The sequence below is a fragment of the Amblyomma americanum genome, chromosome 4, assembly GCF_052857255.1.
Source record: "Amblyomma americanum isolate KBUSLIRL-KWMA chromosome 4, ASM5285725v1, whole genome shotgun sequence".
In the NCBI taxonomy this organism is placed as follows: Eukaryota; Metazoa; Arthropoda; class Arachnida; order Ixodida; family Ixodidae; genus Amblyomma; species Amblyomma americanum.
This window is the reverse complement of record NC_135500.1, coordinates 187,952,336-188,096,514: the sequence shown is the minus strand read 5'-3', so window position 1 is coordinate 188,096,514 and position 144,179 is coordinate 187,952,336. Positions and strand designations below refer to the sequence as shown.

The following is a 144,179-nucleotide window of genomic DNA, read 5'->3' as shown; positions in this document are numbered from 1 at the left end:
TACTCCTTGGAAAGTCCTTCGTTTGAATAAGGGCAGTGGTTTCTACAGGAAGTAATTCACAGGCTTGTATTAGAGTGCTGTAGGTGCCTTTTCCACGCACATCAGTTTGCCCGACGCTGTATAGTTTCTTTCGCGTTGTGAAAAGGGATGCTGAAATTCGAATGATGAAGAGCCGCCTGGGTGATGCAGCACCGGCTTAAAACAGTTGAGCTCGCAGACAAAATGAACACGAGTATAATTTATGGAATTTGTAGGAATCATTGGCTTCAAACGAGACGCTAAGTAACGTTGAGCAACGTAGTGTTTTTCGTGATAACATTTCTTGTTTGTTTAAAAAAAAAGTCAAGAACCTCGTCTACATGCGAAGCAAGAAAAACTACTCTTTCAAGGCATTTTTTAACGACCAGCTCACACGCTCGGAGGTATAATTTTCTATTTATTCTGCCCTTTGATGTGCACATTTGATTAGTCATTTCAACCTCTTATTACGGCGCGATTTGCAATAATTAATTTGCTGTACGTCTCTCACAGCAATCATTTATATTGAAACTAACTGTATTGTTATCGATAAAAGCACAGAACAGAGGCACTCTCAGTGCACAGCAACATTGCAAACATGTTTTTCCCTATGCAAACTCACTAACAGGGAACAAAGGAAACCTCTGCCATACTCGAACATCTACCAGCTAGTCGTTAAAGGGGCTTTAAAAGGGGCTGTCAATGAAGTTTCAGTATGCTTGGAAGGTTAAAGGACACCGATTCACGAAAATCCTCCACCAAACATTTTTCTTAATGCGTTTGTTAGAAGCTTAGGCACCTATAGTCATAATTTGAATTTCAGCACCTTTCTTGCCTTTGAAAATTGAACATTTTCTCTCCACTCGGCGCCCCTCAGTCAGCCGCATCCCCTCGGCCCCATTGCCGGGTGTGATGCGTGCGAGAATTCTCCGAGGGGGCGGAGCTTCCTGACCCCCCGGGGCAACGCAACTGACCGGCCGCAGCCATGGCAGCGGCGTGACGTCAGGAGTCCAAGCAATAGGCGTCTCTTAACCGACATACGCATACACGTGACACGGAGGAGAGAGAGAGAGTTCGAGAAAAATCGCCGGTACGGGCTCGCCAGCATTCGCGCGCGATTGCGGGCTCTCTGCTGCGTGCGGATGTCATGTCCAACATTCTTGGACAAAAGTTTTGATTATTGAAAAACTTTAGGGTACTGGTATAGTAATATCGAAGTTAATGGTTCATTCTTCTGGTATGTAGCCCAATCTTTCTTTTGCAGTGTCTCCATCGCTCGCATCAAGCAGTTAAGACAGCCATAAAAAACCAATGGGGAACGCTTTTGACGACAGTAAAAACGTTAAAAGCAACGGGAGACTGGCAGATATATTTATTGCTATAGTGAAATCTTATAATATATGAAAAAATTGCGCAAACAAACCCTTTGCCGCTCAAAAATGCCTTTGTCCAGAATTGTTGGGTATATTATTTGACGCAGGTGTTCACGACAACACAACGTAGTGATTGAGCAACTTCATGTACGCTCCTCATAAACTGTTCAGGACTCCTTCGACATCACGCTCGTCATTTATTGTAATTATTAGTACAATATCTATTCAGCTAATTGATCTCAAACTCAACAAATTTACGAGTCAGACCTCTGAAAGCCCGAACATGCTCTAGAAGGTACAATGCGACACACAGTGGCACCAAGACAGAGCACAAATTCTAACTTTCCTACATGGGTTTGAAAAGAGAAATAAAAAGGCCGCTTTCTGACGGCTTCTCAAGCATGTTTGACACTCAAGTCTTTTCTCCTTGCCTCTGTGGTATCCAACCCCTTCTGCATTGTCGAATATGGACGGTATCTAATCATTCTGTGGAGCTGGCGCATACTTTAATAATATTGCAACACGGTGATTGACTAAGGCCCGCAAACCAGGCAGTCACGACGACTGGACAGAAGCGAGTGACAGCCAACATGCAAAGCGGAGTACGCCGTTCACTCCTTCTGTTCCCTGATGTCAAAGTAGCGAAAATACTGGCCTTGTCCTTTGCTGGTGTGGGAGGGGTGTTTCAAGACCCAACTGCTGTCTCACAGCTGGCGCTCCTTTCTTGCAACGGCCGGCTTAAATATACTGATTAATCTTTCGAGACGTACTCTGAGTACCTATGCATGACGACGGTCACAGTCGCATAAACTCAAAACACTTCAATTGTGTAACTCTTTGCACTCCATTGATCGCAATACGAAAGCGAATGAGTATCCTGGCATGTATAGCCTGTGTTTCTAGTCCTCTTGATTATTCATCTTTTTCGAAAACACTACATGTGGTATGTCCATTTACATAATTTTTCTTGTTTACAAAATTGAAATCATGAGCCTTCTGATCTGTTCTTTTTTTTTGTTTTCCGCTGGTAGCTTTATGACATGATGTGTCTTTCATTATTTATCGTGATCTTGTGAAGCTTAAGTTCCTTCACTTCAGACAGCAGTTAAGATATTTACCTGAAGAATTACGCAATGCCAGATTCGCCAATTATTGTGCCAAATTGTGTGGCCAGCACTATGACTTCATGGGCAAGTTTCATGTTTTCCGATCGTGAAATAGCTCTAGTAGCTTCTCACGGCCTGAGTGGCTTTGGAACTCTAAACCCCATAAACCAACCAGCTGTACTGGTTTCTCATCATCGATTTTTTTAGCAAATATAGTTTTTTTTTTTTTGGGGGGGGGGGGGGGGGGAAGGGGACAGTTCCGTGGAACCAATTTTTTTTTAAAGCATCAAAGGTACTATTGTTATTATGCGGAAATACCCATTTCAAGATTGATACAAGATGACAGAAAGCATGTCCATGTGAAAATTCGGCTTTTGTTGATGACAAGTTCATTTCGAATGAAATCACAACGCTCCATTAACTTCGCACCGAAAACCGTAGAAAACTACACATTCCATCTCAGACTGACGCACTCTTCACCACTTTGCAATGTCGCTCCCGACTGCTTTTCAACAGATCTTCAACGGAAAGCGGGAATTAAATTTTGAACAGCCTTGCAGACAACAGTTGTGCGTGACGCTCGAAAATGGGGTGTCAAAGTTTTCTGCAGCTTTTCTCCGTGCTCCTAAAGTATAGGGTCAATTTTGCTCTTTGCGGACAGAATGCCTTGAGAGGATATTTTCTGTTTCGTTTTTCTTGGCTCCACCCAGTTGCGCACGACACGCAACGCAGCATCAGACAGGGAGTCGGCCGCAGCCCAGTGCTGGTAACTGCAAACACACCCGACTTTGTTCCTGTCATACACGGGAAGCGGCGCTAAAAGAACAGTACGACGCTTCTTCGCACTCCAGTGTCGAGAACGACTGATTAACTGGGAAGCGATACTCAGGCTGCACCGTATTATAATCGAGTGACCGAAAGATTCCTAGATGAAAGAGACGGGGCCGTAAGCTGTCACCTAAGGGGCATGACGCCGTAAGCGTTAGTTTTTGTTTCGTACGTTACTTAGTTACTTCACTCCTGTTTTCTTGTTTTTTTGCTTTATCTGCGTTATTTTATCAATACTATTCCCAAATATTGAGCTTACGAATTCATCAATTCTGAATCTGTCGTGGAGGTTAAGCATCAAAAGTTGCTCTTCGACTGCGCATCAATGAGTGGCAAATTACCGTGGTTATGCCGACTTGATGCTTTCCGCAATTACACCGCATTTTGTATTACCTTTATTGATCGAAAATTAGGCTAATAATTGCTTTTAAGACCATCACAAAGCGAAAAAAATATAAAGTAATCAAGTGTTGCTTGCTAAAGGCCTACGGAGCATGATATATTGAGTGGAGAAAGAATAATTTTTTGGCGCTCCAGCCCTTTCATCGTGCACATATATTTAAATGCACAAAGTTTTCTTCGGGCGAGACATGTAAAAAAATTCATTGCTGTGGTAATAGTGAATTCTTCTAATATCCTTATTGTAAAGTAATCTGTGCTGATCAACGTTTGCTTCTAAAATTTTGTCGTGTTCTTTTTTGTCCTAATCCGAGGTATCCATCTGTGGCACTTTTCATTCGCTCGTTTATACATTAAAGACAAACACAAAAGTCATGTTTCTTTGGATTTGACTTTCGGAACAAAATGACAAGGGTGACAGAATAAATGGGAAAATACTCAGGCAGCTCCGGATTAGAATCGAGTGACCAAAAATGGTCTGTCCACGCGTTTTCTTTCCTCTCATTTGATAACATACGCGAACACTTGATAACACTGCATGAAGATATGATTTCGTCTTCATATCCCATAACCAATGAAATGCATCGAATATGAATGAAAGAACAGAGGTCATGCTTTGGGAACAAATCGCCGAAGCTCTGCTCTGGTGGGCGTCAAGTGTAGGCAGCTCCGCCCAAGTAGCCGAAATCTTTCTGGCGCTCCCAGAATGTTGTTGTTCATCCAGGCTTGATCATGGTTTTCATGGGAAGTGCTTACCTTACAACAATTTTTTTAAACTGTCCATAGACTTTGTCTAAAAAAAAACGAGAGACTTTCTATAGAAAAATTCTATAGGCAGTTTATAGAGAATCTGTATATTTATGATCACACACTATCAGTAGACTTTCATCTATAGGCAGTCTAGAGACTGAATAATCAAAATGAAATGTATGCCGACTTGTGAGACAGATACTGCACCATTTCCTTTCCTGAAAAACTAATTTTCATTTCAATTGTTACGGCACCTCCGCCAGAAAACACAGTTTCTTCTTCACATTTATTCCAGTGCTAGTGGACATCAAAAAACATGGAAAATCTGTTGCTTAGTAGCTTAATTAGTCGCCATCATTGGCTAGTTTCAGGGCAGGGAACCCGCGCTTACTTTTTGATGTTGTAGTTGTATTCTTGTAGGGAGGAACAGGCAGCGTTTTCGCCTTTTACGGACGTCTCCTTCCTTCTGTTATTGCTCTTTACCGTTGCGTTCGTTAAATATTTAATACATTTTAAGGATATAGTGAAGAAAGTATTCAGATTTTTTTAATTTTTTCCTCTTTGTCTCATCACAGAACTAACCCAACTCACAGCTCACAGCACTATCTGCTGCGATCCGCCAAGCCACATACAGTGACTGGGTTTTTCTACCAACACACTGCAGCGCGGCTGTCACTCTGCTGAGGGCAATGCTCGGGGAAATGGTCGCAGAGGCAAGAGCAGTAGGCTTTATGGCAGTCAGCGGCGATTGAGTCTGCCCTCTCCTCGGCAGCTCTGACAAAGATGTGGCCATACGCCCGCACAGATGCCTAAAGTAATGTGCACCTGAAGGGCATTTAATAAAGCACGCGTTTCAATAAATCACTCTATCTGATCTTCCACTCTTTCCAAGAAAACTTGGGATGTTTAGTACCTTACGTGAAGTGGCCCGTTCTATAGAAATTTGTTGATGCTTTTTGGCAAGTGCTCTATCCAAAGCAAAATTCATACAAGAAAGCAGAAACATGAAGCTTGGACGAATAATACACAACTGTATAAATTATCTCAGAAAACTGAATGAGGCGCCCGCAGCTTTGCAGCAAGGTATACAGAGCGATGTGTTAAACAGTCGTACTTTCTCCAGCTATGAACTGAGGAACGAAAAAGCACTGTGTAACAGGCACTCCTTTCACGAATTGACTTCAAGTAAAACAAAAAGAACAACAAGACTTTGCCAATTCGTAGAGTACTCCAGAAAAAAAGTTCCTACCTACAACAACTTATTCCCTTCCTTCGACCAACAGCCCGAAAGATTGTTTCGCAAGAAGTTGCTGGGTACAAATAAGGGTTCTTTGGACACTGGAACAATCTCGCAGTAGCAGATATGCGAAGATTACGAGGAGCACACGTGCAGTAACGTTTATCTGTTCTTTGCGCAGTAGTTTTTTCTGGTGCTTCCCACGTGATATGTCTAGTATGTAGTCTCATTTCTTGTTATTTTCAACACTGCCAGTATCGATTCAGCAATCAGGCAGAGTGCCAAAAGCACACTATAATCTTTCCTTTTTCTTCATGACAGGCTCTTCCAATTTCTGTAGCAGTGACTCTCGGAGTGGTAAAGGGCTTCTGCCAGCAGGCAAAAAGTAAGGCACATCCAGGCTAAGTCATTAGTGGGCGTCCACCAAATGATTTCTGAGCAGAGGCGTTGGGCCGAAAATCAGTTGTACGACATGATCATTCATGGCAGTAATGAAAAAGCAAGCTGATTAAGCCCGGTGTAATTTAATTAAAGTTGTCTTATCCACAAAGAGGAACGTGGATGCTCATTGACCTCCCCTTTCTTTAGAGTGCGTCGTTGCAAAGTAGTGTTATTTCTGCAATTATCTAGAAAAGCAAGTCTGTCTTGTAAATAACAACCAATAAATTTTCGCGCTCCAGTCTAACTTTCTCACTCAATAACCTTGCCTGCTTTTAATTTATTTCTTGATATACAAAAAGAAAACGAGGCCAGACGAGTGAATGACGGCGAGATTTGAATTCAATTGAATTGAAAGGCGAGAGTTGAATGTCGAAGTATCACTGCAATCTGCATAAATAAGGTAGCATTGTTGTGTCTAAATTTCTATGAGAAGTTGGTTCTATTTTAAATGGCAGTTGTATAAAAGAGAAGAAGAAAAAATAAGCAATGCACCCGTGTTGACAAAGCACATCAAGCCAGAAGCACTGAGCCGGGCATTCAACTTCTATTTTTCTTATTAGTAAATCGAGTGACGACATTTACAATGATTCCTTTCTTCATGTTTTTCGCTGGTCATTGGCTGTCCAGTTGCAGCCTCTATAGAACATTAATTACTCCGCAGGGGACAATATTATAAATTGTTCTAGGGTGCTGGTAATTAGCCCACACAAATTATCTAACTCCTCCGTTTCCTCCGACTTTAAGTCCTTCAGTAAGAGCGCTGACCTTCGAAAGCAGCCGCTTTAATCCCAGCCATTATTTTTAGCGTGCCAAAAAAAAAACGTTACTTAAACACGCAGACAAGCCTGATGACGTCAGTGGAGGTAGCGTAGAGGCATTGGAATTTAACACGAATGCCTCCACCACTTATGACTTGCTACGGACCCATCCCTTCGTATATGTGTCCTTTGCTTGCGCCGTGACAGTGCTTTTACGGTCTCTCGCGCTAAACATCTGACGCTGATATTTCCACATGTGAAAATTCCAAACCTTTTCGATACCCGCGCTGGCTTGAAAATGTGCCACAGCCAAGTGCAGTGAACAACATCGACGTCGGCCTCGCATTTACGACGTTGAATGTCTTTGCTTGCAGCGACGCGGGCCACTGTGTTCTGTGTCGAAGCAACTTTCTTCCTTCCGCATCGAGACGCAGACAGCTGGTGACATTTGGTCAGCGCACACCCGCAGCTTGAAGAACGGCGGTGTGAAATTCAGACCTCGCAGGTGCACAGAGGTGAGAAAAAAAAATCAGGATATAGCAACCTGGTTGACGTTCTTTCTGTGTGTTTTCGTGACAGCATATCAGAAGGGCCTCAGCCAGCTTTTATTTGTCTAAGTAGTGTGTTTAATAGCACCATGATTCTGTAGCAGCACGTACGCTAATGGCAAAAGTGAATTACTTTTCTAACTTTTTTTTTTAACTTGCTGTCATGCGACACCGATTCATAAACACGCGACGAACCGGTATTAACAACTTTCACGTGGAGTGTCGATGTTACTGGGCTGCCTCCGATACCATCCACGAGAACATACTGGCGAACAACATCCAGCTTTCTAAGGCTTCACCAGTCCTACTTTTGTACCGTTAGTTCAGTCGCGCAGTGCTTTGAGCGCATTATTAAGCTTTGGGTTGCGTTTTCCATGTAGCCACAACAGCTGGTTAAACTGCTATGTATGTGCACGCGTAAAGTATACAGTGTGGCTTAAATCATAAAGAATCGCATTTTCATTTTACTATGATGCTCGAAGTGTACTCCCCTGTAGATTCTGGCCTCAAGAAGAAGCGGATAATCAAGTTATCTAAAGCTTAGGCGTGGGCAGTTTTGTTCCTTCGAATGAAATTTTAATGCAGCCAGATAAAACAAGGGCGAAGAGAAAGCCCACAAACAGCACAATCACTGTGTCTATCTGCTGTGTAGTTATTGTTTCTGCATCGTCCGTGTTCTTACGCGCTGTTTTAAATTTAGGAGCATAATAAAGAATTGTTTTGGGGAGCCTGTGGCTAAGACTATGATCGTTTGATGTACGCATTTCTGCCCCAGTGACAACGCAATCCTAGCGTGGCTGCCGGATCGTAGCTCGGTAGCCATATTGGATTTGTAGTGGCACCTCCTGTAACCTCCGATAGTTGCCAATAGGCACATACAGTTGCTGGTTACACCCGAGAGACCTAAGGTACAGCCCTCACTTCCTTTACACGCACTGCAATCTGCAGCCACTCTTCCAGTTGTCAATAAAGAAACAATCATTTCAATCTGCCGGAAAATGTGCATAATTACTTAAAGGTGCTAAAAAATCACTGCAAAAGTTTTTGGACTCATAAGTGTGGCTGAGGCCTTCGTTACTTTCTTAACTACAACCTGGCTGCATATTTTTTTAGGATACCCTCAAAGATGAACCGGGCCGTAAATAGCGTGTTAAGTTCGCACTGTCAATGACCACAAAGTGAAACCTGGGTCCGTATTCCGAGTTTGTGTCATAATAAAAGCGTCATAATCTGCCGCAACGGGCACACCTGATCGGTCGAAACGCCGGAAGTGGACGTGGTGGTTCGGATGCAACGAAAAGCGTCGAAGAAACTGGACGGTGACGTCATACATATAGCGTACGCAGCAGATGCTCGACAGCCAACATGGCGGCGCGCTCTGAAGTGGAGCCTCTCGCTTCGAAGTGAACTCGTCGATGTTACTGCATTTTTCGGCTCGTGAACTGGCTATAAACTGGGTACGGGACTTTCGCTTCGTCTTGTCTTGCCTATAACAAATTGGATGGACGATAAATTCGGCCTGTTTTTTTATTTCGTTGGACGACTCGGTAACTACTAGGCCTAACGAGCACCGGTTAGTTGCAGAAATTGTTCTCTTCATTCAAACTGGATGGCGCCACTATCACCGAGTTTTCTCGTCCGCGTATATTGAATGACATAACATAAAGCAGAATACTTGCGTTATCTGTGCGAAAACGTGCATTTCCTATTCTAAAGCTCTCTATTAGTTGTTGAAGCGTCCTGCATAATGATCGTGTGTAATGTCTGCCAGCGTGAACCCACTCACGTGCACAGATGGTCAGTCGCCAGCGGCGCGCTGCTACACCGCAGCGTTTGACATGCCAGAGGGGATTTTTTGGTGTCCCTTAGTGTTCCCGACAGTCGCGGTGGTGTGACTCCGCATCACTGAGCTCGCGATTTAGCTTGCAAGTTAGTTTTGATGCGTCAGTGGGCATGCGTGCACTTCGTACTATGGCGAACCTATGAAAACTTTGTCTCCGAAATCTCCCAACGCATATATCGAGAGAAACACGTACAGTAAGGTTTCTTTAGCTCATCCCTTTTATTTATTTGCAGTGCCTGCATGAAATGAATGAAAAAAACGTCAATTATTGTCTGCACAACCATCCGACCACAGCACCAATTTATATTCAGCGATGTTGCAGACGGCAAGTCGTCACGGCGTCTTGGTTCAGCCCGGCACGAAGCGCGCATTGCGCAACGAGTGAGTGCATGCTACAAATTTTCCTCTCCGTTCCCTTTTATCCTCAAGGTAAATGTAAAACGCCGTGCTGCGCGAACAAGCAAGCTGCCTTTTATTTACCATCGGTGATCGACGGCTGTAACGGCCGCCTTCTGTCACTGAAAAGCCATACGTGGTTGCGTACAAAATTTTCTTCTTTAAGTCCACCTCCGGCCTTTACGGTGCAGAAAAGAGCGTCTGAACTATATTGTTTGTATTTTCTAAAGTCAGTTGGGTGAATAAAGCAGTGTGATATTACTCCTTTACAATGCAATCAGATGCGAAAACCAAACCTGTGGCTGAATGTTTCTTCTGTCGCATTGGTCGCGTTCTTTTTCCCGGCAAAGAGCAAAAACGCCGCTGGACATTTCGCTGCGGCAACCGCAACGCAGTGACATCCTGCCGCCGCTCACAGTCGCAACCGAACCGACATCCGCTTCCGGTTTTTTGACCAATCAGGTGTGGCTGCTGCGGCAGATTATGGCGCTTTTTATTAGGGCACAAACTCGGAATAAGGCCCCTACTCTTTGAAAACTTTTTTTTTTCTTGCAGCACCCTGCTAATACTTTATGTGTTAAGATAGCAGCTCCTATTTTTGCCTTTTGAGGTTCCGGAAACGACGTGGAAGGCAGCTATCCAGCCTAAAATAAGTTGCGGAGAAACAAGAACTCCGTATCAGACTCTGGAACTCCGGCGAAAAATCACCAGAAAAACAGGTCTTCTCAGGGTGACCCCGTCAGCGCACTTTACACCGACTTCAACGCTACAAATTTGTTGTATCGCTTTCGTCAGTGGCTTAACCACAAACATAAATTTGGACAGCGAGGTTTTCAGCATGCCCTCTGTCGAGGGCAAGCGGAAATTGAAGAGCCTTATATAGACTTTTCCATCGGCGAAAAGTGCCTGAGAAATAAACTTGAAACTATAAGTGCTGGGCTCTAGAGAAAGCACAACGCGGCTCTCACGTTAAACTTTGACCGCCTAGAACGCCGAATCATCGTTATCTTCAAAGAGGAGAAGCCGGCGTAGTAAACTGTTGGCACCGGAAAAGGAAATTGAAAACTCAATCCTGAAATTACTCTGACTAGATCTTCCTCTCACCCAGAAAAGGAGATGTTGCTGATTTTTGTCATCTCGACAAATACAAAAGCGCAGCAAAACACATCTAATTCCAGGACACTGTTAGGGACAAGATAAAATCAATGTTCTTATAGCATACTGCCGGCCGCTGAGGGATGTTCAAAGCATAATAATGGTGATTTTTATTTTAAAGAAATCAAGATTTTTTTGTCTTTTTTCATCAGATCTGTCCAAGCTATAATGGCCTAGAAAAGCGCATCGTGTGCTACGACTCATGCATCAGTTGTACTCCTTTTTTATAACAGCAGAAAAAGAATTTCGATTACAGTCTGTGATTAAAAAAAAGAAATGCTGTTCTTAAGGTGAAGTGAAGAAGGCAGGCGGAAGGCTCGGGGAGCTTGACAACGGTTCTCCAAGATGAGTTGTCTTCGTCTGGAAGACAACTTTTCTTGTCGAAACGTTGGAAAGCTCCCTCCATTGTTCGCTTCGTGTTTGCAATAAACCGATCTACCTCTCCCTTCTCTGCTATGTTTTTAAGACGTACTCACCAAGCACTAAAATGCATCCCTCTCAACAAACTTACGGAAAAAATGTCTGGAATGTTTGCAGCTCGATAATATTGCTTAACTGTGCTTAGCTAAATCGTCCTGTTATGCCTACTCAGCCTGTGCTAATTATATCAGGCAGTGTGTCCAGATGTGGTGTCGCAAATTCATCAGGAGCAAAATTCGCGAAAATTTTTGCGATCGCGCTCAATAGTGCTGCGTTGTCCTGTCCTATCCCATAATGCCTTATGCTTTCTAAGGCGGAAGACGGCAGGTACAAAGCTCCTAGATTTCAGTGTGGCAGTAGTATTTCTATTCAACAAAAATGTGCAAGTGAATGGCGCCAACAACCTGTCGGGAACAAGGCGAATCCGCGAAGTGCTTTCCAAGGTTAATGTTTAAATGCGACGCAGCCCAGCCCGTGTATATTACACAGAAAATCTGTCATCGAAGAGAAGCTTAGATATCGCAGAATGCCTCTGCGACCAAAGTTCGAACAACAGCGAAAATCTCGCAACGTTTCTATGCCGAGCTGGCTCAGCGAATCTCGTGTTTTTTTGTTTTTTTTTCAGGGCACCTCTATATGGCACCGGCGATTTACGAATACGAAGCCTTACGCATGGCAACGCCAGTGGAAGTTGAACGGTCGTCACGAATAGACTTCAGCCGTTTAGATTTGTGTTTTCAAATCAGAACATCAGTTAGCTTTGCTCTAACGGCGAGGAAAGACCATACAGATTTTATGGAAGATTTGGGAAGCTATTGCAGTGCGGGGAAGGCCCCATGCCGTCAGAGACCCGCACAGGGGGTCGAGTGGCCATTCGGGGTCTTGCTATTCGTGCAACCTGCGCGAGGCAAGACGACCTGAACGTGGCCACCTAAAGGAGCCGCAGAAATTCTTATCGTTCACTGCAAATGGTCACAAGTCTGAAGGACTTCAACGCAGTGGTTTTTCAAGCACTCTTCAATGTTGAAGTTTGTTACGGTCACGGCGGAGGAATAAAGTGGACGCACGTGACGTACAGTATTGTCTGTCTGCTATTTTGGTCATTGCATTTATCGTGAACTCCTTTCGCCACCGAATCAAGAAGAACGATCACCATGATCCATGCGAAGCGTCCCACCCACAAATGACGCTCTCAAACTTTGAAAATTTTCTGACATGCCATCAGTAGTGTTTGAACTGCAATAAACTATCAGGGAATTTCTTTTCACTGCTTGAATCAACTGCTTCAGCCCCATTATATCCGCGTATTTCACTAACAAGAAGCTGTGTATTGCTTTTCGACATCGTTAAACATATCCGAGGCATTTCATTTTGCCCTCGCATTAACTTTTCCATCATTGCCAAAAAAAAAAAGGACCTTTGACAAAGTCGCTAATGCACGGTGTTTCCTTGCCACCATTCGCCATGAAAGAGGGCTACTATCCTCGTTGACGTCACTGCGCCCGATCAGATCCGCTCTGTTCTGCTCGACGTGACGTTACACTAGTCCGGCTCCGATGACAGGTACTGGTTTTATCTTGAACAAGTAATTAGCGGACGCAACGCTCGGATGAAATCCGAGACACCCTAAGCGGGCCAGGTTTGTCTGAAATGGCACAGCGCCGTACACATCGCATGAGAGAAACCGGAGAAGACCGCCGCAGCGTGGGAAGAGAAATTTCACAGCACAATCTGTGTTCAAAGCACTCAGCTTAAGTGTGTGGCCTTTGTCCAATTAAGTGGATGCATTTGCGCAGGGGCTTTGCCATTCATCGACAGCAGCTACTGGCGAGTTGCCGCTTTGTAATCGGCGAACGGCTCGTATGGCACAAAAGACGGAGCATGCTTTAATTGGAAAAACTCTAATGGAAATGTTACCATGTACGTGGAGAAGCGTAGGCAGAGATGTAATGGTGGCAGTACTCATATAGCGAACCCCCTCTTCCTTTTTTTTATTTTTACTCAGTAGTGCACGCTTGTATGTGTAAAAAAAATCGAATGAAAAAAAAAATGTTTGAGCTCATAGCATCCGCATCCACGTGTAAAAAGGACATTGAAAAGTTCATAAAGCTCGTGTACGTCTTTTTTTTTCTATTCTTGTACTAATATGTCGCTCAAAATCTAGACGCGCGCATAGCTAGGCACGAAATATTGCGCGAAAGCACAGCTTTTGCTTGTGGACGTCACCACCACGTACCTGAAAGCGCGATTGATGTGTCCACTGACTCAGGGAACCAGTTATGCACATCTTCAACTATTTATTCATCAATGGTAATTTACCCACTGTACGCGTTTCTGCAGCAATGTTGTCAACGCCAACGCGTATTGCTCTAGTGTCGCGTTTTTGCCACAGTGTTGTCCACGCCAGCGAATGCAGCGTCATTGCCGTCACATAGCTCAAAGAACGAATATCACTTTGATAGTATTATTGGTTAGAAGTGGCGCCTAGAAGTCTCGCCTATAAGTGGCGAGAGGAAAGGGTAGAGTGGTTGGGAGGAGCGGGCAGTTTGCAGATGGCAGGTGAAGAGAGGGAGATACCCCTGAACACCGCCTGTCACCGGCCGCGGTGGGCAGCTGGAGACTCCACACAGGCTCCGACGCCGGAGAGTTTTTGCTTTCATAGCACTCATGTCAATGCGCGTTTATAGACGAGTGGACAAGTTACTTTTCTAATGAATAGGATGCGCTGTCTATTTTTTTTTTCAATAATTTTGCGTGCTTTACGTAAAACGGCTGCCCTTACATGTGAACGCGTTCCGTCAGCAAGAATTTTGTACTCGAGCGTAAAAACAGAATTTATACATTCGAACACACCAGTATCTGCAGACCTGACGCTGATAATGATCTGACTCGGTTAATTAGCACTGATCAGACTGCATTAAAGAATTGGCATTCGCGAATCATTCCCTTTTATTTGTTTTTAATATTCTGGCCATTGGGTTTTATTTGCATGAATACAAAATTCTGCCCTCCGTAAACTCTTTCCAGCTTGAGAATGTTCTGCACCGTAATTTTTTTGTTAAACGATATAGCTTTGTTTTTGCAGATGCATTCAGCCTGACGCCACTATTCGGAGGCCTGCTAGTCAACATTGTTCATACTTTCGAAAGTCTTCAGATGTACTTTGGAATTATTCTCCTTACTTAGATTAATGGTTTTCAAGTACCAAATTTTGCTGCCGAACCAGCCGGATATTTTTTACAACCATATGAATTAATAGTTGGATGCGAAGTCTCCGCAACAGGCACCCAAAAAATTTTCCATTCATTATTTTATCAGGTTTGTTCATCTTCGTCGTGGCGATGGGTCAATCTCACCTACACCTCAGATAGAAAGAGACGAAGTTGAACTGCAACATATTTTTTCCTTCGACAGTGGGCCTCTTAATTAAAAAATCCAGCATAGGAGCGATCTCCCGCGCACGGCGAAACATCAAAAGCTGGGAACCATGGCAATATACCATGGCAACAAAATCACTGAGACAGATTCATTAACAAAAATGCATAGCGGTGACAGTCCGAGAGATCAACCAAGAGCTAAAACACTCTGCACTTAACGATGATGGCCGGTGATAGTTTTTATTTTCTGCTCCTAGATGGCGCCATCATCTTGGCGAAGTGGACACGGGGAAAAAGTGGAAAACACAGGGAAAATTCAGGTTTTATGGTTTATTGTTTATGGGGGTTTAACATCCCAAAGCGACTCAGGCTATTAGAGACGCCGTAGTGAAGGGCTCCGGAAATTTCGACCACCTGGGTTTCTTTAACGTGCACTGACATCGCACTGTACACGGGCCTCTAGAATTTCGCCTCCATTGAAATTCGACCGCCGCGGCCGGGATCGAACCCACGTCTTTTACATCGCTTGCATAATTCCTCTTGTAGAGTATTCGGATTCCCAAAGCATGGTGGCGCCACATGCATATTTAGTGGGGTATTTTTTTCAAATTTTGCTTTGTGATAGGCTTCGACTATATTGGGAAAGTCAAATGGCAGCCTAAAACAAAAGAGCGACAAAAAACTGTTTTTCATTCTCCTCTCTCTTTCCCTCTCTCTCTCTCTATCTCTCTCTCTCTCTCTGTACGCACTTCAGTTTTCTCCTTTGGACAGTGAGCTCTCCTCAGATGCCTCCGACAGTGTCAATTACGTGAGCATGTTTCTCCTTGCAGGGCTCTCCGGTCGAGCTAGTAGAACGAGTAGGGCAACCATCAACTTACTTAGAGACCGAAAAAGTGCCTCGTGAATTTCTCACGGGCCCTCTCTGTCAGAGCCAGCGCACTGATTGGTACACAACTGGGAGGTTACGTAACTGTTACACCATCAGCGACATTCAGGTCGACCGTACAGGGCTGCACAAAGGAGAGACATCGCGAAAAAAATGTACAGGCTGTCATCGACAGCTAGCTTCCCGCCCCTCAGGAGGCGCCTCCATCTCCTGAGCTACAGAAACTGGCTGCAGGTTCATGGCAGGAATTGGATTAGGAGTTTCGTAACTCGAATAAGAACTCCGTGTCTCCGGCCTCTCATTAAGCAGAGTTAGTAGGACGGGGGGGGGGGGGGGGGGGGGCGCTTTGAAAGTGGCGGGCGTTTGTGCTTGCGACTATGCTTACGTGCGCTCTTGCGTGTGCGCGCACGTACGTACAAAAGTGAGCTTGTCACACTCATTCTTTCGTGCGCTAGTCAGGTGGACTCGGTCTATAGAACACCGCTTACTTCAGTCCCGTACCCGGTCATATTTGATGAGAAAGACCTCCTCGCATCTCGGCATACCCTCCGGGCTCGTATCAAGTTGTATTAGGGGAAACGCGACGTATGTTGCCGAGTGATGTCAAAGCTACCTTGGATAGGCTAGAAAGGTGGCGGGGGATGATAACCCAAGGCTCATAAAAGGCAACAATGGATCTCTAAATCATACTCGTTATTATTTATTTTTACATAGTACAAACCTCAAAAGAGCTATTGGAAGAGTGCATTTTCTGGTACGTAGAGTGAACGAATACTACGGCAAGTAGAAAAAAAAACTTATCTGCAGCCATTGTAATTAGCATGCCGCGTGAGTATCTCGATAGTGTTTTTGAGAACCCGCTCAGCACATCGTAGCAGCCGCGAATAGCGCAGGAAGGACTCAGCTACCGGCGTTTATGGTGACCTGGTCCCTGTTTCGTTGCTAAAATCTACGCCTACTGACTTGTGCGTGTATTTGAGCAGTAAAGAACGAACCACTAGAACATAGCTAACACCATGGGGTAGGCACAGCCGAAAAATTCATGAGCTCATATTCAGCAAGATATTTTTCGCTTTCTAGGCGGCAGTCGGCTAGTGACTTTTAAATTTTTCATCGCATTCCTCGTAGAAGCTAGGATTTATTGTCAAGACGAATCGAAAGCGTTTGTCAAAGGAACATAACAGGGTTCTTTAATTAGCCAACTTATTCTCTCGTGAACTCGGTAGCTGTGGTGCTCCGTTGTCCTGAAGGACATGTCGCAGGCTGATTTCATTTCCTTGCCGACCGCAATTCTGTGAAGGATTAATACCCGTAAGTTTGTTTGCGGGCTGTGATTTTGGCGCACGTAATGGAATCATGGTAGGTCAACATAAATCCTGAGTCTGCAACGCAGTGTAAATTAAAATATGAGTGTAGCTTTTGCGAGCGTTAGAGCGATGGAAAGACTGGAACAGAGCGTGCGTAGTCCATTTAGAAAGAGAAATATGGAAGAAAAAAAAAAGGAGTTGATGCATTGCATGTCATTTCGTTTCTTTCATATTCCATGTTCCTCCATTTTTTTTTAAATTGAAGTCTTGCCACGTGGCATAATGAAAGGCTGTTGAAAAGCTTCAGCAGGTCGCGAAGCCTATTCTCTCTGAGAATCCTTAACAGGCTCCGGCTCTTAGCATTGCCCGTTAGCCGCAGGGACCTCACTGTATAATGCTACATTGGGCGTAAGTTACGTTCTCTTCAGATCTTTTGTTGCCTGTGGCTGGTCAATAAGTTCAGTCATTGTGTTAAACTGTGCATAATCCTGGAGAATTGGGATGGATATAGGTTTTGGCAAGACCATCATGGTGCGCACTGCGTCCCTATTTATTGCTTCTAGCGCCGCCCACTGTCGCTTCGTCAGTCAATGGAGCTGAGTATGTTATAGTATTCTGGGTTGAAGTACTGAACGTGTCTGGCCATCTCTATCCGGGCTCCTCCACCCATACACGTGATGCGTTTGATCAGGTACAGCGTAGTCGCTGCTGATTTCTTTCTCTTATGGAGCCATTATATTCATTTGCCTGACTTATGTGTGTCTAGCCCACAGACTCTCATTTCTTCCATATGTTGTGATGTCTAGTTACAAGCCTTGTGAGTAAATCCTGTAGCTTACAGTTTCTTCCATGAATGTTAGCGACGTGCACTTCTGTGGCGACATTTCTAATCCCGCTTTACAGACATACTCCTCCAGTGTGTTTAAGGGCTCTTGTAAATGAAGCTTCAGCGTCCCAGTATGTTTATGAGTCGACCATATCTTGACATCATCAGCATAAATAATTAACTGTATATGAGGTTTTGCTCCTAATTTCCAAGCCAATGAGATGAAAGCAATAATAAATAGCAAAGGGGCTAAAACTTCGTCTTGTGACACTCCGCTGTTTGAAGTGACTGTGACGCTATTAGACGTCCTGTGACTTGCGAACCCTTAGTATCCTCTAGGGCCTAGTGCCGTGTCAATTATCTGCTGGACGGTTCTGCTGAGTACCTTGGTAGTTCCAATTAAACTGTTGGCCTGATATGAGCTCGGAAAAAATGCTTGAAGGGAGTAGGGTAAGCGCTAACTGGCATATCTGGGACGGCCCTTATTTTCTTTGACGGTGATTTTTAGACTGGAGGCCCTGGAACCATGAGCGGCCTTAGTATTCGCTCTTCTCATGTAACTCAAAAATGCATCCTGACTCGTGCATACTAATTAATGTATTGCTCACCTCATTTTTTTTTTTACAGAAAAACTCGCACAAGCTTGAAAGCTGTATCTTTTCCCACGGTAGTATTTTAGCTTCCTACTGTTTTAATTTATACTCCGACTCATCCCGCGAAAAACACTTCAGTCTGTCTTCTCTCAAGGGGCCGAGCTGAGCCTGCTTTGAAAAGCCTTGTTCTGGCGCAGTTTGGTCTTGCAATACTACAGCTATCTAGCCGATACAGTGAACAATTTTGCAAGGTACGTCATGGTCACCTACTTGTCTCTCTTTTTGCACTGGCTCCCTGGACTTGTTCTTACTAATGAAGCTTTTAGTGAGCACTTGGGCAGAATAATAAATTTGTTAATTAAAATAATAGTGCATAAAACTGGGACACAGACAGAGAAAAAGACAGTACGAGCGCTAAACATTAACTGAGGTTTTACTGCGAGATAAAAGGTACATAAATGCATTTGGGTGGTGCATGCGCACACTGGGCTGAAACAGTACAAGCACAATCTAATCAAAATGGGGCAAACTATTCCTTAGATACACTTTTTTTTTCTTTTTTGGACAAGGCAAGTGATGCCGTGCTTACGCAATTATTCTCTTCCCTGTTAATGTGATAAGCCTCACAAATCTCACGCCCCAACTTTATGCCTCCCGTACCAAGCACGCACGTGGCATCAAACGCCAGTGCGGGTGCGTGCAGGTGCGTAAGTTCTACCTTGAAAGATTAACAACTGGGCGCCATAATCCAGATGTAGTCAAAACAATGCTGTGCGCGTGTGTTTTTATTGCTCCATCATGAACTAATCAAGCGCACAACCTGGACACATTTCTTATTGTGTAAGTAGTTTGTGTATATTGCATCTTCTCCTATCCTCTCTTTCTGTCCCCTCACCTCTTTCATTTAATTTCTCCATTCTGCCTGCTATCCTTTATTTCCGATGCCCCAGCTCAGGTGCTTAAGTAACGATGGCAGATGCCGGGGCTAGCAAAAATCTTTTCCTTCACTTTTATTATTATTTTAATAAAAAACCACTTACTGCTACTACTTCAGTTGGACACCAACGCCACATACATGGAAGCGATATTGAGGTCTCCACTGACCCATGAAGCCGGTTGTGCGCATTTCCTTCCGTGAAAATGAACGGCCTTTGCAAAGTTGTCAACGCCAATGAACTCTATGAAAGCCGTCGGCTCACTTATTTTGTTTGGTTTTTGAGAGAAAGGAAATGGCTCAGTAATCGTACCACATACCTGTGAGACGGTTACTGTAAAGGAAGGGATAAAGGAAGGGATAAAGAAGGGAGGGAAAGAAGAAAGAGAAAACTGAAAATTGAAAATTGGATTTTGAGGAAAGGCGCGGCGCTGCGCAGCGGCAGAACACCTGTGGCTCGGTGCTACTAGTGGCGCATGCGCAATAGTGACTAAGAAGCGAGAGAGAGAGAGAAATATCCGCGGCGACGCGCGGGCTGTGACGTCATGTGCCTCCTCGGAGCACCGCCACGGCGAAATCGCAAGTTCGTGGCCAGTAAAGCTTTCGCTTTAAAAATGACACTATTGTATATCGCATCCAACAAGATCACATTGAAAGTGACGAACCTGCAATGCATGAGCACAGTAAGTCTCGATACTGTATGGTGAGTATTTTCTGCTCGTTTTCAGCCTCTAATTTTTAACCCATGAAAAAGAGTGATTTAAGCCATTCCATGGTTTGCAGCAAAATCTCGTTTCTATATTAGAACAATAAAAAAAACTCTTCAGTGCTGGTACACAATAAAATCAGCTATACCAGAACAGGAGCACGGACCGCGTGGTGTAAGAGTACGCAGACAACTTTTAACTGTGTAAAACCAACGCCTTTTAAACTCATGCCTTTAAACAACGCCTTTTAAACAACGCCTTTTAAACTCACTGGTCAAGCAGAACTAGGGAGACCAATTTAAAGGCGACCGCAGAAAAAGGTACCAGCAACTTGTTTCTATACTTCGCGCGTTTTCGCTCACCCACGCCCACTGCGTTTGATTTTCTACTCTCCCCGCCTGTTATGCAGGTGGAAACCTTCTATTGGTGTATTCGACTTTGAGGCACTGCCACTGCGCCACTGCTCGGGAAGGCACGTCAAACACAACAAGAATAACACCTCCCTATGTACCTAAGCCGAACGTGTGAAGCATGCTCATATAGTATACCATCAGCCGCATACATCTCATTATTTTATTTCACAAGTGTGTCTTTGTTTTCATCGTTGTCTATGCAAAGAACCATTCCAGCAACACTCAATGTAGCCACCTATAATTTCTAATCTTGTACTGGTGCTAGCGATTGACATTTTTTTCGTTAATGCAGTTTTAAATCCACTTTTAAAATTCATTACAGGGGCGAAGCGTATAAACTTTTGTTGGAATTGGCCTCTGCCGCCCTAAATTATTTATTTGATGGATCGAATTCGTATGCGCCGCCCAAATTCCTCACTTTTTACGCGAAAAATGTTCAAAAAAATAAAAAGATAACTTACCATTGTTACAAAGAAACCTCGAAGAAAAGTTTGCCGGGCATATTTTTAGCAAGGAGCAAGATTACTTACGTGGTCTATACGGTCTCGTAAAAAAACAGTCGAAGCTGTGAACTCACCCGTGCGGGATGGAATGCGGCCACGGATGTTGTGGAAACCCCAAAAGCGCTTCAGTTTTATTACCCCACTTGACTGCCCTGTAAAATATTCTCCTGTCTGGTTCCCTGATAAAGTGGCCAAAATTTTTAGGTTTTATCTCGTTTTTTTTTTCAATATTTTGTTGCAGCACTTCCGGTCTCCCCTGTTGCTGCTGACGACAGACATTCCAGGTTCTCGGCGTGTTTGAACCTTGCTTGGTAACAAGAAAATCGGGAAAAAAAGACATAGCCATAAAAGAGTTTCGAGTCAATGTCGTTTAGTAAAACTAAAACTTTGCGCGGAAGTGCTAGCAAGGTGGAAATACCATGACATAAATGTAGAGTCCATGAATTTTATTATAAATTGAAATGCGCCGCCCGCTAATACCGTATCGTACTACCGTATCGTAATACCGTGTCGTATGTGTTCCCCCCTTTTTTGTGCTCGTATTTTTTTACGCTGCAGTTATGTGGAAGCTAATACCGGACACTGAATGGGAGGAAATATTACGCCACACTTCTTAGGCTGGAATGCGTAGAGGGTTTCACGTGCTTTCTTTTTATATTCTTGAATGTGTGATATGCTCTTGACTCTTTTTGTCTGCTAATAAAAACCGTTGGTTGCGTTCAGCGAATAGTTTTTCCGCAATCAAATTCATTGTATAATACTGCAGATGTATTTTATACTGCAAGGTTGATCATTTTGGTGTGTGTTGCTTGGAATGGTCGAAACAGAAGAATCAGTGACAATAACAAAGTTCTATGACCATGATTCTTTAAATCTACACAGTTGCTTGTTCAATGAATCAGTTCATTGAATACAATCGCATATGAGTCCTTCTCTAAGTTTTTTGCACCATTCGTGTGCCTCAGATGGTCGAAATCTGATGGTTAAGGAATCATAATAGAAATAACAAAAAAGGCTTGCTTTCCAGAAAGGCCAAGCGATTGAAACTCTGGAGCCTCCTTTAACAAACCTTAGGCAAGGTGACTTTGCTTCAGTATATTACGAGTTCTTTCCTTGACAACCCTTAGTGTCTAATAATGAAATCCGAGCGACTTTTCGATGCAGTAGCTTTACAAGCCTCATTGGGAAGAAAATGTGTCGTTGGAAGCTGAATCCGTTGTGACTGGCAGGCGGGAAAACGATATCATCCGACCGGAGCAATCCCTTCGGCTAGAGGGCAATGACTTCAGCTTCAGAAATAAGGTCGACAGCTGCTAATGCAATTGGAAACACACAATGGATAAGGTGTTCGTGTGAATATTTGTCTAAGACATTTGCTCTCAGCCCTATTCGCGAGATTCTTTTGCGCTTCGCTTCTTCCTAAATCCCAACCACGCACACTGACGCGTGTCTGCACAAAACTGAACTCAGAAAACGTATGAGGCCAACCTTTGTTACGGAACAGAAGTTATATAATGTTGTAACATCAACCACGTCCCACAACTCATCTCACCTCCGGCAGCCAAGTAAGGAAAAATGCTGTTCCACAATACAATATCCTGGGCGAGTTGGTTTTTAACTTCCATATCTACAGCGCTAACGACGAGACAGAAGGAACACAACAAGTCACACAACAGAGCGGGGTTGTGTAACTTGTGTGTGTTCTTTCTGTCTCGTCTTTAGCACTGTAGATATGGAAGGAAAAATGTTTGGAGCGTGTCTCCGACAGCCGCCATTTTTCTTGTAACCTCACATGCGCTGCCATGTTACTGGCTATCCCATTCTTTTTGTTTGTTTAATTTTTGACATCACACTTCAGGGAGTGCTACATTGAAGCCAGACTCGGTACAGAAGATTAATAACGCCATTTTTATGCCATGCTGCGCCTGCCATCAAGTGATAGCGAAGCACATGTCCCAAAACGACACGGAAACTCCTTTGAGTGAATGTTGTTTACCGTAAAGCTGTTTTTGTTTCTTTTTTACGTGCTCGAGCGCAGACCCGAAACTTACAGAATTTTTTCTGACGGAAAAGAGATTGTAATGAGACACCCGCGCATCGCCTTGATGAATCTGGGCTCAGTCAATCACCCTCAGCAAAGCCTTGAGGTGAAGCCGTTCGCGCTCTTCCCATAAAAGGATCTTGCACTCTCGAATGGCTATGTCCCAATGGCGTAGCAGATCCTCATTAGTATTCAGTCAAAGACAGTCCTTACCTCCCGGACCTCATTTTCACGTTGCAAATCCTCTCGTTTATGGCCGGAATAAAGCGCTTGAAAACGCCGCCTTTTGCATGATTATAGGGCTGAATGACCGGCACAAGTGTGCGGGTCATTCTTGTGTACTTCCTTGTTATTTTCTGCCTGTTTATTTGATATTTCGGGGTGAATTAATGTAATGGCGTTCTTAGAACAAACACGAGCAGATAGAGTTCACTCTCTCGAGGCTATCAACATCTCGGACATGTATACCAGAGGCACGCTTCCCAAAAGCTCAATGACAAGTCAGTGCTTGCCTCGTCGCTTCCCATGTCTCTTGGGCCTTCCCTCTTTTGCAGTGTGAGATGATCAATAAGGGTCTTTTGGTCATCAAGAAAGAAACACCTTGACAGAGCACAAATTTCATAATGTGTGCAGTTGTTTCCTTGTTTGTCAGTTCCAGCTGCACAATTCTCAGGACAATAAGTGAATTCGATAGGCACTGACACGCAATACCCCCCTTCTAGTCTTCTGGGTACATCACACGCATGGGCTTATTAGCACAATCAAGTGTATCATTGCCTGGATTTTGTAAATAATTGGTTCATTAATGTCGCAAGATTATGATTTTAGAAATTTCCCGGTAACATTACCCCCATCATGTATTTAAGCGTTACAAATAACTACTGACTAGATTAAATCACTGCAGGCGAACATAAAATAACCTGAGCGCACATTGCACTGCGAAGAAATGTCAGTGTTGTTCATATGAACAGCGGCATTTTTTTTTTGCTTTCAAGACCATCAGCTTTCCTATTCCCGCAAAGAAGTGGCAAGATCGCACCAACTTCCGAAGTTCCTTACAACCATTTCTTCTTTGCATTATGATCAGAAGCCTATGAGATCTCTCTAAAGCCTACCAGACAGTTTTAAGAGCACCGCCCATATTCTCTGTGCCTCATTGACGTAACGCAAAGAAAATATTTTTGTTAATGCATAAATTATAGGTGCGATTTTCTGGCGTCACACTGTTCGCTTACGTGGGCGTGGCAAAAGTTGACCGGTTGCCGCCATCAAACACGAGCACATGGTTAGATAAGAACTGAACTCTCCTTTTTACATGCAGTAGCGGCGGACGAAATCAGTTCTCAGAGCAGTCCTAAAGGAGTTATCAAGCCAGCAGAAGCTGCTCGATGGCGTGAGGCCACAATTGTGGTTGAGCGTACTTTCATGGCCAGTTAAGCATTCAAAATATGCGCGTGTGTAATTGTGCATCAATCGCCATCTCTCTTTCACTTGGCATGATGGCTCAAGGCTTTTGTGTTCGGCTGTTGACCCCAAAGTCGAGGGTAGGATGCCGGCCTCGGCGGACATATATTTCGAATGCAGAGACTGCAAAAACAAAAGTGTTCCGTGCGATGTCAGTGTATGTTGAAGAACCCCAGGTGTACTAAATTATTTCGGAGCCCTCCACTACGACCTGCCTCATAACCTTGGTCGTCGCATCGGGAGGTTAGACCCCCAAATTTAGAATTGTATCGTCTCCCTTTCTCCTGAACACCTGTCGCGGAAGTTCAGTTAATAGCGCTTTATCTGAGAAGTGCTAAAAGAAAGGCGTAGACGCACTCATTTAGCTCCACCTACTCACATTTGTATAGAACAGGTAACATAAAGGTCCAAAGCAACAAAACGGGCAAGGAGACCCGCAAGCAAAGTTCGGAAAGGTTCCTCCTGTAGGCAGACTTCATTGTCATCCTGACGCTATTGTTTTATTCTCATACGCGCATATCGCGCGCCTGAAGCGTTATTATGGACGCAAACGGAGGCTTTGTGTTTGCATTGTCAGTGTTTATTTTTCTACTGGAGGCGTTTATTATGCCCACCTTTTTTTCTCGTGAAGCATTGGGCCGATGTTTCTTTGAAGGGTAGCAGTGCCGCGAAGCTTTGTGCTGTTTGTTTATTCCCCGTCAAAACGGCCGGCACGTGGAATTTTGAATTGAATTGGTTTTTGGGGAAATGAAATGGCGCAGCATCTGTCTCATATACTGGCGGACACCTGAACCGCGCCGTAAGGTACGGGATAAAGGAGGGAGTGAAAGAAGAAAGAGGTGCCGTAGTGGAGGGTTCCGGAATAATTTCGACCACCTGGGGATCTTTAACGTGCACTGACATCGCACAGCACACGGGCGCCTTAGCCTTTAAACGTGTTGTCCAGTTTTAGAGATGTCTGCATTCCTCAGAATCAATGACCCCCAGAAATTATTTCGAAACTTTGCACCGACTTCATTAACCTATTTGTGGCACGAAATAACGAACAAGTAAGATCATAGCGGCAGTTTGCCTCGAAGAGAGAAATGATTGTGTGCGCAATCCTTTCGGACGTATTCTCTCCCTCTCGCCTTTCCACACAAAAGCACACAATAAATCATGGTCTTATGTAAGTGTGTTGGCTGTGTTTATTTTGTTGGCTGTGTATATTCATCTTTAACACTCCTATATGTATTTATTTATTTACGGAAATACTGCGTGTAATGCTTAGGTCCAAGCAGGAAGGGCACTTAGCATAACAATGAAAACAAGCAAACAGAATTATAGAATATATAGAACAAGTCACAACATAAACATACAACATATAAAGTTTGCAGCGTAATAAAACCTTGAAACTTACAAGGAGCTTCGAGGTATAATACAAAAAATGTACAAAAATTGCATTGTAGTTGTCAACATAGACGGCACTTAAATCAAGCAGATAAATAAAAATTTGTGACTCATAAGGAGCTACGAGACGTAGCACAATTCAGGAACTCAAGCTCTAGCCCATGGATGTATAATAAGACGCGCGCAAACGGTTTCACTCAGCGACGGTGCAAGGAAGAAAGAAATTTTATACAAGTTTGTTCCTGCAAATAATGGCAATATTAAAGAACTATGGTAGCGTCGAGTGCTTCTAGCAGACTGTGAAATTAAATATTGAGACTGATCAAGTCCTAGCTTGTTGTGTAGTAACAAGAAAAGAATGTCGAAACGAAAGTTTTTTCGCCGATGTTCTATGCGCGGTATATCGTGAGTTTGCATTAACTCAAAAGGAGAATCCCATTTCAAAAATTTCCCGTACACAAACATGAGACGAAAGTCAGCCCCAACCTCGTCGTGCCCGCTTCCTTCAATAAACACGAGGGGATGAAGAAAGCGGACTCGACTAGGCTGATACAGACCTTCGTCTTGAGCCGCATAGTATACATGGCACCCTACCTGACATTCAATAGGTCCGAGACGAACCGAATAAACACGCTCATTAGGCAGGCACACAAGACTGCGCTGCGCCTACCCGCGTCCACGCCCATGGACAGACTCCTGGGCTTGGGCCTGCATAACACTCTAAAGAACAGTTAGCCGTGGCCCACAGGACTGCCCAGCTAGAGAGATAATCGGACGCCAAAACGGGGAGAACGATCCTCAAGAAACTGCGCATAGGCTACGCTTACGTGGAAATGGATACAACGCTGATACCCAGACAAATACACGCGCAACTCGTAATAAAACCGCCACCGAGAAACATGCACCCGGGGCGACACGAGGCAAGGAGACTTGCGAGGGCAAGAGCACTGCAGGCGCATTATGGGGACCGAGAGGAGGTAGTAGTGTACGTCTATGAGGCGCAGTGCAAATGAGGACGCGGCGTCGGCGAAACGACGAGCTCCTCCGCGGCTGCGGTCGTGGACCGAAATTTAACACTCGCATCCGCTGCCACGATCCTCGGAGTGAGTATCGCAGAGAAAGCGGAGGAGGCAGCCGTAGCTCTGACAGTCACTAGTACCCAGTGCGGGATCATAATAAGCGTCTCCAAGGACGTCGTGCGAAGATTTGCGTGGGGTAGAATAGACGAGCCGGCACACGGTACGCTGACTGCGGCAGTCGCCGGCGGGACATTCGATAGAGATGAGCAACCCAGAAAGATAAAGTTAAGCTGGACTCCTGGGAGCTACTTCCACCCGGGAAACGAGTCTGCTCACGAAATGTCCCGAGGTTTAGTCGTCAGCCGGGCCGTGGCCTCCTCGTCGGCCCGGAGGGAACCGAGCGAGCGCATGGTTACGTGCTAGGAAATTACTACAGCTACGATAGGCAAAGGAGACTCAAGTATCCGGCCCCGCACAAGAGATTAGATAAATATCAGCAGATCGTCTGAGGACAGCTCCAGACGAAGACGTATCCCACGCCGTATAGGATGCCTCTTATGTATCCTAGTCAAAGCATACCAGGCCCACGTACTATACAAACGCCCTGAGCTCAATCCGAAATCAGAATGGTAGCTAAACACCCGAGATTAGTGGGAGACTGTAGTAATCAGCTCGGACCCAGCGGTTCACCTACGCACGGTCGAGTGGGTAGCCGAAGTCGCCAGGAGACACGAAAACTTCTAGGCCGCCGAAGACTGTTCACAGCAAGGAGTTACGTCATTGATAGTGCGCTAAGAAGCAACAATAAGCTTCTAATGAGCTGATAAATAAAGTTTTCCTATTCCATTTCATTTTATTTGCACTTTTTCAAGCTTCTTTATATTCGATGTAGAGCACGAATCCCAGACTATGCACGTATATTTATGCTTTGGCCCGATTGAAGAAAGGTAGCTAAGCATTTTTACGTTATATGGAGAATTTCGGAGCTCATGCCTCAGGAAACTCAGTTTTCTTAATACTGTTGTACAGATATTGTCAATATGTGTGTGTTCCAAAATAGTTCACTTCTAATTGTCACACATAAATACTTGACTGCTGTCACTTCCTTTAACTCAGAATTCCAGAGGTTATAACTATAATATATGGGATTCTTTTTACCTGTTATGTATACAGAAACAATTTTCTCCGGATTAAGAGCCATGCCTCAACGGCTGCACCAGATTATAATGTTACCAAGGCTAGCACTGAGGTCCCTCTGATGTTCATTATGATTGCCGATTTCATGAAATTGTATTCAATCATCGGAGTACAGCCTTATCCGGAAACCAGGGTAAACCATCTACAACGTCATGAATATATAACAGAAACAGTAATGGCCTCAGGACGCTTCTCTGGGGCACACAAGACGTGACGGGAAGGGGGCCGGATCGTTGCCCGCCAAGAGAGACGTATTGCTCTCGGTTACTTAGATAGTCACCTACCCAAGAAATAAAGATCTGTGGGCCACCAATTCTTTGTAATTTGGAGATTAGTCTACTACTTATGAGGAACTACATCCTTCGTAAGGCGATCCACTTGCTTCGCAAAGCTTTGTCCCATACTGTGCTCAACACTTTTTTAAAACATTATTAAAAACGGATCCAAAGCCATCCTGCCATAAGCATCAGCTCGTCCTAAACTTGTAAAAAGCGCCATTGTTCATTCAGGTCGCCTTACGAAGGCTGGTTACCCATCCGAAGTTCTAATCTCAGTGGCAGCAAAGCGGCAGGAAAGCTTGAAAGCTCGGAACACTAACGACCCGAGTAGGCAAACAGCAAAAACAAATGTTGTGTTTCCTTGCCTCCATCAGGTTTCGCACAACATCAGAAAAATTGAAAGCAGGGCAGGTGTCGATGTTGTCTTTTCAGCGCCATGAAAACTTTCCAGCATGTGCAAAAAAAAAAGTCAACTGCAGGAATTACGAACCGCGCAGGTGTTCAGTTACACACGGGGATCGTTTTGTTCCCTGCCAAGAAGGTGTAATCTGTTCTCTGCCCGTGTCATGTGGGAAAAAGTACATTGGACAGACTGGCCGCTCTCTCAGTAAAAGGTTAAAAGAGCACAGCGAGAATATCGAACGTGTAGCTACTACAGGGCACGCAGCCAAACATTGCCGGGACTATAAAGCAGAACATGACAGCGAAGCTAAATGCGAACCGATGTACAATCGCCCAATTTTTTAACCTGAACGCGCGAGCGTCGACCGGCCAGTCGATAAGCGCCGTACAACGGAGCATAGCGGCGAAGTGTGCGAGAATACGCGCGTGCGCACAATGCCCAGTCCAGTGCAGCTGCCCTCTGCCAGGCTGTTCCGGGAACCGGACCCCACCCCCTTTCGAGCACCGTTATCGTCTTCGTCTTTTCTTTTCTGAACGCTGCCATCACGCTATAAATAAAGGGTCAAGTGGCACCGCTTGGGCTCGATGGAATGCGACATACACCGGCTGATTGCACTACGTGAGAATCAGCACTTCTTTTTATTTTTATTTTCCCTACGGCTCACGCGGCAATTTCCTGCGGCAAAAAGATATCTGCCGCTGGAAGTCCTGCTGATTAGAAACTTCGATGTTGCAAAGAATAGCGTGCCTTGCCTATGTCTGACCAGAAATAAATTTATTGCTTTTCTCGAGAGCGAAACCAGAAGAAAAACAACGCCTCAATAAGGATACCTTTGCTCGCACTGGTTACCAAGGGGTATTAGAGATTTTGGTAATTCCAGCTGCTTGAGAAATTGTGGGGTCCCGGGTGTCGCAACTCGCTTGTTGCCCTTCAGTATTTGGAGAAGGCTCCACCAGACTGAACAACAGTTGCGATGCGTCGCGGAAGAGAGTCGTACAGCGCTGGTACGAGGTCGTGGTCGATTTTCAACAGCTCCCATTCGGCTTCAACTTTGCGCCACAGTTCATCGCAGCTCACGTTGTGAAGACCCATTTTTGATAAGTTCTTTTTCATTAGGCCCCACACGTTTTCAATTACATTCATGTCCGCTCCTTGTGGCGGCCAGTCAATCGTCATGATTCCGAGTTCTTCCAGGCGGCCTTTGGCAGCGCGAGACGTGTGCACGGGGGACAAGTCCTGCTGTAGGATGAAGCAGCCGTCATTGAAAGGACCGTCGAGCACATGAGGCAGGAGCACCTGTTCGACGATATTAATGTAGGAGGCGGTACAAAATCGGCCCTGTATTCTGTATAGTGGTCCAAGGCCCTCTTTGGTTACAATCCCCCAAACGTTGATGCTTTTGCGTCCACTGGCTCTCACTTGGTGGACGTATCGGGGGTCATACCTACAAGAGAGGAGAACAATAAGTCAATTTAAAATTGCGGCAATTTACACCACAAACGTATCTTAAATTAACAATAACAAGAAAAGGCTCACAGGAATAAATTTGTGAAAATAGAAACAGGCACAAACTAACTAAATATTCGTAATAGGAAGAAACGAACCTCGTTAGGTCTGGTCTGTATACTTGGCGTTTTTGGTCCCACTGCGTGCAGAATGTGGACTCGTCGGTAAAGACGACATTGTGCCAGTCATCTGCTGTCCAGTGCAGATGGGCCTGTGCAAAATCCAGTCTTTTTGCTTTCGCTGTGTCGGAAAGAAGCGGCTTTTGGGCAGCACTTCGATTCTTCAGGCCTTCTTCCAAAAGCCGTTTTCTCACCAATTCTTCGCTGACATCGAGGCCAACCGCATCTCTAACCTGGCCAGCCGTCATGAAGGGATTAGTCTCGGCGGCGAGAACCAAGGCGGCATCCTCTTCTGCTGTCGTCTTCCGAACGCAGTTCCTTGCTGCATCACCTATGCGCCCTTCGTCTCTAAACGCGCAAATTATCCTGTTCACTGTCGCTACATTTAAATCCAAAGCCATCGCGATCTGTCTTTGGGATGTGCCGCTCAAAGACATGCGTACTGCAGCTACTCTCTTTTCCTCTGGCACCCGAGGAGGCATTGTTGATGCTGCGTGAAGCAAACACTCCAGAAAGCGGATGCAAGGCCTTATATACTGTGAAGCGCGATAACAATGACATCTGATCGGATTATTTCACTTATCAATTCACACTTCCCTCTCCTACAGAAAAGAAGGCGGTACCTCGTTGCCTTTTCTAATCCTTTGTCAGTGGCGTGCAGAAAACAGAAGGAAAGGCGATAACGGACAAAAAAGCAGGTGGGGTGGGGTCCGGTTGCCGGAACAGCCTGGCAGAGGGAAGCTGCATTGGACTGTGCATTGCGCGCACGCGCGTATTCTCGCACACTTCGCCGCTGTGCTCCGTTATACGGCGCTTATCGACTGGCCGGTCGATGCTCGCGCGTTCAGGTTAAAAAATTGGGCGATTGTACATCAAATGCAGTGTCATGTGAAAACACCGAGGCGCACTAACAAGGGAGATACTAGAGGCTTTCATGGTTGTAAGATTGCAGGACGACAGCATAATCGCACCATCACTGCAATTGTTCCGAAAAGAAAATTAGAAAGAGTCCAGAACTTAGCGGTCCGCTATGTTTCTGGGAATTATTGTAAATAGATTAGTGTGTCTGGCATAAAACAGGAATTAGAATGGGAATCTCTTGAACTAAGAAGAAAAAAGCTGTCTTAAATTTTTTTCATAATATTTATTACAATAGGATTGCCATTCCTAGGGAGAACTACAGTTTTCATCCACACTACAGATCCGAGCGGGTTGATCATAACCATAAAGTGCGCGAACTCAGGTCAAGAATCGATATGTTCAATATGTCGTTTCTTCCTCACACTGTTCGAGAATGAAATGGTTTGTCTTCATTTCTTCTTAATATTGCTGACAATGAAATGCTTGCATTGTCATTGTGACTGCCCTTGTAATAATTCTTTTTTTGCTTTGTACAACCTACCGGCCACTTTAATGCCACTTTGGCGCTGTGGGTAAATAAATAAATAAATAAATAAATAAATAAATAAATAAATAAATAAATAAATAAATAAATGCCGAGAGTGTGAAATTTGACACGTGCCAGCGAACTACTGGCGGTTGTATCTCTCGCGCATGTTTTTTTTTTTGGTTTCGTTACTGTGTGTTTTTTTTTCTTTCTCGTCGCCAGGTGGTAAAATATCCTACTGGCCCTCGAACAAAATTTAGTTGAGAGTAACCGCTGCTGTATCCTCCCGTCTTCTGTTGTGCCGGCGTTGCGCTGTTAATATGGAAGGATCAGATTTGGTTGTTGGCGTTTCTTCATTACTCGTTTTAGTTTTCGCTTGAGTTGAATAATTCGTCAATTCCTTCATGGAATCACTTTATCAATCCTTTTTTTTTCTTTAGTGACATAATTTTTTTTACGTATTCCAAAGAGCACATGCTTTCTTTCAGTCAAAATCTATAAGGCACGTTTCCAAGCGATGTGTTATGTGGGCATCATCGGCGCGTGTGTAGTCTTTGAATTTCCGTATTCGCTGCTGTTTCGGTGCATTGAGTGCATGAGATGGTATTGAAATACTCACCTGAACGTGATCACAAAACCTTGGCTCAACCGATGCAGTGCAAAAAAAAACGCGACGTATGAATGCTTAATCTATGATGCTAAAATGGAACTAGTAGCGAGCGATAAGCGAGTTGGCTGTCGAATGACCTGAGCCAACTCATGTACGAACGTAATATTGTAAGCAGCATTCACATGTTTGTTAGGCCCCATACATAGTTCACCGCTCACCCAGTAAATCTGTAGTAGATTCGGATCAGCAATCAAAAATATTTTACTTTTCTTGTATTTTAACATATGCGTCCGTAACATACACAGGTACTCACTGGTGACATGAGGGCCTATAGAGGGCTTACAGAATAAACCCATGTTCCCAGCATGACAGTCTCAGACGCAAGCACTGAATATCAGGATCTTCTTCAACTAAAGTGGCTTATATTTCCTTTTTTACTATAATGGCCGCGTCGCCGCCTCTTGAGGGCCTGTCCTTGCACTTTACAAGAGGGTGGAAAAATAAGATCATCGCCTATGTCTTAATGTAGCCAAGTCTCGGGGTTTTTTTTTCCTTTACTTGTTCCACAGACAGTGTCTAAAAGGAGGCCAAGGCTAAAGGCTAAGAGCCTGACGAGGCTTTGGCCCCTTCTACAAGTTTTTGCAGCAAAGAACAGAACTCAGAGATGATACTTCGGTCAGCAGTAGGGATATGTGAGGACCGCATTCAAGCAATAAAATTTCTCGTTCATCCGGTTTTTTTTTACAATACTTCAGGAGTTAGGATTAATCATTTTCAGCAGTTTTTCTTGCATATAACAACTGAATGAGCCCTCAAGAAAAGTAGAGGATGATCATTATGGCAGCATTTTTTCGCTCCCCCAGAAAAAAAAAATAGTTCCGACGCCACTGCCTAGTGCTCTTCTCGTGCAACTGTCTTTGAAGCTGATCTGTTTATGCCGCCGCGAGTTCGAATCGCAGTTGTGAATATTGGTGCTATTTTCTTTTTCTTTTTGTTTTTTTCCCATTCTTCTTCTGCACAAACATCAGCAAGATACGAATTTGCTGGGCTCTGAACGTCCGGATTAGTGCTTTCGCCCTAAAAACGCTTGCGGCTGTTATCAATTGCTGCTTTTTCTCTGCGGCTTCCTCCTTTTAACAGGAAGCATCCTTTCAGCATTTACATTTCTTTGTCGGTTCAGCCTCTTCCGGTTCCGCGGATTTCTGCCAAGCAGAATGAGGATGAGAGCACAGACGAGGACGCTAAAGCACAGACGAAGGCTTGTAAGTCCCAACGACAGAAGTAAAAGTCTGGCAAGCCGTGCGCAGCGTTTAATAGAGCTCGATGCGTAAGCCCCCCACATGGCCGTCTCGCTGACTCGTAGAGCTCCGCTAGCGTTCATTACCAGACAGTTATGAACTGCATGCTGTCTTTGTATGAAGACATCGGCGATGAATGTCGGCCTGTCGCTCGGCTAGCTCTTTTGTCGAGAGGCTTGAACTCGTACAAATGACAAGTAGACTGAACCACATTTAAGATGTTTCAAGATCAACATTTTATGTCACTGAGCCTTGATTTTCTTATTGCACATAGCGGTATGCAGAAGCAATGAGCCATGCTGTCTCGCATCAACTGGCGTGTTCGTTATTTAATAACCGCGAATACATTACAAAAGGTAATCAGAATATATTAATGCAAAACAAAAATCGTCATGCAGAGTAAACAAAAGTTCTAAGATTATAAACAGAAGGTTTAGTTCTTCTACATAATGTTAATAAAAGCAGAATGAAAAAAAAAGGAACAAAGCGATTGAGAAACTATTCGTGACCTAAAATCCCGCTGGTCTAGATATCAGCGCCCAAGTTAAACTCCTGAAAGCAGATGCAAGAACGCATTCTCATTGCGTTGACTGAAAGACGCGGCAGCCGTTACAGCTTCCGAAGGAAAAAAATCTTTTACCGGAGAATCCAAAGCCCCTTAAACTCTTCGCCTGCTGGATTTAAACAGCAAAAGTGTTTTCAAGTCAACAAGAAAAAGTTTGTTGCGGCGGAGCATTAGGAATCGAACATATTTTGCACCCAGAGTCAAAAACGCGAGCTGGTCGGTGAGCTTGCAAGAGGTTACCCAGGTTTGTTGTTGAGGTTTGGGGCTTGGGAGATATAGATAAGAGGGGCGGGGGGTAGGGGGGGGGGGGGGGGGTTGAATGGCAGCTCAATAGAAACAAAGGGAATGCTCCACAAAAGCATATGTCCAGACTGAAGTTATAGGTGTACAAGCAGTTACTTCGTAAATAACCTGACTCACACTACGCTGGTGCATTATCGTTCCACTAAGGTGGCATTTTTTTTTTGCCTCTCTTAGTCTCTTAGTCTACACCATATACTGCCACGCCGATATCGCTCCCTGGCGTACTGAAGCTCTCTGCGCGCTCCGAACATGGTAGAAAAAGAACAGAACACACTTTTCGTGACAGCTTTACAAAGCGGCTGGAGGAATAAAAGCTGGTTATTTCATTTATGTTGCGTTCACTTTTAGAAAAAGGTTGCCATCGTGTTCGGCAAGTCTATTGCGGTTCACTTTCTGATCGGGTGTGGCATCGTTCTTCAATTCCCTCACTGATCGAATATATCAACGCGAAACCTGAAGACGCAGGCAATGTTAGGAGTAGTTTTTCTGTAACTTCAGCTATTGTCACAAGATCATTAAAGATATTCACGCCAGATTTTTATTAACGACTTTCGAGTCGCAAAAAGCAAAGTTAGAGCACGAATATATTGTCGTCATTAGCAGAAAACAAGGTTCTACGATGATAAGTTTTGAGAAAAACAGACAAAAAACCGTATACTTTTTTTGTTGTTCACGGCTGGCGGCCCTTAAATGAAACCGTCATTTTCGACTCAATTTTTCAAACTACAGAGGAACCCACATTGTACGTACCCCGTTTGTACAACGACCCGTATTTTAAGACATATTAGCGCGGGATTGGTGGGTTATTTATAGAAATAACGCACTGAACTTCGGGAGGATTCGACGGTCGATGAGAACGGCCCGCAATAAAATAGGCTGCTAAGGCACTTCATTGGCCAGCGTCTTGTCACCTCAAATTATTCCGAATAATATTTAAGGTGGACACTTTCTACGGAAGCAGATACTTAAACATTCTGGAAACGAAATTGCTCTTTGCCGACCTTTTCTTCAAATAATTGGCAGTCAAGTTGAAGCGAATGGCCCTTACATAAGTTTGTATTGTAAATATCGTACCTTAAGCGAACGCCTTCACGTTAGCTTAGTCCATGGTCTCGGTTAACGGTCTACCAACTTCCTTGGACATAAGATCGATACGACTAATTTCCCTTCTTCATTTCAAGGTTTGTTATATTTAGCTTGTATCCTCGACCGTTGCACCGTAGTCAGATGAACGATTCGGGTTCTTAATATGTTTTTGGCGAGTGTGTTTTTTTCATATGTGTAAACACCTAAACCATAAGTAAGAAGACAGGATACCGTTTCCAATTTTGTCTTAATTCTACAAAGTGCCCGCTTGAGACATTTCGCAACCATACAAGCCTATCTTGCAGCCATAAAAGACTGCCTAAAAATTCTCGATTCCCGTTAGGAAACAATTAGACCTTACGCTTTGGAAGGTTTTATCAACTAACATCAGCGCCTATAACAGAAAATGTCACCTGTTTGTGACAGGAAACTGATCACGCTAGTATGCCAATTGGAGTACTTCTCAGCTTTGCCCCGCCGCGGTGGCTCAGTGGTTAGGGCGCTCGGCTACTGATCCGGAGTTCCCGCGTGCGAACCTGACCACGGCGGCTGCGTTTTTATGGAGGAAAAACGCTAAGGCGCCCGTGTGCTGTGCGATGTCAGTGCACGTTAAAAATCCCCAGGTGGTCGAAATTATCCCGGAGCTCTCCACTACGGCACCTTTCTTCCTTTCTTCTTTCAATCCCTTCCTTATCCCTTCCCTTACGGCGCGGTTCAGGTGTCCAACGATATTTGAGACAGATACTTCGCCATTTCCTTTCCCCCAAAACCAATTATTATTATTATTATTACTCACAAATAGCAAGAATACAATGAAAGCAATGAGATGGCCAGTTACAAAGCACGAAATATGAACGCCACTCTAGAAATTTCAGAGCACAGTTTCCTTTTTAGCCGCTTCTTCTTGCTTCAATCTATGCTAGAATATTATCGCACCAAGAATGCGGACAGCAGCCTAAAATAAAAAAAAATTTGGCTGGGGCTCAGTTAAGGTTAAGCCTGGATATCTCAAAGCGAAAAGGTTTGGTGATGCTTATGGTTTAGCTTATGGTTATCCTTTGCTGTAGCAGTGGGGCTAAAATCGTCGATAGCGTGGAAATCCAAACAAGTGGGCATCCTCACGGCTTCGTCCCTTCGTATGGGCGGAGTCACCTGAGGAAAGAGAAAGGGCGCACCGACATTGTTTGCACATTGAACTTTCTTACTCTTCTCGGTACACTTCCTTTTTTCTTTTCTCTCTTCGTCTCTTTCCTCTTTTCTTCCTCCTATCCCGGTTTTTCTCCTTCTTTTCTTGCTTAATTTTGTTTTGTTTCTTGCCAACGCTTTTCTTTCTTTGTTCCTTTGTCTTGTATTCTTTGTATGTTCGTCTAATATCATCCGCTCTTTTGTGGACTATCATACTGTGTTATTGCGCCAAAAAAGACGAATGAGAGAAATTCGCTTAATAATAATAATAACTGGTTTTTTGGGGGAAAGGAAATGGCGCAGTATCTGTCTCATATATCGTTGGACACCTGAACCGCGCCGTAAGGGAAGGGATAAAGGAGGGAGTGAAAGAAAAAAGGAAGAGATAGGTGACGTAGTGGAGGGCTCCGGAATAATTTCGACCACCTGGGGATCTTTAACGTGCACTGACATCGCACAGCACACGGGCGCCTTAGCGTTTTTCCTCCATAAAAACGCAGCCGCCGCGGTCGGGTTCGAACCCGGGAACTCCGGATCAGTAGTCGAGTGCCCTAACCACTGAGCCACCGCGTCGGGGCAACTTCGCTTCGCAAGTTCCAAAACTTATCCCCGCATACTCCCCATCATTATGAACGTTACCATCTTTTTGCTTCCGAGCTGGTACGTTCTTTTTTTTTATGTACGCCCAGCGTACTTCATTGAACTCACTGTTACTCCCATCTTCTTTTTTTCGTTACGTTTCCATCACCGACGCACTCACAGCAAAAATGCACCAACTAAATACGAGGTGGAGCCACTGTCAGCTAGCAAGCGCAGAACAGCGCTTCGAGATGAACTGCCGTGTATCGCTTCATTTTACTCTATGATTTTTCGTTCTGGGTGCATTTCAACAAGTCAAGAGTGCTTCAAGACGTTCCATGTGTTATGCAGATACGCACATAGGTACGCACGCACACACGCACTAAGACAAAAACGACATACATGTTTAAACTTTAAAAGAACGCCGAGACTATCTATACCTAATGGAGCTTATCCAGAGCTTAGATGCTGAAGTAAGAGCACGATTCATGAAGAACGCTAGAACAGTCGTTCAGAAGGTGGTTTTTTTTATGTTACGTTGGCTCAACGGGACACGGAAAGTATTGTCGTCATGGGAACCAGATCATTTCCTACAGCTGGAAAATTCTTTCTAGAACGGTTGCTCGTACGTTAAATACTACGAATTTTTGTGTTCCCTACCCTCCCATCCATCGCGCTTACAAGGTACTTCCATTAACTAGAAACCACACTGGTCTTGTTTAGCCTCCCATCTTACGACAATTTCTTCTCCGAGCAAAACGTCATCGAGCGGCTCCTGCACACACTTTCTCCGTGCTGCCGCTTGCTGCGTTGATGGCTTTGCACAAAATACATGGACGCAGTTTTGGACGAGGCGAACTATAGCGAATAGGAGTTTGGCTATCAATAATCTTTTTTTTTCATTGAGTTGCGAAGCTAAGTGGACAAACAAGTGTCAGAAAAAAAGGTTGTGGAAGAAATGAAGAAAGAAGGGTTGCGGGGAAAACGCACAATGGAAGCGCTCAAAATATAATAAAGGACATAAAGCATGAGCCCGACTCTCGAACTCTTTGAAGTCTTTCTTTTCTGTGGAGTGCACTTTTTGCAGCATTAACATTTCCTTTGACATGAGTATACGCTTTACAAAAATCAATAAGTTACAAGTAAACACCACCAAAAAGCTTCATTGTAATGTGTTCAGAAAGTTCGCATCGAGTAGTGTCCACATGAAGTGGCCATCATAACGGTCCTTGTTAAAATACTGTAAGATAGTTACGTCTATGGAGCTTGTTTTCGCCTTGTGTACATTTCCGCGTTCGCTTCATGTTCAAAAAGCTGAGCGATACCATACTACCGAAAAGCCAACGTGCAAGTTAGACCGATGAGGTCTTTGAAAACATCTTCCTACTTTTCGAGATAAATGCAGTCGCATCCAGAATACACCCGGCTGGTAAAAATATTTGCTTGTTTCAATTTGAATTCATCTGAATCCAACTAAATCGGCGTTTCGTGATCTCACTTTCTAAAGAGCGAGTTCCTGACTGCTCGGCGCTGAGGCTAATCTCACCTCGTACATTTTCTTTCTCAATTCTAAAACTGAAAATATGTCAACCTTCTCTCTTCCAGGCGCTATTCTGGAGTCGGTTTGTTGTGACATGCAGGGGCGATTTCTCTGGCAGCCGCGGATTTGGACCTTGGTCTGTGGTCCTTTCTTTCTGGCCACTGTTTGTATACTGCTACCATACTGCTAGACAGACGGGGCGATCATGGTATGCACAAATCCTCAGACGTATCATGATGACTATGCTTATTCCCGCTAACCATATCATGCGTTTCAACTTTGGCCACGGCCAGCCGTTAGAAATTTTTAAGCTGCCACAAAAGCGTACTTACAGGGCTCGATCGAACGTTCCGCCGACTGACGTGACCCAGTTAGCAACTAGATTTTAGGCTGACGTGACCCAGTTAGCAACCAGATTTTATTCAGTATGGTCTATGGGTGTTTAACGTTCCAAAGCGACTCAGGCTATGAGAGACGCCGTAGTGAAGGGCACCGGAAATTTCTACCACCTAGGGTTTTTTAACGTGCACTGACATCGCACAGCACACGCGACCCGGGAATTTCGCCTCCATCGAAATTCGACCGCCGCGGCCGGGATCGAACCCGCGTGTTTCGGGCCAGCAGCCGAGCACCATAACCACTCAGCCACCGCAGCGGAGTTAATTTTATTCAATAATTTTTATGCTTCTGGCCGCATTTCGGAACTAGCACTCTTCTAGACGATGCATGCCGTGTAGTGGCCACATCATTTTACAACGAGAGACTTATTTAGCTGTTCCGCCAAATGAACGACAGTAGTCCGTCATTCCTGGGGGCAACCGAGAGGAAGACCTTGATTCGAAACACCGCTGACGCAAACAGAGAGAGCAGCTTCGAGCATCTTTTGGACAGCAGCAGCTTTGGAGAGCAGCTTTTGGACAGCGAGAGCACCTGCTGTCGTCTTCCGAAATGCAAAAAAAAAATGGGCGTTGGTGGAGGAGAAGAGTAGAAGTAATTAGTGAAGCCGTACTAATTGTAAGACTTATGGTCATTCTGGCAAATTGTGTGCGCGTTAAAAATAGAACACGAATGCTGGCAAGCGCAGGAATTAACACTTGCAAATCGTGAGCTCTCCAGACTGCAGTCACCGGGTGCACTTAAGTAGTCAAAACTTAAACAAGCCTGCCCCTAAAACTGCAGTGGAAGCGGAAGCGGCAACAAGACTCAGCCCTGCGCGCAGCCCGGTTCGAACGTGAGAGACGTGATAAACCGGCGTCAGCTTCTCACTGAAATATCTGTCAAGCCAGCCTAACCTTCGCAATTTTTTCCCCTTAATGAGTAAATTCCGCTGTCCGAGACAGCATGGGGAAATTGAGAACGCACTCGTAATGTATGGGCAAAAATAAATCAGAAAATGCTGTCTTGGTACTTTATCACAAAATGAGCCGAGTTCGATTACCTTCGTGCTGCTAAGCATCAGTGCCAGCTAGCCTGGATTTGGGCAGAGGCGTTTCAAAAGTTATTCGCGCATGCAAGCACAACGCACGCTTAACCCCTCACCCCCTCCCCCCTTTCTCTTCACAAAGCAAGTTCACTGCAAATTTCTCATAGAACCGCTTCACGCATCTCACTATCCTTATTTAACACCGTATTTCGAAGGAAACGCACTAAATTTCATACCAACCACTTCCTGGGCTGAGGCAATAAAGGCAGCTCTGCAATAATGGCTCGTGGTAGTCGAAGTGTTGGTGGAAAACCGAGCCATTACCTTTAACGAGGCATGGCTCGGAAACGTGAGCTGCCTCCGCCAATGTCACAACCCTTTTCGTAGGGACGAAAACGGCTTTTAGAGCACAAAAATTTCTTCCGCGCCTCAGGCGTTCAGCAGCACGCCGTGCCTGCGCATTATTAATTCGGCCACGAGCATAAAGCAGGAAAAAAAGTGACTATGCAAGGTTGCGGATTAGTTAATGTATTCAGCGAGAGCCTTCATCGGCGGTGATGGCTGCTTATCAGCGACGCTTATTTCACTCTCGCTGCTGCACAGCTTTCCAGGCACGAAACTCACCAAACTCCTGATGAGCAGTGTGCAGTAAAATTCAGGCAGCTATCTGAGCTTAGTAGAGGCAGATGCTGGAGAATGTGGTGAGATTCCTCTCTTTGATTACATGCGACTTAATAATAATAATAATAATAATTGCTTTTTTGGGAAAGGAAATGGCGCAGTATCTGTCTCATATATCGTTGGACACCTGAACCGCGCCGCAAGGGAAGGGATAAAGGAGGGAGTGAAAGAAGAAAGGAAGAATAGGTACCGTAGTGGAGGGCTCCGGAATAATTTCGACCACCTGGGGATCTTTAACGTGCACTGACATCGCACAGCACACGGGCGCCTTAGCGTTTTTCCTCCATAAAAACGCAGCCGCCGCGGTCGGGTTCGAACCCGGGAACTCCGGATCAGTAGTCGAGCGCCCTAACCACTGAGCCACCGCGGCGGGGTACATGCGACTTACAGAAGCAACATCAACAGCGCAACATGATCAGTTTGCGTAGTTAGAAGTTACGCTTATCCAACATCACTAACCTAGCTTAGTTTGCCAACCTAAAATTGGAGATAAGTGGGCAAGCACCCAAGGAACAAATAATGACATTGCACTGCACTGCACCAGCGAAAACTTGACCGAGCCCACCAATGAGGATTAAGCGTCTGCATGCATGCATGACTGCATGCAGAACATGCAGAACCGGTTCCCGTCGACAATTGAGCCACGTCAGTTGTGCAGAATATCTCAGCGAAAGTTCCTGATTCACCGCCGCGGTGGCTCAGTGCTTGGAGCGCTCGGCTACTGATCCGTAGTTCCCGGGTTCGAACCCGACTGCGGCGGCTGCGTTTTTATGGAGGAAAAACGCTAAGGCGCCCGTGTGCTGTGCGATGTCAGTGCACGTTAAAGATCCCCAGGTGGTCGAAATTATTCCGGAGCCCTCCACTACGGCACCTCTTTCTTCTTTCACTCCCTCCTTTATCCCTTCCCTTACGACGCGGTTCAGGTGTCCAACGATATATGATACAGATACTGCGCCATTTCCTTTCCCCAAAAATCAATTATTATTATTAAGTTCCTGATTAAATAAGCAGTCATAGTGCGGGCAAGAGGGGTAGTTGAGGAAACCAAATAAATTGTGTGGTACGTGAAGTGTTGTGACCCCACATGCGTGCTCACAACAGTGTAATATGGTATGGTATGATACGATACGGTATGGTACGTTACGGTATGGTGCGGTACTGTAGGTGCGGCACCGTACAGTGCGGTACCGTACGGTATGGTATGGTATAGTATGGCATGGTATGGTATGGCATGGTATGGTATGATATGGCATGGTATGGTATGATATGGTATGGTATGATATATGGTGTTTATGTCCAGTGTTTAGGGGAATCCCCCAAGGTGGAGACTGGAGTAGATTTGTAATAAGGAAGTAATTACTCATTAACATCCACCCAAGCCCAGCCATACGGCTACAAAGGATAGTTATACAGCTTCCACAGAAGCTTCGTGGTTAAACAAAAATTTGTTTGAGTAATAATTGCGTAATTACTGAGTACCAATAAATATTTACTCAATTATTGCAAATCTACTCCACCTTGGGGTATTCCCGTAAACTTTGCACCAACATCGTTCCCACCTGCGAGTTTTTTTATCAATTTGCTCTCGCCCTACCATAAGCTGGCCGTTCCGGTTAGCTCTGTTAGTAGCTGCACTGCCCCCATGAAGCGGTGGTTTCGGGAGTCGAATGAGGTTTAACGTTCCAAAGCGACGCATCTGCTATGAAGGACGCCGTAGTGGACTCCGGAGATTTCAACCACCTTGTAATCGTTTATGTACATTGACATCGTACAACACACGGACACCTTTTGCGTTTAGCCTCCATCGAAATGCAACTGCCAAGGGCACGTAAAGTTTTCGTGACAAAAAAATGAAGCACTTAAGGTAGACGGCAAGTTTCGAAGCGCCTAATGCGAAAAAAAAGGAAGTTCATTCGAATTCAGTCGAAAGGTGAGCAGTTGATTATGGTGATGATAATTGCAGCCGGAAGCGATGTTAGCTGCAAACGCGGCGACAGACCACTAAAGCAGATAAGCAGATTCGTGTGCGGCTTGCATCAGACCAGTAGATCTGCACTGTCACCGACTTTCGAAGGTGCTGAAGCTTGTCAAGAAGCTTTGCTTTGGTATGGATGTATGAACGAAGTGCTCTGGGTCGCTCAAGCAGGAATTGAATCCATAGGCAAGCGCCGAGAGATCCGCTGAATTCGAACGGCCCAATACAAATCTTTATTCATTTATTACTTCCTTTATTATTTTCTCTATTCATTTCCTGATTTATTCCTTTATTCCTTTCTTTATCCCTTCCTTCCTCTATTCCTCCTTCCTTCTTTTCTTTTCATCACTTCATTCCTTCCTTCCTCTATTCCTGCTTCCTTCCTTCCTTCTTTCCTTCCTTCCTTCCTTCATTTCTTCATTTATTTGTTGCTTCATTTCCTTTTTTCTTTCCACTGACATGTGATGGAGAACACCGAGAGAAAAGCTGCTAAAATGTAGCTTGAGAAGCCCTCAACCGTGTTTACGGGGATCAGTGCGGATGATACATATAAAATGTAATTGAATAACAACACAAGGGAACTAAGTACGCAGACAATGAGCACGCGATATGTACAGGTTACATCCCAAAAAAATAATATAAAGCATGCATAGTGAAAAGGCGCCCAATACAGACATCCTGGAGGGTCTTTCACGCGGGCATCAACGCCTATTTCACTGAGAGAGATTAATAAATTTTGCAACGTAAACTTTGCAACTTATCCCCACCCGCCGCCGTGGCTCAGTGGTTAGGGCGCTCGGCAGCTGATTCGGAGTATCTGGGTTGGAGCCCGACTGCCGCGGCCGTGTCTCTATGGAGGCGAAAAACGCTAAGGCACCCGTGTGCTGTGCGATGTCAGTACACGTTCAGGATCCCCAGGTGGTCGAAATTATTCCGGAGCCCTCCACTAAGGCGCCACTTCCTTCCTTCTCTCAGTCCCTCCTTTATCCCTTCCCTTACGGCGCAGTTCAGGTGTCCGCCGAGATGCGAGACAGATGCTGCGCCATTTCCTTCCCCCAAAACCAATTATTATTATTATTATTATTATTATTATTATTATTATTATTATTATTATTATTATTATTATTATTATTATTATTATTATTATTATTATTATTATTATTATTATTATTATTATTATTATTATTATTATAACATATCCAACATTTATCGTTGGTACTGATGCTAACAAATGGATGAAAAGAACCACCCAAGAACGCACTTACAACATGTCTCGCATATATTGAAAAGGGTGTATTTCCTAACTAACCTATTTGTTTTTACTGTTTCAACTGGCTCACTACAATAGAAGACCAGGAAAAGAGGGCTGAATATGCTTTTAAATCGGCGGAGCAAAATAAACCACATTGATGTTGAAATCAAGGCGAGTCGGGTTTAGGGTAGTTACAGTATTTTTTTAAATTGAAGTAAAACCCAATTTCTGTCCTACAACGTACCACAATTAGTTTTCTGAGATTTCAGGGTAAGTATTTGATACGAAAAAAATCAATAAATAAATTGTCCCGCATATAGTTTTGTATATTAACGCCCAATTTAGAAAACTGCCAATGAACACCTAACCTTAACGTTAACGCTATAGAGCATCCGTGTGCTAGTTTTCAAAGACTGTTGCTCCACGTCTAATAATACATGTAAACTTAGACGAAACACATTCATGAATACACGAGGCCTACCAATCGTTTCACCACGCTTTTAAAGCTTCACTCGTGTCCAATGACTATGTGACTGTGCCCATAAAAGAGACGAGAAAGTTATGTGAATCGCTGGCATGTTTCTTCCTATACTCTGCTGGATGTTGTCGGAACAGCAGAGTATAGGAAGAAACATGTCAGCGATTCACATAACTTTCTGGTCTCTTTTATGGGCACAGTCACATAGTCTTTGGACACGAGTCTGTCCTATACCAAAGAACATGGACCCGAATCTCCACGCGGCTAGAAGACAGGCGCGGGCAGATTATATGGAACGCCATTTGGCTAAACTAGAAAACACAGTGTACACAGATGCAGCGCTTTATCCGTGGGATAAACGCACAAGAATAATCAATGCCGCCGCAGCAGTCGTGGATTACGCTGGCAAACCGATCACATACGCAACCCTACGGGGCCACACGGTAGCAGAGGGAGAGGAAGTCGCCGTTGCACTAGCGACGGCCGATGGCTATCGGGGAAACAAATCACTGATCATATTAACAGACTCGAAATCCACATGCAGGAACTACGCGCAAGGTAGAGTCTGTAAGGCGGCCCTAAGAATCCTCCTCGAAACAGGGCCCCCTAGCCAAAAAGTAACCCACAAGATACTCTGGATACCGGCACACACGGAGATAGGGGGAAACTCAAGGCTGGACAGATTAGTTTGCGAGATCACGTTCCGAGCTGAGCTGTTGGAGACCCTAGAGAACCCTACCATAGTGGAGCCAGTATATGCGGAGCTGCTAAATTGCTACAGAGGACAGAGGCTCAAGTACCCTCCGCCACACAACTCATTACCACAACAAGAAGCAGTGAACTGGCGGAGACTGCAAACAGGAACATTCTTCAACCTATACATTCTACACAAAATGTACCCTACACAATTCAGGGACACAAGCCCGTGGTGCGGGGCGGGGCAACCCCGACGTTATACCACATTAGATGGGAGTGCAAACGCAATTATGCATTCCAAGAACTCAAAACCCTGAGTGCGGAGCAATGGGAGGGCCTGCTCACCAGCAGCGAGATCACAGCCCAAAGGGTCCTTGTGCAGCACGCATGCGAAGCAGCAAGACTCAGCGCAGCCCTGGAATAGGGGCCCGACCTTGGGAAGAGGCCAGACGTCAACGATGAAGACGACGGCCCACCGCTAATCTCATTGAGATTTCAATAAATGTATTTCTCTCTCTCTCTCTCTCTCTCTCTCTCTCTCTCTCTCTCTCTCTCTCTCTCTCTCTCTCTCTCTCTCTCTCTCTCTCTCTCTCTCTCCTACACTCTGCTGGGTATCACGTCACCACTACCACAAGAAGAGAAGGTGTAATGGTTGCAAGGAGGAAGAAGAGGAAATGCAGGTAGGTTAACCGGGAGAATAACCTGTTTGCTGCCTTAATGGTTACACAAGCACTGATTTTAGTAGACGTAAGTAAAGTGTACAGTTAATCCTGGAGAAATAGTAAAAAGCTAAATCTGCACGTGAGATACTGTTAAGGTGTAATTCTTGAACACAAAATTAGGAACACCCTAAAATCAGTTTGCGCAACCAGAATTTCGAAATGTAGCTTCATGCTTCCCATACCTGTAAAAGGAACGTAATCCATATTTAAAGACAGGGACACGGACAGAAACGAGGACCAAATAAAATTTCGGTAAATTGTATGGGGTACAGGGAAAGAGACGAGAAAAAAGGCAGGGACAGAGACGAGACGACAAGGACGGCGCTGAACTTCAAACTACTTTAATGTAAATGTTTCCACGCATACTTACTACACGGACAAAAGTTTCCGGATATTGTCAAGAGAGGAAAGAGCATTTAGGCTTTGAATGCCTTCATACAATATGATGTGACTGGGTAGCGAGGCGGAGCTACAATAAACCTTTTTCCAGGAATTCGCGTCCCGGAAACCTTTGCCTCCAGTAGTACATTCGGTTCGAGCTGTGGTCATTGTCCACGCATGCACAAATAAGTCAGCTCTTTGTCGGAAAGGGTGACAGATGGGTAACGGACACGGGCTTCTCCAAGATTGCATACCTGTTCCGGTTCCACAATTTCGCCCGCGCGATACGTTCTTTGGTCATTCTACTAGGCTGGCAAAATACTTGAAAGAAAACAGATATGGTGAATAAAACACTACTTTTCTTGAGGTTTCGGCCAAGGACCGGCCTTCGACGAAGGAGAAATGTCAAGTAAAGGGCAGCGACCCACGTCATATATATATATATATATATATATATATATATATATATATATATATATATATATATATATATATATATATATATATATATATATATATATATATGAAGACTCTTCAAAACAACTCAATAAAAATACTAAATTCACGAAGTCACATTGAGAAACTTATCACATATTTATTTCCACGTTTCCACGGGAGGCCGGTCTTCTTCCAAAATGGTGGTACAGCGCTTGCACGCGTCCTCTTATATCACTCCGCTGTGCGCAGAGAGAACTGAAAGAGAAATCAAGAGTAAAAGAGAAATCACCAGAAAAAATGAATAACATTGCGGCAAGGAAGTAAAACGCATATGTTCGAGAGTTCGACTGGGGGCCGGTTGAAACGAATATATTATACACCTCGTTGTACTTCGGCGACCGCTGTGTAGATTTTGAAGAAACTATTACGCGTCTTTTTTAATTAAACAAACAAGATTTACAAAAATGAAAAAACAGCATAAGACTATTTCAGCGTCAACGTCGCGAAGCCATCGAAAATGAAATAAAACTTAATGCGGAAGAGTGCATCAGTAAGGTGAAGAGAGCTCGTGCTCCTCAAAAATTATTGATGAGAGAGCAACGCATAATGACCAATGTTTCCATGCTTGCATTTCCAGCTTGCAAGGCAGCGCCTTGGTACAGAATATAGTGTGAGGTTGCAGATAGCAGCCTAAAAAAATGGGTTGATGTAAAAATACAAGTACTTAGGTTACCATTTCAAATATTATCTAATGGCTTGCTGATTGGCAAAAAGCCGCCTTTTACTTAATGGGACAACTTTGTTTGAAGCTGGTCATGTTTCCTGTCAGCTACGAAAGCAAGCTTCTCCTCGAGCGCCGTTTGGCCGTCGGCATCTCGTCTACGCCAACCGCATTTCAACGTAAGCTGACGCATGGGTTTCGTCGCAAAGCCAAGTGTGGAATAGGAACGTTTGCATTAGTCTTCCATGCACCGACAGAGACAACCACTATATCACTTCCCTCTGACTTCGACACAAACGGGCTCTTTTTGCGCGCTCAAGACGTGCAAATATTCCTTTCAATTCTATTTCCAAGCGGCGCATTCTGCATTTATAATGGACTGTCACACACAGCTGCTTCATACCACGAGTGCCAAGCAGCGCAAATACGACTACCGAATGATAAATGAGTGCTGATAGTGCGAAACACGGGTTGTGGAAGCCTTCCGGAGCACCCTCCAGCGATTAAGCGCAGTGTCACAAAACAAAAAGACATACGTAACGGCACGGGCTAGAGGATCACGAAATGGAACCAAGATTTACGGCCACAAAGCCAACCAATATTGCCAGGAAATTTCTCACTGGCGCTTGTGTTTGTTTTATTTTGACTGCGGAAACAGTCATCCCGAGAGTTTAATTACGAGGCATTAGGGCAAACAGACTTCGCAATCGTGTGCTAAGGTAGAGAAAGCTAGAACTAGAACTAGCTATGAGAAGCATATTTTATACCTGTTTAGAAAATGTAGATGGCGTGGACGATTATGGAGCTTTAGGCCACGTGCTGATGACGTATCGAAGTTTCTGGCCAGCCAGACAAGACCCCCATTTCTTTGCTATAACGTCGATTATACTCGCTTCGTTTCCACACTTTATTGTGTCTTCGTAACGACTGTGGTTAGCTATTCAGCTTTTTTTTTTCTCAGTCTCTCAATACAGGTTTTTACAGGCTGCATTTTTCTGCGGAAGGACCGCAATGGGTTTCTTCATGTGAACCATAGACTCTTCGCCTGGTTTTCCCATGCTTTGTAAGCCCAGGTGTGAGACCAAATGTTAAAGTGGGAAAACGAAGTTCCTTGAACTTGGCGGCATCCGCTAGCATGGTGTGCGCACTGTAACAGGAGATAACGCAGGATGTCACCCCTTTCGGCTCAGAGCGCTTGAATGCACTTTATCAGCTCCTCCTCTATTTTTTTCATGCAAGCCAGATACGGCTTACATGACCAGTCAAGGCCCTCTCCTATTATTTTTTCGTTCTCTCCCCCGTGGGCTAGCCCTTGCGCTTGCTCCACGGCTGTATGGGAGAGTACTGCGGAGCAGTCGCAAGCCACCGCATGAAGCAGCTGCAGAGACCAGTACCTACAGCCGATCCTGGACTCCCTCCACCTGGATAACGCTGCATCGCGGCAACTTGCTGAATTGAGGCGTCGGAAAGGCTATGCGGCTGGCATTGAAAAAATAGAGGAGGCGATGTCTTAATTCTCCCCAGCGGAGGTCCTCGATTTAAGCATTTTTTTTATAACATCGAGGAGCGCGCTCCTTGTGGCCCTGGTAGTGCACTAGAGAAACGCCTTATTTGCTTTCAATATAGAGGTTCCTTTCTCAACGTCGAAATTCGGGCTTGTTTGTTCATACTTCGGAGCAATAGCGCAAACAGGACAAGGGACCAAGAACGACTAGACACGAACGAGTAGACAAGTTAGCGCTGTGTGTGTCTACTCGTACTTGGTCTTGTCCTGTTTGCGCTATTGCTCCGAAGGTTCCTTTCTACTCATTTTCCGAGTGAAAAGCTACGATATTTCTCCTTCGAAGTTACCGCGATGCGATGCCGCGATTCGTGTTAAGACCAGAAATTTCTTGCTCTGTTCTAGGCGGCTCTAAAAAGCCCGACTTCAAAAGAAAAACACGACTTCTTTGAGTGCGTGAGCCTTGTGCACCTCCCGGCAAATTCGTGAGAGCCCGATCGCTGTACACCAATGCCCGCGGCTTATGTCGCCAGCTTACACTGAAGCATAAAGATAGACTGCACACATTTGAAGTGTCAAGCTTTCGAAGCCGTGTTGAAATTGAAAAATCTTGAAAGCTCCTTTTGCCGTAAGAAGAGTACCGTTGGAAGACAGCGAAAATTATAAGCATCGAGAAGAAAGCCTGTCTCCAGAGTTATGGTCTGAGCTCGGCAATAAGTGCCTCATCGGTGGCTGCAAAGCGATAGACGAACGAGTAATCTTCTGTTCCCGAAAAGAACGAAATGAAAATATACACCGAAGATTTCGCTGGAAAACCTTCCCTAGACTCGGATAAAACAATCTTGTAACTCTCTCGTTCATTGTCGACTGGGAAGCACGGAAAATTATGTCAGTTCTCGAAGAGCACTGGAAACGCAGCCAAAGCAGCACTATTTGGGCTGCGCGCTAAGCCGAGAAGAGCTATTTGCTTCGCTCGTCTGTTGAACGCCAACAAGCGCTTTTTTTCACAGCGCCCTCTACGTTTCACTTTCCCTAAACGAAAGCCGTGCAGTACGCCTTGACATGGACATCTTTTTTTTTCTACACTGTGCAGCACCTGAGGTGCGTGTAAACTTCCAGCTTAGAATGACAAGGACACTATTAATGGGCCCCAACTTCGCTTGGGTCGGAAATCTTCTACCCTCCGGCAGTTACCAGGCATCGTCTCTCGAACTCAAAGCAGCAAAAAGTTCTTTAAATAGCTTGTTAGCAGCGGAGTTACAGCCATCGCATCCAAGCGATTTCGCCATGCGTCTCTCGATCGTACCCTCTCCAAGCCGGTTTCTCTCATCTGTCCGGGCGAGCCTTTGCAAGATCGGCAATACCGGTCTGTCGCGCTGTGGTTATGGGCCACCTTTGCAAGCGCAATTTTAAGAGCGGTAGCTCTTACTACTTACGTTTGTCAAGGACGCGTCTATCTGCAGTGAAAGTCAAATTGGCCAAACAGTAACCACGTGACTCCACTATATCACACAGCAACAGTGGGAGCGTAGCGCCTCAGTTTATATCAATACTTTCGATTCGTTATATATCTGTATGTGCCAGTATAGTGGCCATCGAAGTGGGACCCCATCGGGACCACCATTTGCGTAAAATTTGGGGACCACCAATTTGGCGCAAAATGTTCGAAGTGGCGTCAAATAAATTGGCACGTTTCTGAGGATAAAATCACTATTTGAGATGAAGCACAAAATATGTGTGCGATTAGCAACCAAGACCTTTCGCCCCCAAACCGTGCATTCCGAGACCCTCAGACGGTTATTACGACCGAACCGTTTGTCGTAGGGGGTTCCGGATGGTGTCAAACAATTCTTCGTGTTATGCACAAGATTATAAAATTATTAACTGATATAACAAGGAAATGTACCAGATATAGCGAAGGTGGCTGTAAATCGCGAAAGCAGGGCAAAATTAATGAGGTAGTTGGTGTCTTAGAAGGGGTGTTTCTGGAAAGTAAATTGGTTTTGGGGGAAAGAAAATGGCGCAGTATCTGTCTCACATCTCGGCGCGGAACCACTACCACCACCGTAAGGGGAGGGATAAGGGAGGGACTGAGAGAAGAAAGGAAGAAACAGGTGCCGTAGTGGAGGGCTCCGGAATAATTTCGACCACCTGGGGACCTTTAACCTGCACTGACATAGCACAGCACACGGGAGCCTTTGCGTTTAGCCTCCATCGAAAGGAAAGGAAACGTCCGTGGATGTTTGGATTTGGTATTCTCCACGTTTGCTGGGCGCACCGATGTAAACACGTGAAGCTACCATAGCTACCGCTCTTAAGTCGAACACTGTGGCAGTGTTGGTGATAGGACAGGATAGATAGGATAGGATAACTTTATTGAGCTCTAGCGCAAGTGCTTTTATGCGGTTCAGATGAGTCCATCTCCGCAACGGTCGGTAGCCCCTATTCCAGGGCTCCGCTGGATGCTGTCGTCAGCTGAGCTCGCAGTATCAGATCGATCTGGTCATCGCGGCCGTCGCTGGAGAGCATACCCTCCCATTGCTCCGCTCTTGCATTTGGTATAATTGGATCGACGTTGACTTTTTGACATGCCCATGTTATGTGATATAGAGTAGGTTTTTTCATGGCACCACGGATACTTGTGTTCGTAAAGTGTGGGGTGGATTTTACTTCGTGTGTTTAGGTTTGGATATGACCCCGTTTGTAGTTGTCTCCATTTGACAGCCTCTTCTTTGTTTAAGGTCCGCCTCTTGGTTTCCTGCCACCCCCGTGTGCCCCGGTACCCAGATGATCTCATGTCTGATCGGTTCTGCATCTGTCTGTTGTGTCTTGCAGTCTACAGAGCGGAGTACGCGGAGCGCTCTGTAACCGACTCTGCCGCAATAATAGTTGCTGCAAGCTGCTTGTGAGTCAGTAAGAATTGTCAGTGACCGCCCAATGCGACAGCCCTCCGCTGCCGCTAGAGCGACGGCCGCCTCTTCAGCCTCGGCTACCGTGCAGTCTTGCAATCAGGCGCAGGTAACTTCCTGTAATTCCGAGTTGACTACAGTTTCCACTGCGTTGTTGGTGTTTTGTCCCATGTGTGACCAAGGGACTGAGAAGATCTCAGGCGACCCTTCTACATCGAATTCGCACGGCCTCTGCTCACACTCCTGCATGGATGCATAAGACCGGCATAGCATCGTCTCCGCTCTGCTCTTTATGTGGTGTGTGCGGGGATATCGAACATTATATTATGTACTGCCCAGAGTACAACGCGGAAAGGCATGTGATGTTCTCTTCCTTCAAGATGACAGGAACCCGTCACAGCACAGTGCAGTACACTGTCTACCCGAGTGGAAACCAGACATGCAGAAGAAAGGCTGCACGCCTTCTTTTAACATTTCTGCAGAACACGGATCTTGTTTTTAAATGGTGACAGCAGGAACGGACTATGGCCTATTGTGATTGAATGTGTGCGTAGATGGTGTCTTCCGGAGTGGACTACTTTATACTGTGAGTGAATGTGTGTATGTATTGTGGCACTACAATGGCCTATGTTCTACTGTGACTGAATATGTGCATAGATGGTGACTTCTGGAGTGGACTGTGATGTGAACTGTATGGATTGATTGTGTGCATAGATGGTGACTGCGGGAGAAAATGTGTGCCATTATAAGAGACCGTGCGCTTAGCGGGGTAGATGCGGCATTGTTAATATCGAAGGGACGCTGCGGTGGAGCAATTGGCGGCAGATAAAGCAAGGCTAACCCCGCCTGTAGCATTTAACACCTCAACTCAACTCAACTCTCAACTTGTCCCCTGGTCATGGCGTATGTGGCAGCGTCCACGTACACTCTTGTATCCTGGGATGCATGTGTTTTTGGTAAGCGGTCGGCCCTTGCCTCTCTGCGGTCTTTGTGGAGGTTGGGGTCTATATTTCTTGGTATGGGTGCCACCTTGAGCATACTTGCGGTACTCATCAGGGATCGTTTCGGTTCTCAATATTTCCCGAATTTCCTCAGTGTAGCCCAATTTCTTTAAGAGAAATCTGCCGGTGGATGTCGGCTGCAGTCTCCGCATTTGGGCGACATGCTGCGCTTCCCGTAGTTCTTCGAAAGTGCTGTGCAGTTCCAAGGCAAAGAGCTTTTCAGTTGAGGTGTTATGGGGTAGGCGAAGCACGATTTTATACGCTTTGCGTAAAATCGCGTCCAGCTGTTGTATTTCACCCTTGTTATGGTTGTAGTACGGGAGACCACTAGGCTCCTGACAAGCTTCAGTGTGTCTTCTTCGCGCATGCCATGACGTCTATGTGAGAGGCGCGTAATAATGCGGGCCACTTGGAGTGTAGATGCCTTTAATAGCGCAAGGGATGAGTACAGCGTTGACTTGGCTGTATCCACATCTCTAGGACTCGTATGAGTGTTTTCTCTGGTATTGGTTCTCCTTCGAGGTAGACTTTTAGTCGAAGCTCTGTACTAGTAGCGACTGTTCGGCTCTGCTTTCCTCTGCACACCCGTAGGAGCTCGAATTTTTCTGTCGAGCACGCTATCCCTCTTGCTTTGACGTAATTTTCCACGCATGTGGCCGCTTCTTGTAGCCTATCCACTTTTTCGCCGAGTGAGCCAGTATTAGTTCATATGGTGACGTCGTTGGCATAAATGGCATAGTGTATGCCGCCGATTTCTTTTAGTTGCTTCGCCAGTCCAATCATGGCCACGTTGAATAGCGTGCATGGGCGAGCTGACCGACCCTTGAGGTGTTCCCTTGTTAGGCGATCGAAACTTCTCTGACCGAAGTTCTCCTGTACCGATGGTTGCAGTTCTGTTTGACAGGAACGCTTTGACGTAGCTGTGAATCTTTCGCCCGCATTTCAGGTCGTCCAGGCCCATAAGTATTGCTTCGTGGCTCACATTGTCAAAATTACCTTTGATGTCTAGAGCCATTATTACGCTTTCTCTGTCCCTAGGAACGTTCCGAAGTACTTCTTCATATAATTGAATGAGTACGTCTTGAGTTTATAATTTTGCTCTAAACCCGAATATGCTGTGAGGGAATAGTTCGTTGTCAACCATGTAGTGTTAGAGTCTCTGCGTGACCATTGGCTCGTACAGTTTTCCCAGGCATGACGTAAGCGAGATCGGTCGGAGGTTTTCTATCTGCAGTTTCTTGCCTGACTTGGGTATCATGACCAATTCGGAATGCTTGCTCTCCTCGGGGACTGTTTCAGCTTCCCAATGCTTGTTGACGAAGTCTGTCAGTTCGGCGACCAGCTCATAGCTAAGGTTGCGGATGAGTGCGTTGTGGATGTTATCCGCACCCGCGGCCGTATTTCTGGTGGTGTTTCGTATGGCCGCGTAGACCCCTTCTCGTGTGATGGGTCTGTCTAGATTAGCGTTATTGTCTCCCCGGTACTCCCCTGTATAGGTCGGCGGGTTCGTGCTACCAAAGCATTTGGCGCGCACTCTGTCGAGGAGTTCCGAGTCAGTGCCATCGAACTGATGAACCAACCGGTAGATGGCTTCATTGTTTTCTGCTGTTGTCTCAGTCGTATCAAGGAGCGCTCTAAAGATATGCCAAGTCCGTGTCGTGCTTAGCGTCACACTAAGAAATTCGCTGAATTGTTGCCAATTTTGTTTTGCCAGCTGTGTGGCGTATTCCTCTGCTTTCGCTGTAATTTCGGCGACCTTAAGCTTGAGTCTCCTGTTGTGTTTTTGTTTTTTCCATCTCCTGGTGAGACTGCCTAGCATCCCAGAGTTTGAGCAGCCGAGCGTCACCCTCGGGTGTTCGCGCCGTTCGGTTTATGCTTTTGGTGTACTTGTCTTGCGTATTCCTTAGCATGGTTCCCCATTCCTCTATCGACTTTATGCCATTCTCGATAAGGTTGCTGTCGCATGCTTTTCGGGACACATCCCAGTCCAATATTTTTTCCGTGCCCAACTGGCGTCTCAGCCTGTTTGAGGTTACTTACCTCTTGAGCATGTAGTGGTCGCTGCCTAAATTTTCCAATAGGCTCTCCCATTGTGCTTGTCCGATTTCTCTTACGAATGCGAGGTCGGGGCAGGTGTCGATGCTGACGCTATTTCCAGCCCCGGTAGGGGTTGCTGGGTCAGTAAGAAGGGTTGCAGTTGAAGTATCCGCAACCTCGGCTAGTGTTTTACCTTTAATGTTGGCTTTCTGGTACCCCTAGCTCTTGTCCATGGCGCTTAAGTAACCCCAAGATTACTAGCGTATTGTTTTTCGCTGGTTTGTGGGCACCGTGAAAAAGTTCAAAAAATTTTGCTTTTCTTTGCTTCGGAGGGCTGTACACGTTGACGATGGATACACTTCCCCTTTCCTTTTCTTTTTCGGTATGATCTCTACTATCACATGCTCTATGTCAGTGTCGGCTATGCTGTCGTGATTGATCGCTATGACTGCCTTGCTCACTAAGATCGCTATCTTTCCCGTCATGTGGCTGTCGTAGCATGTGTATCCCGTGAGAGTGGGTGTCGCGCCCATTTCTTGAACTGCGATAACGTCAGGCGGTGTCAGTTGCGAGAGAATGAATTGTTAGATGAGGCCTTGTTTCTTGCCATAGCCCCTGCAGTTCCAAGGTGTCTTGTCTGCTTTGGTTCGTGTTAGCCATAATTTAAGTTCTTGAGCTGGTGTAATTTTTTCGTTCCCTGAAACGTAGATGGATTGGCGAGAGCTGCTAACGCAGGGCGGTTGTAGGCCTTTTCCTTGATGTTCTCTGTGTGTTTTTGTTTGCGGAAGGCACTTCTCAGCTCTGCTAGTTGGCCTTGTACATGATGCATCTGTTGCATAATTTGTTGCATCATTTGCTGCATCATCTGTTGTACTTCCACTTTGAAGTTGGAGCGTTCCTCGTCGCTCATTTGCATCGAGGAGGGCGTTTGTGTAGCGTTCGACAGCGGGGGGCCATTCGATTTTAGGTCGTGAACTATCTTTGTGAGTTCCCCAATTTGGCATTCGAACTCGATCTGTTTAACGCGGGCAAGTTCTAGTTCGCGCTTAAGTGCTGCTTTCTCCGCGTTTCCATGCTCAAGGTCGCGGTTGCTTCCGTTGTTTGTATTGGTGTTGTTCTTGTTACCGGTCCCACCCGAGTGCGAAGCAAGCCCGGGAGCATCGGCTGTCCAGCTCACCTTGCTGCTGCTTTTCAGGGCGGATCCGGTTTCCTCGTTCGACCGTTGTTGGTTCCCGCAATTCGTCCCCGCAAGGTGCGGCAGGGGGGGACGACTGGGACCGCGAGCGGTTCCATGATGAGCGGGATCCCGAGCGGCTCCGTGACGTCTCCCCCTCCGAGCTGAACTAGCGTGGCAGTCTGCTGCAATCATCGCGGGTGCGGCGTCTGCTGTCGCATCCGCCGCTGTTGCTGCTGTTTCCACCCTTATCGTTTCTGGGGGTGGTCTTGGTTCGCTGGCTTCTGTGTTTCTTTAGTCGTTCGCGGCAGTCCTTCGACCCTGTAGCGTGGGCTTCACCACAGACCACGCACTTGAGAGTGCAGGAATGTCCAGTCGGTGGGTTTTGCGTTCCACACTAGCTGCGTCGTTGGAGCTGCGTTCCGTCGGAGCGGTGGCCTTGCTGGAAACGGTGGCTCAGTGGTTAGGGCACTCGGCTACTGATCCGGAGTTCCCGGGTTCGAACCCGACCGCGGCGGCTGCGTTTTTATGGAGGCAAAACGCTAAGGCGCCCGTGTGCTGAGCGATGTCAGTGCACGTTAAATATCCCCATGTGGTCGAAATTATTCCGGAGCCCTCCCCTATAGCACCTCTTTCTTCCTTTCTTCGTTCACTCCCTCCTTTATCCCTTCCCTTACGGCGCGGTTCAGGTGTCCAACGATATATGAGACAGATACTTCGCCATCTCCTTTCCCCAAAAACCAATTATTATTTTTACTTGCTGGAAACACACATAACACACTTGTCTGGTGGGGCGGTACGGGAATTCCATTTCGCCCCCGTAGTAGATAACGTATCTTGGGATTGGGTCCGTCAAAGGTGATGACGGCGTTCTTGGTTTTTCCTAACATCCGAGCGCTGAGTATGGTGGCTCCTTGGGTGCGCACTCGTAAATGGGCCTTGAGTTCTTCCGGTGCCGTCCCGCGATCTATTCCCTATATCACGCCACGTTGGACATCTTCCGGCGCGGCCACGTAAGTGTTCATCTCAAATGTGCGCCCCTCAAATTTGAGGCTGGTAATGCGCCACACACGTTGTGCGGTTGGTTCATGTGGGGTGCTTACGATTATGATATTAAATCCCATCTGGAGCTTGATGATCAAATCTTCATCTTTGCATTGGTGGTCGCACGCTGCGACTACAGCGCGGGCTACCTAATGGGTATGAAGCAGTCTGACAGCCAGTCCCTTCTTCGGTCGTAGGATAATTTCGAAGCCGTTTTTAGGGAGCGGAGGCAGCCTGCGCCTAGACTGGTGTCGCATTCCTTGTCCGTTGGTGTTTTTGACGGCGGCGGCTGGTCCTCCGTCGGTCGGGGTTACTGGAGTTGAGTTTTCTCCGCCGGGATTGTTTTGAGTGGTAGGGTTGTTTCCCGCAGCGATCCGTCTGCTTTTCCTTTGGAGTTTCTTCTGGCGTTTGGACAAGGCCAATTCCCATCTGGCGTCATTGTTGTAAGGGTTGGGCGGCTCCTGCATGGCGGACGCCGCGTCATCGCTGCTCACCGAGCTCTCGGAGTTAGTGGTGTCGAGGTCGTCCTCATCCATCTCCTGGGCGTCTGGGAAATTTTGGGGCAAAATTCTATGGTCTGATCAAACGCAGAGCGGGGTCGATTCCAGGCTGCACCACCGTTGCCTTGTTAGGCCGAGCGGCCCATGTGCTCCCGTAGTCGAAGCTAGGCCTGCCGATAGGCTTGGCGGGATGCCGCCCCAATCGCAGCTTCCAAGTCCGATAAGGAGCCAAAATTTGGTCCTACCGTTCGGAATCTGGTGCCCAGGCGGTCCAGCTTGTGAGTACTCTCAGCTCCAAATAAAATTTGGTGGCGTTGTGGATTCGTTCAGTTCGGACTGGTCAAATTTAAAACTGTAGAGCCGATGCGACACACGTCCGCACCGCTCGGCAGCCATGACGGATCTCCCCGTGTTGGCGAAGATTTTTTTCTTTCTCCTGAGTTTTTACAGGGAGGAACTGAGTACTCATGATGTCTATGTCATGACCCAGGCATGCAAGGGTTTTTTTTTTTTTTGCTTCACGGCGTCTCAATGTGCGTGAAACCTGATTGCTAGTATTGGAGAGGGGAAGCACAAAAACGCGGAACCAGCTTTCTTTCTTTATCACTTTCACCATTTTTTTTTCTTGAATGTCTGGCTAAGGATCCAGTGCAGAGCCCTTCGTCGATGACCTGTTTTGAGAGGTGTCAAGAACGTTGCCAACTCCAGCCATTTGCGATTATGCAAGGAACCAAATTAAAAAAGCATGGCGAGTATGCTTGTCGAATAACTCGAAGGTACTGCCACGCGAAATCTTCGAACAATGGGGATCTATGAAGAGACTCGACGGCCACCGCTGAACACCGTTGGCTAGACAAGAATTGTTTTCATATATCGCGTACAGCTTACAGTCAATGTTTGACTGATGCCTGAACCTTGCTGTAGGAGTCTGCATGACGCTAGGAATAATTGGTATCCCGTCTATAATGAATCCCGTTTATAAGGTAAGGTATCGCGTCTATAAGACAATTGTACGTACAATATAGAACAAAAATAAGGAGGACGCTTAAGCATAAGATGAGACGGCACGTTCTCTTCATTTTTTTCTTTTTATTCCTTTTATTTCTCATTTCTTACTGATTACCAATCCATAGCCAAATTACCGATCACAGTCATCGATTACACTGCAGGATATACTAACGCCATTGCATACTGATACACAGCATTTATTTCAGTGCAATCAAGCGCCATAACACCGCCTTTTCATTGCTGTTCTATTGCATTTCTTTCACACAAACCTCAGTGTACGGCAATTTCTAAATTTAGCTGTCAGTGAGTAAACCCGACGGAGCCTGCTACTGAACAGGCGTCCACGTGGTCAGCAACTGAAACCAGTATTTGGTGATCTACTAATTAGGTTTTTTGTGAAAACGTGATTCGGTCGGAATGTTTCGATAAAAAATTTCACACTTCGTTCCCTAAGTAGCCTAGAATGTAAATATGTCGGGAAAGGCGTCCACACAAATGGGCTGCAAAAGTCCATTTTCCTGGTATGTGCAGACGTATTGGAGAGTCCAAATCAGGAACTTGCGCCAGAACTACCTTGACAGGGGAAAGACGAAACGCCTCACAGTTGTGTCAGAAACTTAGCGCACTCGAGGAGCGCCGGCGAGCCGTAAACCGATTGGGGCCCTACACGACGAAAGTAGATCGCGAATCAATAAACGCCTTTCAGTGCATAGTATGGGCGCGTGGCGCGGCCATCACTCATGCAGCGTTGACTACTCAGCACCTCTAGTCCCATCTCCACCACGGGCGGCGGAAGCTGAATCGCCACCCTTCTTCTGATCGGCGCCCTTCCGCAGGTGAGACGCAGTTGGTATCAGCAAACGAAGAAGCAACATACAGGGAAAGCCTGAAACCAAGTAAATAAATAAATTGTACTAAGGAAGTAACCTCCGATTACTTGTCATCGTCGCCTCATTCAATCTTTAAATCCATCAGAAAATATCTGAGAGCAGCACGCCCTTATTGTTGACAAGCTGGACAACCTGCCGACAATACATCGAGGAAACACAGGGTGATGCAAGAAGGGCTACCATGGTTCAGATCACAAGGTTACAGTTAATGTGAAAATTCTGGGAAGCGAGTTCTCTCTTTCTGTTTCTGTAGCGGGAGCTACACTAGGCTACCATTCGAGCATTTCGCGGTACACGCGAGAGGCCAGTTGTGCGCATGCGCCGTTACCATGGCAGCCGGGGAGCAGGAGTGGGTGCGCCGCGCGCTTCATCACCTATTTCTTCCGGAGTCCCTAGCTTATCCCTTCCCTTATGACGCGGTTCAGGTGTCCGCCGATCTATGAGACAGATACTGCGCCAATTCCTTTCCCCAAAAACCAATTTAACCTTACGGCCGCCCCCGCCGCGGTGGCTCAGTGGTTAGGGCGCTCGACTACTGATCCGGAGTTCCCGGGTTCGAACCCGACCGCGGCGGCTGCGTTTTTATGGAGGAAAAACGCTAAGGCGCCCGTGTGCTGTGCGATGTCAGTGCACGTTAAAGATCCCCAGGTGGTCGAAATTATTCCGGAGCCCTCCACTACGGCACATCTCTTTTCCTTTCTTCTTTAACTCCCTCCTTTACCCTTTCCTTACGGCGCGGTTCAGGTGTCCAACGATATATGAGACAGGTACTGCGCAATTTCCTTTCCCCAAAAAAAACCAATTATTATTACGACCGCGGTCCGCGGCGTCGGTCTCTACTACCGCGTCGCATGGATCACATCTAGGGTTCCGCTGAACGCATCAAAGTGCACCGGCGTTTTATGAAAATTTGGTTTTGGGGAAAAGTAAATGGCGCAGTATCTGTCTCACTGTATCGGCGGACACCTGAATCGCGCCGTAAGGGAAGCGATAAAGCAGGGACTGAGAGAAGAAAGGAAGAAAGAGGTGCCGTAGCGGAGGGCTCCGGAATAATTTCGACCACCTGAGGATCTTTAACGTGCACTAACATCGCACAGCGCACGGGCGCCTTAGCGTTCCGCCTCCATCGAAACGCAGCCGCCGCGTTCGGGTTCGAACCAGGGTACTCCGGATCCTGGACCGGAAGGATTGACCTTGTGTATCTGAGAGAAAGCACCCAGTATAAATACTGTGTAGGCAGCATTGAGACAACTGCGTGTTACTTTACCGATAATAAGGCAGTGTTTATATCTGTCAAAAAAATTTAATAAATAAACAATGTGTCTCACCGAATACTTCTTCAATGGTTCACATTTTAGTCACAACAACAAACTCGACAACATGCGTAACCAGCGGAGAACTACAGCTCTCGCTACGTATATCCTGGCATAGCTGAGCTAAGCCACTGCCAATTTTTTGTTTTGACCGATTTATTTATTTATTTATTTAATGAACGAATGAATGGATGAATGGATGAATCAATCAATCAATCAATCACTCATACCAAGCAATTCTGGACAAAAGCATTTTTGAGCGGGAAACCATTCATGAACGCAATTTTTTTCATACAATGTAAAATATCATTATAACAATTAATATATCCGGAGATCACCCGACGGCAGTCTTGTATTTTTTTTCTATTCACGTTTTTGCTATCGTCAAAAGCATTCCCCGTCGGTTTTCTATGGCAGTCTTAACTGTTCGATGCGATCGCTCGAAACACTTTAAAAGAAAGATTTTTGCTATATATCACAGTAATGAAACATTACCTTCAATATTTCCATGTGTCTTACACTTCTCCAATTTTCAAATTTTTTGCTCGACAAAGCTGGACATGGAATGAATGAATGAATGAATGAATGAATGAATGAATGAATGAATGAATGAATGAATGAATGAATGAATGTAACGCTTGCGGTGGTGACGATAGTGATTTAAAGATTTTTTTTTTTTCAAGTGTCTGAGCATCCCTGGGTTTTGAGGCACGCCGTAGTGTAGCCCCCAGTCGTTCCGACAATAAAACATTCACTAAAATGCGCCGAAATCTCAGTAAACGAAACCTCACTGACTCAGTGTGTCAGCGTGCGAACCAGCGGCCGACACTTTTACCGACAGCGCGGCCGAGCGCCCACTGCCTGCAAGAGCCGATCCACTCGCTGGGGCGCGCGAGCGAGGGAAAAACGGCGCCACCGGTATCCACTGGCGCTGGTCGCCAGGAGCGCGTCACGTGACTCCGAGAAGGAGGAGAGGAGTGAGAGGTGTCGCTTTCGGATCGGAACAGGTCGCACTCCGCACAACTGCGCGAACTGCGTCGCTGACGGGACGTTGTCGGTCTCTCCGCATCAGTTCGCCGTGACGAGGCGTGGATAACGACGCGGTCTAAGTCACCTCTTCGCTACGAGTGAGCACTCCATTTCCCTTCTAAGCAGCAGTGTGCCACTTATTTATTTTTCATTTTATTTTTATTTATTTGGGGGGGGGGGGGGGGGAATAGGGGAGAGTTACTATTGTTTCGTCTTGTTACTCGAGTAACCGCACTGCCCCGAGCACCTCTGATATTCGTCAGCAATGCATCTTTTTGATTCGCCAACATCTGGAGACCATTACGTTAAACCTTATTTTTGGCTGTGCATGTTTGAGCCGGAGTAGCTTTTAAAGCGCAATATTTAGAAAGGCCTCTGGATGCTTCCCCCGCTGTGTGACTTCCATTTTCTTTTATTTATTTTTCTTCCTCTCGTGTTCTGAACGGTAGGGGCACTAAGTTAAGAGCGGCCCAGGACGTACCCTTCCTCGGTATTCAGGCAAGAAACGTTAATTCCCAGCAAGTTCCCCGCAAAATCATTCCAAAACATCACCCCTCAACGATCATTCCTCACTACGTAAAAACAAACCGGGAACCGAACCTTCCGCCTCTCGGTGCTAACATCAGTGTTGATATACTCATTTATTCCACAAACTCCCGAGTCACGGAAGCATTACGGAGAGGAGCGGTGTAGAGAAAAACATTGTTCACAAGAAAACGAGCGATAAAAAAGGAAAATTACCCGGCCTTGAAGTCCTTTGTGCTCGGAATGGCAGCGAATGATAATTTTTTGTAATGCTTTTAGCCAGTGCTGCACTTTCGAAATTAAAGAGTCATTGTGCAGATCGTTTTAGAAAAGAGAACGCAAACTTTACAAGTACGTGTCATCTAAACTCTGTTAAACATAAGAGGGGCGAACACTAATATACTCTTTTCGGATAGTATTATGATGGTGATTTTTTTTTTAAAAAAGACACATTCCAGAGCTTTTCGGGCGCAGTGAAATTTTGGTATCTTAAGGGTTATTTTCACTGATATAATGCTGACGTTGTGACAACGGTCCCACAAATTAAACTGGTTTCAAATTGTCATCCATGAGAGGCACGGTTGACAGAAGACCCGTACGACAGCCCGCGGTTCTCAGACCCTCCTGGCGTTAAAATGCGGTTTCAGCAGGATGTCCGGACCCCGTAGAGTATCTGTTACGGGTCCAATTGGACTCATTTTTGGAAATGTGGCGGAGAGTTTGAAGGATGCTTCACTCCCGCCATCGGTTGGCCCGGTATTGCACTTCCTCCGGGATCGGCCTTGTCTTTAGCGTGTCTTTGCTATCCTGTCTTTCTATCCCATCTTTCAACCCTCCTACTATCTGCACGTGGTAGCGATTGTGGCTCGGCTTGAGCCAGTGAGCAGGCCTGTGCATTTTCCTTCCTTTCTTTCTTCCTGGCAATAACAGACAGACAGACCGTTTCAGCGCTATGCTTGCTTCCCATGGTGTGAACGACTCGCAATTGTAGAGAGCTCCAGATTAGTCTCAAATCACTTGGGGTTCCTTAAATATATGTTGTCTTTACATGAAGCGTTTTTGCATTGCACCGACATATAAATGCGAGCGCCGTAACCTTGTTCGAACCTACGATCCCGATACCAGAACGCCTTATCCACTGAACTACAGCAGCGGGTAGCGTATTCTGCTAATCCTCCAGGTTGTAACAGCGTGCGATTATTCAGGTTCAACTTCACTTGGTCGTTTTATTTTAGATTGTTCTGGTACAAAGTATTTTTTAAGCGGTATGAAATGCCATGAAGAAAAAGATAAAAAAGCCGCGAGTTGATTGGCGCCAGCAACCACTCTCGTGGTTATGTGTGTGTGTCGTGGGTATGTGCCATGTCAAGAAGGCAACAACAACCACTCTCGGTAGATAAAGCTGCTGGTAGAACGCAGAGTGCTTGTCGACCGACGAAACAAACACACGAACTTCGTATAAAGATAAAAGATGAAGCTGGTTAGAGTCGCGAAAGAGATTAGAATACTCTATTTCAACCTCCCCGCGTAGCGTCTTTCTAGTGATCTGATTACTTGCACTTGTGAGGAAGAGTGATTTATTTTTCTTTCTTCCCGCCGCGTTGCAAACTAGTTTGCTCAAGCATACGTGCAACCGTCTGGAGACCGGCTACCGCTTCCTTGGACCCGTCTACGCCGTCCCGAGTGCAAACACTATGCGAGTACCCTACGTCCGCTGGAATGGAGAAACAATAGTTCGCCGAGTGGCTTTCGTGCATTGCCGTGAAAGTGCTCTTCAGAGTCCCTTCCAGCTGGTGATAAATGACGATTCGCTGCGGGCCGTTACCAAGGGTGCCGCCCGGAACAACCGCCGGCCTGTGCGTTTGTTTATCTGCTAGGACAAGTTCTGCCGTTGGAGTAAATAACTGCAGCGCCAGCTTCATTGTTTTGTGTAATCCGATTTCTTTTTCTTCTTTTCTCACCGCTCGCTCGCCAGCCGTCCCTATTCCGGGCCTTTCATGGCTTTCTAGCGCGTCCTTTGCCCACCGGCGTCTGCGGTCGGAAAAACATTGTCACCTGGCGACGGCGGCCGTGAATCGCGAAGTGCTGCGGGTCTCGGCAGCGCTTTTCGAGCATGACACAGGACTTTCTGTATAAGCAATATGCGTAATCGCGCATTTTCCTGAGCTCCGTACAGTTATGTCTGCGTGAGCATGATTCTTGCCAGCAAAGCAGGCATCGGGTGCAGATAATATCGCGGCGAATGCCCTACGTTCGTAGCACAAAAACGTTGACGTCATTCCTGGCAGCGAGAACTGATAAAAACAGGAAAAAGATAAACAAACCATAATTTCGCATCAATTTTAAGCACTGATACTCTGGATCGTAAACACCACACGTTCTCAGAAAACCAGGCAACGTCCTTCCGAAAGGTACCAGCGAATGAGCTTACCGTTGGTTGCAGAATTCGCCTTCACAACAGGAATGGACTCTGACGTTGTAGTTAGAAACATTAGTTCAATTAGTACAAATAATGCAATAAATTAAACCACAAATCTCAGAAGCGAAATTGGCCTTAAATGCTCACGCATCCAAAAAAGCTTTCAGTTACACTAGACATACAAATTAATGCAAATTTGCGTGCATCGGGTCGCTGCTCTTCGATGAGCTGCAAAAGAAAGGGTCAACAAGTGCGAAAAAATCTGCGGCAGTAAAAGCTGCTTTTTAGCGCTGCAATCAGAAAAGGACGACTGCGTCCCTTTTTTCCGTGATTTTCCTGCAAGTCGTGAATTATTCCGTTGAAAAGAGACACTCCACTAATGTTCATTGCCCGATTAAGCTGAAAATGAAGTGACTTCCTCATCCTCTACCTCTTCTTGCTCTCTTTGAAAAAAAGGGGGTTGAGCACACCTAATTATAAAGTATGCAATTCGTGCCGGAAACCATGCAAGGCGTTGGTGAAAATGCGTGACGCCACTCATTCAGAGGGCGACATGTAGCCACTTTGCCGCGTCAGTCGTTTCGGGGTCCTGCTGTACTTTTGAACTGACGGTGCGGTGTGGCCGTGCGAGGCGCATTTTGACTTCGTGGACATTGCAAGCTCTCTGCTTAAGTAGTGCAACCGCTGGAAAACTGCGAAAAGAGGCTCAAAGCGCGCCGCCGGCCCATCTGCCAGCGAAGTTCGGTCCCCTCCCTCCAATCGCAGCCTCCCTTTTCGCTCATTACGTGTCAGGTCGCTCGTGCGGGGATTAAAGCGCTCGCTGAGGGCGCGAGGCTTTGCGTACCAAATCAGCGCCCGTAGTGACGCAGTCGCGGATTGATCCGGATTACCCCTGACCGCGGGTACAAGCTCTCGTGGCCCACCAGCATTGTTAAGCAGGAAAGACGCTTGCTGGACTGCTACCGCCGCGCCTAAATTGCGAGTCATATTTGAGACCTGCAGTGTCGCGGAAGTGTGTACAAGGCAGTCGGACTTGAAGCGAGTATTTAAGAGGAGAGAGAAGCGAACATAGAGTTTGTTTTTAAGACTATAGCGCAGGAGCAACATATACAAGACAAGAAAAAACATAAACACAGCGGCTGTGTTTACATCATTTTCTTCTCTCCCGTATTGCTGCTGCGCTGTAGGCCTAATTGTGCACTAGCCAGCCATTACGCATTATAGCGTTTGCTTCCCGGCGGTCAGGCTGCATCTCTATCTCCGATAGCCATCGACACTAACCTGTTCGAACTTCTCCAGCGTGCAGTTGTTTCGACGCACGCTCCCCTTTAGAGAATGCCCCTTTAGAGCAATCGTAACGGAGAGAGGAACCTGGCAGGCAGTTGTTAGCCGATACCTTCAAAGACACCTGAAGAGTCTGTCGCCTGAAGACCCCTACAAGACCACCAGTTCGGACGGCATTGTGAAAATTTTCAAAGAGAGCATGCCAGGTGTTAATTATGGCTTCTCGGTTGACATTGAAGAGCTGTTTTATTCGGTTCCTCACAACGAACTGCTCATGGCGGTCAGCAACTGTATAGAGCGTTTGGGGGTTGTGGGGTTCCAAAATGCCTGCGGCATTTCGATAGAAGGTTTCATGGAACTGTTGAATGTGTACCTCTCCTCAACGCTAGTGAGTTTTCAGGATAAATTCTATGTGCAAAAACGAGGCATTTGTATAGGGTCGAGTGTTGCACCTGTTCTCACTGAAATATATTTAGCGGAAGTTGACTGTTCACTCTCACGGGCGCTAACTGACGACCGCATCGCGCGAGTTTTCCGATACGTAGACGACTTTTTAATACTCTTAAAAATGAATCCCAATGACAACCCACAAGAGGTCACTAATGAAGTTTTAACATCTTTTAAATCTAAGGCTCCCAGTTTGAATTTTACCGTGGAATTGCCTGAGAATTCTTGCTTACAGTTCTTGGACTTGAGATTGTTTTTCAGTGAACCGGACCACTTGTGTTGGATGTACATGCCTAGAACAAAAAAGGCCCTTTTACCCTATGACTCCTGTCACTCTAAACTTATTAAGAGAGGAATTGCTTCATCCTGCTTGAGGTCATCATTACTGAAGTCCTGTTCTCACAAGGTTTCACTCAGCTTTTCCGCTCAAGTCGCACGCCTAAGTTGTGCTGGGTTTCCCTCGTCGCTTCTGCAGGCCGCTGCCGGGTCTCTGTTGAGAACCGTCATCCCAGTTTCTAGTGCTCGAGAATCTGGCATTCGTGAGAGGCGGAAATTTGAAGTACTGCCCTATATACATAAGACCTCGCATGGCCTGAAGAGGGTAGCAGGAAAATTCAGTGTGGAAATCTTCTTTTCGGCGCCTTGTAAGCTGTCCCGTTTGTGCGCGCTAACTAACAATGAAACGAGAACAAAAGCAGGCTGTGGTGTAAACCACAAAATCAAGTTTGTGTCCTGTCGAATGGGAGTAGTGTATGAAATCCCACTTAGTTGCGGCTCAGTTTACGTGGGACAAACGGGACGCTGCATTAATAAGCGCCTACAAGAACACAAAAATTCGTTGGGCTCTCACAGCGGCATGCATTTGCCCAAACACTGTCTTTCTTGTGACAATAAATGCACGCCACTCTTTGAGCGCCTCGCGTGCAAGAGGACCGGGGTTCAAATCCTGGTGCCGCGCAATTCTCCACCGGGTTTAAAAAAAAAAAAAGAAAAATCCGCGTGTCGATGGAATTGCATAACCAGGCCTGGAGTGCGGCCTTATCTCGGTGACCAGAACCGACAACGCACTCTCTCACCAGAACAGGATTTGGCCACCCTGGTGTAGTACTTGGCCACAACCTTCTATGATCAAACCAAGTAACCCTCGGCCCTCAGTCCCCAGCGGCTGCAGAGCAACTGACCACGGCGGCGGTCAGACCTGTGACGCAGCGGAGGGTGCTAAGAATCTCTGGCTCCGGACAGGCCGCCATTGGAATCTGAACCTGGCAACGTTTAACGCTAGAACTTTAGCTAGTGAGGCTAGCCTAGCAGTGCTGTTCGAGGAACTAGCGGGAATTAAATGGGATGTGATAGGGCTTAGCGAAGTTAGGAGGACAGGTGAGGCGTATACAGTACTAAAGGACGGACACATACTGTGCTATCGCGGGTTAAAGGATAGACGAGAACTAGGTGTGGGTTTCCTCATTAATAAGGATATAGCTGGCAACGTAGAGGAGTTCTACAGTATTAACGAGAGGGTAGCAGCAATAGTAATTAGGCTGAATAGGAGGTACAAGCTGAAAGTGGTGCAGGCCTACGCACCCACATCCAGCCATGATGACCAGACCGTTGAAAGCTTCTATGAGGACGTAGAATCAGCAATGAATAGAGTAAAATCGCAGTACACTGTACTGATGGGCGACTTCAATGCGAAGGTGGGCAAGAAGCAGGCTGACGACCACGCGGTAGGTGACTATGGGATAGGCTCTAGAAATAGCAGGGGAGAGTTATTAGTCGAATTCGCGGATAGAAATCATTTACGGATCATGAATACCTTCTTCCGCAAACGAGAAAACAGGAAGTGGACCTGGAAGAGCCCCAATGGTGAGATTAAAAATGAAATCGACTTCATACTATGCGCTAAACCTGGCATCATTCAGGATGTGGCCGTCCTCGGAAGGGTGCGTTGCAGCGACCATAAAATGGTAAGGTCTAGAATTAGCTTGGACTTGAAGAGGGAACGGAAGAAGCTAGCGAAGAAGAAGACCATTAACGAGTTAGCCGTAAGAGGGAAAGCACAGGAGTTTAGGATAGCGCTGCAAAACAGATACTCGGCTTTAACTGAGGAAGATGATCTTGATGTTCATTCAATGCACGATAACCTGACATCAATAATTACGGAGTGCGCAGTAGAAGTAGGCGGTAGGACAGTTCGAAAAGACACCGGGAAGCTATCTCAGGTGACGAAAGATCTGATTAAGAAGCGCCAAAACATGAAGGCATCTAACACTACCGATAGAATAGAACTAACGGAGCTATCAAAGTTAATAAATAAGCGCAAGGTAGCCGACATAAGGAAGTTTAATATGGAGAGAATCGAGCATGCTATAAAGAACGGAGGTAGCCTAAAAACAGTGAAGAGGAAACTAGGCATAGGTAAAAACCAGATGTATGCATTAAGAGACAAGCAGGGCAATGTCATTAGCAATATGGATAAGATAGTTAACGTAGCCGAAGAGTTCTACACAGAGCTGTACAGTAGCCAATGTAATCAGAGCGCCAATGAGAAAGACAGCAGTGCACAGCAATGCGTCATCCCGCCAGTAACGAAAGATGAAGTAAAGAAAGCCTTAGAAGCAATGAAAAGGGGAAAAGCAGCTGGGGAGGATCAGGTAACAGCAGATCTCTTGAAGGATGGAGGGGACATCGTGCTAGAAAAACTAGCCACCCTGTATACGCAATGCCTTGTGACCTCGACTGTACCAGAAGCTTGGAAGAATGCAAACATTATCTTAATTCATAAGAAGGGAGACGCCAAGGACTTGAAAAATTACAGGCCGATCAGCTTACTATCCGTTGCCTACAAAGTATTTACTAAGGTAATCGCTAATAGAGTCAGGGCAACGTTAGACTTTAATCAACCAAATGATCAGGCAGGCTTTCGTAAAGGATATTCCACAATAGATCATATTCACACTATCAATCAGGTGATAGAGAAATGTGCAGAATATAACCAACCTCTATATATAGCTTTCATTGATTACGAGAAAGCATTCGACTCAGTGGAAACCTCAGCAGTCATACAGGCATTGCGTAATCAGGGGGTAGAAGAGCCTTATGTCAAAATACTGGAAGATATATATAGCAACTGCACAGCTACTATAGTCCTCCATAAAGTCAGCAATAAAATTCCAATAAGGAAGGGCGTCAGGCAAGGAGACACGATATCGCCAATGCTGTTCACCGCATGTTTGCAGGAGGTATTTCGAGGCCTGAATTGGGAACAGTTGGGAATAAGAATAAATGGAGAATACCTAAATAATCTGAGATTTGCTGATGACATTGCCTTGCTGAGTCACTCAGGAGGTGAACTGCAAATCATGATCAACGAGTTAGACAGGCAGAGCAGATCGATGGGTCTAAAAATTAACATGCAGAAAACCAAGGTAATGTTCAACAGTCTAGCAAGGGAACAACAGTTCACAATTGGCAGCGAGAGCCTAGAAATTGTGCCGGAATACGTCTACTTAGGGCAGGTAGTGACAGCTGATCCGGATCATGAGAAGGATAAGAATGGGGTGGAGCGCATATGGCAAATTCTCGCAGATCATGAGTGGCAGTTTACCAATTTCCCTCAAGAGGAAAGTGTACAACAGCATAATCTTACCGGTACTCACCTACGGGGCAGAAACGTGGAGGCTAACGAAAAGAGTTCAGCTTAAGTTAAGGACAACGCAGCGAGCCATGGAAAGAAAAATGATAGGTGTAACGTTAAGAGATCGGAAGCGGGCAGAGTGGGTGAGGGAACAAACACGGGTTAATGACATCCTAGTCGAAATCAAGAGAAAGAAATGGGCTTGGGCAGGGCATGTGATGCGAAGGCAAGATAACCGCTGGTCTTTAAGGGTAACGGAGTGGGTTCCAAGAGAAAGTAAGCGTAGCAGGGGGCGGCAGAAGGTTAGATGGGCGGATGAGATTAAGAAGTTTGCAGGCAAAGGGTGGATGCAGCTGGCAAAGGATAGGGTTAATTGGAGAGACATGGGAGAGGCCTTTGCCCTGCAGTGGGTGTAGTAAGGCTGATGATGATGACAAATTAATGCAACATCTCGCCTGATAACGACTGTAACACCGCAACTTCACAATAATTTTGGACTTGACCCCTTTTCTGGCCGTTACAGTTTAAAAGCGGTTGCCTTTGACGCACAGGGTAGTCGGTGTCATAATAAAGAGCGTCCGCTCAAGTCCCTTTAGTGAGGAACTACAAAATAAAGCTGTCATGAAAAGTGCGGACACCATGGTATGATTTTGCTTTATCTTTTTTGCATAGAAAATTGAGAATCCTAGCCTTGAAAGCCTATGCTATAGAGTTCGTCTTAGTTCCTGTTCGGATTGCTTTTAAGGTTTCTCGAAATTTGGAGCATTTTAATGAATACGCAGAGCATCAGACATCAAATGTGAACTGAGAGAAAAACATCATGCAGACTACGTTACCAAGAAAACTTACTACCTAAAATAAAATGCTACGGCGAAGGTTGCATAACGCCTGAAAACATTGAACAACCGTCTCGTTTTTCCAATTTTATCTTTGCACTACCAACCCCGGTGTGAATGAAGTGTATCTTTTTTCGCAATACATCTTGTGAATTTTTTTCGGCGCCCTGTGACTACGCAACTCAATGCATTGCTGAGGACGGCACGCAGCGTAAACAAATTCAAGTGATACGGCGCCCGTATCTGCCTAATGATTCCAGAAACCTGTTGAAGTTTTCTTTATACGTCCACTGCCTGTGCTTAACTGGTGTTTTATGGTTTATCGCGCTTTGACAGTAAACATGCATGTGTGCCGAAACGTCAAAGCTCGTTGTTGGGACGGCCGGTTAGAAAAAAGCATGATGCCTACTCGGATCTCTCTTCTATCAGACCTTTCTGGTCGCAACACGCAAGATCCTAAAGCGATGGGGCGGCGCAGGAGGGCAACGCGGCAAAATGAAAGGGCAACACTTCGAAAATAGCGTATGAACATGATGTTATACATTTTGATCGAGTGTATGACTAGGGCGTTTGCGCCGAAGTTTCCGGATACGAAACCAAATATTCCCTTACGATACAGGATATTTCTTCTGTGTCAGCGTAGCGCCTACCTGTATGCTAAAGCATTGTGTCGTTTCCTCTTCAAATACGCTCTGCAGTCGCGTAGGACGACAATATCGCTGTGTTTATTCTATTTCTTTGAGTGTCGCGATTCCCTGGATGGAAATGCGTCAGGCTCGAGAGTTGCTTCTGAGCTTTGTTTGTTCACTTGTTCGTTCGTTCTTGCACGGATGTGCTCGTTCGCGTTTGCACGCGCTCGTTTGCTCGAGCGATCGCTTGCAGGCACTCCACTCTTTTATTTGATCATTCGTTCGATCATCGCTCGCTCTTTCGTGTGTTGTATCGATCGTACTGCCATGTGTATCTCTGTCGACCTGCTCGCCGATGTGTCCATTCGGTCGTGCAATTGTCGATTGGTTGGTTCAGTTTGGTTTGTTCGCTCTTTCTTTTGCCCGCTAGTTCCTGCGCTGCTTGCTTGCTTCGTTGTTTTTTTTAATGCACATTAAAGCAAGTATTTGTGTCTGGCAGCGGCGCAGGCTGCTGTCTTTCACATATTGGAAGAAGCCACTTGCACACGATCTAAAGCTCAAGAAAACGCCACTATAACAAACAAAATACACAACGTAGAGAACATATCGCGCACGTAAGAATAAATAACATTATTTAGTGAGCATAATCATTAAAAGAAAGTAACCAACAATTCACAACAAGCGGGTATAAGTACGCAACAATAAGTAAGGACATGACAGCGTTGCAATAGGCAAAGACAGAGGAACATAGAGACGCGAGGACATATGGTGGTGGTGGTGGAAACATTTATTGCCAAATAAAGAGGGGGGCAAACCCCCTAACATGGCACGAGGCAACCCTTAGGGGGCTGCCCTTACAGGGCAAATGATAGCCCTTGGAGGCTTTCCGCTTCAGGGCGTCGGTAATTATCCGTCGCTGGTCACCAGCAGCGAAGCTGGCCAGGAGAGTCTCCCAGTATGACTCCGCCGTGGTTGGGGTTAGAGGATGTGGGAAGGTAGGACATGTGAAGGAAGTCTCCCGATTTCCCGCAGCGCTTATAAGAAGAAAGGAATTGATCCGGGTAGCGGGCATGAAGGAGAGTAGGGTAGGGAGCAGTTCGGGTCTGGAGTCGGCGCCAGTGGGAGGCCTGGATTAAGGTCGGGGGGGGGGGGGGGGGGGGGGGGGGGAGCCTGCAGTGCGTAAACGCGCCGGGTATAGGGCATATGTACTTAAGAACCACTTACTGTTAGGCGCATGAATGTAAATCCCCCCCCCCCCCCAAAAAAAATGCCTGTCCGGCTACCATCTCAGTCAAGAACTGATAATGTCAGCACAAGAAAGTAAACACTAAAAATATTGAAGACACACACTCACGAGACATCGATAAAGAGAGGTAGTAGCCCTAAAATGTAGTGTAGCGAGCAACACCTACTAATTTTCAAGGAGGCCACCTTCCTCTAGGAATTATCTTTGAGCGCTATAAGTGCTTATTTTGCAGCGCATGCATCGGCCGTGGGCCTAGTCGCTTATGAACAATAAACGATCTTTTATCAGAAACGTTCAGGTCCTCTTCGACCCTGTTCTGTAATTGCCATGTTTTCGGCAATCTAATAATAAGAGAGCTCTGTCCTCATCTTCATGTCCTCCTACACATTGTGAGCTGCCTGCGAGGCCAATTCTATGTCTAAGGTGTTTCGTGTGGGCTGTTCCCAAATGCAAGCGGTGAATGAGAGTTTCAAAGCTTCTGTTGGGAGATAACTGAATATTAAACCATGACAATAAATCTATGAAATATAAATCAGAACATTTATATTTTGGCTCAAATCACGCCTTTTCGCTAATTCAAAATGCACTGACTTCAAAAAAATGGCAGTGGCTTAGCTCAGCTATGCCAGGATATACGTAGCGAGGGCTGCGGTTCAACGCTGGTTACGCATGTTGTCGAGTTTGTTGTGACTAAAATGTTAAGCACTGAAGAAGTATTCGGTGGGACACATATTTTATTTATTCAATTGTTTTGACAGATATAAAAACTGCCCGATTATCGGCAAAGTAACACGCAGTTGTCTCAATGCTGCCTACACAGTATTTAGACTGGTAGCTTTCTCTCAGATACACAAGGTCAATCCTTGCGGTCCAGGATCCGGAGTACCCAGGTTCGAACCCGACCGCGGCGACTGCGTTTCGATGGAGGCGAAACGCTAAGGCACCCGTGCGCTGTGCGATGTCAGTGCACGTTAAAGGTCCCCAAGTGGTCGAAATTATTCCGAAGCCCTCCACTACGGCACCTATTCCTTTCTTCTCTCAGTCCCTCCTTTATAACGCCGGTGCACTTTGATGCGTTCAGCGGAACGGTGGGTGTGATCCATGCGACGCCTGCCGCCTGCCGTGGAGACCGACACCGCGCACCGCGGCCGCAAGGTTAAATTGGTTTTGGCGGAAAGGAAATGGCGCAGTATCTGTCTCACATATCGGCGGACACTTGAACCGCTCCATAATGGAAGGGATAAAGCAGGGACTTCGGAAGAGGTGACGAAGCGCGCGGCGCGCACACTCCTCCCCGGTTGCCATGGTAACGGCGCATGCGCACAACTTTCCGCCCCCATGTACCCTGGTAACGGCGCATGCGCACAACTGGCCTCTCGCGTGTACAGCGAAATGATCGACTGGTAGCCTAGTGTAGCTCCCACTACAAAACGGCGCAATGCACAACTCCAGAGGATGTCAGTGCACGTTAAAGATCGCCAGGTGGTCGGAATTATTCCAGAGCCCTCCACTACGGCTCCTCTTTCTTCCTTTCTTCTTTCACTTCCTTCTTTATCCCTTCCCTTACGGCGAGGTTCAGGTGTCCAACGATATATGAGACAGATACTGCGCCATTTCCTTTCTCCAAAAAAACAATTACTATTCTTATTAACTCTTACCCCGCCGCGGTGGCTCAGTGGTTAGGGCGCTCGATTACTGATCCGGAGTTCCCGGGTTCGAACCCGACCGCGGCGGCTGCGTTTTTATGCAGGAAAAACGCTAAGGCGCCCGTGTGCTGTGCGATGTCAGTGCACGTTAAAGATCCCCAGGTGGTCTAAATTATTCCGGAGCCCTCCACTACGGCACCCATTTCTTCCTTTCTTCTTTCACTCCCTCCCTTATCCCTTCCCATACGGCGCGGTTCAGGTGTCCAACGATGTATGAGACAGATACTGCGCCATTTCCTTTCCCCAAAAAACCAATTATTATTATTATTCTTATTAACTCCAGAGGAGAAGGCCAGATGTGTTAGTATTGAGGCCTGCTTGCCTAGCCACTGCGTCCGTCTCGGTGTTTCCAGGAATAAGGCAATGTCCAGTTATTGGCTGAAAAGTAGGCTTGGAGCTTTCTTTATGTCCATCGTATACCAGCTTAGCGTTTGAAAGTGTTGCACTACCACTGCCAAGGATTTAAATGAGGACTGCGAGTCCTTAATGATGGCCCACGCTAGTTGAGACACTAGGAGCATTCGCTTTCTTTTTTTTAGTGTCCCATACATGCAGATGGTTGTGTACACCGAGACGTCCTTCAGTGTGAGAGAAGCGATTTAACGTGAAAAGTTCAGCGGGAAACAAACTTCCAAGTGGCAAAGGGGAATGGCTGCTTTGTGCCCAGCTTTCGCCGCTCGCAGTGCAAAGAATGGGTCGTAGTGAAAGGTTCGCAAGAAATTACCGGACGCTAGAAAATGCCCAGTCTCGGTTGCAACAGCACACGGAGCCCGTCAAGTCGTTGTCGGAACACTTCCGGTTTGGTGACGTCGAATGACGTGCTTATCATGACCACGCATCACGTCTCATGCTTTGTCAAACACCCCTTCATTCACACCGACCATGTGTGACAGCAGACAACGCGGATGCGCCTAAAACAAGCTTATGCTTCGCATAACACTTGGCATCGGCCCAGGTGTGGCACACGTCGCCAAATGGACCGATGAGCTCTTTATGCTTTCAAAGGCGATAGAGAGCATTTACACTTCACGCATATAAGAACACATGCGTGGTGTTAACTTGAGAGATTAATACACACACAGAAATCTTACAACAAAGCACCAATACATGGGAGAGAGGCAAACAAAAGAAGCACAGACTTTTCACCGGACACTTTGGCAGTCCGGCGACCAAGAGGAACACGGAAGTGGTCGTCCCGAAGACTGGCGCGCGCTCTCTCTCGCTTATCCGTTGACTTGGTTTGGTGATAGTGGTTTTGACCCCGGCAGTCTTGCGGTAACACTCTCTTCAAAGCAATTGAATAGGCATTTCTATGATGCGGGTTCACCGCTGGCCTCCGCGTGTGGACGTGCCACGTCTGTTATTTTCGCCCAAGGCGGGGAACGCGCAAACGCAAGTGTCTACAGTGCACTCCAACGTTCATGTCCCGGAGGCTCATGACACTGGCAGGCCGGCTTGGGGCCGTGCAGAATCTGCGTGTCCTAACTCCCCTGTTTCAAATAGTTTTCACCGCTTATACAGTGCAAACGCTTTCTCGCTATTCCGGCGGGGCACGTGCCGCCATGAGTCAATAAAGGAGAGACCTTCCAGAAGGAGCGAGTCATTGCTTCTCAGGACGGACGCCGCCGCTTTCGAGAGAAGTGAACTTCTTAATACTTAGCACTTCGCACTTAACATGCGCAAAACCTCTCGACCGGTTATCGGCGGTCTTCACTCCGTTGCTCTGGATAGTTCGAGAACGCGCGCAAGGGCGCTCCTGTTGGCACCGCACTGGCTTGCTCAGTGTGCGCCGATTTTTGGGACACTTTGTTATCTTGCTTTACGCGTCAGCTTAGAAGCCTTATCGGCATCAAAATTGGAGGACGCTTCATGATGGCTCAGTGGTTAGCACGTTCGGCCACTGAACCGTGGTACCCGGGTTCGAACCCAACGCGGCGGCTGCGTTTCGATGGAGGCGAAACGCGAAGGCGCCCGTGTGCTGCGCGGTGTCATTGCACGTTAAAGATTCCCAGGTGGTCGAAATTATTCCAGAGCCCTCCACTACGGCACCTCTTTCTTCCTTTCTTCTCTCAGTCCCTCCTTTAAACCGTCCTTTACGGCGTGGTTCAGGTGTGCGCCGATACGTGAAACGGATACTGCGCCACTTCCTTTCACTTGGTGGTGGTAGTGGTTTTATTAAAAATAATAGTAAAAAGGAAGGAAAAGATTTTTGCTAGCCCCGGCATCTGCCATCGATACTGAAGCACCTGAGCTGGGGCAGCGGAAATAAAGGACAGCAGGCAGAATGGAGAAATGAAATGAAAGAGGTGAGGGGACAGGAATAGAGGACAGGGGGAGAAGTAATATGTACAAACTATTTACACAATAAGTAATGTGTCCAGGTTGTGCGCGTAATTAGATCAGTTTAGAGGAATTAAATCACACACGCGCACAGCACTGTGTAGGTTACAACTGGAGTGGGGCGTCCAGTTATTAATCGTTCAAGGTAGAACTCGCGGAGCGTTCGGTCACTGCGTGTGACTACCTGACGGAGAACAGACGGGACGTCAAGCCCGTGTGTTCGAGGAATGCACAGAGGCTCACCAAAGTTCGCTCACGAGTGCGCGCACTGCCCTGCGGCCACAATAGCGTCTTGATGGAGTCTGGTAGTATGCCCTGCGCCCTATAGGCCGCGAGCATATCGCGACGAGCATCGGCGAACGCGGAGCAGCGAAGGAGCAGATGTTCTAGTGTTTCCACTGCACCGCATCCGTCACACACATCACTCATCGCGATTCCGTGCCGCACCCGTCGTTCCCCGGGCCACACGCAGCCAATGCGCGCGCGGAGGATCATTGCACGTTGCGACCGTGTAAGTGCGCGACAGCCGGTGACACTGTCGATGCGCTCACCTCCCGCGATGCGTGGGTCGGGGTGCTGCTTTCGGAGATGGTCGTGAATGGCCGCACGCACGTCCTCCAGCGCAAGGGGCAGATCGCTGGCAGGTAGTTGGTGTGCAGCGGTCGCGAGGTCGTCAGCTTCTTCGTTGCCGGCGATGCCGCAGTGACCGGGCACCCACTGTGCACGCACGGCACAACCTCTCTGCGCGAGGCGCTCGATGCGCGAGCGAATTTCCCGCACTAGTGGGGTACCGCGGCCGTTAGATTGCAGGCGGCTGAGGGCGGCGCGGGAGTCGCACAGCAGAGCACTCCTGGGCGGCGGAGGGCCGAGGGTGAGCAGCAGGTCCAGCCCGAGCCGGATCCCCATCAACTCCGCCGTGGTGGAGGAGCCCAGGAAGGTTGCGTGTTGCTGGCTGTGCAGTCGCAGGGCGGGGATGGTGGCCGCCGCAGCAAGGGAGCAGCTGTCGCGGGCCACTGAGCCGTCGGTGTACACGAGGAGATGGTCCTGGAGCTCCTCGTGTATGACGGCTCTGGCCAGCTGCTGCACAGCGCAGAGGGGTGTGCTCCGCTTTCCCGCGATGCCGACGATCTCTCGCTGTACCTCCGAGGTAGCAGGCCAGGGCGCGCAGGAGCCGTAGGGGGGTGGGCCTTGGGTCAATTGCTCATACTCGAGCAGCGCCGCGCCCATTCGTGAGCGCGGGTGCGAGCGCATACGCTGCAGCAACGAGCCGCCGTCCGGTGCGCGGTGAAGCCGGTCGATGTGATTCAGTGCCCTGCGCGCTGCTTGGAGCTCAAGGGGCCACGCTCCTTTCACTTGAGTTCTGCGCGTTTCGGCAAGGCGCCTGGCAGCGCTTCTCCGCGGTACGTAGCAAAGCGATTTGTCTAATCGGCTAGGCGTCGCGCCGAAGGGGCGATGGCGTTCCGTGGACTCCCTGGCAGTGCTGCAACACGCTGTCGCGTTCCGCTCTTAAAGGCGAAGCTTAACGGTCCTACAATTTACCTTCGTCTGGCATCACGTTCTGGCTAATAGACGTTCACGTTGTGAGCAGCGCAATGCGAGGAGGGCGCATTCCTGAAGCCGACTTGATAGAGCTTTCTGCGCACCCAGAAAAATGAACTCTCATCTAGTAATAGTGGGTGCGTTTTTCTGAGAGGACTCCGAGGCGGTAGAACCAAGCGATCAGATATGGCATCAGTAAAAGGGTACTCGGTGCAGTGTTCAGAGGTTATTTCCCCGAAGTTGTCACGCATACGCGTTTACTCAAGTTTCTACTCAGTACATGGTACAAATGATATTTCTTTTACGTTAAGGGCCCCGTCTCGCCGAAAATGCGGTGTCGCCGGTGGCGTTGACCGTGAGCGAAAAAAATGACCGTGGTTTAGCTCTGGTTAACCCTAGTTTAATTGCGAAAGCTTCGTTTCCTCGGCACGTCGTCTACGCAGCGTCTCATTACGACGCTCTCGAGAACTGAAACCGGTCTCTTCCGCAGTTGAAGAGTCACTCCGGGACGTGGCACGACTTCGTACCTCACATACACCTCATGATTCCCCCTGCAAGATTTTTCCATGCTCTATCTAATGAAATCATTCTTTTTCTTATAACTAAATTAGCCCGAACGCTATCGTGATGACAAGCTCGCGATGAGACGAAACCTCAAACACAGCCATACAATGCTTACGCATTATTACGCATTAATAGTGATGCGTAGGCGACCCCAAATGCGACCCACAAAAACGTGGCCCTTATCCTCTTTCGGGGTAGTGTGCCCTGCGCCCTGTGGGCCGCGGGCGTGTCGCGGCGGGGGGGGGGGGGGGGGGTGTTCTGGTGTTTCCGCTGCGCCGCGTCCGTCACACGCGTCACTCGTCCCGGTTCCGTGACACGCCCGTCGTTCCCCGGGCCGCGCGCGGCCGGTGCGCGCATGGAGGGTCGTTGCGCGGCGGCCGGTGGCACTGTCCGTGCGCTCACCTCCCTCGACCCACGCATCGCGGGAGGTGAGCGCGTCGGCGGTGTCGCCGGCTGTCGCGCACTTGCACGGTCGTAGCGTGCAGTGGTCCTCCGCGCGCGCATTGGCTGCGTGTGGCCCGGGGGGCGGCGGGTGCGTCGCGGAGTCGTGGCGGGTGGTGTGTGTGACGGGTGCGGTGCGGTGGAGGCGCTGGAGCGCCTTCTCCTTCACTGTGCCGCGTTCGCCGTTGCTCGTCGCGGTGTGCTCGCGGCCTGTGGGGCGCAGGGCATACTACCAGACTCCATCAAGACGCTATTGTGGCCGCAGGGAAGTGCGCGCACTCGTGAGCGAACTTTCGTGAGCCTCTGTGCATTCCTCGAACACACGGGCTTGACGTCCCGTCTGTTCTCCGTCAGGTAGTTACACGCAGTGACCGAACGCTCCGGGAGTTTTACCTTGAACGATTAATAACTGGACGCCCCACTCCAGTTGTAACCAACACAGTGCTGTGCGCGTGTGTGATTTAATTCTTCTAAAATGAACTAATCACGCGCACAACCTGAACACATTTCTTATTGTGTAAATAGTTTGTACATATTACTTCTCCCCCTATCCTCTCTTCCTGTCCCCTCACCTCTTTCATTTCTTCATTCTGCCTGCTATCCTTTATTTCCGCTGCCCCAGCTCAGGTGCTTCAGTATCGATGGCAGATGCCGGGGCTAGCAAAAATCTTTTCCTTCCTTTTTACTATTATTTTTAATAAAACCACTACCACCACAACCACTTCCTTTCCCCCAAAAAAAAACAATTTTTTAGGGCGCTTAAGTTTCGCCCTTAAGAGTGGAACGCGACCGTGTTGCAGCGCTTGCAGGGAATCCACGGAACGCCATCGCCCGTTCGGAGCGACGCGTTGTCCGTCAGACAAATCGCTCGGACTCTCTATGAGGCCTCTCAATACAGGCCATCCGCCGCCCAAAGGGATTATGAACGGGCTGCAATGACGCTGCTGCCTGAATTGGCCGTTGTGCGTCTCAGTTGAAAATTTAATAATAATAATAATAATTGGTTTTTTGGGGAAAGGAAATGGCGCAGTATCTGTCTCATACATCGTTGGACACCTGAACCGCGCCGTAAGGGAATGTATAAAGGAGGGTGTGAAAGAAGAAAGGAAGAAGATGTGCCGTTGTGGAGAGCGGAATAATTTCGACCACCTGGGGATGTTTAACGTGCACTGACATCGCACAGCTGTGATAGTGATTTTAAAGTAAAGGAAAAGCGCAGTAAATGTCTCACATATCAGTGGCCACCTCAACCATGTGTGAGGAAAGGGAGGAAGCTTGTAGTGAAAGAGAGGACAGAAACAATAGTAGTAGTAGTAGTAGTAGTAGTAGTAGTAGTAGTAGTAGTAGTAGTAGTAGTAGTAGTAGTAGTAGTAGTAGTAGTAGTAGCAGTAGTAATTTCTTAATGTAAAATAAAAACAAAAATGAAGATAAAAATTTTTCCTAACACCGGCATCTTTCGTCATGAGCCATATTGCGTACGTCGCGGCATTCCACGACTGGTACAAGAGAGAAGAAGCCAAGATCAACTTCCTCATCCGCAGGGTGTACAAGATAGCACTGGGTCTACCCGAGTCCACCCGCACGCAACGCTTGCTCCAGCTCGGGCTTCACAACACGCTTACCGAAATCGCCGAGGCGCAGCGCACTTCACAACTAGAAAGATTAGCGGGCACGAGAGCAGGACGCCAGATCATGGAAAGTGTCGGCATCCGTTACCATGCACAACAAGGCCAGAAAGTCGCTGTTCCGGACGCGCGATCAGACAAATTCTAAGAGTCGACCCGATTCCACGGAACGTCCACCCAGAACACAACCGGGGAAGAAGAGTGGCCCGGGCCAGAACTCTCCTACACAGCCACAGAGACCAAACGGGGACAAGGTTCGTTGACGCCGCGGAATACGCAGAACGCTCGCAATTCGCGGTTGCGGTCGTCGATTCGAGTGGCGAAACGCGCATAACGGCAAGTGTAGCGTGCGAGCGCGCAGAAGAAGCGGAGGAAGTGGCGGTAGCCCTCGCCCTCACGGATCCGACGGGCACCACAGTTCTCTGCGACTCGCGACAAACGGTCAAAAACTTCGCCAAAGGATGGATGTCGCAGACAGCGGCCCGAATCCTGAGCAATCGAAAAGTCCAGTGGGAGGAACCTTTTCAAACCAGAATCCAGTGGTTCCCGGCGCACATGGGTGAAGTATCGGACACATATCGCAACCGAAACGAGACGGCACACGCCAAGACGCGCGAGCTCGCGAACCGCGCCGGCGACCGTCGTCCATGGGACAGCACCAAAGACTGTTTGACCACCTACAACTAAATTACCAAGGACCTCTGCCTGGCCCGCCGAACCTTCCCTCCACCCAACGACAAGCTCAGACAACTGCAGACGCTCACGTACCCCAACCCGACACAATACCACAGACTCTACCCCGGAACATACCCGACAAATATATGCAAGGTCTGCCACACTGCTATAGCAACTTTGCCCCACATGCTCTGGGACTGTAGCAAAAACCCTGACGATGCTAACTCCGGAACCCTCCCGCCGCGGTGGGCCGGTGCCTTGCGCAGCCCCAGCCTCGGTGACCAACTCTGGGCCGTCCAGCAGTCCCGCGAGGCGACGGCGAGGCAAGACCTCGACGTCCCCACGTGGGAGACCTAAGGCCCCGTCGGCGAAAGCTCTGCAGGACTTTTTAATATAAAAAGTTGTTACCAACCAACCAACCGGCATCTGCCATCAGCACGGCAGCGGCACCTGAGTTGGGGCAGCGGAATTAAAGGATAGCAGGGAGTTTGAAGAAGTGAAATGATAGAGGGTGAGGGGACTGTAAGAAAGGATAGAGGGGGGAGGTGATAAATACACTATTTACAAAACAATAGATTTGTACAAGTTGCGCACGTGCAGTGTTAATGAACGAAAGGAAAAAACACAAGAAAGAGAGGTTGGTTGGTTGGCTTGGTTTTGGGGGAAAGGAAATGGCGCAGTATCTGTCTCATATATCGTTGGACACCTGAACCGCGCCGTAAGGGAAGGGATAAAGGAGGGAGTGAAAGAAGAAAGGAAGAAGAGGTGCCGTAGTGGAGGGCTCCGGAATAATTTCGACCACCTGGGGATCTTTAACGTGCACTGACATCGCACAGCACACGGGCGCCTTAGCGTTTTTCCTCCATAAAGATGCAGCAGCCGCGGTCGGGTTCGAACCCGGGAACTCCGGACCAGTAGTCGAGCGCCCTAACCACTGAGCCACCACGGCGGGGCCCCACTTGGTCTTCCATTTTCATTTTTCTTTTTTTGTTATTCGATGAACATCTTCCATTGCCTTCCGTTTGCCTGTTTTGTTCGGCACTCATCCTTTTTGTGTATATCACTCGAGACTGCTTCACACTCCTCCAAAGGTCAAGGCTGAGAGAAACCTTGCTTGTGTCACCATCATAGAGCAGATGGAATCTTTCAACATGGCGTGTTGCATTAATACTAGCAATGCTCAGAGTGCTTTATCCATCTGGGAGGTACTTGTTTTCGCTGAAGCCTCGTTCTAGGTTGGCATTGCCGGTTAGCATTACGTTGGCAAGCCGTGGAGTGAAAACTGCTTTTAAAGGGGCTATCTCTGTCCACCTGCTATAGTCTTCATAGAAAGAGAGGGAAGGAAGTTGGTTTCTGGGGAAAGGAAACGGCACAGTATCTGTCTCACATCTCGGCGGACACCTGAGCCTCGCTGTAAGGAAAGGGATAAAGGAGGGATTGAGAGAAGAAAGGAATAAAGTGCTGCCGTAGTGGAGGGCTCCGGTATAATTTCGACCTCCTGAGGATCACGGAAGAGCTCGCCGCGGTGGCTCAGTGGTTAGGCGCTCGACTGCTGATCCGTAGTTCCCGGGTTCGAACCCGACCGCGCCGGCTGTGTTTTTATGGAGGCAGAACGCTAATGCGCCCGTGTGCTGTGCGATGTCAGTGCACGCTAAAGATGTCCAGGTGTTAATCCGGAGCCCTCCACTGCGGCACCTCTTTCTTCCTTTCTTCTTTCACTTCCTCTTTTATCCCTTTCCTTACGGCACGGTTCAGGTGTCCAACGATTTATGAGACAGATACTGCGCCATTTCGTTTCCCCCAAATAATTATTATTATTGTTTTTGTTTATTATTACTATTATCACGGAAGAGACGCGACAAGCTCAAAAAGGCAGGACTCACCACGGGCACAAACTTGCGTCTGAAGAGAGAGGGACGAAGCTTTGAGAGAGTAGTAGTAGTAGAAAACATTTATTCCAAAAAGGTAGGATAGAGAGGCGAAAATACAGATTTTGGGTGGAGTCCTTATTTCAGGACCCCAATGTCCACCGCAGTTGCTCTTTCTTGGGATATCAGCTTTCGCTGCGTCGCCAAGTCAGAGCTGAGCAGGGCAGACTCCCACTGTTCCTCGGAGTGATGTTTGTCTAGTTCGGGGGGCTTGGGACCGGAGCAGCCCCATGTTACTGATGAAAGACAGCTCGCAGATACACCACAGCACTGAGGTCAGTAGTAAAGCTTTTTATTGCCAAACGGGTCGCCACACGACGTCCGGGTGTAAATTTACCGGAGACCACTAAACGATCCGCGCAGGGTGGTAATCCTCAAAAAAAAAAAAGACCGAACGAGATGCAATGCTCGCCCCTTTTGAGATATTAGCTAATACGTTTGGCATTCTTCTTTAAACTAGGTTTCTAGGATCCTATTTTTTTCTTCGTTCAAAAATCTGCTCTGAGGAATAAGTTGGGAGCTATATAGGCGGTTCTTACGAGGTCGGAATCGCCGATGTCGACGGTTTATATCAATAAAGTTTAGTGGAATTTCGCTTGCAACTCGTCCAGTTAACGGCAGCGTCGGGCGGAAACTTTCTGTCCATGCTGCCCCGAAAACTTACAACTGGGGCAGGCCTACAGAAGATGGGATAATCGCGCTGCCTCTTCGGAGAACCACATGGTAGCGCGGGATATTGCCAAGTTATTAATAGAGTAAAGCGGCAGTCAATAACAAGTCACAAATGTCAAGATAGCGCAATGTCTATTTTTGTTTAGTAATGGCGCCGGGGCCACTCGTTTTCCAAGTTCCTTAAATGTATTGCTGGAGTCTGTGTACGCCTGTATTATTATCGCTGACATGTCAAATAGCTGTTAGCCGCTTAGACTGGAAGTTGCTCCATACATTGCATACAACTCAGAGGACAGTGTTCGGAGAGAAAGCGAATCGTGGTAATGAGATGGCTGAGACGACACCAGCATAAAAATCAGCCACTAAAGAACACAACAGCTGGCAAGAGATCAATGTATACAAATCAGCGCCTGGGGTTGTCTTGTGGCTTGGGATTTAGCCTTCGCGCTTGAAACCCGGCCGCTAAGTCAGGTGGCAGGGCCGACCTTGAGTTTACATTCAGCGAGCGGCTGCAGTCTAAGACGGTGGACTTGTCATCTTGGCTATGCGAATAAAGCACGAAATAGACATTCACATACTGGACTTAGTTGATTAGAAAAGCTTTCTTTATTGTATGCTCCTCATGTGCACTTTGCTCATGATGTAAGTGCGGGCGTGTGATTTAACTATAGCCACGGCGGCCTAGGTGAATGCTGTTCTGTTCGCCGCATGTTGCCGTAAAGCATTTTAGTGCGAGAACAAAATCTTGCGGCTTCCCTGATCTTAAGGGGGTAGAAATAAAATAAATATCACCGCGAGTGGGGTGTCGAACGCGCGTTGGCGCTAACAGATCAGCTTCGCTGGCCACTGCACGAGGACACTATGCTATTGACGCAGTTTTTTTTCTTTATTGCGTGGAAATAGGGCCGAAAAGAAATATCTAAGCATGCTTACGCCCACAAAACACCAGGCCACCATACCCCTGCACTATGCTATCGCCGCAGTCGATCACGCCTCGCGTTAAACTGCAACACCCTCTCGCGCTGTGCATCGCACATCGTCGTCTTCATCAACTTCCACCTGCGGCACCAACAGATCGGATCAGCTTAGCCTCGATCAGAGCTTAACCTGAGTCTTACATCGTCGCCAGACGTGCAGACGACCCAGCAAAGCAAAACCATGAGCCAACCATGCTAAACACATGCTTTCGCGCGTCTACTCGGTTTAACTACGTTAAAACTCTTCCACTTTTTGATCGGGCCTTCCCATGCGGAATCCGTGAGCTTTGCACCAGAGCATGGCCAAAGCGTAGTGACGGCGGTTCTGTGTAGTGGTAACTATTCAGTGGCTACACTTGACAGGGCGGATCGAAATGTTGAGTTTCGTAAGCTTCCTTGTGAGCAACTCCGAATATATCACCTATCCCCAGACTACGTGGGCAACGGTCGTGGTGACAGGGCAACGGCAGCACATGTCCCTTCGTTGGGGTAACTTTTTAAACGCATGTGACTTAAATCCTGCTACAGGTGTGCGTTTGTTACGGGGGAGGCCGCTACGCACAGCTCTTCGAGAACTCGAGCGAGTTGGGCATATTTTTCCGGCACTGAAAGGCTGTTCCTTGTGTTCTGTTCTTGCATGAGTTCATGTCCCCGTGCGGCCGCACCGCTCCAGCAAAACACGGATCATGGATCTGGATAGACAGATCCGCCAGTAACCATCTGAAAACGCTTCTTGTTCTCCAAAAACTAATAAACTTTAATCTCTCTCGCACTCTCCTGCTCTTTATGTTCACCTTTATGCAGCGTCTTAAGGGGCAATAACCTAAGCTACGATAACGCTGTATAAAGCAGCATTTGTACAGTTAATGATGTCTTATCTTTTTCTTGCCTTGTGATGTTTTATAAATGTCTTTATTAATATAACCGTAGAAACTGAAGCGTTTGTTTTGAAAATTTAAGCCTGTCTCATTTTATTTCTTGTTATCCTCGTTACCAAGTCTGGTGTTATGGTCTCTAAAATAAAGTTATGAGAGTACCATTCCTCAAGAAACCCTATTTTTGCTTTAAGAGTTCCAAAGTCAAGTTTACTTATCCAAGGTGAAGTTTTCAGCCAGAATCAATTAACTAAAGCCAGCTTGCACGTACCTTCGTAAGCATTCCCTTCTCGCAAGGCTTACTGCGCAACCGTATAGAGACCTTGGCAGTGCGTTTATTATGCTCAGCGCTAAACCCTAAAGAACCTCGTTCTATTATGCTCATGTCAGCCAGGGGCCTCGGAATTTCCAGGGGCCTATTGGTTTACATTCTTTTTCTGGCTGCCCCACCATACTTTTTGTATAATGAACGAGCGAGACAGAATAAACTAGAATCAGAGGTAAGTGTGTTAAGAGAATCCAGTTAGGTTTGGTACGCTACCCAGTTTGGGCTCTCGCACAGTGCCTGTAACTGACCGGGTGAAAATAGCAAACAAAATAGCAAATAAAGACATCGCCTGAGAGAGGAGTCAAGAGCAATGGAATTCCCCCTGCGCGCAAGCTTAGGCCAAGCGGCCGCCTGTCGCTGAAGCGCTGAAAATGCAAAGCATCAAGTAAACATCCTATACACGAAAATTTCATAGTGCTCTTGTATTGTTGTTGCTAGCCGAACACAATACTGCGATGCGAGAACAGGCGGAGCATTTAATCCCCTTTTTCGAAACAAACGAGCGTCCCTTTTGCTCTCATCACTGTCATTAACTTATTAGTCTGCGGAACCGAAAAACGTAGTGCAGTTATCCTGATGTGCAGATGGCGAATTGTGCGATCGTTACTTTAAACCCTGTGAGAGGTACGCCGGTGCGGTCTGCGGATTGTACAGCCAGGAGGACATTATGTACGTGATAGATCTCAGTGATGAGACGATTAATTAACTAAAATTTATTAACTAATCCACTTTTTAGTTTATATTTCAAGGACCAACATTATACTAAAAAATTGAAGGCTGTCAACAGAGAAGCTTAACCCATCTTTTAAATTTTCTTTATCGGCAATGCATTTCGAAGTATTTAGCGTCAAAAATACGCATTTCTTAGCTCGTGAACTTGGCTTTCCGGAATGCACTTAAATTTTTTTAAGTTCATTGCTGGACGTAGTATTGCCGAGGAAATCACATTAACTGCTTCTACGGCATAAAGTAGACAAACGGCTGCCGTGTTTGTTGTATCAGAAATTCGGGCGAGCAGCGCAATTTTAAAAATGTACATTGCGGGAAGCCAACTTTAAGAGCTAAAGAATGCCTATTTTTGATGTTAAATGTTTCGAACCGCATTGCTGCTAAAGGAAATTTAAAAACTGCCCTCAGCTTTTATGTTGACAGCCTTCAATTTCTTGATATGATGTTGGGCCCTAAAACAAAAGTAAAAAAGCTGATTGCTTAATTTTAGTTAATGTTTAATCACCGAGATCTATCACGTACTTAATGTCCGCCTCGCTGTACAATCCACCTTCACAGACCACACCAACGTATCTCTCGTAGGGTTTAAAATAATGATCTGTAAACAGTAAAAAAGAAATGGTAGATGTGTGTGCTTGTTAACCTTTTAACAGTTGCAATTATAACGTGCGCAGGGCCACAGAGGTGTGAGCATTTTAAGCATAATGCTCACATAAGGACAAACGTGCAAGTCATTGTGTTCTCGTTATAGCGCTACAATAAACCATAGACGCCAGCAATTTTTACAGCATATATATCTTCTTCCAAATAAGCATATATCCTCTTCCAAACAGGAATAATTTTTTTGTGTATGAAGAACAGGCAAATTTGCCTCAAATAATCTGCTTCGGTCTGCTAGTCTACGGAGGGCGCTAGGAAAAAGATAGAAATAAAATTACCGCGAGTAGTGATATTAAAAAACGACTATTTGTACGAGTCTTTCTTATAGAGATCGGTATATGCACCAGGAGCAGAGATGGGCATCCTCACGAGGGGCGAGCTCTCATGAGGGCGTCCTCACCCTCACCTCATGAGGATTTCATTCAATGAGGTGAGGGTGAGGAAGGATTGTCACATGAAAATTCGTGAGGACGAGAGTGAGGGAGTAAAGACATCACGAGGTGAGAGCGAGTGAGGGAAGACATGATGAGGTGAGGGCGAGGGAGGTCAAGATGCACGGTCTGATGGCGAGGTTGATGGCTCGAACCGTACTCCGAATTAACGCTTTTTTCTGCGCAGCCCGTGATGAATTCCCGTTTTAGAGTGCCAGCTCTTAGGGTGAAGGTTCCCGTGAAGACAGTTTCTGCAGTTTGGAGGTGCACGAGGTGAACACGAATAGTGGGAGCCGCACACCTTCTCCGTCGTGGTGATGTAGTACATCGCTGAAAAATGCTGTGCCGAAAAAAGCTCGCTTCTAAAGAAAAAAAAAAGGCCTATTTAAAAAAATGTGTAAAGCTTTAGATGAAACACCCGGTATAGTGCGTTAGCAAGGAGGCACTGGTCGGGCCGTGCGGGTAGTCGCCCGTACAACGGCAATTGTGGTACCGCAGTTAGCATTTTCGTTATAAGCCACGAGTCTGTCAGATCATCTTACTGTAGAGTAAAGCATGTAGAAATTACACCTAGTAAGGCTATTGAATTCCCATGCTGTAAGCCTTGTTTCCCGGAACGAGGTCCGATTTCTGCTTGGTGAGGTTTCGAAGAACTGGCTGCAGCGCAAGAATACTTCTGCGGAATTCCACAGTCAAATCACAGTCTGTTGGCGGCGTCGGTGTGTAATTTTTTCATTCACACTGTGGGTAGCTAAGTACAGCCGTATCTTTCTATTTTCGCTGCAATTTTGGTATAAGAAAGCGGCACCGCAATATGGTCGGCAAAGCCTACCACTCCAGTTTTACCATTAAAATAAAGCAGCATCTTAACCACCTTGGTCTGAATCATCGCTCGCTCCACCTTGCATTGTACGAGGTGCTAAAAAAGAAAAATTTGTACTACTCTCCAAATAGCAGGAACATTCCTTGGTTTATTTCTGTCCCCACGGTGAGACGGTGAGACGCACCTGATTTTATTAACCATATTTCTTGCAGGCATGGTAAGCAATTGGCATTCAGCGTTTGGGTAATGCGTAGACGTGCAAGCGAAAAATCACGGGCGGTTTAGCTTGGCGTAAACTACGAATTATCGTGAGCTAGCACCACCAGCCCTGGTTTTGCACGGCTTATCTTGACTTTCTATGCTTTTGCGCTTCCTGAGCTGGCTTACCTCTGATATTATGTCACAAACGTTTTATTGATACAGCATTATTTTAAACTTGTACTGCGGTAGAACTGGTCAATTCTCTGCATTCGCAGATCCATGGGAGTCCTGATTCCTCTCCTGGGGCAGAGGGGCAGCGATTAAGCTATGCGCCCCTGCCTTGCGATGGCAGGTGCTGCCATCGGTGAGGCTAATGAGACCCATGTTGTTCCTGAGGAATCTCTCACGACTAATCATTTACTGAACTGCCACGGTGGGCAGCTTGTGATGACGTCACAACGTCACGTGACCAAAGTTGGCCTACGTGCTAGAAGCAGGCCTCGCACAGACAGACAACCGCTTTTCGGGGTAGTGGTGCCGCTAGGGCACTAAAATGGCAACCACAGGAATCATTTACTCCAGACTCGGGGAGTTAGTGGTTACCATTATTCAGCCCGAATGCTGAATTTTAGCGAACTGTATGACTTTCAGGTGGCCTGAATAATGTTTTTTTACGCGGCAGCACAAGAGGCTCACTGCATCGTGAAGCCGGCATCGCACTGGGGGAAGACACTGAAGAAATAAAAACTTGATAGCAGGGGCACCCTGATCCGAACCCGCGGTGGCGCTAAAAAATAAGTTCCGCTGGCCGCAGCTTCAGCCTACTACGCCATCGCCGCAGCTTTTTTTAAACCATGGTATTTATTACATTGAAAATATACTCTTTCTACATAAACTCAACTATTTGCAAAGCTTTCGGGAAACGCCACAAAACACATCGCAGAAAGACAGCAGCCGGATATAGACGCGATGTAAGGCTGAGCACACCACCAAGAGGAAATGCCAGTCCGATTTAAAATCGGTTGGTTCGTACCCTTCCCTCTGATGAACGATCAGTTGGGAGAAATCTTAACATCCTGCTTTTATGAACTGCCAAGCTCTCGAGCTGTGCTTGCAATGTCGTCGTCTTTGTCACGTACCCGCGTTCACGCGAATTAAACTGTTAGTCTTTCACGGTGTAGTATGAAAGCGTGGTCTTCATCATCCTCCACTCGCGCGCTTGGAAGCGTCATCAGACGAGCATGCAGCAAACCGCACGAAATGGCGGGAGATTAGAAGCGGTGAAATTCAGATCTAGTGCTATCGCAATGTCATCGAGTAATGATAATTAAGCGACTTGCAAACATTCCTTGTTCTGACCGGATTCTGTGCTTAGCACTTATTGTAATTGCGGTAAACGCTGCTGCATTACTTTATAAATATTTTTGGCATGCATTACTTTTCGTTCACAGACACAAATAATGCGTTGTCTCGTTTTAGCAGTGCATATAGACAACAATGAAAAGTTATAAGTGCAGGGCACATGTATGCATGCACTGCGTGGCAGAAGTAAAGGCAGAGTGGTATTTTGAGGCTCATTTGGTAGCTGTCTCGGTTTTGTCTCACGTATTGGCTCAAACAACATACACACACACGCACACCGCAGCGATGGCCAAGTGGTTGAGCATCCGCCTCGCATGTGGGAGGTGCGGGGTTTCGATCCCCAGTGCCGCCGGGTACGCACCGGTGATACAATGAGTACAAGCTTTCCCCTGGTCTGGTGCTCGGCTTATTTAGGGTGAAATTCTTGGGAAATGGGTCTTTGACCCCACCTTGAGAAAAAGAAAATACCTTGTGTTATGGCGCTCTTTGGCCATAGATGCCCTTGCGCCATAAATATTCATAATCATCACACACACACACGCACACGCACACGCACACGCACACGCACACGCACACGCACACGCACACGCACACACACACGCACACGCACACGCACACGCACACGCACACGCACACGCACACACACACACACACACACACACACACACACACACACACACACACACACACACACACATATAAGCATCTAACCTCTCGTCCAGATGTACCTTGAGGGCTTTTCTTGCATTTTTATCACTCAGTAATGTCGCCAAAAGTTGCGAACTACAAAAAACAACTCAATTTTTAAAACGACTGTTAATGAGGGTGGAGGTGAGGGAGGGCCAACAGAATTTTCGAAGTGAGGATGAGGATGAGGGAGGACCGAATAACTTTTCAGAATGAGTGCGAGGGTGAGGGAGGGCCATGAATTCAAAAGTGAGGATGAGGGAGGAAAAGTAAAAATGAGGGCATTTGCCCACCTCTGATCAGGAGTATAGGACGCAGGAAAAATAATTTCCGCTTCATGCCCTCTCTGCGGCGTATTTTTTTTTATTTAGCCCGTCGTGATTGCTGGAACCACAAGCTTATTTTCACTGCTCTGTTTCCCATGGAGAACAACTAGCAGGATGAAAGGGTCATCACTCCTTAGCATCAAAGATTTGGCGACCATAGCTGCTGGCAATGACTGCACCACCGCTAGTCAGCAGAATACAGGCTCGATTACTTCGACTCAAAACTTGATGGCTGTGTCGATTTACTCTTTTCGTTACTTCTTCTTTTTTCTTTCCAATCCTTCGCGGTAACTCAGCGGCTAATGTGTTTGGCTGCTGAATAGGAGTCCTCAGGTTCAATCACCGCCATGGCGAGCGCACTTCAACGCAAGAATATGTAGACACACCCGTGTGCTGACGTGACTTTAGTGCAATCTGAAATGTTATAGGTGTCCGAAATTATTCCACAGCCCCACACTTTTGTATGTCTCAGAAACCGCACGGTTTCTTCGAAAGCTGAAAAATTCCAACATTTTTTTTTTTTGAAGAAAACACCTGTTATTTTCCTGTCGCAATGTCTGGCGTTCACGGCAGTTATACTGCACGCTCTGGATAAAAACAAAACAAAAAATTTGGTTTAGAATTTTATAATCCTTTAGAAGGAAAGCAAGCGCACTCAGCAATAGTAGGGCTAGTATAAAAGTGATATTTTAAAAAATACCCTGCCCCGTAGTTGTCAAATCGCACCCAGCTCAGCCAAAATTGCGCGGTCCTTCTGCGGCAGCAGGCGTATCTGTCACTTTAAATTCGTTCGTGATTAATGTGACTCCGCTGCTCCTAACATGCACTGCCTTAAAGAAAATAGTAACGTGGTACCGAACAACTCCACGAGCATTTCTTGCCGCAACTTTCCGGACTGCGCAATCTCCTAGTAACTCGCTTCGTATGTTTGTCTGCTGCTGTCGAAACTACGCACACCTGGATGCTTTCAAGCCGGCCTCGAAGTATTCGGTTCCTTCTACGCTTGCAAGACTTTTCTGGCCCTAACTCTTACAAGTCAAAGTTCTCTTCATGACTGCTTCAGTTCTGTAGCGGGAATTTGAGCCTTACAGTTCATCTCCGAAACAAAACCGTGGTCAGCGAAACTTCGTGATGTAAGAAAACGAATGGAGTGCCAGCCATTTCGTCATGATGTATCGGATGTCAAGAGCAGGTCGAATGTGTTTGTGGGGAAAATTTATGCCAGCCGCATTCCCGTCAAGCACGAAGAGGGAAGCGGTGGTCGGGTTGGTAAGCCTCTGTTCAGACAGTAGGTCTGTGCTAAACTTCACTGGTGCGTTGTACTGGACAGTACGCTGTGCACCTGAGCCTTAACAATATTTAAAAACTAAAACAAAAATAAAAATAGCTCAAGATGACGGTGCCATGCGCAAGCTGAAATGAAAGGTCAGCGCCGTGCTTCTGTTATTTTAGTAAAAGGGCACTAAGATCTAAATTCATCCATTTTGCCACTGTCTTGCTTGGGAAGCTCAAGCTGGTTTACACAAGCCCCACCGGTGACAGCACCTGCCATCGCTGGGCAGCGGCGCATCTCTTAACCGCTGCACCACTACGCCAGGAGTGGCATAAGGACTCCCAGCGATCTATGAATGCAAAGCAGATGATGACTAATTCCGCGTATATAGGCTTTAACGTATTGACGCTATCGCATCATATTCCTAAAGCGGAGATTAAGCGCCCCTTCCTGTTTTAGTGCGCATGCACTAAGGCCCCCGCTCACCGATTTCTACGATCTTTGTCTTAAGCCTACTTGAGACTGAACACCGAACCTCGAACAGATACCAAAGTGAACCATACCATACCGTACCGTACCATACCACACCACACCATACCATACCATTCCATTCCATTCCATTCCATTCCATACCATACCATACCATGCCACACCAAAAACCATACCATACCACGCCATAGCATACCATACCATACTATACCATGTCATACCATACCATACCATGCCGTACGATACCACACCAAACCATACCATACCATGCCTACCCGTTGTGGTGGCTCAGTGGTTACGGCGCTCGGCTGCTGACCCGAGAGACGCGGGTTCGATCCGGTCCGCGGCGGTCGAATTTTCCCATGCACTGTGCGATTCCAGTGCACGTTAAAGAACTCCAGATGGTCGAAATTTTCGGAGTCCTTAATTATGACGTCCCTCATAGCCCGAGTCGATTTGGGACGTCAAACCCCATAAACCAAACCAAACCTAGAGTTCTCACGCTGCGGAAACGTTGTTTACGATCGATGCAAGCTATGCAGTACTCAACAAAGTGCGTGCTTTCATTACTAGCAACATTTTTTTCTCATTTCTTGAGTCGGTCATTATCACAACACCCCGCCTGGTCAATGAACGATCTGCCACATGATAAGGGGTCCTCGTTGACAACGTTCATGACAAGCTCAACAAAACGCTTCCCATGCTTCTTCTGACAGCCTAGTTTTTTATTCTCGCAAGTTGCGCAACAACTAAGTTGTGCGAGGTTCCTGGGAGCTTAAAGAAACCGTTGATGCTTTGTTTTTATTTCAGTGTTTGTAATTAATGTTTGTATTATGCAAGATATGCAATAAATATTGAATGAATGAATGAATGAGCCAATTAGCCACATTTTTTCAGGATTTTGGTAATATTGTGCATATTAAGGTACCACCTATGGCCTCTCTTTACCCTTCAGGGTCCTCGCTGCATACTTGCGTGCTCAGGGCTTTATTTTCTCTGAAAGAACATATTTGAGAAAGGATATTACAGCATCAGACTGCTACGCGTGACTGTTTCTCTTTTTTTTTATCGGCCGTCAACTTTTGTAATGCTCTCCGTGATATCTGCATTACCAATGTCACTGATATATGAGCAGAAATTTGTGGCAAAAATTCGCTGCGCTGTTTGAATGGAAGCTTCTAAGGAGCATTCTTCTGGTTTTGACCATTTGTTCGTAATTGTGCTTTTGAGCGTGTGTGTATGCTTGCGTGCGTGCGTGCGTGCGTGCGTGCGTGCGTGCGTGCGTGCGTGCGTGCGTGCGTGCGCGCGTGCGTGCACAAGTCTGCAACTTCATCGTCCTGAATAGGGCGCAGTCTTTTTCTGGAGCTGTAGCCGCCGCGGTGGCTGAGTGGTTGCGGCGCTCGGCTGCCGGCCGGAAAGACGCGGGTTCGATCCCGGCCGCGGCGGTCGAATTTCGATGGAGGCGAAATTCTAGAGGCCCGTGTACTGTGTGATGTCAGTGCACGGTAAGGAACCCCAGGTGGTCGAAATTTCCGGAGCCCTTAACTACGGCGTTCCTGATAGCCAGAGTCGCTCAATGCTCAATGCTGGTGCTCGCAGACTTTGGCTGATAATTCCAATGTGGATGGTTGGCCCCGTCTGTCTCTTGATACCTCAACATTTCCCACACTATGAAAAATTGAGAAGGTGGTTCCATTCTTCAAAACAGGAATTAAAACGTCACCTGCAAATTATTGTACAATCTCGCTGACGATTAAATGCTGCAAATTATTAGAATAAGTAATTTTCACAAACCTTGTTAATTTTCTCGAGACTAATTCTTTCTTCACACCCACAGAGCACGGTTTTCGGAAACCATATTCATGCGAAACCCAACTTGTCTGCTTTACTAACAAGCTCCGCATTATTCTAGACAGCGCCTCAGAGGCAGACTGCATTTTCCTCGGCTTTTCTAAAGCTTTCTACAAGGTATGTCACCGTTTATTACTTTTTAAACTAACTTAACTGAACATTGATCATAAAGTTTTGAAATGGATCGAATACTTTCTTCATAACCGATCACAATTTGTTTCCGCTAACAACTACGATTCACCTTTCAGTGACGTTTACTCGCGAATGCCTCAAGCGTCAGTCATTTTAACGCTTCTGTTTCTCATTTACATCAATGTTCTTCTTTCCAAAATAGCATCTAACATTCATCTCTTTGCTAATGACTGCGTTATTTTTCGCGAATTAACATCACCCGAAGACGCTAACCTTCTTCAGACCAATCTTACCTATATTTCTACTTGGTGCAATGATTGGCTCGTGGACCTAAACACTGACAAATGTAAAGTTATGCGAATATCCGGACATGCTAATACTCCTTCCAGGTACTGCTTCAATAATGTTCCCTTAGAATTTGTCACTACATATAAATACTTGGGCGTCCACATTTCTGTCGACCTCTCCTGGTCGCACCACATCGAGTACCCTATTAAAAACGCTAACCGCATTTTGGACTACGTTCGACGAAACTTTACGAAAACCCTGTCTTCTCTTAAATTATTGATTACAAAACGCTGATTTTTTAAAAAAACTGTAATATGCAGCTGCTCTATGGAATCTCCACTATCAAAAACTCATAACTACCCTGGAGATGGTCCAAAATAATGCCGCGCGTTTTATTTTATCTAACTTTAATCGTGGCGCAAGGGTAACCAGCATGAAAACTTGCCTCTCTTTACAGCCTTTAGCATGCCGCAGAAAAGTAATTCGTCTCGGTCTTTTTCATACATTGTACCATCATTCCACTCTACGGAGCGCACTCATTGCTCCTTCCCACTACGTTTCAAGCCGCACCGATCATCGCCACAAGGTTGGAATTTAAACATTTCACCCCTTATCAGCATCTCATTCCTTTTTGCCTCGTGCTTCACGCGAATGGAACAACCTTCCTGCTGACATCATCGACATCAGTGATAACCAGCATTTTCGCAACGCAATAGCTAACATTGTATAAATAGCAGATATTTCTTGTAATACTCATTTTCTTTTCTATGTTTTTTTATCAACTCCACTCTTTAATGTCAATAATTGAAATGAAATTAAATGAAATATATGGTTCTTTTTTATTTTTCACGTGCGCGATTAAATCGATGACAGCGCAGCAAGCTATAGAAAGGAAAATGTATGAAGAAAGATAGGAAGAGCGCATAGTGGGTCCGAGAACAAAACGTGAGTTCATGGAATCGTGGCTGAAAATATGAAGAAGTTGTGCGTGAGTAAGGCACGTAGTGCAAAGGGAAGATAACCGATCGTCCTTTGGGGTAACGGCGGGGATTCAAGAGAGGGCAAGTGTAGCAACGGGCATCAAAGAGTCAGGGGAGCTTATGAGGTTATAAAGTTTGCGCAGATAAGGTGGCCGCAGCTGGCGCAGAACAGGCTTAATTTGGGGGTCATGGGAGAAGTATCCGTCCTGCAGAGAACGCAGTTCTTAAAGCATAAGGTTTTAAACCTTTAAGAACTTTAAGAATACGGCAATATTCAATGTAATTACGCAAGAACTGCAATAGTATTTGTGACTACAACCGCCTGTCTCCATATTTAAGCATTTCATGGTTGGAGTTTTTATTCGCATGGAGCAATGCATCTTGAAACGATGACCACTGCCTAAAGGCGTCCGCGGTATCCTAAACTCTGTGTTGACACCGACGGCGACTTGGAACGCCATGATTCTGAAACCCCATGTGTGCGCAACTCGGGTCTTTGGCTTGCTGCTGTGACCAGGCTCGTCCTGATATTTTTGTACATATTCTCACTACTCTCCTGCGCACATCACCACCCATCGTAATGGATTGTTTTCTCCTCGATTCCTCTCCCAGTGCAAAGTAGCAGGCTAGAGAATCTCCATTTAGGCCTTCCTCTCTGTATTTCTCAGTAAGTAAGCATCCCTCTCCTACTATTGTATTTCAGATGCGACCCTGGGCTCCGGAAGCTGCGTCTGTGAGCAACCTGAAGGAATACCAGACGCCACTCCTGCTCTGAAGCCCTTGAGAAGCATGAGTACTTGGAATTATTCCTTCAATGAAACCTCTCCAAGCAATAAGCAGGTACGTAACCCGGAATGGCAACTAGATTTTTGTGACATTTCTTCCCAAAAAGCAACTGAAATTTTTCGTTTTAAGTTTAAATAATCGCACGACGTTCTTGAGACTTTTACAAAGAGAACATAAATCTCGTTTCTTCAGCCGGATATTCTACCGGTTCCTTCGCAGCACGAGTATTCAGAGTGTGCTCATAAACCCCGGAGCCACTGCATGCACTCTGTAACAAGAAGCACGAAAATCAGAAAAGCATGAAACATATCTTAGAAGCCCGCTGAAAGCATCTGTTTGTGAGCCATAAGCACCTACTCTCTCTTTAGTACACATTTAAGACACCCCATTCTAAGTGTAATTTGATAACGCCAAATTGTTGTACAGACTTGCAAGAAAGAAATATTCGCTTGTGTTGAGGGTTCACGTGGAAGATAAAGACAAGTACTGAAAAAAGTGTTGGGGAAGAGTGAGCAGCACGGATCATGCAGCAAGAAATCAGATGCTTTAACGTGGCCAAATTATTTCGTACCATTGATCAACAGGCGTTCTACAAACAACTTACTGTTCTCTTTGTTCCATGAATTCCTATAGTACCTGTTTTATTAGAATAAAAGACCTGTCGTCACTGTATGCCGTAAAAAAAGGGGTCTCGAACGTAACCAAGTGAGCAAGCTTCACTTTTTGTTCGAGCCTTCTGCGTCGTTTTACGTAAAATAAAGTCATTTCGTATTTGAATCTCAAAATCCTAGAATGAAAGTTTCAACTTTTGCCGATTGATTGATTGATTGATTGATTGATTGATTGATTGATTGATTGATTGATTGATTGATTGATTGATTGATTGATTGATTGATTGATTGATTGATTGATTGATTGATTGATTGATTGATTTCTGTTTCCGTTCCTCTTTGCATTCTCCAATCATGACCACTGCTGTTCTTTCTGCGAGCTCTCATATCTTGATCAGGCAGGTACAGCAAAAGAATTCACTGCTCTTTTTATTGTGCCAGTAATTTGTTGCACTAGGCTCTGCTGCGGTAATGCAGAACCCATTCATCCGACAGCAAATCCTTGATGATGCAGCGATTTTAATAACTGCGGCAGGAGGTGACATTAGCAGCGCGTTTCGTATATGCGCATGAAATGGAGGCTGAAGTGTTCTCCGTGCGTTATGAAACACTCAGCGCATAACACGGGTCCTGCTGCGTCCAGCTTCCTGCGCCCTGGTGGCACTCGGAGGAAGCTGTGCTGGTGGCGCCATACACCATCATCCTGCTGCTGGCCGTGCTGGGCAACGGCCTGGTCATTCTCACGCTGGCCGTGAACAAGCGCATGCGCACCGTGACCAACCTGTTCCTGCTCAACCTGGCCGTGAGCGACCTGCTGCTGGGCGTCTTCTGCATGCCCTTCACGCTGGCGGGCGTCCTGCTCCGAGAGTTCGTCTTCGGGCAGCTCATGTGCAAGCTCATACCGTACCTGCAGGGTGAGTGCGGTCTTCAAAGCATCGTGCATGTCGCCGACAGCTCAAGGAAAGCTGTTGTGACGCTTACATGTCCGGAGCTTACCCTGAGGCTATGCAGAATTCATGTGCGGGGAACCTTGAGTGACAATTTATTTTCTAATGTTTTGGAACTTTGTGATGTGACCAAATGGCTTTTTTATTTCCTTGTACATCAGCGCGGCCCGAGCGCAGTCATTCATGTGAGCAATGCGTTCTGCCTGCAATTGTGGGCATATTCGGTTTTCGAGCAGCTAGTACTCGTGGTAGTGCTTACAGGGGAAGTACTGCAGCCGTTTCTCTGGCTTCAGCAAGAGCATAAATGCGATTGGCATTCAGTAAGAGAATGAAAAGGTACTGGCCCAAAACTTCGCATTTAGAGACAACTGGGCAGTTCCATACAAAGCTGCTGCCACGATGCGTTAGTAGCGAATACAACATAAAACTTGCCACAATGTAATCTCAGTGGTTGGACATACGACTGAAACAGAAGGAAAGCAGCCTACATACACACCTACGTGACAAAACGTAGTTGCTATATTTGCACCGTAGTGTCCTCATCCTTCTATTTCTTACGGAGAAGAGAGCTGAGGACAAGTTCTGGTATTCCGGTACCTTATTGGCGACGTTGTCTGAGGTGCATTCGATGCTAGGGGCCCGGAGTAATAAACAATCGCGCTTGCCTTGTAAACATAATTCTTTCTTAATCTTCCCGCTATCTAGGGCGAGAACTGTTGTTCCAAAATATAATTATTACCTTTCCGATACTAGACCTTCTAACATCCAATAACTGGATTATAGGGATTATATATATATATATATATATATATATATATATTCATCCATTTCGTGTTAATTCTCTTCTAACATGCTCTTGTGTATTCACTAGTAGCTTTCTTATCCAATTTGCCTGAAAGCTTTGACAGGTATTACGAAATATTCAGGCGTATCATTTTTCCGCACAAGTCAAGGAAATCTGCAGCCTGGAAGCACAGTGCGCTGTTGTTGGCCCCCGCTTATCCTATGCTTGAAGGTTAGCAGCCCCGATATGGTTTTTGCTTTTTATATCCAAAAAGCGATAAGAAGCTCTATCGCAGTCATCATTTTTACAACGTATGGTTAGCGCAGTTTGTTGTTCTTTCTTTCGTGTGCGTCACTGAGCTTCACACATGCCCGGTGCTGAAATGAAGGAACTTTGTAAGCTTCAGCCAGTGGGCTGTCAGGTTCTGGCGTTCACTTGCCACCTGAGAAACGTCACCTTGGCCCGCTGTATCTCTCAGGAGTCGAATTTAGCTTGCTTTGACAAACGCAAAATATGTGCACAAGCACATTGCGTTTCATTTTATTTCGGAATCGGTTCTAGGCTAAGGTTTTAAGGCCTGGCGTCAGGCAAAGATCATTGAAAGCTGTGAAGGGGGACCTTAGCAGTAGCACTCTATAAAATTTTCGGACCGCTTAACGCATGTTAAGAGGGCGAAGCGATAGCTTCGTGTTCTGGATTCATTGCGCACGGAGGAAGTTGGTGAATACGACGACGTCCAATGCAAAGCGCGAGATTGTATGAGACCAAAAACAACATAGTTGCAGTTAATTAAACACGAGGACTGATCGGTTGCGGTGATAGCATAGCGGACAACCTTGGCGAAAAGATTATTTAAGCGGTATAGGTTTGGTTAAATATTGGTAAACAATTAGCCTTGTATAGGACTCGTTACAGCGCAGTCGTATGCCCCTGAGCAAAATGTCACCTATATTGCTTTGTGGCATGAGCATATTCAGATTTTCCTTGTCGGCATTTTTCCACGCGGTAAAGAAAAAAAATATTGCCGATATCATAGTGAAGCAGATCTTTTCGCGCCGCCACGGGTTTGGAACCCAGGCGCGGCGCAGTTGCGGCCACATTTATTTTATTTCTGCAGGTCTAGCTGACTTCAGACACTCAATGTTTTTTTTTTTTTTTTGGGGGGGGGGGGGGGGGGGGATTTTAAGAATGTAAGTCTTCGTGCTAACGCATTGATAATACCAACCGACAACAGGCAGATCACCAATGCTTTAAATAGTGAACTCTGAACGCAGCGGGAGCGAACAAATAGATCAAAAGAGGGAATAAAAAACTCGGAGGACACTTAAGCTTCGCCTTGAGAGCAGACGCGATAGCACCTTTTACTATTTTTGTTACGCCTGATTGGCGTATTGAAGCTTGGTTTTATTTTTAATTATTACAACATCGGTACACATCCCCAACACGCTTTATTTTCATACACACCATGACGCGTACCCCTACGCTTTAACCAACGACCATTTGTGGCATATGCGTTGCGTGCCCGCCTGGCACGCGGAAAGTTTCGGTTTGAACCCAATACCAGCGAATATCTATTTCCATTTGAAGCTCCTGCGAATACCTGTAATGTTTCTGAGGCCTTCCTGTCAATCCAAGGTCACGGCGACGGCTTTTCGACCGAACGCGTTGTACACGCTATCGTGCAAAACAGGATAAGCACGGTGCCCGCGGCTGCCTTCACAATGCTCTAGTACAAACTATCCCTAGCCGCTGTGCAAATGGTGTTATTGCTGCACAGTTAAAATATCATTAAGTGCATTTTACAAGGCGTTGGTTCTCCAAAGGGTGATACGTCAAGAGATGTTGCACAGCACTTCTGCTGCTCACTAAAGCCGAATGAACATCTAAGTGACTGATGTCTAAGACATCGATGCCCATATTGGTCGGAAAAGTTATTTGTGCATTTTTACGCGACAGCGTAAGGAGCTCGTTGTGCTGAAAACCCGGCGTAGGCCGTCGCCTGGCGTCAGTCGGAAAAAATCTCAGATTCCCTGAAGTCAGAATGTAGAAAAATAAAATAGCCGGCATTGGGTTGCGAACCCAGGGCACCAGACGGGCACGCAACACACAGGCCATGGAGGGCCAGCTTTGTTCAAGCGCGTGAGAAGGATACCCAGTGACCGCGTTGTGGTGTGTATAACTTAGTTACGTGCTTTTGGTATGTGTACTTATCTTACGTTAGCTTCAAAAATAAAGCAAAATTTAATATGCTAATTAGGCGTCAGAAATTGCGTTAAATGAAAAGGCGGTGTCACGATGCTTCATTGTACGGGAGCAAATGGTGTGTATGTGTATGAGTATGTAGAGGCGTACTATGTCCTGCAGTGTAACATAGATAGTTATTGGTGATTGGTAGGCGATAATTGGGATCGGTGATTGGTAATCGGTAATGTGATCAGTAATTGTGATTGCAATCGATGGCCGTGATCGGTAATGCGACTGTGGATTGGTAATCGATGAGAAATGAGAAAGAAAATAGGAAAAAGGAGGAAGATGGGCTGTCGGTGTCTACTTGTAAGGCGAATCTTAAGCGTCCTCCTAATTTTTGAGCGTTACGATTATAATAGGATGAAAGGAAAATTTCATGTATGGGAAGGTATCGTAAGGTATGGTAAAGTAAGGTATGGTATGGTATGGTATGGTATGGTATGGTATGGTATGGTATGGTATGGTATGGTATGGTATAGTATGGTATGGTATGGTATGGTATGGTATGGTATGGTATGGTATGGTATGGTATGGTATGGTATGGTAGGGGGTTTAAACCTCTCCAAGCTGTGCATAGGCTATGATGGGCACCTTAGCTGACGGCTTCAGATTCATTTCAATGCCTTCGGGTTCTTCAACATGCGCTGACATCGAATCCAGGCCGCGGAGGCCTGAATTCAAAACCACAGCCGCAATATTCTGCAGCCGAACGTCACAGTCACTAAGCCGCCGCGATCGCTAAATGGCAATGAAATCATATGAAATAAGATGTCCATGAGAACTGAGCTATTTCGCGCACAGGACCACGAAGCAAACACTACAAATAGACCCGGACCAAAATCCCAGGGACATAGTTATATAGGTCATATCACGACACCTCCACCCTTAAATAAAGTTTAGCTCTTCTTATTCGCACGCGATAAAATGAAACCTCCGGCGAAGAAGTAGGCTATTTTAACTTTAGTTTTCCTTTTTATATGGCGAGTTCACAACTTAACACACGTGACACTCAAGACATACCTACTGATATGCAGGAAGTTTTTCTTTTTTCTCTGTTCGTCATGTTTCCTTTAGGGCACGTGCTTCACTCAAGACAAACATATTGATTTGTCTCAGATAAAAGAGGTGAGGCTTTCAGAATAGACGTCTTTCTAAAGCATCATTTTATTTACAAGTTTCTTTCTTCATGAACCTCCACGGCTGATAGTATTAGGCAGCCTTTTCCAAGGCTGCCTAATACTATCAGAGCTGTCTTCTCTTCGAGAAGACAGCTCTGAAACGAAGCCAAGCTTCTCAATTCAACAGACACGCAATGATAGAAGCTCTTTTCGGTGCGTCTACCGTATTTCGCGTCTCTTGTAAGTGATTTCAGGACCGAACCGAATTTGAAGCCGTTCCACTATCATTCTCTCTTTTTCTGCCTCTTTCTATCGCTCTCATGGCGCAAGCTCTTTACCCGAATGTGTGCTTGTTTACACTGGAGAAATAATTTGGCTTCAAAGCGATCGCACAGCTGCTTTCATTGAAAGGGAAGATCTCACAAAACAACGAAACAAAAAAAAACTGTAAAGAAAAAAGAATCTTTTCGGTTGCGATTGAGGGATGCGCCTTTGAAATAAAAAGAAAATTGCGGGCCCATGTTACGGCTCGCTGATCTTATTACATTACGGGAGGGCGCATGACAAACTTGCGCCATGGTCTTTCGTGAAAATAATTTCGGGGAACAAGTTTCGCGTCGTCATGCGTGACAAAAACTGCACTTCCGCTCGACGAAACACAATGTGTCACGTGCTTCTGTCCGGCAGCAAGGCCTAACAAATATATTCAGCCGAGCAACGACCACGCGTCCACATTAGTTCAACCGCGATATTGCCTCACGCTTGCCCGCGGCACATTGTTTTGAAAATGCCAGCGCTTCTGTGTGGCGAGCGCAAATCAGCGCTAATTGCTTCACGGGCTAATAGCTCTCTGCGGTCATCTGAGGCCGGCGGCATTCAACGCTTTAGGAACCCCGTAAACTGAGCCTGCGCTCGTCGCTAGTCTTTTATCCTGTTTTTTTTTTTTTCGAAAACGTGGGCCCGGTATGCAAGTGTAAACCGACGACATGAGCTCTATCCTGCAGACGGCTGCGTGTCATCCCGCGTCGTATGGGAGCGAGTTCGGTGCCTTTTGTGTTACGCAACGGCCATTTCCTGGAAGATGTATAGAGTGCGCGTTCCCTGTGCCGTTCGAAGAAGAATGCTTTCTCTATTCTCAAGGCGTGTAGGGCATAATTCAGCCAGGTGGCGTAAAGTCGCAGCACCTTTACGGGTGCCTTGGGCAATGAACTTATGCGCACAGCTTTTTTTTTCGTTGCCCTTGCATCCTTGTAGTTTCGCCCTGGGAAGACTTTGTATACACAGAACCTATAATTTCAGCAGCTCCACAAGCATAACTAATATTGTTACCTTCCAACTATTTCCAACTGCAGAAAGCATTATTACTGTCTTTTCAAAAGACACTCCACGCATAGGCTTGAGTTACTGAGGTCAACGTGCAGCGGACAAGTTGCATTCTTCAGAAAACCTAAAATAAGTAAAACGGCGACATGTCACGGCAACTGCTATCTTCGGCTGAAGTTTTCCATTTCGGCTTCAGAATGAGGCCTTTAAACGCTAGCTGCCTATAGTGTTAACGATTGAGCATGCGCATTTAAAAAAATTCTCTGGAAAGCCAATTCAGCCACTGCATCTTTCTCTTGATTAAACTTTTCTGAGTAAAATTCCCGCAGTATTCGTTCGTAGGCTGGGTGGTCGCTGTCCTTTACAACCGTCCAAATGATTGGTGTGGCTGGTTTATAGTCATTACAGTGTGCTATACTTTGTGATGAAGAAAATTATGGTACTTTGTGCTATGTCATAACATGTCATGCTATGTGATGTCATGACATGGAATATTACAGCAGGCAAATTTGACGGCACGGCATATCGTTGGGTTAGGCATACATGATGAATATATATTTTCATGGAAAAAAAAGCTCTCAAATGTAGTGCCTATAGGGTTCACGGTGTTTCCGGCAGTTTCTAAGCAGATGCCTAACCAGTGGGCTCTCTTCCGTATAAACATTCGAATGGTCTCCACAGATGAACTTGATTGAGGAGCATTCTCCCGTTGTATGAAAAAGTGCGCGCCTGGAGAAAGCCTTTCAGTATTCGGAAGCGAGTCCTTCCTCGCTCGTGTTGCGTCTGTCTGGTTAATGCTGCATCATCGAATACCTTAGTACTGGCATTGACATTTCCTTTTGTGCAAGGAAAAGAGATCACATACAAGCGTATGTATTCAAAACCAAAGTAAAAAATGACGTAACAATCTGAAGCATGAGTGATCGATGAAAGCACGCGCTACCCGTGTTGTGCAGAGAAGCGTTGCCCCTCCAGCGTTTGGTATGCAGGAGGAAACTGCAGAGATGGTGATTTCATCAGTTTTTTCTCAACGCACTGTGAATAGCCTAGGTACAAAAGGGGGTGAGAGGAGAGAAAGAGTACAGAAGTACAAATTCGCATATTTCGCACCTGGCACTTAAAATGGGGAGAGAGAGAGAGAGAGGGTGTGTGTGTGTGTGTGTGTGTGTGTGTGTGTGTGTGTGTGTGTGTGTGTGTGTGTGTGTGTGTGTGTGTGTGTGTGTGTGTGTGTGTGTGTGTGTGTGTGTGTGTGTGTGTGTGTGTGTGTGTGTGTGTGTGTGTGTGTGTGTGTGTGTGTGTGTGTGTGTGTGTGTGTGTGTGTGTGTGTGTGTGTGTGTGTGTGTGTGTGTGTGTGTGTGTGTGTGTGTGTGTGTGTGTGTGTGTGTGTGTGTGTGTGTGTGTGTGTGTGTGTGTGTGTGTGTGTGTGTGTGTGTGTGTGTGTGTGTGTGTGTGTGTGTGTGTGTGTGTGTGTGTGTGTGTGTGTGTGTGTGTGTGTGTGTGTGTGTGTGTGTGTGTGTGTGTGTGTGTGTGTGTGTGTGTGTGTGTGTGTGTGTGTGTGTGTGTGTGTGTGTGTGTGTGTGTGTGTGTGTGTGTGTGTGTGTGTGTGTGTGTGTGTGTGTGTGTGTGTGTGTGTGTGTGTGTGTGTGTGTGTGTGTGTGTGTGTGTGTGTGTGTGTGTGTGTGTGTGTGTGTGTGTGTGTGTGTGTGTGTGTGTGTGTGTGTGTGTGTGTGTGTGTGTGTGTGTGTGTGTGTGTGTGTGTGTGTGTGTGTGTGTGTGTGTGTGTGTGTGTGTGTGTGTGTGTGTGTGTGTGTGTGTGTGTGTGTGTGTGTGTGTGTGTGTGTGTGTGTGTGTGTGTGTGTGTGTGTGTGTGTGTGTGTGTGTGTGTGTGTGTGTGTGTGTGTGTGTGTGTGTGTGTGTGTGTGTGTGTGTGTGTGTGTGTGTGTGTGTGTGTGTGTGTGTGTGTGTGTGTGTGTGTGTGTGTGTGTGTGTGTGTGTGTGTGTGTGTGTGTGTGTGTGTGTGTGTGTGTGTGTGTGTGTGTGTGTGTGTGTGTGTGTGTGTGTGTGTGTGTGTGTGTGTGTGTGTGTGTGTGTGTGTGTGTGTGTGTGTGTGTGTGTGTGTGTGTGTGTGTGTGTGTGTGTGTGTGTGTGTGTGTGTGTGTGTGTTAAATAATTTTTCGGAGAAAACAAAGTTGCCGTCTCACATCCGAATGACGATTTAGTGCTCCCTACAGGATAACTAAGTACAGCTGTGTTTCCACCAGTGTATGTTTTCTCAATGTGCTCCTTCGAGCCGCTTTTGCGGTCGTTGAATAAAGCTTCCTTCTGTGTACGCTGTTATTTCAATTTGTATTCCCCCTTTCCTTCCCTTCCCTTGCATTCCCGCACTCCACAGCGGTGTCGGTGTGCGTGTCCGACTGGACCCTGGTGGCCGTGTCCGTGGAGCGCTACTACGCCATCTGCGAGCCCCTGCGCTCTCGCGCCTGGCAGACGCCTCGGCACGCTCAGCGCACCGTGGCGGCCGTCTGGGTCGTCTCCCTCCTGCTCATGCTGCCCATCGCGCTGCTCAGCCAGCTCAGGCCCATCAGGGACTCCGGTAGGTGCCTTGCGCTCAGAGTACCTCAAGTCCCGAGACTGTACTTTATGCCTGCTGCTCTTTTTCTCTATTGTGAAGTTGGTCCTGTAGTTATCGCGTTTCAGCACGCTACTCTACCTCTTGTGTACGATACCTCGACCTTTCTTTAGCAGAGTATTGCTCGAATGAAGTTAACTTGGAGCCGCCGAGTACGTACTGTGCCTGTTTTCAGTGAATACACATGAGCTTCGGTTCGGGTCAAAGTCCGTTAATTTTGGTTATTTGAGTCCTGAGCACGTCCTGCGCTGACCGAGGGAAAAGCTCCCGCATTATCACCGGCTCACCGGCTTCGTGTCGGGCTTTCACCAACAGCCGAGTCCCCAAACTTGGCCTCCGCATTTTAGGCGCCACCCTCCACCAAGATCATGTGATCACCTGTGCCCCGCGGTCACGAAGGCGTAGAAGGCAACGTCAAGCCTGACACGGGCCTAGCTGACACCCTAGCGGGGATTAACAGGCCATACATGTACCCCCTTTCGGCCTACTACTCTACGCGCCTTGAGACCTTACGTCTCAATCGGCGCGTCTATCCGCCTCCTCACAAACACCTTTCTTCGCCGGATGCCTACAGGCTCCGCCGAATTCACACTCTCACTTTCCTCAGTTTCCACCGAACACTATATATCAAATGCATGCCTATGGTCCGGCGGCACTCACTCATAGTTTTCTTCATATCGCATAGACATGCACGCATAAACCACACCCCCTAAATCCGCGCAATGTAGAATCGGAGCTGTGGGAAGTGCGGCTGGCTATCTCCGCCCCGGAAGCCCAGGAGGCGCTCATCGCCATCTGCGCAGCGTCGGCCAGGGCCGCTGGGATCCTGGACTGGAGGCTCCACCTGCTTTGCTCTAACTACCATCTTCCTCCCTCTCAATTAATGCTTATTCCTTCCTTCAAAGAAACTGCGTTGACAGAGCAGTAGGGCAGGAAAAAATACACAGGCAATTATAAGATGTGACGTCTCAAATCTGCTTCAGCAGCATTGCTTGTAGGTACATTCCGCTTTTACGCTGGTCGCCTTCCCATTGCGTCCTTTAGCTTATTTCGCTGTCTCTTTTGCGTTTTGCTACTGCATGTGGTTCAGGTGGGTGGAGAGTTTTGGAGAGTGCAGGTGGGTATAGTGTGGGGATAGGTGAGTTGGTGGTGGGTGTGGGTCTTCTGGGGGGAGAGGAATGTGGATGTCCGGTGGAGCTTGAGGCAGGCGTAGGTGTCCGGGTGTGTGGAAGCTCTCGCTAGGGGAAAGCGCATTTCCACCGGTAGGAGGTTGATTTTTACCGGTTAGTGCCCGGCGGTGCACCACCAGAGAGTGTTCCGGAGGAAGCCCCTTACGGGTCCGAAGGGTGCCCATAACCTGCTTGGAGGTTGTTCTGATTCGCTCCGATCCGCTAGGGGCACTGGGTGGTGGCATCACACACATACACACACAGACCCTAGCATTTACAGCCAAAGCTGTTGCAGTTTCGTTTAGCCATACAATCCTGCTTTCTACCGTGGAATCTACTGCGTAAACGATGAGGCTTTTAATTTATTAGTGAAGTAGTTTAATAGAATTAATTTGCTTTAATTTATTTTATTGCGCACGACCTGTCAAATGTAGCATATGGCAAAGGGAGAAAGGGAAATCCTCCTCCGCTCTTAGGGGAGAGGGGAAGTGCGAAGCGGAAGAGAGAGCGAGGCTGGGAGGCAACGTATGTCCTAGTGGCTTGAGAGGTTATGGTGACAGCCAGTAATGCGCTACCTGAGGTTGGTTCCACAGATGAATGCACGGCTGTATGGCTAAACCAAAGATATAAGAGCTTTCAGGGATTCATGCGCTCAGCCAGTGAAGCAAGCTCTGCAAATGTTTCCGCCGAAAGATGACTATACTCATGACGCAGTGAAAGGCGGAAATCTCGTGTCGCACTGCTGGTGGCTGCTATGTGTTGGAATGTACGGAGTACGATCGGTTTACGTAACTGGCATCCCAGAGAAGCTCAAACAAGGTGCCGCACAAACCTGGTGACGTTGTAGCGTTAATGTACTGTTAAACATGTCGATCACCCACACAAATCGATGCGCACTTAATCGTGCTCTCAAATCCTATCAAAAATCCGAGCACTGCAAGCCCGTACGTTTATTATGGCGCCTTTCGTCGCCTATCGCTGTGCTTGCTAGTTTGCAGCTGTTTTCAGTTCTCGCTTTAAGTTTAGTTTTTGCTTGAAAAACCGCCACAACGAACACCCGGAGTAAATCCATCATCCATCAGTCGGGTCATCGGTAAAAGGTTCCATTCCCACTCGAAGCATCTGCAGCCTATTCAAGGCGTTAAGCAAAGGGTTCTCTGTCTGTATACAACACAAGGCATGGGACTTTTAATTGCCACAGAGCAAGAAACACAGAGAAAACATAAGTAGAATAATTCACTGAAAAGTGAAAACTGATCTGCAAATAAAAATTATCAGTTTGCGCGTATATCGTCAAGAGCTATTAGAGAAAAAAAAGCGGTCAGTTGACGCTATCTTTCCGCTCACATTCACTGCAATGCAGGACTATACTTTTTATTGATCATCGGTTATTTTATAGGCTGGTTTCTTTGAGCTTAAGCTTTATTCATACTTCCATGTGACACCTGGCAGCAGTCCAGAGTACTTCCACAACTTTCTCTACAGCCGAAGCGCCTCCGTTCATACCGTAGTCACCTTGGGTGCGGAAAGCAGCCATGTGTCATCATTACTGTTCTCTCTTGAGGCTGCCTTGGAAGCTGACGGGCCTAAATGTGACGAATGAGGCTCAAATAACTGCGTTCCGCACCTCATCGCGCTGTGAGTCTGTCGCAACGACTCGCCGAAGGCCAGCTATGAGCTCGGTTCATTTTTCTCAAACGCAGTCTAATCAGGAATCCGGGGCAGGCTCGATATTATGCCCAGCTCGTGCAGAACAGTGCGACCAGCATGAGGTTCTCCTGTTCTCGCGCACAGTCGAAAGTTTTGCTTTGGGATTGGTTGTAGACGTTTACTTGCGTCTAGACTTGGCAAGATCGAGCGACTGATTCCTGGTACGCGTGGAACGCAAGTGATGGAGGCACTGAAATTACCCCGAAAGCTGTGAAGGCCTACGCCCAACTTTATTGTAGTCGCGTGCCCTTCCTGTGCTCTAGATCGACCTTACGCTTTTGTGTCTTTTTTTTTTTGGCCGGGTGATGCGCCTCGATATTTTTTCTTTAGCTACAATATTTCTGTGGAAGCTGTAGAGCTTTCTTTTGTAGTCGTATGGCTGCGTTTGGGTGGATGCCAGTGAGTAATTACTCCTTTATTACAAATCTGCTCCACCTCGGAAGACTCCCCTGGACATTAAACCAACACTATAGACTCCCGTATTTCTTTCTTTCTTTCTTCCTTTCTTTCTTTATTGATTTCTCTTTCTTTTTTTCTTTTTCTTTTCATTATTTCTTCTTTTCTTTCCTTATTTCTTTCTTTTTTCTTTCCTTTTCTGTTTTTTTTTTCTTCAAATTGGCAATGCCATAAACTCGCTGTCAGACCAAGGGATCCCGAAGAAAAGAATTTCAAAATTCTGCCCCAGAAATACATGCCCTTCGCTGTGCAGGAACATTTGGATTCCAGACGGTGTTCCTTCGCCTCTCGTCTGGTGGGCGTTGTTCGGCTCCCGACAGTGTCGAAAGCGTTTCCGTGACTTACGTCCAGGCGTTATAAAATTGATGGCACTCTCCGAGTTTGGAAGGTTGGAACAAATTGTGACAGAATTCGCAGGCATTTTTTTTCGCTAAGTTCCTGCACTTTTTCTACCTCTTTTATTTTAAGGCTGCTTTGCCGTCTGTGAAGTGATGTGATCTATCGACGCCGAACGCAGCGAAGACGGCGATATACGACGGCGCCTGAAGTTTTCCAGAACGGACAGATTAAAAACGCGAACCTGTTGTCTTGTTCACTAGGCCGAGTTTAGCAGGAAACACATCACATTTATTTTTAAAGAATGCTAGATTTTTTTTTCAATGAAGGCGCCATATCCCTGCACGACAGGCCTTTTTTGTCTTTAATTCAGTTTCTGTTGAGAGAATGTTAAGAAACGAGCCGAAATGTGGGACTTTTTTTCAACGTTGAAACAACGTCAACAGCTCAGCCCATTAACTGAGCAGAGTCACTTTCCTGCTGAATTTTGCCTGGTTCCTTCCCAAACGTTTCTAGAAAGCATTCTATTTTTTGTTTCCTTTAACTGCTGATCATCAATTTCAGTGCACGATTCCTGAGCTGCCGCAGAGCAGATAAAGAAAGATTTAATGAATAAACAGCGCTAAAGACGTCGACGAAGATCAAACAAGACAGGCGCTGACTCGCAACTAACGTTTATTGAGGAATACACAGAATATATTCAATCCAAGCAGCACCAAAACCACACAATCATCAAAAACCAAAATACCATGTCATGAAAGCCCCGTACACATGCCCTGTTCCAGAAATCTAACTTCATTATCTGTTAAATCAATGGAAGGGTCACTGACGCATTCTTCCCCTAATCGCATGATATGTCTGGCCTCAATGATTTCCCGGTTGATCTTCCAACCGGTTTAGCATCCAAAATAACTGTGTGTGAAAGAAAAGCATGGAAGCCTTTACACCCCTTACAATGCGTAACCAGATCTGACCCCCTACCAATCTCTATTGATCTCTCGTGTACCCGTAACCGAACATTGATGCATCTGCCAGTTTGACCCACCTACACTTTGTCACAAGATAACGGAATTCTGTAATATCACACCCAATTTACAAGGAACATAAGCATACTCATGTTTCATCCGACAATTGTTTCTTTCCCGAACGCTTGCCTCACTAATTGCTGCTTCTGTATGCAATGCGCGGGTAGCCTCTTGGCACAAGAAGTTGAGCCGCTGCCACCTCGAAGCCCAAGCTGTTTTTGGGCCTTCACAGCCGTCGCAAGGTCACAGCCGTAGGATGTGCAGCACACTGTGTTCCGACATGGGGCGGCCGGTACGCTTCTACAGGGACAATGTGCGCGTCGTCTGTTCCGTCGATGTGCAAGGTCACCAGCAACGCCCATACCCTCTAAACAAAAATACACCTATATGGGAGTAAAAAGGAAGTAAAGTGCCCTCTAGCGCACACCTTTTCATAAAAGGGTGTGCGCTAGAGGACAGTTTTACTCCTTTTTAATTCCCTTTGTTTAGAGTGTACCAGGAGTGGAGCAGGATTTGGGACTACAGCGCAGAATTTCTCTGGGCTAGTGTTCGTCTACGACTATCTCCGAGGAAAAGGAACAAGGCAACGTCTGGTGAAGTCGTGGTGCGTGGGGATACCTGCGTGCCAGAAAGACACTTCGCTGTGCTTCGCAGGGGACCCAAGTTCGCAACGGAACCTCGTCTGTCACCCATTGACAAGGTGGCACAGGTCAGGCAATTGGCCACGCGGGTAGAAGACAGCTCGCGAGCGTGCGTCATTTGGGAATGCGTGAATGTTGCTTCAAGGAAAGAACGGCGCCAACGTAGTTGATTTCATGGTCGATAGAAATCTTAAAGGTCGCTCTCTCGGATAAAGAGGGTCGCTTTGTCATTCTTTCGGGCGACCTGTACGACCAAAAAGCGCTGAACGCTGTCGATAAGAATTTTAAGGCGGTGTCAAAGGATGCCACGAAGGTCAAGAGAGAGGCCGTGCGCTTGTTAGAAGAACGGAATTTAGGCAGATTGGCTACAGCTGTAAAAAACACCAAATCAAGATTTCTGGACATATTCTTTTCTGTGAAGACACTCAAGTCTGGGGAACCTTTTAGAGCAATAATTTCTAAGAAGCGTCTATGGAAAAATATTGTCTCAAGCTATTTGCGATACATTTGTCTACGTTGCATCTGCAAGATCCGTATCTTGTAAAGAACTCTGAAATGGTAGTTCAGTACTTGCGAATGGACAACCCAGGGGATTTCTCGGCAGTTAGCATTGATGTGGAAGATTTATGTTATCCGATTCCACATGAAGCCCTCATGAGCAGTCTGCGAATGTGCATTTCGGAACAAAATGATGAGATAGCATTTGGAAATAGCTGTGGTATAACAACAGTGTTGTTTTTGGAAGTAACCTTGTTTTATTTGAAAAGCAAGCTTGATGAATTTGGCAGTGCCGTTTCTGCACAAAAATCAGGTATCTGTATCGGTTCGAGGGTCGCTCCTGTTCTAAGTGACATTTTCTTAAGCAGCGTAGATAGATTGATTGCCAGTAACTTGCATGAGCTGGGAATGAGGATCTTTCGCTATGTGTACGATTTTTTGATCTTCTACAGAGGTTGCCAGGGTGGCTTAGGACCAATGAACATTCTTAAATTGTTTCAAGAGCAAGGGCTTGGTCTGAGATTTACGATGTGCGTTGGCGGTATTCGCCTAGGAGTGCTAAGCCGCTGCATGATTATGGGTCTCATCATTCGAAGCTTGTAAAAGATGGCACCGCTGTGTCCAGCTTGGAGTCAGTCCTGTCAAAATCATGCTTTCATAGCATGCGGTTTAGCTTCCAAGAACAAGCAACAAGGCTAGAGAACGCAGAATTTCCCAGTCACGTCATAATAAAAACGTGTGACAAGTTGCTGAAAAAAGTTAGAGCAGTCGTGAGCAATTTTACGCGAGCAGGAGGGGATTAGATAGAGAGGAGCTAAAGGATTCGTGGTTCTGCCATATGTACATAGCTTGTCACATAATGTGAAAAATGTGGCCAGAAGGTATGATGTTGGTGTGCTCTTCTCAGCACCAAATAAGTTGTCGAAAATGTGCAGCATGGTTAAGAACAAAGCAGCAAAAAATGTTCGCGAAAGAAACATGTCGGGTGAAGCATGTGCATGCTTATGCTCCTTGTAGAGTGTGTGTGATATACAAAATTTCGTTATGGTGTGACAAAGTGTGTGGGTAAAACTGGCACATGTATCAATGTTCGATTACGGAACACGAGAGATCGCTAGAGATTGGTAGGGTGTCATATCTGGTTACGCATTGTAAGGGGTGTAAAGGCTACCATCCTTTTCTTTCACAGTTATTTTGAATGCCCATTCGGCAAATATCAACCGGGGGCCAGACATATCATGCGATTAGGGGAAGAATGTGTCAGTGACCCTTCCATGGCTTTAACAGATAATGAGGTTAGATTTCTTGAACAGGGCATGTGTAGGGGGTTTCCATGGCATGGTATTTTGGTTCTTGATGATTGCGGCGTTTTGGACATACATTTTGGCTTGCATATACATTCTGTGTTTTCCTCAATAAACGTTAGTTGCGAGCGCTCGTCCTGTTTGCTCTTCGTCCGGGTCTTTAACGCTGTTTATTCATTATGTCACCGTACCAACTAGCCCAGATGTCTCTTCTATTGCAAAAATAAAAAAGACTGGAAAGACTAAAACGAGGAGTACACAGTGGGGCCCAGATTAGCAAGTGATGCGTTAAATTGAGAATGATTTACCTCAAAGCTTCGTATTTCAGACTGCATACGCCCTGTTAGGCTTAAGAAAGGTTAGTGGTTTTTATTTCTATTTCACTGACGCACGGAATCCGGAACTTGTAGTTGTAAGCGAGGTTACTTTCACAATTACCCACCGTTCGCTAGTTCAACCCTTGTCTAATGTCCTCGTTCTCTTTATGCTACTTGTTTTTTTTTCTTACCGCCTATACCTAGCTAAATGTATTCACTGAACGAGACATCCACAGAGACGAAAACTTTCAAATAAAGAGATGTGTAGGCTGCACAGTACACCTGCAATGTGGAGCGCACGGGCTCAAAGTCAGCTGGAACTGATCAGTGGCCCCTCATTACTCGCGCGCAAGCATTTCGTCCCAGCTGGGGGAGAGGAGGGACTTTCCTCGACACGTGCGCTCGCGAGCTTAAAGTTTCTACGTTTCTCCTGTAAGCGAAACTTGTTGAGCCCCCCACGCATATCAGATCTCCAAACTCTATCAAACTCCTGCATGCAGTTCGTATAGCGAGCGGCCTACGCAGATGATCCATTCGTTCGGTTCATTTTCATTTTTCAGCAGGTGGATTGCATAGCAGTTTAATCTGGCCTGGCGGGGCATTTCGCATGCACGTAATTGGATTTCCACCCGGTCTATATTCTACGCAGTGTCAGAGCGGCTGTTGTTTCGGGACGCTGCAACAGGCGCTCGCCGCTAATTTCACCACGCCGTCGTTGCCACGTACAGCCGACACTGGTAGTCGTATCCTCTAACTGAACCAGAGTGCCAGCTACGGTTGAGGAGACAATGACGAAAGTACGGGCAGTTTAACATCCTAACCGTCATGTTAGTGTTTGTGGTTATGAATACGTTGCTAACGAACTTGGACATGTCACTATGCTCAGCTGCGTGTAACATCTGGTCACTCATTCTATTCAGCGAAGCGTGATGGTTAGCATTCATGGTCGATATATTTCTTTTTTCCAGAAGGGTTGTCCCCAGTAACAGTACTACAGAACCAGCGGTTCCAATTTTAAAGTGGACGGAAACTTCCGCTACCACAGACCCAGCAATTCTGGGCTAAAGAATTTTTGAACGGGATACCTTTTGTGAACACAATTTTTTCATATAATGTAGGATTTCCCTATAACAATCAACCTATCTGCAGATCCCCCGACGGCAGTATTGAATTTTTTTTTCTATTATTGTTCTTGCTATTGTCAAAAGCGTTACCCAATGGTTTTCTGTGCGAGTCCTAACTGTTCGCTGCGACCGATGGAAACACCTAAAAAAATTTTCTACATATTAAAACAATGCGCCATTACCTTCAATATTACCACAAAAATATCTTACAATTTTCCAAATTTTCAACTTTTTCCCGAAATTGCCTGGCATATTAAACTTTCGCGTCCGTCCGTCCGTCCGTTCGTCCGTTTGTGCGTCTGTTCCATAAGAATACCTGCTACGTCACGAAGCCATTACGTCAGAGAGGAGGGTGTCGAGGAAGGGGGACATATACTAAAAGCGTGCTTTCTAGCAAAATGGTAGCCACGCAAGCTACCCCTTCAGGCGCCAATGATATCTGCAGAGATGAAAAATTACGCAAAATTTTACATTTTTCCGCCAAATTTCGCAGCGTCTACATATGTGGAGAACGCGCCTTATAGCTAATGCACTTACAGAATCGGTGCAACATGTTTTCGTCTTTTCGAACTAATTGTTAAACACTAATAAATGTTTAGTTATGAGAGAATGAGCTTCACAGAACTATTCTTCAGCCGCCGCGGTGGCTGAGTGGTTATGGCGCTCGGCTGCTGGCCCGAAAGACGCGGTTCGATCCCGGCCGCGGCGGTCGAATTTCGATGGAGGCGAAATTCTAGAGGCCCGTGTACTGTGCGATTTCAGTGCACGTTAAAGAACCCCAGGTGGTCGAAATTTTCGGAGCCCTTAACTTCGGCGTCTCTCATAGCCTGAGTCGCTTTGGGACGTTAAACCCCTATGAACCAAACCAGAACTATTCTTCAATCTACTGTTACTGTTTGCGAAAGATATTGAAGCGGGTAGACGACGACGACAATGAGCGATTGAACGAGTAGAAGGAGGCGAAGACGACAACGAAGTTCTGGCTCTGTTCTCGGTGCCGCTCGCAGCTGTTCCTTTGTCTTTTCTAAATAACTAAATATATGCTTTCAAGTAACAATATAAAAACCAATTTTTTTAGCACCGACAGGAAAAGAATTCCTACTTCCGGTACCGAATACTGCTCTTTGATGTGCAGCTTTCAAGTCTACACCAACGCGGGTTTTGCGGGCTCACATGCACATTGTTTTCTCGGCAGCGGCTCAATATTTTGAGGCGTCTTTAGGACCGTCTATGGGCTTTCAATGCTCGGTCGGCTGCGCGTCATGAGATGTGCCTTCTTGCAGGCGACTACTTCATCAGCAGTATAAGTTTGAAAGACGAGCACATCTAATGCACATTTTCCGGCCGTTACTAGCTGCTAACATTCAGAAGTATTCCAACCAAGTGTTGCATTTGAGGGCAAAGGAATGCGAGGTTACCCGATGCGGCCACTTCCTCGTTCCTGTGCGTAGTGTGTGCACGAAAACCAAAAAATAATAATAAAAATTCGATGGTGACTTCAGGCTTTCAATGACGACCTGGGGACTTTCAGCTTTACACCGCCTTCGAACAGTACCAGCCCACAACTTTTAAAGCCGTGTTGTCAGTTCCAAAATTTTCCAACAAGCAAAATCAAGGACTGCAGTTTCAGAAATCTTTCTGTGAAAGCTTTCTCTCGCTCCTCTTAACTTCAGCTGTTTTTCTAGTTTTGTTGAACAACCATGCAAGCGGCTCGCCTTCATAATGCCACTCACTACAATTTTCACCAATTTCATTATAAGTAGAGTCAGTGTATCTCCATTGCCGATCTACACGAACAACGCTTACAGTTCTAATCATCCAAGTGTCTCCTTTCAGCTGGAGACAAGGAAATGACACTTGGAGATTTTGGGCTCTAAGGCACCAAGTCCACATTTGTGGTTACAAAACTTAAAATATCCGCCGCAGCAATTTTCTGGTGTCTATATCAATGGTAACCAGAATTTAGTTTGCACATTATTTTGTTTATACATTTCCCATGTTTAATTGTGTCATAAATAGTCATTTCAAAAGAAAGCGTGCGAAAATAAAAACTACTTTTTCTTCCCGTCATCAATCGTTCACTCCACCATTTTACTGTTTCTTTTTAAACAAATTTCGCTGTAGCGGCAATTCCAGTGATGGAGAGACGGCACACGCAAGGTTTAAATGTTTAGGCCACGAAATTAAAAAGCGGAAGTTCACCTTGTTTACGAGAATATAACTAGGTTTAGTTCGCGTCCCAGAAACGCCTGAAAAAGGCTATGACAGCAGCATTAATGCAGCCAAGTCTCCCACCTAGCTAAATCCCCTCAATGAAGTCTATTGAGGGGCTTTACGCCTAGTCTGTTTGTGTCACCACCTAGCAAAAGTGTACAAAATTATTAGTTTCTTTATTTTATTTAGTTATTTATATTATTCCTTTATTTTATTTGAAAATGGTTCAAAAAGCCGTATCACAAGGACCGGTCTTCTTGCCGACCACAGATTGCCTCTGACCCTAGCTGTCCAGCTTGTAGCCTGTTTGTGGATGCAGACCGTGCACGAAGCACACTTACAAGCAGCTGGCCTCTTTATAGCGTCACAGCAGGACTGAGGTTACCATTTGCATACAGAATAGGGCACAGCCTTCGTCGTCGTGCACTACAATAAATGGAAGGCGATCCTGAGAACGGTACGTCGGGGATATTACGTCGGTTTCGCCACGCATGCTTCGTATACGTAAGGTACAAGGCAAGGAGATTGGCTTCACTTTCCCGCAGCGATCCATTATACGTAAGCAACCGGACTGGCACATCAGCGCCAGCTGACGGCTTTCGCATGCGGTATGCGAGGCTCAGGTTTGTCCCAAATGCCAGCGTGGGCGACGCGACTCGCTTGCATCAATGCAAATTCATATGCATGCATGTCTGGATGCATAGATGGTCAGTCCTCTCCTGATGCAAAAGATGGCGGCGGCAAAAATCTCACGAGAGGAATTCATGAGCGGTGACTTCTAGCACTGCTCAGTGTAAGCATCAGTGTAAACTGTGTGTTCCTTCCAACAAAGGAGTAAGCCGGCCTAGTTGGTACAAAGAATGCAAAGAATGTGTGTTCCTTAGTGAAGGAAGTGAAGTGGGTGTAAAGGATAGCACCGAAGGAAAATGAACACAAAGCATAGGAAGTACTTCAAGTACTCTGTTACTTTTCAGCAGCCGTTATCATGTCATAATGATACATTGATCAATATCACAGGATTTTATGAACTACTACCACAGAAGGAGCACAGGCCTCTCACTGCAGTTTCATTTGTTGCCATGTCATGGAAAGTCAGCTGCATGGAGATATGTCACAAACACAGAGGTTAATTATCTCTATGTTCGTGATATGCGACGTACGTTGTGATGTAGACAAGCTAAAAGTTTACTCTCTTGCACGGCTTCAGAACAGGCAACTCTCCCCGTCCCTGCTATCCTCTGTATCTTTAACATTACTGCAGGTTCTCCGTAAAACATAAGCCAAAATGGAACACGAAAAAAGACTCATGAGGTAACCAGGTATACCTTGATGCCCTAAATGCTCCTCGCTATTTGCCACCTCAGAATTCATCTTCTTGCATTGCCGCGCTGCTCGACAGTCCGCTTTTATACACAACTCCATCTTCCAACTGGATGCCTGACGCACTCAGTACTAGCACAAATTGATCAACCACCTCTCATACGTTACAAGCGGCCACTAGAGGGTCGGCCTTCAAATTAAATTTTTCTATACCCGCCGCGGTGGCTCAGTGGCTTTGGCGTTTGTCTCCTGATCCTAAAGTCGCGTGTTCGATCCCAGCTGCGGCGCCCGCACTTAAAAGGAGGCGAAATGCAAAAACGCCCGTGTACTGTGGGATTTCAGCGCACGCTTAAGAACCCGAGGTGGTCTAAATTAATGCGGAACCCTTACCATGGCGTCCCTCGTTGAGGTTAGACGTTCTGTACGTTAATCTCTGGATAATCAATACCAAAATAAAAAATTTCCTGTCGTTTAGCTCTGGTTAAACCTGGAGTGACGCGATAGCTACATCTGGCCGGGTTGAACTTGCTCAGCTGAATTGCAAAGTCAGTCTTTCGCCGCTCCGTTTCGCTGGGCGTTCCTTCTTCATCTTCGTCCCAAGGCGTAGATCCACTCCTCCCCCCCCCCCCCCCCCCACGCTTGGTTTGGCCGGCGCGCCGCAATGCCGGCAGCTGCTCCGCACCACGTGACCAACTACGGCGCCGCCACGGAGCTCAAGGGCGGCCACGTAGCTCAAAGGGTGCCACGCCGAAGGCTCGAAATGCTAGCGTAATGTAGCTATCGCTACAAAGGTCGGCGGAGACACTATTAAGGCTGCTTACGTGTGCAAAGGCGTAAGCCCGTCCGCTCACTTTGTGAACGCTGCCGCCGCGCGCTGCCGCGTTATGTAACCCGGTGCCACGCAGCTGGCGATACTGTGTTACGTTCTTCTGGTGATAACAAACTCTGTCGCGCGGGACTGATTTCTCGTTCAACATGACGCGTATGAAAAACGCTGATAGCGCGGGCTCTTTAAGCGACACGGCAGAGCACTGCGTCGCTCTTTCCTGCCCGGCTGCCGAGATGGGATAAAGGCACTCCTGACAACCTTCGGTGTCGCCACTTGCTCGTCGTTCGTCTAATCGCCCAGAAACGTTACAGCGGCTCTACGTTTCCATCCCCAGCGACGCTACCGCACCCATTCTGATCTGCGCGCTTATCTCTTTTAAAGGGTATGACGCGTTAGCTATGGGTTAATTCCCATGATTGGTCTTTCTTTACTTAACATTCCTAGCTCCCTTGAAGTCCTCATGCCCCTCCTGGCGCAGTGGTGCAGCCGTTAAGTGATGCTCCACTGCCCTGGGATGGCAGGCACTGCCACCGGTGGAATGTGTGCGATACAGATTGCTCTTCCCGAGCAAACGCGCGCGACCAATCATTAATTTCACCGCCACCTGCCAGGTAGCCTGGGAACGCCATCTTTTTGTAGGGAAAGCTGCATTGCGCTAGCATTTCGAGCCTTCAGCGTGGCACCCCTTGAGCTGCGTGGCGGCGCCGTGGTTGGTCACGTGGTGCGGAGCAGCTGCCGGCGGGCGGCGCGCCGGCGAAACCGAGTGGGGGGAGGGGGGCGGAGGGCGGTGGAGACAGTGAATCCACGTCTAGGTGAATCCACGTCTAGTGACGAAGATGAAGAAGGAACGCCCAGCGAAAGGGAGCGGCGAGACTGACTTTGCAATTCGACTGGGCGAGTTCCACTCGTCCAGATGTAGCTATCGCGTCACTCCAAGTTTAACGACAGCTCAACCACAGCCAATTCTTATGGGTACCATTGCTTGTCACCACACACACACACACACACACACACACACACACACACACACACACACACACACACACACACACACACACACACACACACACACACACACACACACACACACACACACACACACACACACACACACACACACACACACACACACACACACACACACACACACACACACACACACACACACACACACACACACACACACACACACACACACACACACACACACACACACACACACACACACACACACACACACACACACACACACACACACACACACACACACACACACACACACACACACACACACACACACACACACACACACACACACACACACACACACACACACACACACACACACACACACACACACACACACACACACACACACACACACACACACACACACACACACACACACACACACACACACACACACACACACACACACACACACACACACACACACACACACACACACACACACACACACACACACACACACACACACACACACACACACACACACACACACACACACACACACACACACACACACACACACACACACACACACACACACACACACACACACACACACACACACACACACACACACACACACACACACACACACACACACACACACACACACACACACACACACACACACACACACACACACACACACACACACACACACACACACACACACACACACACACACACACACACACACACACACACACACACACACACACACACACACACACACACACACACACACGCACGCACGCACGCACGCACGCACGCACGCACGCACGCACGCACGCACGCACGCACGCACGCACGCACGCACGCACGCACGCACGCACGCACGCACGCACGCACGCACGCACGCACGCACGCACGCACGCACGCACGCACGCACGCACGCACGCACGCACGCACGCACGCACGCACGCACGCACGCACGCACGCACGCACGCACGCACGCACGCACGCACGCACGCACGCACGCACGCACGCACGCACGCACGCACACACACACACACACACACACACACACACACACACACACACACACACACACACACACACACACACACACACACACACACACACACACACACACACACACACACACACACACACACACACACACACACACACACACACACACACACACACACACACACACACACACACACACACGCGCGCACGGATTTTCGTTTAATGGGGCAAGTGAGGCTTATGCCTTAATACCTTTCATTCTCTGTCTCTCCGTTTCTCTCTCCCTCTTAGTTACCACGGCTATAGTGGCGCTGCCAATACGGTGCCGGCAAATATCGGGCGTTGTTAACTTCCAACGGCGTCCCGTTAGCCGAGGTAGTCACAGTGGCCTTCCTCCGTCTTTTGCAGCCAAGATGAAGTGTCGCGAGGACTGGGGCGACCCCCTGTACGAGCGCCTCTTCACGCTCTTCCTGGACGTGCTGCTGCTGGTGCTGCCTCTGCTCATCATGGTGGCCACTTACGCGCGCATCGCCGCCACCCTACGCTCGGCCATGCAGCAGCAGCAGCAGAGCGAAGCCGGCAGCTCGCCCGTGGCCATCGCCAAGAACGGTGCGTGATGAGACCTTTACTTCGCCTTCGTGCAAACACTCCTGGCAGTGGCACAACAACGCCCAGCTGATTCGTTAAGTTAGGTTATTAAAAATGTTTAGACGCCTAGCTTTTGGGTGCGTGTTTTCTTGTCTGTAATGATGCGTAGGGTATTATTATACATGTATTACCACGTGGTCTTCTCCTACTACTGCTAAATAATTTATAATCGCACTTCTTTCTCGTGCTGTTTCAGTTTCGGTTTCAACAGACGAATGAGGACTGTGACGTCAGCATGTGCTTCCAGGTCACGTGAGAGATAAAAACACAGCAATATAATCACTGTTTACACATTCGTTGTCATTCTGGCTCTTGAGGAAGGCTGACTTCAGCACTGCAGTAAATTAAAATGATGAAGCAGAGATTGTATGGACGTTTTTCCATCTCTCACGTGACACAAAAGCGCTCTTTGATGTCACAGCCATTGTTCGGCTGTTGAAGCGGAAACACAAACAGTATCACAGAAAATAATTCGATTATAAATGATTTAGTGGCCGTAGGCGAATATCGCATGATGCTTCATGCGTAGTCTTCCGCATCATTGTAGAGAAGAAAATGCGTCACCAAAATTAGGTGTCTATACTCCTTTAACGGTGGAGCATAAATTGCCATTCTGCGCAAGTTTTTCTCAGCAACACGGGGCAAGTTTTTCCTTGTTCTCATTGGCCCAGTTTTTCTTCAAATTTGTTCCGAAGTTTATTTCTAATGCGCCTTGTCTTGGTATGTTGTGCAGTATTTTTACTTCCCGGCTAGAAAACATGCCTCCATACATGTGCACAAGCAGCCAAATGAGTCTCCTCGGAGATTTTGTAGTATCTGTGTGCCTTCCCTGGCAACTTTGTGTAAGCTTGTGCTTCGTTCTCAGGTGGTCTTGTGTATGCAGTGAATACGCTCCGTCAGACATTGAAAACATTGAATAAAATGTTTGTCAGCATATCTATTCAGCACTGACATGTACTCTTAGCTGTTTCCATCATAAGGGAGAGGGGAAAATTATTTGCTAAACCCAAACCAGCATTCTAGCTTTGTTTCTGTCAGTCCTCCCCAGCATCTCATAAACATGCCTTAAAAGAGAGAGAGAGAGCAAAAACTTAATTTAAGTTCAAACTAAGACCTGTTTGGAATTTTCACGATATGTACGACATGCTGTGGTGGCGCCGCGATCTAGTCCAAGAGTGATCGCCGCACGTTGAAACACGTCTTTTCTCCTTTGCCTTAGTAGTTCGCCGGCATGTTCAGCCTCTGTTGTCAGAGGTTTGGTACAAAATATATGTGAGGAGCGCTGTTACATGTATGTTTGCACGCTAACGAGGTAGAAGGGCCGCTACGGGTCATTGCGTTCGTTTTCCGTTGCCAGCAGTACAGAATTATCATGGGAGAAGGGGGTTTCTGTGCTGTAGTTGAACGCTTAAAGGACCATGAAAGCGAATTGCTTATCAGGCATCCACTCTGTACAATACTGGCCTGGGCTAGAAGGGCGTATGTAAATACGAGGCGCTAAAATGACTAATGGGCACATTTAAAGCACGAAGAATTTTATGTAATACTGTCTCTAATTGCAGGCCTTGTTGCGGGATGCCTGTGCGATGACAGAGTGCTTTGTTACTCACAGTGAGTGAGGTGGTGTAATGATTTCAATGGAGTTCAATTTCATAATGATTTTTTGTGTGCCTAGAACGTTACATGCCCTCTCTATCGCTTTAGTCAGATTGATGGGCAGATGGCAAAGCTCGAATAGAATTGCGCGAAAAGAATTGTGTCATAGCGGTCTTACATTCATTGCATGCCTTTCATGATCTGCTTACGAAAAACCTGAGAGCACGAGCCATGGGAACCATTGTCCGTGCTACTGATTTTAAATTACCTCCAGAGCGCGCGTCGTCCACCTACCGCTCTGCTTTCGTGCCGCCCATTATCAAACGCCGGCAAACGACTTCTTTCTTATCTCTCATTTATTGTTTTACACTATCAACAGAATAAACGCCGTTTTGCTCACGCAAGGTGGCCGCAAGCGACAAACAAGCACTATTCTACCAACCCGCGAGGAGTCCTCTATAACGCGGTCATATTCGATCAATTTAGGCGCCCCTCTATAGGGCGTGAAAATCTCCAATAGGTATCCTTACCTCACCAACGCACAAGGAGAGGAGGTAAGAAGTGCAAGCGGTGCTTTAATGCTGGTTCGAGCCAGCTCTGGCAAGATGTAAAGTTAAAATTTCCTTTCGCGGTTAGCGTTTAAAGAGCGGCAAGGATTTCTAGCTGAGGCAGAGCCAGTTTAGCGTGGGCTCTAAATGGTTCATTTGCAGTGCTACTCTAATTGAATGCGTGTATAGCGCAACGGGCTCGGGAGCAGAGATGCCGAATCTTCCAACTGGCGCAGGCTCGGCGTTCGCGGCCGTTCACCCCGCCCGGATGTCGTCTCAGCGGCTCCGGGCTACGGCCGCCATCCGGTGGCACCAGCGGGACTCCGACCGTTCGCTCGCCACCAAGCAACGCATCATCCGCATGCTGTTCGTGGTGGTGGTCGAGTTCTTCGTGTGCTGGACGCCCCTGTACGTGCTCAACACGGTGTCCCTGTTCCGGCCGGAAGCCGTGTACTTCGGCCTGGGCTACCGGGGCATATGCTTCCTCCAGCTGCTGGCCTACGCCTCCAGCTGCTGCAACCCCATCACCTACTGCTTCATGAACCGGACGTTCCGCGTCAGCTTCCTGGCGCTGTTCGGTCGCAGCTGCTCGGCGCCCGACGGAAGTTTCAGCTCAACCCGAAGATCGAACAAGCAGGGTTTTGTGTACGTGCTTGGCCACGATGCGACGTAGTTGCGGACCTTACTCCACTAAGTCTTCATGTGGACGCCAGGAGCATGAGACTCTCTAAGAGTTCACTCTAAACGAGTGAACCAACCGCAAAGGATGTACATCCCATTGAAAACACGTGTTCGTATGCTTAGACCCGCGATTAACGCTGTTGTGTTTTCCAAAAAGTGTGGTGCCGTTGGATGACACTGGCGAGTAGCCCTGACTAGATGCGTAGGTGTTCATGCGCCTTGAGCTGAAAACCTTCTAAGCAGCTACGGTGCTGTCGCCGGTGTTAGTTATCGGAGTCACCATGGACTTCAGTTGCCAGCCTGTATTGCTGCGTAAGATCGCCTGTGCCGGCACACAGTTAAAAACCCAAGCGCCTAAGTTATCCCAACCCAACCAAGCGTCAAGTGTTATCGTTTTCCCACTTTTTTGCGAGGATGGTTTTCATCTAAGCCCATGAATCAAGACGTCTAGAAGTGTAAATATATCGGCACGACTGTGCGAGAACTTTTCATTTGCCTTTCCAAGAAAGTATACGCTGTCACCAGAACAAATGACGCATAAACAGCCAATCGCTAATCAACCTATGGGTGGAATATCTTTGATCTTATCTTTCACCATGAGTAACCGAAGGTGCATGGAGGTGGTACTTGTGCGCGTGCTCCCCAGTGGCCAGACTTGCTGTAGCCATTCCCCGCCTTCCCTATTTAACGTCGAGAGGCTATGAGATGAAGCACAGCTAGTAATTTTAGAGCCTGAGCTGAGATGATGTGCATCCGAGACGCTAGAAGAGCAACGACGACGTGGGTCATGGATCGAAGTTCGTATATCATGTTGACGCATCACGCATTAGGACCAACAGAAATATGTTGATTTTTATTAAGCTTGCTGATTCCATATCTCTTCGTACTAACGTTCGTATTCAATTCGCGTTTATTCATCCTTAATTGTTTGTTTCCTATTTTTCCTTTGTTTCTTTTCTCAGACTTCTGATATTAATTACCACATTCTGGAACGCGATTGGAGGAGACTGCATGGATGTCTGCTAGAGAGGTCCTTAGTAATAGAACAGTAAGTTTATTTCAGAGAGATTCTTTTATAACAATGAAAAGAAACAAAAGAAGAAATACGATGTCAGTGAGGAGACCAGACGCCACAGCATCAATTCTTCGTTGCTATGTTATCGCTCTCATTTAGCGTTAGCTCCCAAAAAATCGCCAGGACTCCATGTACGCACACGCTGAACATCCCTTTCGCGGATATAAAATTGAAATTTCCTACACAAAGCATAACACAAATGCTGGCACAGATTCCCTTCTTTTTTCTTTCCCTTCGGGAAACCGTATAAAGCGCATAGTACATTTTTCTCATAATATAAAGACAAGAAAGGAAGCAATAAAATTTTGTCGGGATATAGGATGCAATATATAGGAGTGGCTCTGCCCGATGCTGTGGAGATGGCGGTGAGCACCTCCTGGTCCTCCAGTGTGGCGCTGGTCAGCCACAGCTCCCTCTGCACCGAGGCCGCATTGGGCGGCTTTAGATGGTGTGGTTTATGGGTACATATCCAAGAGTGGCGCCCAACCGTGGGGATGCATTCGTTGAACGGAGAGTGAGAGTCTGGATTGGGCGAAGCGTGTAGGCATCCAGCGAAGAAAGGTGTTTGCGAGGAGGAGGGTGGACGCGTCGACCGAGTCTCAAGACGCGTAGAGTAGTGGATCGGAAGGGGCTATTATATGTCTGGACGATGAGTCCCCACTCGGTTGGTGTAATCGCGAGCTGGGGCGTCAGCCTTGACGGTACCATCTAGGTCTTCGTGACAGAGAGCCCAGGTGATGACGTGACCCTGCTGGAGGGGGGCGGCGTAAAACTCTGAGGGCATGTTTGGAGTCTCGGCCGTTGCCGAGGACCCGACACGCAGCCGGGGAGTCGGCTATAATGTGGGAGCTGCGCATTTGTTCGTCCTGTACTTTGACGGTGAGTGCGATGGCAATAGCCTCGACCGCAGCTGGGTCAGGGGTCTCAAGGAATGCAGAAAGGTAGGGTAGAAGGAGTGATCGACCACCGCAAAAGCGTATTTTGAGAGGATAGAGTAGGAGGCCGCATCAACGTAAATCACCATACTATCGTTGCAGTACTGTCTGCCGCGGTAGTGAACGCTGGCCTGACAAAAAGATGGGATTCTTGACAGCACAAAAAACAAAATTAGCTAAGGTGTATGGTGAGCCTTACTCCGCTGGCCTACGTTTCGACAAGAAAGTGCACCTAGCAGCAGTTAATTGTTAAAAAAAAGCCTTATAGGCAGGTTATCAAGGCTGAACTGTGAACAAAAATGCGAATCGAAAATCTCTGTCATCTTTGAAGCTCTTGTACTTTTCGCACTTATTCCCATAAGCTTAAACTCAGTATTCAGAAAGACAGCAGAGAAAAATGAGATTGTCAGAAATGTACGAAGCCGGGCTATCTTCGGCACAAAACTCAACACTCGACTGGGTGGCCCTGTGCGCTGTCTTCTCCCAGGAATAAACGGGAAGCAAAGCTAACTTTAATCAAACATACGCACCGCTTTGTTATATTTTTTTTACTGTGCCAGATTGCACTCTAGTTCTGTTAGCTGGAGCCATAAGAAGGTTTGCAATGAAACCCGCTACCCTTGAACTTCTTTTTTGCTTTTGGAATTCTTGATGAGACGTGCGGTACCAGATCCACAGGTAAAGCACGTACGCCAGAGCAAAAATGCACGCAGCAACTTTTCGAATCGAAGAAAATTGCATCTTTGCGATATGCCCACCGAACCGAAAAAGGATTCTTCACGCAGAACGCTTTTAAATCCCCGATTGGAATGAAAGCGCTTAGAACGCCACGCGGTTGTACCGAGTAGTTCTCTTTTTGTGTGTGTGTCTGTTGCGCAGCACGGCGCATTTTGGCCCCTTTTCTAAAAGTAAACTCAGTGGAGCTGCGCAAAAATCTCTTAATAATAATAATAGTAATTGGTTTTGGTGGAAAGGAAATGGCGCAGTATCTGTCTCATATATCGTTGGACACCTGAACTGCGCCGCAAGGGAAGGGATAAAGGAGGGAGCGAAAGAAGAAAGGAAGAGAGGTGCCGTAGTGGAGGGCAAAAATCTCTTGCCGCACTGCAATTCCAGATTATATGCTCCGCTCAGCGACGCATTTTCTTGGTGCACTTACAGCTCTGCTATATAGCTGCTCCAAGTCGGAGCTGCGAGAATCTCGTGGCAGCGGAATACGGAAAATTATCAGCCGTTTAGGCGAAAGAAATGTACCAGAATAGTGAATTGGCGTTAAGCCGAGTTTATTGGTCTATGGCACGATCAAACGTCGCTGCAGTACAGGCTTATTTCCTTTTTTTTTTCTCTGCTTCACATTGGTGCACATCATGAGAAAGACCGCCTAAAGTAGTGACACTGCTAAGCACGAAGCGATTAAGCTCTCTACGTGAATTTTTTTTCCACTAACCTGAAACTTTCCGTTTCGCACTGACTGCATGTAATGAAGAAAGAAAAAAAGATCAGATGAAGGGGGGAGGGGGGGAAACTGGCGCTGTTTAAAAGATGACAAATACGGGGCTCAACGAAATGTTCCTTACAGTTAGTTCATTGGAAACATCTGTTAGACAGAGCTTACAGCTGCGTTTTTCTGTCGTTCGCAGGACTTGAAGCGCTTAATTACCCTCGCGGAAAAGCCGGTTACACTATCCGATTTTCCGCGATCTTTTAAAAAAGAGGAAGAAGAAGCAAATTCTAGGAAATTAAATTTGCGCATTGCGCATTTGGGATGAAAGATAACGTGCGCAAAGAAAAATACGACCTCCCTCTTCTGCGCATATTATGGGCCCTTACTTTCACTCTTCTCTATGGGGGTTCTATTCCGGCCGCGGCGGTCGAATTTCGATGGAAGCGAAATTCTAGAGGCCCGTGTACTGTGCGATGTCAGTGCGCGTTAAAGAACCGCAGGTGGTCGAAATTTCCAGAGCCCTTCACTACGGCGTCCCTAATAGCCTGAGTCGCTTTGGGACAATACACCCCCAAAAACCAACTAAACCATCTTTTTTTACGTCCCTTTCCACGGGCTTCTGTGTCCGGATTCTGTGTCTTAATTACCTTCATTCTTATTTCCCCTGTTCTGAGCATCGAATAATGCTTTCGGTAGGAGCCAGGAGGAATTTCTCGGAAAGACCTCGAGGATAAATTTCGAGCTGCCCTTGACACTGCTTCAGACTCTCAAAATTATGCTCAAGGTTACGAATGCTGAGCAGTGAATAATAATTAAAATATTAAACCATTCGAGTAACGAGGCCAATACCCATTGCGGCATGCTTCCCTTTTGCTGTTTTCATATCCCGCTGTTGCAACTCGCTGCGGCATAGTAGAAGGTGACTGCGGGTTCACTGTGCTATGTCTGTGTTTGTTGCCACAGAAAGAGTGCATTAGTGCATAGCAATGCAGGACCGGTGTTGCTTTGCGTAGGTTTTAACTTTTCATTCCAGTCGGTCAGCGCACCGGCGCGATGACCGTAATTGGAAAAATAACAGTTAATTTTAATATGTGTATTACCACAAATTCACGAGCATAATTCGACGTACATAATCCCTGAGTTGCGAAAAGAACATCATCTTAAACAAATTGGCTCAGATAACTTCACCGTTTTACAAGCTAGCCTATGTTGCTCACCCACAAGTTTTCGAAGCAAACAGTGTTTATTATTATCAGCGCATTTCAACGATAGCACCGTTTCGTCTAATTTTATGGAAAACAATGTCTACGCTGGAAGACAAAGTAACACTCACATCTTTAAGCTTCCGTGCATAAAGAACGAAAGGCGTTTTTCAAATTGTTGACCATTCTTTCCAGATATAGAACGGATTAAACATAAAAATGTGCAAAAGCTTGAAAGAACCCAATAAGCCAAAAAGATTCCAGCAGCTTTCTGCAACTATATCTGAGCAAAACAATCCGTGCTAGTCGAGCTCAGGCTCATGTCTAGTTTATATCAGTGAATATTTGGCTTCACTAGTAGATTCCACTTCCCATCGCATTTGTCCTGCATTAAAAAGTATGAAACGTGAAATTAAAATTCACGCCGTACACGCATCTGCGGCAATGTTCAAGTGAAGTGGGCTAGAAGGGGGACTGGATAATGACAGCAGGAGAGGAAAGTTGAAAAAAAAAGTTGTGGCCGGTTAAGCTATGGCTTGACGCCGTTAATTCAGATGGAAGCTGTCATGGAAGCCCAAGCGTCGTATCTGATTTGCCTGTCGTTGGGCTTCTGCGTTAGACGAGCAATGCGTATACTGATGGTAGATCCAAACTGCTTCTCGCCTTTTCGTCCTTATTCTTCGTCGCTGACGTCCCGACGATTACACTGACGGCCATCCCGGTTGTTGTCCCTTAAACTGTTTCTCGCTGTAATAAACCAGCTGTCATCACCATCATCATCATCATCATCATCATCATCATCATCATCAGCCTTACTACGCCCACTGCGGGGCAAAGGCTTCTCCCATGTCTCTGCAACCAGCTGTCATATTGCACCAAACATCCAAATGCCCGCTAAGGACGACTGTAAAAATAGTTTTTTTCTAAGCTAGCGGCAAAAGTAGGCTCTTACAGTAATGTCATTTAATCAGTCTAACGTACAAGCAATTTATTCATCCGAACCTCCAAACAGCCTATATTGCGCGTAGCTAGACTTGACGACGCGAAATTCGCGTTGTATATATAGAGCACGCAACTGCGTTAGTGCATGGTTTATCACTCTTCGCGGCAACCACCAGAGCGCCGTTGTGCAAGCCACAGTGAACTCTCGAGTTTGGATGAGATTTGCGTATGTTTCACTGTTTTGTGGGCGCGTGGGAGTGTGTGTGTTTGTGTCAGTTCACATTAAAATATAATTTGAGTGCATGTCGTTCCTTGTATATAACATAGTGTAGATAAATTTTGTACATAAGTATTTAGCGTGTAAGCGTATAGGAGGTTTAACAACTGTTGTGTACATTTCGTGTCGAGTGATCACGATGAATAAATTGTTGCCCACTTTTCTTGTTACGGTGAAGTTCTCAAACTTATAGTGTTCAAGTTCACTGAACGCCGCTGTTTCGTGTTCTTCCGACATGCATTCTCACTGGCAGCATGAATGGGGCAGAATTTTTCTTGGATATGAATGTACCCCCTTTGTCAAAAGAAACCGAGCAGCAGGTTTTTGCTTGCCAACCGTATAACAGAGTCGTTACGGCACCCCTAAAAACCGAAAGGCGTCAAAACGTGAGGACAAGGGCTCCCCTTACTTTGCACAGATTCAGAGCTTAAGGGCTGCCATAAGTGCACGCAACGCGCCTAAGAAACAAACCGCCTGTGTCCGGTTACTTTTGACAAAGGGGTCACGCCACAGCGCCTATTTCATTCCTAGAGTCCGCAACAAGTATTCAGCGCTAAAAAATAAACATAGTGGCTGAAACGCGGAATGACGTCTGCGATTATTTCCTGCCTTAATTGATGAAAATAAAAGCAACATATTGCTGCTGGAGACTTCTAATATCTTCTTATTCTTTGCTCATTTCGGAAGAGAGGAAAGCCTATGTAAAAAGGCGGATTCCTTGCTTACGGTGAAGCGTAGAATTGGGTGCGAATCAAAGAAAATTGCCGGGAAAAATCAAGAAAACATTTGACGATGCTCAGAAATTTTCGGCCAACTTCTAAATGCACTGTCAGACGCACTTCAATATCGATTTTCCAGAAAGGTGTCCCGAAAAAACGCTCTCTTGATTTGCGCGGCAAGCGGCAATGTGAAGTTCTTGGCTCTAGTTTCATGAGACAGAACTCTGCCTTTTCATAACATAAACAGCAAAGTAGACCGGCGTGGTACAGGTTAAAAGACGGACGACATTACAAACCGGTGACCACAACTACTAGAACAGAGTCATATACTGAAGCCTTTGTAGACAACTAAGCTCTGTGGCGGTTCCAGTATTTGAACAATGGTTTCAGTCTATCAAGTGCACTGGGCTTTCAGTTAGAGCTCCAGCGTAGCATTCGCCACTGCTGCGGTAAGTGTGCGAGTAAGCGACATGGCCCTCGATTGTCGCTGCCGGTTGCGACACAATCTCCATTGAAGGCGTTCCTCGCTTCAAGGGTTTCGCGTGTTTGTGCGCTTTCTCGAAAGTGCCACTCGAAGAAGAAAAGCAAAGGCCAGAAGGAAATGGAAGAGAATGAAGATGGCACGTGGCAGCCACAACCACGCGCAGTTTCGTTTGAGGCATCGATCAAGCGTACTGCACAGTTGTAGCCCTGCTCCGCTGCCAGAATGAGTGAGTTATCCTTCTTCTTGCAAAAGAACGTTCCGCCATTGTACTGCTTTCACATCACCGTCTGGGAGGTTTGCTAGTGACTATCCCCTCCTACGAAAGAAACGCCGCAGAGCACTCAAGGCGCTATTCGTCATAGTGAAAACATTGGTCTTGGTTGTGTGTTTCATCGTTTCCCATATCCAGCGGCCACGTAGATGCGCTAGCAGGGCTGGAAGTAGAGCCCACCCCACCCCCTTCCCTAGATTTAAGTACTTGCAATTGTTGCCGTTGCAGCGTTTTGGTTCACGTATAAGCATAGATTTCGCTTTCGCACAACGGATTGCTGATGCCGGTTCACTGGAGCAAGCTCTCCTAATCGTACTCGCATAATCTCCTTGCTAGGCTGCAACTTAAAACGCCCACAGTGTTGGAGCTTACCTCCGCAGCATTACTGTGCTACGAGGGTTAATTCACTTTTCTTCAAGAGGACCCTATAGGCCGCTTCGTGCATATAGCCGCCTCCCATTGCAGTGTTGTTCTGCGCCTCTTACTTCCACTCCTAGCCATAGCGTCTGTGGCCCGCCAGAACAACGAGGTTGAAGCTCTTAGAGGCATGCGGACTGTACGTTTAAAGTATTTTCTTTATCTCCCTCAATCTTGTCACGCTCCTGGCGTTCGAAAGGCCATCGAAAAAATAAGGATTCTTAAGCTTCGCTTTAAGAGTGGACGCGATAGCGCATTTTCCTTCTTTTTCATTCTTTTAATTACTATGGCATCAGTGCATAACCCCAACAGACTTTAAATACAAACACACCACAACGCTTTCACATGGTGTCCCTCTAACACGCTTGAACCAACGACCATTTATGGCATATGCGTTTCTTGCCCGCCTGACGAGCAGAGGTCCTGTGCCGGCCAACCCCGATGCCGGCCAACTTCTCTTCATTTGAAACTTCTGGGAACATTTCCGTCATTGTTCTGGGCCTTCCTGTCAATCCTAGGTCATGGCGACGGCTTTTTGACCGAACGAGCTGTATACGCTATCGCGTAAAATGCGAGGGTTTGTTTTATAGCGTCTTTAGCGTTAAAAGGCGTAAGTGGTGTGCAGAACACTCTGTCACTGTCCTGTCCTCTTCTTATTATTGTCGCGTTAATCTCTTTGTAGTAGTAGTAGTAGTAGTGTTTATTCAAAAATAAAAATAAATGTAAAAATCAAAAGGAAGGAAAAGATTTCTGCTAGTCGTGGCACCTGCCATCAATACTGAAGCACCTGAGCTGGGGAAACAGAAATAAAGGGTAGCAGGCAGAATGGAGAAATGAAATACGAGGTTAGGGGACAGGATAAAGGATAGGGGGAGAGGTAACATACACAAATACACTATTTACGCAATAATACATATATGCAGGTTGCATGCGTGTTCAGTCCATAGAAGAGAAAGCACACGCGCACAACACCATGTTCACTGCAGCTGCAGTGGGGTGTCCAGCTGTTGATCGTCCAAGCTAGCACACGCGGAGCGTTCGGTTATTGTAAGACACTACCTGACGAGAACAGACGGGACGTCAAGCCCGTCTGTTGGAAAAATGTACAGGGGCTCACCAAGGTTCGCTCACGGGTGCGCGCACTGCCCTGCGGCCACAATAGGGTCTTGAGAGAGTCGGGTAGTATGCCCAGCGCCCTGTAGGCCGCGAGCATATCACGTCGACGAACATCGGCGAACGCGGCACAGAGAAGGAGCAAGTGCTCCAATGTTTCCACCGCACCGCATCCCTCGCGCACATCACTCGTCGTGATCCCGTGACGCACCCGTCGTTCCTCGGGCCACACGCAGCCAATGCGCAAGCGGAGGATCATCGCGCGTTGCGGCCGCGTAAGCGCGTGGCAGCCGATGATGCTGTCGATGTGCTCACCTCCTGCATGCGTGGGTCAGGGTGCTGCTATCGGAGATGGTCATGGATGACCGCACTCACGTCTTCCAGCGCAAGGGGCTGATCGCTGGGAAGTAGTTGATGTGCGGCGCCCGCGAGGTCGTCAGCCTTCTCGTTGCCGACGATACAGCAGTGTCCGGGCACCCACTGTGCACGCACGGCACATCCTCTCTGCGCGAGGCGCTCGATGCGCGAGCGAATTTCCCGCACTAGTGAGGTACCGCGGCCGTTAGATTGCAGGCGGCTGAGGGCGGGGCGGGAGTCGCACAGCAGAGCACTCCTGGGCGGCGGAGGGCCGAGGGCGAGCAGCAGGTCCAGCCCGGGCCGGAGCCCCATCAACTACGCCATGGTGGACGTGCCTAGTGAGGTTGCGTGTTGCTGGCTGTGCAGTCGCAGGGCGAGGATGGTAGCCGCCGCTGCAAGGGAACAGTCATATATATAATTGGTTTTTGGGGAAAGGAAATGGCGCGGTATCTGTCTCATATATCGTTGGACACCTGAACCGCGCCGTAAGGGAAGGGATAAAGGAGGGAGTGAAAGAAGAAAGGAAGAAGAGGTGTCATAGTGGAGGGCTCCGGAATTATTTCGACCACCTGGGAGTCTTTAACGTGCACTGACATCGCACAGCACAGCACAGCACAGCGGGAACAGTTCCGTTTTAATTTTTGGCGTGCTTTTGAGGAATGGCAGCTCTTTAAAGGGCACGCAGAAAGTCTCAAAATTTTGCGGCAACCAGTAGCTTTTCAGCCCCCGTGGCGTTTTCTTAAAACGCAGACCGATACGCGGTGAAGTGCTCCGACATTTACCAAATGGTTCCGACATTGCGGTAAGTCCCTGCTAGTGCTGCCATGTTAGCTCCTCGGAGGACGCAGGCGAACGGAGGCATCTGCATTCCACAGCTCTTCGCTTTCCATGGAGTCATCCTTAGCGCCGAAAACGCTGACATGTAAGTGAAGGTGAAGCTGTAAGCAGGTAAACAACCCAAGTTGAGGGAAGTTACAGGGCGGCTATTGTGGCTGCCGGTGCTGAAGCCCAAAATAGTGAGGTCACACTGCAGGGAAAAACAGAACTGCATGCAGCGACCCATGGGGAAGATGGCTACTTCCGGTCTGTCAAAAAAAAGAAAGCCCCGACGGCTAAAGCTGTGCAACAGTACTGAATTGTGGCGCCTGTTGACTTATCTAAAGGTTAAGAAACACCACTGAAAATGGCCCAAATACTAAGAGGAACCAACACAGCTTAGATCGAGCACAACTTTCGATGCGTCTTGCCCCCTATCCCTTTCGTCTGCGCTGCGAGCTACTTGTTTTTCCTTTCTAAACTCAAAAGTAGAAAACAGCTTTACCTATGGGAAAGGTTAAATTTGATGTCTTCCTTTTCCTCTAAAAATCTCTAAGGCACCAAACTTAATCTGTATTTTTACCATTACTATTCGAATCCCTCCACTACAGCGTCCCTCATAGCCTGTGTCGCTTTGGGACGTTAAACCCACAAAAAAAAAATATTAATAAATTTGGCTTACACTACTAAAGCGATTGTGCCCTGTTCGAGTATATTTTCACTGTACGGTCTCAAACGCACCTTTAAAGCCAACATTTAGCTTTGCTTCCTCCTGTATACCCGTACAGGCTCGACAGTAAAAGCACAGACTGCTGCTGCTCCAGCGGCGACCGTGTCACGTGAGTGATTTTCTATGTGGGAAAAGCGTACAGTTTTCTTCAGTAATTCCAGTATTAACGCTTTTGCTATTTTTTCCCGAACCACGAACCTTCGTAATGGGGCAGTTAGTCTAAATAGCGCTCAGGCATCCACACCTGGCTTTTTATTAGAGGTGGCTGAGCCGGTGCAAGGCAGGCCGAAGCGAGCGTTGAATCCCGTATGTCCGCCCGTTAGTCGGTTCATAATCACAATAAAACAAGAAAACAGCTAGTTCAGCATAGTTCATGTACAAGGATCGGATGCGCACTTGGTGCGAAAGCTCTGCGGAGGGTGAGGTTCGCAATGTTTGCAACTTTTTTTAAAACCTCAGCGAGGTCCATTTGCGCCAAGTAACAAGCACACCAAAGCGCTCTGGAGTACGCCGATTCTGGGAGCTAAGTGGCGCTGCAGTGCGTGTTAATACGGTAGCTATATCGACGCCATATTTACTATTAGGATGAAAGTAGTGTGGTTGTAGTTAATCTGGCTGCATTACTGCTGTGCCTTTTCTTTGCTGTCTTTTTTTTTTTTACAATAACGCAATGCTTGTCGTTCGGTTTTCTAATGTGTGAACTTTTACTTCTGGCTGCTCCAGCGAGACAAATCCGTTAGTCGGAGGCCAGAAACCACTCTTTTTCCTGCCCCCAGACCTAGTAATTCTGCATATTAAATAAAAAGAAATTAAATTAAATTGTTAACACCTAACGCCGATATCAGCGTAGTCGTACTTCTACAAAAGAAAGTGGTTCTGTTTCCTCGAGCTGAAAACTTGTTTTTGTATGCTGCTGGCGATGCTCAGGTGAATTTTACGGCTTTAATCCTACGACCTTGTGCAGTGTAAGGCTACTTACGTTTCTGCTTTCGTTTTTGTTTGTTTTCTAGGCTCGCCAGCGACGCCGCAGCCTTATGCGGTCCCAACGTTCAGCGAGACGCGTGAGTTATTTATTGCGTATCCCCCGTACGGGATATATGGCATTTCCTAAAATAAGTAGGTGTTCTAGTTGTCAATCAAATAAGACCGCGGATCTTCGGATCGTATATATATATATATATATATATATATATTCCTGGTTTACAAGAAACTTGCGGCAGCGCACTGCATGAAAGGTAGATAAGCTATATACACTACAAGACAATATTGCATCACGTCAAAGTGATTTGCGATATGAGAAACGCGTGTACGAAGCTAATTACTGTAAATTAAGTTCCCGTGAAGGACCTGCAGCTTTTGGCTGGAATGAAGGAGACGAACTCGTACAGACAAAGAGGTAGACGCGGACGCTAAAGAGACCTGGAGATATATGGGCTAGACGTAAAACTTGAGAACACAAGGAGACCATCTAGATGCGGCAGTATAACGGCTGATGTTGAGGAGCTGTTGTGAAATGACCGAAAGATAAAAAATACGGCACCTGTTGGTAGGTGGGACTCTATACAAGGAAATATTTCAAGGCTTATAGCGGAAAGTTGATTGTGAAATACGTAGCAGTTTTTGTATCTGGGAAGGCGAAAAAGACGTGGAAAGCCACGCAAAATATGGCCTCACAAGAGTAAACGACTCCCACAAAAATTCCCACCAAACAGGCTGTTTTGTGGGAGTTGCGTATTACGACGCCGACGGTGTTTTCACTAAAGTAAGTCCCTCGTACTTACTTCGCTCGCAGTAGGGCTGAAGAATCGGATGAGCAAAACACCCACTGTCGAGCGGTCTGAAGCTGATCGGCTGAGCGTTAGCCATGCGAAATGTCATTGCTTCCACAGCGGCTGTTGCTTGACATCCCAGTATATCTGTACAAAGGCACAAGCTATGGTGACGACTTTTTTTTTTCTTCTCGGCCAAATAAGCTTTGATGTTGCTTTAAATTCGAAGTGATCGAGTTCAAATCTGTCCATAGAGTGCACATTGCGGGAAAAAAAGTAAATGACGTTGTGTGCGCGACTCAGTAAGAAGTCGGCCGAATGTCAAGTACTCTATTTCTTAATTAGTAATATTACAAAAAATATTGTGCGTCAAAGCGAGACAATCCGTTTATAGTGAGCTCACTGTGAAATTCGAAAGCCCCTTAAAAGTGATCAACCGAGACGACAGCAATATAGCAGCCCTGGCAATCGCTGACAATCGTCGTCAAGACTCGTTTGTATTGTACGTTGTAAAGGTTTGTGTCCTCGTCGTCGGCAGAGAATTCGAGTGTTTCTTGTATTTTGACTGCTTCCTTCGATGCGCTCGTACACGTCGTTCGAAGGTTAATTAGTTTTAATTAGTCGACAAGGCGAAAAGAAAGATTACGCTGTGACCACATCGGAAATAGGTTCGGCGAGGCCTTCGTCACTGCTGTCCGCAGGACATAGATCCTGATTTGACAATAAGGCTGCGAGAAAGAGCAAAAAAAAAAGGGGGGGGGGGAGGGGGTGGAGTGAGTGAGTGAGTGAAAAATAAAGCAAACTAAGCACCTCTCATTAAACCTCTGGGAAGTCAGACGGAGAGTCACCCCGACTCACTGATGAGCGCGACGTCTACTCGACCGGACTCTTAAGAACTTACCCAGAACTCGTTTATGGTCTGTAAATCACTTAGCACGCTGGCTTAGGCACTCATCGCCGGTAGCCAAACACTTTGGCTAAGATAGCACGGCCTGCAGCAGGTAGACAGACAGACAGGTAGACAACTAATGTTGCCGGCTTAATGCATTTATCTGCGAAAGCTGATTGCCACTGGCTGAATGGCCCTCCACCTTTCATTTCACGGTAGCCACCCTCCGGGTTGTTCGAGTGGCAGCTACCCTCAGGTTGCGCATTCCTCCGCCCGCGTCATATGTTCCTCCGAGTGCGGTATAGCCACCCTCGGAGTTCTTTCAGTGGCAGCCACCTTCTGGCCTCTCCCTCCTCTCCTAAACACGTGGAGAGGGGGATTTCTTTCTCGCCACTTTGCCGCTTGCCAACCATGTCTAGTCGCGGGTGGTGCACGCAACCCGCCCGGTGCTTGCACACACTCCCAGTGCACCGCGGCTCCTCTCCCTGTTGTGGGCTGAGTTCCTGCTGCTGCAGCGGTGTGACTGCTGACTGGGTCCCACGGCCAAGGACTTCAACGGAAGCGACGGCGGCAACCTCCCCCCTCCCCTCCACATCCCCTTCCCTCCTCCCCTGGTCCCCAAGAGTGATGCCCAAAGGGCCAACATACGTCGGGACCAGTATCCCCCCCCCCCCCTCCTTTCATAGCAACAACCACCACCACCACCACCGCCACGCAACACTACAGCGGGGGCCGGAGCCTTTTCTTCATGGTGGCGCTTCAAATTCTAATGTGTTCAAATTTTAAGTCACACCGCGGTCTCACGCTACCTGTCTGCCGCCGCCCGAAGCGTCTCTCGCTTAACCGAGTGTACTTATTGGCCAGAGCGCAGTTCTATTCTCAATGGCTCGCAATGGCTCGCTATATGGTCGCTTATTTTATTCCTTTTTTTTCCTTTCCAGAGTTCGTTGCCGACAACGTTGCGAGGAAGCACAGTAGGTATACGTATGAGAAAAAAAAAACATCTTTCCAAGGTTTTTAACGCCGGGAGTATTGCAGAACAATGCAGGCGCACAATTCAGTGTGGCAGAAGCAGTGTGGCAAAAACAACCACTTTCACGCTTTTTTTTTTCTTCCTTCAAGCTGGGTGTGTAACGGCCAACGTTCCTAATCGCATACAACTCAGGAACGAAGCGACTTTTCCCCGTCAAAGCACCCCCTTCCAGCCAATGACAACGGTCGATTCTCATGAACCTGCCAGCGTGATAATGCAGGGAGGGAACTCTCCCCTTTCACTTGCCACTCCCTTCATTGTCCTGCATTGTGAACTTTTTAAATATTAATGTTAGCAAATCACGAGTATCTAGAAAAAGAATATTTCACTGGCATTGTTACGAAATTACTGGCAAGAAATTGCATAGCGAGCATTAGAAAGTGCATGTGAGATTGAGCCTAAATGGGCAGCGTGAACATGTTGCCCATATAAGATTGCCGCGGAGAATATTACACTTGCCTATATAATTGTGAGCCGTAATCTTGTAACGAAGTTTTTTAACGTCCGAAAATTGATTTACACCATCCTTCCTGGTTTTTATTTCCAGCTGGATCGTAAGTAACACCATTCTGTCGTTGGCTAGCACGTGCTTATCTTTGTTATGACGCAGGAGGCTATCAAATTCACCGTGCCACGTGGGCCGCATTGACAAACTTTTGTCTTCCACTGGTCAGCAGCCAGATGCAGGACATAGAGTAGTACCTTGCCATTCACGTGCTGCCCCTGACCTCGCAGCAGCGCCAATCGCGATCGCCATCCCCGAGGCGCTATGCTTCGCCTAGTCGACCCTCATCCTCTGGTCAGTTCAGAGGCACGTCCCCTCACCGGGAAAACTGAAGACGCCGTCCTCCGAGGGTAGGGCTGCCGCCACTGCACAGAGTCAACAGCCTCCACGCGATGGCCAGAAAGTGCTGCGACTGACTGGTTCCCGCTGAAATTTTGGTAACCACCGACAGTTATGAAATGACCGCACTCGTAGATACCGGCGCTGATTTTTCTGTGAAAGGTTCTGACGCCTTGGTGTGGACCCGTGATCCGCACCACCGGTGGCCATGTAGTGACGCCGATCGGCGTCTGCACCGGCCGCATCCAGATCCGCGGTCTTACCTTCACTAGCTCCTTTGCCGTATTACGTGACTGTTCAAAAGATCTCATTCTGGGCATGGATTTCCTTCACGAGTATGGTGCGGTCATCGACCTTCGGGAGCTCATGGTATCTTTTTCCGCCCAGCGAGCCGTTGACACCAACGCCGAGCCCAGCAGAGTAATGTCACGCGTATGTGACGACCACACAACAATCCCTCCGCGAGCCAACAGGTTCGTCACAGTCGAGTGTAATGACAGCACCGGCGCTCTTGGCATTGCTGAAGCGAACATGTCGCTGTTACTTGCTCGGCAAATTTGTGTAGCTCGAAGCCTGGTGTAACTTGCCAACGGTTGCACCGAAATCTTAGTCACAAACTTTACCTGTGAACCGCAACATTTAACGAAGACAGCCGTCGTCGCTTATTTTAACGAGCTTGGAGAGTGTACCAGGCAGTGCCCTTTGTCCACCACGACAGACCTCGACGATGCAGCGGCTACAGCCATTCCGACTATTCCTTCCATCTGTTCCATCTATTCCTTCCGCGACTGTTTTGCATCAACTTCCAAGGTGCAACAGACGCCGCTTACCAAGCACCTAATTATCGTTGTTGACGACCGAAGACCACTATGTCAGCGCCCTTATCGGGTGTCTTCAAAAGAACGTAACGCCATCCAACGCCAAGTTACACAGATGCTCCAGGACGACGTCATACAACCGTCCACGAGCCCCTGGTCATCACCTGTTGTCCTCGTCACGAATAAAGATGGCACCCTCAGATGCCTCAATAACGTCGCGAAAAATTATGTGTACCCTCTGCCACGCATTGATGACTCTTTAGACCGTTTGCGCTATGCCACCTACTTTTCGTCCCTTGACCTCCGCACTGGGTATTGGCAAATAGAGGTCAATGAACGCGACCGAGAGAAGACCTCCTTTATTACTCCTGACAGTTTATACAAGTTTAAGGTGCTCCCTTTTGGCTTGTGCTCGGCCCCTGCCACATTCCAACGAATGATGGACCCCGTGCTTTCTGACCTGAAGTGGCAATCGTTCCTCGTATATCTCGACGATGTCGTGATCTTCTGCGACACGTTTGATGAGCACCTGAAACATTTGCGTGCTGTTTTCAAAGCCATACGCTCCACTGGTCTCTCTCTCAAGCCAGAAAAATGTCACTTTGCGTTTCATGAGCTGAAGTTTCTTGGTCATGTTGTCAGCGCTCGAGGCCTTAGTCCAGACCCTGAAAATACGGCCGCCGTAGCTGCCTTCCCCAAGCCAACAGACAAACGGAGCCTGCGTCGTTTCTTTGACCTCTGCGCGTTCTACTGCTGATTTTCTCACAATTTCTCTAAGCTAGCTGAGGCTCTGACCCGCCTGACGAAAGACGCTGAACCCTTCTTCTGGGGCCAAGACCAGGAAAGAGCATTCACGGAACTCAAATCCCGCCTCCAATGTGCGCCTGTACTTAGCCACTTTGACGAAGAGGCCGACACGGAACTGCACACTGATGCCAGTAACGTTGGTCTCGGTGCGGTCCTTGTTCAGTGGCAAGATAGTCTAGAACGCGTGATTGCGTCCGCCAGTCGCACCTTATCCCGTTCCGAAGTCAATTATTCCACCACGGAAAAAGAATGCCTGGCTGTGTTGTGGGCAGTTACGAAATTTCGTCCGTACTTGTATGGCCGCCCGTTTCAGGTCGTGAGCGATCAACATTCACTGTGTTGACTGGCGAACCTGAAAGATCCCTCGATGCTTGCTCGAGGCTTGCTCGATGGAGCCTTCGGTTACAAGAATTTGATGTCACCATCGTGCACAAGTCCGGCCAGAAACACAGCGATGCTGACTGTATTTCCCCCGCTCCTATTCCCTGCCCCACGGACGAGTCCGACGACGATTCCGCTTTCGTCGGTGCTGTCACCACGTCCACCCTTGCCCGCCAACAGAGGGCCCACTCCGAACTGCTGCCCCTCATCGAGTACCTCGAAGGAACCACTCCATCTCCACCCCGACTCTTCAAGCGGGGACTGTCATCGTTTTGCTTGCGCGATGGTGTCTTCTACAAAAAGAACTACGGCCCAACGGACACTGTCTGTCTGCTTGCAGTGCCTACACTGCTTCATGACGAAGTTCTGCGTGCGTGCCACGACGACTTTCCTTCGGGCCACCTCGGGTTTTCACGCACGTTGGCGCCGATACGCCACAAGTACTACTGGTCCAGGCTTTCTGCGGTTGCCCACCGCTGTACGAGACTGCCGTGAGTGTCAGCGCCGGAAGATGCCGTCGACTAAACCAGCCGGACTCCTGCAGCCTATCGATCCCCGCGCCTCCTATTTCAACAGGTCGGCATGGACTTACTCGGCCCATTTCCGGCGTCTTCCACGGGTAACCGGTATATTGCTGTTGCCACTACTGTGAGACCAAGGCCCTTCCCCGTGATACCTCAGCCGAAGTTGCACATTTCATTCACAACATTGTGCTTCGTCACGGAGCCCCAATAGTCCTATTAACTGACAGTGGAACCGTGTTTACGTCGGCACTTAAGAGCGAGGTACTTCGACTCAGTGGCACCAGCCATCGAAAGACTACAGCTTACCATCGCAAACCAACGGACTGACTGAGCGGCTTAACAAGACAATTGCCGCTATGATTTCGATGTATGTCGACGACGACCATGGAAACTGGGACCGGATACTGCCTTACATCACGTTCGCGTACAACACTGCGCTCCACGAAAAGACGCGCTTCACTCCGTTTCATTTTGTGCACGGTCGCGAAGCCTTGACCATGCTGGACGCCGTGCTTCGTCCAGATCCTGCTCCCTCTTCTGTCGTGGGCGCTGGCCAATTAATTCGTGACGCCGAAGCCGCTCGCCAAG

General features: G+C 46.9%; 1 protein-coding gene and 1 pseudogene across 1 annotated transcript; both read left to right on the top strand.

The window, feature by feature from the left end:
• The first annotated feature begins 61,963 nt into the window (after window positions 1-61,963).
• LOC144130489 (cholecystokinin receptor type A-like) lies at window positions 61,964-126,911 on the top strand. Its single transcript, XM_077664406.1, has 6 exons — window positions 61,964-62,058; window positions 97,586-97,722; window positions 98,923-99,193; window positions 107,091-107,291; window positions 122,680-122,880; window positions 125,300-126,911. The coding sequence occupies exons 2-6, from the start codon at window positions 97,672-97,674 to the stop codon at window positions 125,734-125,736; spliced, it is 1,161 nt and encodes a 386-aa protein (XP_077520532.1). The 5' UTR covers window positions 61,964-62,058; window positions 97,586-97,671; the 3' UTR covers window positions 125,737-126,911.
• Window positions 63,102-63,275, top strand: LOC144130723 (U2 spliceosomal RNA; annotated as a pseudogene).
• Window positions 126,912-144,179: the final 17,268 nt, after the last annotated feature.

Excerpts from the sequence above, each read along its gene's own strand:
- LOC144130489 (XM_077664406.1), top strand. The coding sequence starts at position 97,672 with ATGAGTACTTGGAATTATTCCTTCAATGAAACCTCTCCAAGCAATAAG. Across the intron at positions 99,194-107,090 it reads GCTCATACCGTACCTGCAGG|CGGTGTCGGTGTGCGTGTCC; the intron begins GTGAGTGCGGTC and ends CGCACTCCACAG. Across the intron at positions 122,881-125,299 it reads CGTGGCCATCGCCAAGAACG|GCTCGGCGTTCGCGGCCGTT; the intron begins GTGCGTGATGAG and ends CAACTGGCGCAG.